Below are 144,179 nucleotides of genomic sequence, written 5' to 3'. Positions count from 1 at the left end.
GAATCGGCAATAAATTGTAGGTCTCCGTCTAATTAGCCCTCGTATGCAGAAAATGACCGCGGTGCGACAAAAATTGCAAAGGTTACTTCTTAAGCTTCGGATTTTTCCTTCTTACTTCAGGTAACTTTAACGTAAGAAGCTTTCCCTTCTTAACTTTTATACGAAACACAGTAAATATTTTACAATTCAAAATCACTTCCACCATCTTAAATTGCAATAAACTATCAGTAAAAAAATAGTCTCAGAAAACCCGTTGTACGAGAAATAAAATCGTTTCCAGTTTGAATCTTTGGCGTTTCAGCTTCAACAGCTGCGAATGGCGTGTACTTCATTACAGAAATACATACTGTGTATATATACACTCTTTAGGTTCTATTATTTCCTTCCTTCGTCGGTACAAAAATAGAGGCAGAAATACAATATTGCATACACACGTGTGTGTGTGTGTACGTATACTGTATACTGTACGAAACGAACGCGCATATTTCTCCTTTGAAGATCGCGGAAATGCGCTCCCTTTTCCTTATAAAAGAACAAAAAAACACTGTTTTTTAAAGGGAAGAGAATGAAACGTGATCCGAGAGAGATTTTCCGGTCGTCTCTTCGAGGTAAATAAGAAAATATATATATATATATATATATGTAGGAATCACGTTTGCATATTTATCCGAATTCCCAGAGATTTTAAGAGATTCTTGAAAATAAATTTAAAAATAAAAATAAATAAATTACTCACCCGTATATAGTTTTTATTTTATTTCCTTCTTTCCGGGATAATATAATCCTTACGTGTTCGAAATTCTTCTGTTCTGGCTTGAAAATACCTTAAGGAAATTAAAAATAAATATAGAAATATTTCCTAGTGAAAAATGAAATTCTTGAATTTGTCTGGTCATTTTTCAGTTGAAATTTGTTCTTAATAAACTATTTTGTAGATATCGATGTATCAAGTTATTATATACAGGGTGCATAGAGGAAACAGTGGTTAAGCCATTTTTCACTTGCGATTCGTTGATCTCAGAGGTGTGCTTCCAATTGGGGGAAAAAGTTTCCAAATAACGTGTTGTACTCAGTTATGTCACTCATGTTTCAAAGGGTTGTATAGTTATCGAAACAAAAAAATTAACTTTTCATACAGTCCCCGTGTGCCCCAGAACCCGGTTAGAAAGTTGTTGCCTTGTCTCTCCTGATGCCGACGAAAAATTCCACGTTTTCCTGGTGATTGAAACTCGAATTCGAAATTGGGGAGGAAACAGCGTTAAATGCGGGTAAAACTGTTTTAATCACAAAACTATTAAGAATTTGCGAGAAGAAAAAAATCATTTTATAGATAAACGAAATCGATTATCAGTAAAAGAAATAAATAAAAGTTTTCAATTATTTTTGTCCCTGTTTAATTCGGGGGCCCCATTGGCCTCTTCTATTAAGATGTCACTACATTACATGTGTCAGTGGCCCGCGGGAAGTTTCAGTTTGGCCCGCTAAGTCTGAAAGGTTGAAGACCACTGGTATAGAGGTTAAAGAACGGTAGATAGATGGATAGATCCGCTCAGATCCACGGACTGAGGCAATGCACCTTACTTCCGTTACCTAAAAAAGCGGCAGAATTGTGTCGAATTAATGAACGCCAGGGTCTCCGCCACCGGACTTATCCCGTTGCCGAGATCTCTTCCAGCCCAGCTTCGTCGCAGAGTCTGGAAAAAAGTGAGTGCACTTAACAGTCTGAGTGTGTAGCTAGTGCTGTGCCTGATATTTCAGTGCTGCCATCTATACTTCAAATTGTGAGTGAAATGTAATGATTGAATATGGGTAACGTTGTAGGACTGTTGCTCTCTGTGGCGAGACTTTTTAACGAGGAGATCGGCTCGCATTCGCGCCTTGAAGTTGGTAACCACAGAAAACCAACTTCAGCCGACCACCGCTGTGGGGTTCGAACCCGGATCCTCGCATCGCGAGTCCGTCACTATAACCACTCGACCACCACAGCGGCGCAGAGTTGTGTCGGAAACGTTAGCAAAGATTTATAGTGGTGGCTCCTCTTGCAATCAACTCGATGCAACGTACAAGCCATTTGTCTAAAACGGATAGCTGAACCCAATGACTAGGGATAAAAATTTCACGTGCTCCCAGTGGCACAAAAGGGCCGGATACCGCAGCCTGGGATTTCAAAAGAAGGGTGGAAAAGACTTGTCGGCAAGTAAGAAGAAGTTGGCATGTTGAAGTGGGAGAGATTCGAGAATGGTCAAAATCAAAGTTTCCTAGCTTTTTTTGTCCCATCGCCCCCCTTATTCAGAAATTTCTTTCTCCCATCGCCCTCCCCCCCCAACACAATCGAACCCATAGGATTCTATGTTATACCCGTAGCTTCTACCTCCCCGCACCCCCCCCCCCTGCAACATTCCCACGTTGGAAATCACTGGTCTAAATACAGAATGTATACAAAATATATATACAGTGCCTCCACTGTGACGAAAACAACGAAGAAACAAAACCTCCTTCCACAGTGCTGGGCAGTTTTGTTTCCCTTCCCTTTTACGGAATACGCAATACACACACACGCACACACACACACACAGAGCCTCCACTGCGACAGGAATAATCAAACAGAGCCTCCGTTGAAAGTGCTGGGCATTTGAATTACAAATTTATTTTGAATTACAAATTAAACAACTGTATGTCCTTTCAATAGCAGTAAAATGTATTTCATCTTATGAACTCTAATATTGAGTTCAAACTTCGAATTTGCACAAAGTTTTTAACAGGCCATTAAATCGGAAGATAACTACACAGTATCTCAGACAAATTATTTATGAAGAAAACAGAATATCTAACGGAAAAACCGTGTATCATCTCAGATTGCCCGCTTCCCACTGTCAGTATCTCATTATCGACGAAGACGTAATTTCATTATTGAAATTCTTTCTCGACGCTTGGATTTTCTGTGAATTTCGTTGGAAATTGATTTCCGAACCGAACGTGACTCACTCCCACGTCGAATCGGAATTCACTTTCTCTCTTTTTTATCTTTTCCTTCGCACAGTGTCGCGACGCGACTAGAAATTCCAAGTTACATTGAATCCGTCGCGTTCGAGGTCCGCTAATTAATTTCCATATCAAACCCAGACTCTAGGTATCGTCTCCCGGAATCAAATATCAGCAAGTGCAACGCTTTTGTGATCGTAAAATGGAATTTGAACCTGACAAGAATGTTATTTGAATTCTTCCCCCGATCAGTGTCGCGATTATTTTTCTTACATTACGGGTGTTTTTTTTATATATACATTGCGATTTCGCTACCAGGAATAGTAGTAAGTAATGACAATAATCTTATAACGTGTTATCGCTGAATTTTCTAATGACATTCCTTGAAAATTTTCATCAGATTATGTTTGAATTGATTTGAAAGGTATTTGCCTAAAGTGTTATTTCACGATGTTTCAGTTTAAGCCTACAACGGGTCCATTGATTCACGGAAAATGCAACGCCACGCAGTTCACCGGTAGGAAAATTCACCGTCAACAGTTCGTCACTAATGAGTTGGTGTGCAGTACCAAAGCCAACTAGATACTACTACTGGAGGCTTTGGCAGTACCGCGGGGCGGCTCACAACAGGTCATAAAAATTTAAAAAATATTAAAAATTGCTAATTTGAAGATTTCTCAAAATTGATACGAATATGTTTGAAGATTTTCAATGTGTGTGCTGAATTAATATAGTAATAATAATATTTTTGTTGAAGAGTGTGTTCTCGACGTGTGAAAGACCATTTCAATATCAATGAAAAAGTGATAATTACAAAATTAATGAAAGCGATAATTCCAGAATAAATGAGATATAATTTCAGAATCAATGAAAGGAATAATTCCAGCATAAATGAAAGAAATAATAGTTAAAAAAGGAAATAATTCCAGAATTAATGAAGGAAAATTCCAAAACGGGGGGGGGGGGGGGGGCTACAGTCATTTTTTTCAAGATATCGTTGGTGCTGCCATCTAATGTCGTAATCAAAAGTGACTTATGAGGTGTGAATGAAGTTCAGGTTGAAAAACTACACTCTTCATTCCACTCAGTTCCTTATGAACAAAGCTCACAAACCGAGCTGGATGATTGAACTAAAAGTTCGGTTATTTTATTTGGGCATACGGAGACATCCAAAACAAAGAACCTCTTAATGAGCAGACGACAGGCTTTGTTTGGTTCCTTACAGGCTAAGCTCATAAACTGAGCTGGATATTCCAAGTGAAAGTTCAGTTATTTCTTCATAACACAAGGAGACGTCCAAAACAAAGAACCTTGGAAGAAACAGACGACAGAGACTCTGAGGTTTAATTATATTTTTTATACATATATATTTATACATATATATTTTGTTGGTGCTGCCATCTAATCTCCAAGTTCTCAACCACTCAAACGATGATGGAAAAAAGAGCGAGAGCGAAGAGAGAGGGAGATCGGGGTTTTTTTTAGAATATTAACATCATTGACTTCGTAATAATGAATATAAAACAAAAATAATTGATCAAAATGGAGGGAAAAAGCTTTTATGATAATTTACTTACTCTTACGCATTTAAATTATCATGAAATGTTTTATGAGACGCAAATTTCGGCAACAAAATCCGCACACTTGTGATAATCGATTATTTTTAGAAGAAAGAATAATTATTTTTTCCATAAAAAAAATTCTGACAACATGCATGATCGAACACATAAGGGGTCATTCAAGTATTACATCAGCAGACTTTTAGCCATTTTTGACCCCCCCCCCCACCTTGTCAGCAAAAGTCAGCAAATCCGAAACCCCCTCTCCCCCTCGATGCTGACGTAATACTTGAATTACACCTGAGTCTGTTGCTAAATGCTAAATTCATTCTGTTGCTAAACGCTAAATTCTGTTGTTGAATGCTAAATTCTGTTGTTGAATGCTAAATTCTGTTGCTAAATGCTAAATTATGTTGCTAAATACTAAATTCATTCTGTTGCTAAATGCTAAATTCATTCTGTTGCTAAATGCTAAATTCATTCTGTTGCTAAATCCTAAATTCTGTTGTTGAATGCTAAATTCTGTTGCTAAATGCTAAATTCTGTTGCTAAATGCTAAATTCTGTTGCTAAATACTAAATTCATTCTAATGCTAAATGCTAAATTCATTCTGTTGCTAAATGCTAAATTCATTCTGTTGCTAAATGCTAAATTCATTCTGTTGCTAAATGCTACATTCTGTTGCTAAATGCTAAATTATGTTGCTAAATGCTAAATTATGTTGCTAAATGCTAAATTCTGTTGCTAAATGCTAGATTCTGTTGCTAAATACTAGATTCGATTGCTAAATGCTACATTCTATTGCTAAATTCAGAATTACGCTGCTAAATGCTAAATTTAAATTTTATTGCTAAATTCTAAATTTAAATTTTATTGCTAAATTCTAAATTTAAATTTTATTGCTAAATTCTAAATTTAAATTTTATTGCTAAATTCTAAATTTAAATTTTATTGCTAAATTCTAAATTTAAATTTTATTGCTAAACGCTAAATTCCCACATAAGGGGGTCATTCATGTATTACATCAGCAGACTTTTAGCCATTTTTGACAACCCCCCCCCCCGTCAGCAAATCCGAAACCCCCTCTCCCCCTCGATGCTGACGTAATACTTGAATTACACCTGAGTCTGTTGCTAAATGCTAAATTCATTCTGTTGCTAAATGCTAAATTCTGTTGTTGAATGCTAAATTCTGTTGTTGAATGCTAAATTCTGTTGCTAAATGCTAAATTATGTTGCTAAATACTAAATTCATTCTGTTGCTAAATGCTAAATTCATTCTGTTGCTAAATGCTAAATTCATTCTGTTGCTAAATCCTAAATTCTGTTGTTGAATGCTAAATTCTGTTGCTAAATGCTAAATTCTGTTGCTAAATGCTAAATTCTGTTGCTAAATGCTAAATTCTGTTGCTAAATGCTAAATTCATTCTGTTGCTAAATGCTAAATTCATTCTGTTGCTAAATGCTAAATTCATTCTGTTGCTAAATGCTAAATTCATTCTGTTGCTAAATGCTACATTCTGTTGCTAAATGCTAAATTATGTTGCTAAATGCTAAATTCATTCTGTTGCTAAATGCTACATTCTGTTGCTAAATGCTAAATTATGTTGCTAAATGCTAAATTATGTTGCTAAATGCTAAATTCTGTTGCTAAATGCTAGATTCTGTTGCTAAATGCTAGATTCGATTGCTAAATGCTACATTCTATTACTAAATTCAGAATTACGCTGCTAAATGCTAAATTTAAATTTTATTGCTAAATTCTAAATTTAAATTTTATTGCTAAATTCTAAATTTAAATTTTATTGCTAAATTCTAAATTTAAATTTTATTGCTAAATTCTAAATTTAAATTTTATTGCTAAATTCTAAATTTAAATTTTATTGCTAAACGCTAAATTCCCACATAAGGGGGTCATTCATGTATTACATCAGCAGACTTTTAGCCATTTTTGACACCCCCCCCCCCTGTCAGCAAATCCGAAACCCCCTCTCCCCCTCGATGAAAATGCGTATATTGCGAAAAATATTGACCACATAGACACTTAAGATTAATTCAAGTAAAGGTATAGATTCATCCAGGGGCCCCAAAATGAAACCTGCAAACATGGTGGCCCCCCCCAACTTGGACGCTAGACGGATATCGCCCGTTGCGAGTGCCATGAAAAATTTTCTTTATATTCATTTTTACCAACGAATAAAATCCAGGACCCCAACCAATTACCAGGGTCTCTAGGGTGACTTATACAGAACAATAGAAATACAAATGCATAATATAGATAGATTTTTTTTTAAATTATCCTTTTTTCTAATTCAATTTTTTTCAATTTATTCTGCATATTTTTTTCTCTCGAAAACATTTACAACAAACATAATCTAATCATAGAATACGTAATTTTGTTTTTAAGATCAGTAGAGTGTGCAGACAGTGTGGAATACCCTTCTGGACTATGGTATATTTTTCTTCGTAACTGGTCGTAATCCACTGTTTCATTCAGATGGCCATATTCAGAATTCTCTAGTTTGTCATAGTGGGTTGTAGATTGCTCCTCGATGAAGTCCAATTTAAGGGATATACCCAGATCTTTCCTGATGCCAGCTCCCCTTATAAATTTAGGTGCCCTCACAAGAAACCTTAGGATCTTGTTTTAATTAGATTGTAGCTTTTGCATGTTGCTGTGACTTTCGTAGGCCCAGGCCGGGGCTGCATATGTCATGACTGGTCGAAGTATAGATTTTTATAGTACGACTTTATTCTTAAAGGAGAGACGAGATTGAGGAATTTCAGAATCAATGAAAGGAATAATTCCAGCATAAATGAAAGAAATAATAATTAAAAAAGGAAATAATTCCGGAATTAATGAAAGAAAATTCCAAAACGGGGTGGGGGGTGGCTACAGTCTTTTTTTTAAGATATCGTTGGTGCTGCCATCTAATGTCGTAATCAAAAGTGACTTATGAGGTGTGAATGAAGTTCAGGTTGAAAAACTACACTCTTCATTCCACTCAGTTCCTTATGAACAAAGCTCACAAACCGAGCTGGATGATTGGAATAAAAGTTCGGTTATTTTATCTGGGCATACGGAGACATCCAAAACAAAGAACCTCTTAATGAGCAGACGACAGGCTTTGTTGGGTTCCTTACAGTCTAAGCTCATAAACTGAGCTGGATATTCCAAGTGAAAGTTCAGTTATTTCTTCATAACACAAGGAGACGTCCAAAACGAAGAGCCTTGGAAGAAGCAGACGACAGGGACTCTGAGGCTCAATTATATTTTGTTCGTGCTGCCATCTAATCTCCAATTTTTCAACAACTCAAACGATGATGGAAAAAAGAGCAAAAGCAAAGAGAGAGGGAGAGCGAGATCGGGGTTTTTTTTTTTTAATATTAACATCATTGACTTCGTAATAATGAATATAAAACAAAAATAATTGCTCAAAATGGAGGGAAAAATCTTTTATGATAATTTACTTACTCTTACGCGTATAAATTATCATGAAATTTTTTATGAGACGCAAATTTCGGCAACAAAATCCGCACACTTGTGATAATCGATATATTAATTATATTTTTAAATAAATAATTTTTAACAAATAATTATATTTTTTCTACAAAAAAATTATTTTTTGAAGAAAGAATAATTATTTTTTCCATAAAAAAAATTCTGACAACATGCATGATCGAACACATAAGGGGTCATTCAAGTATTACATCAGCAGACTTTTAGCCATTTTTGACCCCCCCCCCCTCCCCTTGTCAGCAAAAGTCAGCAAATTCGAAACCCCCTCTCCCCCTCGATGCTGACGTAATACTTGAATTACACCTGAGACTGTTGCTAAATGCTAAATTCTGTTGCTAAATGCTAGATTCGATTGCTAAATGCCAGATTCGATTGCTAAATGCTACATTCTATTGCTAAATTCAGAATTAAGCTGCTAAATGCTACATTCTATTGCTAAATTCAGAATTAAGCTGCTAAATGCTAAATTGTAAATTTTATTGCTAAATTTGAAATTCTATTGCTAAATGCTAAATTCCCACATAATGGGTCATTCATGTATTACATCAGCAGACTTTTAGCCATTTTTCACCCCCCCCCCCTCCCCTTGTCAACAAAAGTCAGCGAATCCGAAACTCCCCCCTCGATGTTGAGGTAATACTTGAATTGAATTACACCTGAGTGAAAATATGGATTATGTAGTCTTCCGATAGGGTTACCAGATTCAAAACTGAGCAAGGAGGACACCTGGCGTTCACCTTAGATAACGCTACTTTTCCAAAGTTTTCGAACAGATGGCGACACTATACTGACGGTAAAATTATATAAAACTGTAATTAAAGCCTGGTTTTCCTAGGCATAGGCTTTTTGCGCCGCGTGAGCTGAACTCGATCATTTCACGTCGGTAGAAACTTGTTACACAATCACGCTACGTGTTTGTGTTTTCCCAGGGTGGCGCATCAGCTTAGGGTGACTATATAGTATATGGCCCTGGCCAGGGCCGCATCTAGGGGGTAGGTAGGTAGGTGGACGTAGGTAGACCAGAGGGGTTCGCAAATTTTATTCTCAAGTCTTTCCTTCAACGTTACAAGGGGCGCCAAGATGCGCACTTGTCCCGGGTGACCATAAGCATCTAGTTGCGGGCCCTGGAACAAGATTATCAGAGAACAAGTGGATTGAGATTCTAAAGGAAAGTAAACAAATAAAATTTCGAGTAGATGATTTCTACTATTTAGAGAAATTGTTTGTCAAAAGTTTTTTCTGAGCCAAGTGTGAGAAACAAATTTTCGAGGGGAGGGGACCCGATCCGGCTCTTCAGAAATATTGGGGATCGGGCCCACGGGCCGGATACAAGTTTACGCCTATGCACTTAAGGGATCTACCTTTGACCTTTGAAGACCGGATACAGCCTGCTTCCCATCTCAGAGTAAGGGATCTACCGCATCTTTACAGATCACTTGATTAAGTGGATACGTTTTCAAATCAATGAAGTGGCCCGACTTAAACGCCAGTGATGGTAACCTCGTTCACTGAAATTTCCCTTGAGAAAATTTCTCTTTTGACTAAATTTTTCCAACACATTCCGAAAATCGTTCTGCCATCTATCGGTGGAAATATGTAGTCAAGTATTTTACACTAGAAAAGCATTTGTTTTGCATTTATATATTTTTTTCAGCAAAAATTATTTTCTTTGATTAACTCTCAAAATTCCCCACAAACATTTAGAAATTTAAAAAGCGTTATGCATTGATTGAGCTTCATAGCACGAGACCTTCGTGACGTCATCATGGAAGAACGAATGAGAAACGCAGAAAGTGCGGAGACATCAATTGTAGGAGGGGCGAAGAAACGAGGAACGAATCACTGAAGAGATAAATGACGTCATTCGTCAAATGGGCCGTAATACCAGATTTTAAATTTTCGCTTTCAAGGTTTTAGTGACGTCATCAGATTCATAGTATGACATCTTCTAATGATAAAGCAACGTAAAACTATTGTTGATTGATGATTTATTTTCTCTAGAGTAATTATTCTCGAAACATTATTAATATTTTTGAGCTGAAGCCACGAATATCCTGTATAACGAGGACATTTATTTTGCATTTTTAGAAAGAATATTAATTATAAATAATTTTTATATAGACTGTCTTATTAATGGGCCATCGTTAATCCTGTGAAGAGTGTGTGCGCGCGCGGTGCGTGTGCGACCCACGTGACTTTGTTTTTCGAAATTAGTGAAAAAAAGTGACGCAATAAGTGCATTTATAACAGGACTGTACGTGAATTTGTACGACTCATCACGGAAGCCCCTGCGAATCACATTTGGGTCGTCCTCCTTAATCTCAAGAGAACCTGGCTGTTAGCGCATTTGTACGAGACATCTTGCAAGCTCCTGCACAACAACTTTCGGACGTCACTCATAGCTCAAGAATCCCTGGATGTAAGTGAATTTGTTCGACCCACCGCGGAAGCCCCTGGCAAACAAGTCCTGGTAGTGATCCACAGCTCAAGATCCCCTGGCTGTTAATGGATTTTTATGACCCACCTCGAAAACCCCTGCCGATTAAGTTTGGGTTGTGACCCATAGCTCGAGTCCCTAGCTTCGTGGATTTGTACGACCCTTCTCGGAAGCCCCTGCGAATTACGTTTCAGTCGGAACTCCTCAGCTCAGAGTCCTTGGTTTTTAATGGATTGATTTGGACTGTTTGGATTTGGACAACGACCCATCTTGCGATCCCGGTGACCCATAGGTTAAGAACCCCTGACCTATGGCGATCAAGAGAGACCATAAGAGTTTGTAAGCATGGTGACTGACCATGGCATGAGCGTGGGACAAGGTCGATGAGCGATCGTAAGAGTGACTTAGAACATAGGGAAAGCATGTGAGTGACCAAAGCAGTGAGGTGTTATATGATCCACAATAAGAATGATGTACAGAGCAATGGACCAAGTCAGTGTATGACGAATAGAGCAACCCAGAGATGACACGAGAATGAGAGAGACCTGATGCTCTTAAGACGGCTCTGGGGGGATTTCCTGAAACCTCTTTTATATGCGTAAGAACTTATGGAGATGTCGACAAATATAATGAAGTGGGCCTGTGGGCTTATGAGTGCATACAAGCTTTTGACAATGGTGATCAAGAGTGACCCAAAGAGTTTGCAAGCATGTGAGTGACCTAGAGAGTGTGGGAATAGGTCTGTGAGTGATCGTAAGAGTGACCTAGAGCATGTGAGTGACCAAAAATAGTGAGGAGTACTATGATCGACAAAAAGAATGACAGAGAGCAATAGACCGAGTCGGTGAATGACCAAAAGAGCGACTTAGAGATTTCACCGGAATAGAAAAGACCTAGAGAGTGTGTTAGCATAGGAGTGACCAAAAGGGTAACCTTGAGAGTGTGTTAGCATAGGAGTGACCAAAAGAGTAACCTTAAGAGTGTGTTAGCATAGGAGTGACCAAAAGAGTAACCTTGAGAGTGTGTTAGCATAGGAGTGACCAAAAGAGTAACCTTGAGAGTGTGTTAGCATAGGAGTGAGAAAAAGAGTAACCTTGAGAGTGTGTTAGCATAGGAGAAACCAAAAGAGTAACCTTGAGAGTGTGTAAGCATATATAGGAGTGTTCTAGAGAGCGTGGGACTAGGTCAGTGAACAACCAAAATATTGACCAAAAGAATGTGACCAAGGAAGTGTGCAACCACGGCCAGTGATGAAAAGAGTGACTTTAGAGACAGCGGCGTATTTTCGAGTGGAGGGAAGACATATAGGGATTATGCGTCAGGGAGTGAGTGACCTAATGAGATACCTACAGAAAAGGGCTCCGCGAATCAGAAAAGTTGAGAACCGCTGACCTAAAGAGTGTGTAAGGAGTGTGTAATAGGAGTGACAAAAAGAGTAACCTTGAGAGTGTGTAAGCATATATAGGAGTGTTCTAGAGAGCGTGGGACCCGGTCAGTGATCAACCAAAATATTGACCAAAAAAAATTGACTAAGGAAGTGTGCAACCACGGCGAGTGATGAAAAGAGTGATTTTAGAGACTTTAGAGACAGAGGCTTATTTTCGAGTGGAGGGAAGACATATAGGAATCATGTGTCAGAGAGTGAGTGATCTAACGAGATACATACAGTCAGTGTAAATCAGGGTGGTTAATTTGAGGGATGAGTGATCAAGAAAACTAATTAAGCAAATAAGACAAATAATAAGACAGATAACCTATTTTTACTGGCTAACCAACAAACACCTCTGACATCATTCGCAGGGTCTCCAATTTCTGCTTTGCTCATGGTATCTCCCCCCCCCCCCTCCCCAGATCAAAGTCAGGATTTGCTAGCGGTGTCTTGTCTTAATTAATACGTGCAGGGAGAGAACGAGCATCGCCTCAATCAAATTATCATAGATAGATACAAAATATTTGTGTGAAAGATATTTGCATAAGTCCAGGGTGGGGGAAAAGGGTTCTCAAAAAGTACATTCTCCTTCCCGAACTAAACGACATTGCACAGGGACGGAATGTAAAACTTTAATATTGATTAATTAAAAAAATAAGTTGCGAACACAGTATTTTGAAAACACTAACTGGTAAATCGGATCAGGGGGCCTGAAAAAATGTCTTCAGGAGCACCACAAAAATAAATTGAAAAAAAAAAAATCTTGTGTAATTCAAAATAATTTAAGGTGCAACTGTTTGTTATGGCTAGGCTGCCCATATTTGCTCGAGAAAAATACGAAAAATTGATCTGCGAAATATGGGAAAATACGGGCCATTGCCAATTATTGCCAAAAATTATGACGATAGTAAGCAAAGTCACTAATTCGTAATCACAGAAAAGTCGAAAATACGGAAAATGAAGCCCCACTTCAAATTGCAGGGAATAAAAAAAAACGCCAAATATGTTGTAATTGTCAAGTTTTTTTTTTTTTTTTAAATCTTAAAAATTCTTTAAAAATTCTTAATTGTGAGATTAATACATTGTAAGATGAATATTCTTATTTCTAGTCGCAACTATCCTAATGTAATGTCTGATTTGGAAAGATAATTTCAATCGTTCATTTGAAGAAGAAAAAGTCGAGTTGGCTCCATTGGAAATTCGTAAAAAACCGGGACATTTTTGCAAAAAAATCAGGACACCAAAAAAAGCAGAAAACACCGACTCGGTTCCAGGAAATACGGGACGTGTAGTACGTCAATACAAGCTTTAGTGGAAGGTCGAGGTTTGTTTACTGTGACTGTTTTATCTGTGACTGACAACAAACTGTTTGCATATCAGTCACATCTTGTGAGACTCTGACATCATCATAAGCCGAAAGAAGGGCTTTTATTATTTTTTAATGAGATGACAGTCCAGGTTTCTTCTGTTTTTCTGGCTGTCCCGACATTTCTGCAAAAATGTCCCGGTTTTTCACTCAATTTTAACGAAGCCAACTTGACTTTTGTTCTTCGAATCAACAATTAACGATTAAACTTATCTTCGATACTCAGAAATGAATGACATTGCGATAATTACAACTACGTATAAGAATATTTATTTCACCCCGACGGCTTCAGCGTCCAACCCCCCCACCCCCCCACAAACTCTTCCAAAACTACTCCATACCTCCTTCTAACTACTCGTTCACATCTTTATTTATTTATCAAGCAAAATATTCCTCAGGCAATATAGAAAAATAAGTAATGCACTGCCATCGTAAACGCAGCATAATACTCGATGCACTGCAATACATACGTTATACACAACGATAGGCAACAGTAAGCAATGCACCACTATATGCAGTGCATCACATTGCGCAATAAGCACTGCGTTGCTGTTAGAAATGACAGCATGCGATGCACTAGAATATGGAAGGTGTCACTATTTGCAGTACGCCGCAATAAGCAATGCACCCCCAATACCCAATCAGCACTTCTTAAAATAATCAATACAGCACGCGATGCCCTACAATACGCAATGCATTACAATCAGTAATGCACCAATATTTGCAGTACATCACAATAAGCAATACGCGATTAAGAAAGCACAATAACGCATTATGCAATGCACCACAATGCGCCATAAGCACAGCATTATAATAAGCAATACAGCACATATGCACTACAATACGTAATGCATAACAGTGCGCAACCTGCAAAATCAGCAATGCACTGTAATCAGCAAAGCATAGCAATAAGCAAATCATCACAATACGCAATACGGAATTATAATTATAATAAGCAAGTAATACAGCATGCGATGCACTAAAACCAGCATTGTACCACTATTTGCAGGTCACTGCAATAAGCAATATAGCACAATAGCAATAACCACTGCATTATATTATGCAATACAGCACGCGATGCACTACAATACGTGATGCATAACAATAGCAATGCACCACAATCAGCAATGCACCATATTGCAGTGCACCACAATGCATTGATGCATAAAAGTACGCAATGCACCACAAAGAGCAATACAGCATAATAAGCAGTAGGCACGACAATATAATAAGCAATACGGCACACGACGTACTAAAATACGTAATGTATAACAATACGCAATGCACCACAATACGCAATGCACAACAATACGCAATACAGCACAAAAAGCAATACGTACTGCATTATAATAAGCAATAAAGCACGCGATGCACTGCACGTAAGGCATAACAATACGCAATACAGCACTATAAGCAATAAGCACTGCTTTGCAATGAGAAATACAGCACGCGATGCACTATAATGCATAACGCATAACAATACGCAACGCACCAGAGTCAGCAATGCACCACAATAAGCGATAGAGCACGATACGCAATACGCACTGCATTATAATAAGCAATACAGCACAAGATGCGCCACAATGCTCAATACGCGATGCATGACTCACAATAAGCAATGCACCAGAGTAAACAATGCATTAAAATAAGCAATACAGCACGCGATGCACTACAATACGCAATGCACCACAATCAGCAATGCACTATTATTTGCAACGCACTACAGTAAGAAATACGGCATATAAAACACGCAATGCACCACCATCGGCGATTCAGTACAACAAGCAATGCACTAATCATCATAGGCAATACAGCACAATAAGTATTGTACCCTATCTATTCAGGGCACCGCAAAAAGCAATGCACCACTATATTCAGGGCACCACATTTAGAAATACGGCACTTAATGTACCACCATCGGCAATACAGCACAATACTTATTGCACCACCATCGACAATACAGCACAATACTTATTGTACCACCATCGGCAATACAGCACAATACTTATTGCACCACCATCGGCAATACAGCACAATAATTAGTGCACCACCATATTCAAAGCACCCCAATAAGCAATGCACCACTATATTCAGTGCACCGCAATAAGCAATGCACCACTATAGTCAGTGCACCGCAATAAGCAATGCACCACTATATTCAGTGCACCGCAATAAGCAATGCACCACTATATTCAGTGCACCACATTAAGCAATACACCACCATCACGATAAGCAAAACAACACAATGTGTAATGTTCCACCATCGTCAATACAGAACAATAAGAAATACACCTCCACCATAGGCAATACAGGACAATAAGCAATGCACCACAATACGCAATGAACCCCAATACACCATAAGCACTGCATTAGAATAAGCAATATGGCATGTGATGTAATGAAATACATAATGCATAACAATGAGCAATTTACAAATATTTACAGTGCACCAAAAGTAGCCATTCAATTGCCAGTTTCCCACTGTGATTTCGATATAATACACTGCCATCATAAATACAGCATAATGCTCGATGCACCGCATTACATACGTTATACACAAGGATAGACGATACACAATAAGTAACGCACCACTATATGCAGTGCATCACAATAAGGAATGCACCAATACACGCGGTGAATTTCAACACACAAAGTACCATCATCGGCAGTAAAGCACAATACTACCACTATATGCAGTGCACTACAATGAGAAATACAGCACAAAACGCAATACACCACCATCAGCAATACGGCAAAATAAGTAGTGCACCATGATAAGTAATACACCACAATACGCAATACAGCACAATACGCGATGCATCGCAATAGGCAAAGCCCCGTAATATGCAATGCACCACAATACATAATAATAAGCACTACATTATGCGATAAGTAAAATACAAATACAACGCCACAACAGGCAAGGACTATTACGCTACACACACTAATCACAAAATAAGCAATGCAGCACCGGAATACTGAACAATACACGATGTATCGTAATAACCAAATTAGCATAATACGCAATGAGTCATAACATACCATAAGCACTGCATTACAATAAGCAATACAACACTCAGTGCACTACAGCGCGTAAAGCATCACAATCAGTGATGTGTGTAATCAGTTATATAATGCACCACAATAAGCAATGCATCATAAAGCGAAATCACAATGCATTCTTAAAGCGAAATTTTGAGTTCTTACCCTGCAAATAGCATTGAAATTAACAGAAATCGATTATAACCCCCCCATGCCCCCCCCCTCCCGCGTACGTTTCTGACCCCACCAATATGTGTTAGGCGGTAGGGGGCAGTGCTGAAGAAATTTTTCTGACAAGGGTGGAAGGGTCAAAAATGGATAAAGATTTGCTTACATAATATTTGAACGGCCCTTTACTGCATTTCAGGCTTTGATAGGCCGCTGATTCGTTTACTTATATCTGTTACAGACAACTAACTGTTCGTAGTGACATCTAACGAGTCTTTATACGCTTAGAAATTAACATAAGCTGATAGAAGTGTATTGGGCTTTTACACGTTTTAGGCATTGGTAGAATGTCGATTTGTTTACTTATATATGTTACAGACAACGAACTGTTTACAGTGACATCTAACGACTCTTTATATGCTAAAAATTATCATAAGCTGATAGAAGTGTATTGGGCTTTGCCACGTTTTAGGCATTGGTAGAATGTCGATTTGTTTACTTATATTTGTTACAGACAACAAACTACTTGCAGTGACATCTATTGAGTCTTTATATACTGAAGTGTCATCATTAGTAGACTGACCATATTTGCTAGAGAAAAATACGGTTAATTAAGCCCAGAAATACGGAATATCGTCAATTATCGCCAAAATTGATGCTAGAAGCATTGAGCTTATATAACTGGGGGAAACATCCAGCCGCCGCGAACGCATAGGCATCAAATGCAAGGAAATCACGTGACTCGGTGAAAATAAAGTTCGTTTGCCAATAGTACGTACAGTTCGGTCTCTGAATATTGCGTTTTAAAGATAAAAAAAAGGATGGAGAAGTCATCTAAAGATAAAGAAGATTAAATTATTTGTTTCATTAATACTGGAATCATTTCTTTCATTCATTAATACTGGAATCATTTCTTTCATTAATACTGGAATCATTTCTTTCATTAATACTGGAATAATTTCTTTCATTAATGCTGCAATTATTTCTTTTATTGATTCAGAAATTATATCTCATTAATTCTGCAATTATCTCTTTCATTAATTTTGGAATTATCACTTTCATCAATGCTGAAATTATTTCTTTCATTAATTTTGGAATTATCACTTTCATCAATGCTGAAATTATTTCTTTCATTAATTCTAGAATTTTTTCTTTCATTAATTTTGAAATTATCACTTTCATCAATCTGAAATTATCACTTTCATCAATCTGAAATTATCACTTTCATCAATCGGAAATTATCACTTTCATCAATCTGAAATTATATTTCATTAATGCTGGAATTAGCACTTTCATCAATCTGAAATTATATTTCATTAATGCTGGAATTATCGCTTTCAATTATTTTGGAATTATCACTTTATTAATGCTGAAATTACCTCTTTCATCGATTTTGGAATTATCACTTCCTTTAATTCCGTAATTTTTTCTTTCATTAACTTTGGAATTATCCATTTTTCTTAATTCTGGAATTATTTCTTTAATTAATGCTGAAATTATCGCTTTCATTTATTTTGGAACTGAAATTATCTGTTTCAGTTCCAAAAAACTAGAATTAGCAACTAGAATAAAAAACTATTTTATTCCTAAAAACTAGAATTTTTCTTCCATTAATGCTGAAATTATCGCTTTCATTAATTCTTCAATGGTCTTTAATTAATTCTGGAATTGTCTTTAATTAGTTCTGGAATTTAATGTAACCGTTCATTTCCCCACCACTCCGTAATTTTTTGGAATTTCAGCAATGATCGGTGACTTTGCAAATTTATGACGTAATCACCAATTTTGTGACAGTTGGCATTGGAAATTTTGTGCCTTATTTCCGACAAAATTATAATGGAAAATGGCATGCGTATTTCTTATCACTTTCACCGTTAGGCGTCCTATCGCTTATCGCGTTTCACCAGAAAGAGTCATCTTCCCTGCAGGAAATAGCCTTAGATGCTGAAAATCCTGGATAATAAAGTCAAGTCAAGTCAATACCACAAATAGGACCGGAGCTGTCACACTGCAACTTGTTGCACCACACATGCTCAGTAGCTCGCTTCCCCACTCACTCGCTCCCTCAGTCACCCGCTGACGGACACAAAAGTTCGAAGCCCACTCACTGACTCCCTCAAGCACCCGCTCATGCACTCTGTAGCTTGCTCGACCATTCACTCGTTCCCTCACTCTCCCACTGACGGACTCAGCTCGTCCACATATTCACTTACCAACCCGCTCGCCCGTACACTCGCTCACTAATCTGCTGACAGACTGAGTAGTTCACTCGCCCACACACTCGCCCACACACTTGCCCACACACTCGCACAACCACTCGCTCCCTCACACACAAGATGACGGCCTCAGTAGATCGTTCGCCCACCCACTCACCAGTTCACTTGCTCACTCACTAACTCGCCCACTCACCAACTCAGTAGATCTTTCGCCCACTCACTCGCTCCCCAACTCACCCGCTGACGGACTCAGTAGCTCGCTTACCCGACTTTCTCACCCACTCGCCCCCTACTTCCTCACCCACTCACACGTTCACTCACTCCTTCGCCCACACTGGTCCACTCACTAACCAACTCACGAACTCAGTCGATCGCTCACCCAATCACGCGCAAAAAAAATTTAGATTAAAATATAAAAAATGATAGGAGGATGAAATTGAAAAATTAATATGTACAGGGTGTTCTGTTAATGGAGCGACAAACGCAGAGTGTTATTAGTAGACATCGAGGGCAACAAAAATTGCTAAGGAACATGGTGTCGCAAAACACGTTGAGAGGGTGAAAAGCGCATGCAGGTTTCGACGTCACGCTGGAACGACAAAAAGTACAATAATAACTTTTCGCCAAGTTCAGCGCGGCTTAATATTCAGAAAATCTATTCATTTCATGTATCTGAGAAACAAAATGATCGTCCATCTTGGTTCAATTCGGGTTTCTAACCAATCTCTTATCCAAAAGTTGTGACTGAAATCTATACCAACACCGCCCTTAACCGACCCGCGGCATATTTGCAGATCACCGCGGCACACTTCCAGAACACTTAAGCTACCAGAACCAAAATTCCACTCGAGGGACTCACGGAATATTTACCGATCACTAGCGTGGACAGTTCCAGACCATAAAAGCCACCCGTGCTATAGTTAAAAAGTGAGAGAAAATTGAATTCCTCACACAAAATAAGTGAAAGGAAGAAGCTCTAATCGGCCAAAAAATGTAATTGTACAAATACAAAAATCATTATTAACCTGCGTTTGTTTTTCTCTTTTCACTCAATTCCAAAACTTCGGTGATTTCATGCACTTATATGCATCATATAGTATATGCATCAACTATAAAAAGTGGTAAAATATGCTCTTATGCACTTGCATATAATCCGGGTTCTAGTGATAATATACGGTTCACATAGTAACAATGTCTCTTAATATGGAAACTTGATTGGTGGACTCCATTCCCTTGAACTCAGACAGGGCTTAGAACCAGGGGAATATCTCAAGCAATGCACACCACTGCGAGAATTCCACATCTCCCTAGATGTGAGCGTCGATCTCCTCTGGAAAAACAAGTCATCCACTGGAAAAATGTACTCACCTTCTAAGGCATCACCGCCCGAGGGGTACCGCGATTCCGAACAACTCGCTCCCCAGTCTGGTCCATTGCTATAAAACCCTGTGTCTCCTCCGCTAGTGTAAAATAATCGCGTGGCAATTAGCTTATAGAACTTCTTGACACTTTACACTAACATCCTTGAGAGTTCTCGACCTGCAATGGCTATCACATGTGGCGTGGTGGTGGTTGTATGCGTTATATATGTGCAAGTGAGTGTATGTGTGAGCGCGCGCTTTTCATGTGTGCATGTTTTTATGTGACTAGACCAAATACACGAATTCCACCAAGGTTAAATGAAAGTCTGCAACGAACGCTCACTGCTCTCGTCTTTTATGGGAAATTGCGCCCATTGTTGGTAAACTGGGAAGATAGCTTTCACTGTAAGCAGACAGACGTTCTCCCATATTCTTAATTGTTCATTGTCACTTTTTGCCTACTCTGTCGACGGTAGTGTGTGTGTGTGTGAGCGCTCTTAATGCAGTGCGACCTGTGCACAGGGCGCAAAATAGTAGGAGAAGCAGAAAAAGAAACCTTGAGAAGCTATATGTGTAGGAGAAGTGAGGCGGTTATGCATTGTCTGGCAAACACTTCTTTCCCAATTCAAAGATAATTAAATTCAATGCCGAAACCTTGACCATATGACCCGTATTTTACGGGACTTTGTTTTTTTATCAATCCTTCCGAAAATTTTTCTTTTCTAATTTTGGAAGTGATGGCCGCAGACGTCATTGCACAGTCTCTACAACGACGTAAAAACGATTCCACGGACGCGCTCGAAGATACCAGATATTGGTTTGATTTCTGCCGCAGCGACGACAATCCGCGCTATGAGAACCCCCGATGTGTGCAAAGGCGTCGCATAAACGACATTGCCGTCTGCTCGACCGTAAATCAGATGCATATCAGCGTATTCCTCGTCCGTGTAGTCAGCCATCATGATATTCATTGAAACAGACAACTTACTGCTGCTATACGTGCTTACTACCGCAATAGCGCTAATTTACGTCGTCCGCAGCGCGTGATCCAACCCCAGCGCATGCGTTTCGCGAGGCTGGTTACGTTAGATATGGTGAGCGAACCCACGAACGCATTCGGCGATCCACTGACATCCACCTTTCGTCTCCTCTTGACTCAGAACCTTCATGCGTTTGTCGCGATTTTCACCCTCTCAACGTATTTACAAGGTAATCAGTGAGCTAACAACTTTCGCTCAACGTTCAATCACAACTGACTTTTCATCGAGTCTGTCTCTATTCGAGCCTCCTTGAGCCTGCCATCTTGTGAGCGCCGCACTATTTATAACCCTGGTGGAAACTTCGAGAAATAGAATGTTCTACAAAATTCTATTTTAGAGTTTCCAAGTTGGCGGCGATACCATACGGACTGTCTGGAGGGGAGGATCCCTCTGGAATTTTCTCTACACACACCCTCCACCATTCTCCGCCAATCGCATGTCTCTGCGCTAAACCGATACCGGTATCAACTGATTTTGACAGCCATCGAACGAATCGCGCCATCTATCGTCTATAGTTCGTAACAATATTTAATTTTCTAGGCTTCGTAGTTCTAAGCGAACTCAATATTTCGAAAATCAAAAATTCAATTCAATTTTTTAAAAATATTGATGTGGCGGGAAACCCAACTAAATATTCTATGCTAAATTCTGATATCTATGGGGGAATCATGTTTGTTTTCGGCGAGTCACGTGTTCTTCCGATGGAGATAATGGGGGACACCGTTCTCAGCACGGCCAAGGTGGAGACCGCTGATGTCATACTCCCTCCAGTAATATAAGCTCGATGGCTAGAAGTAAACATATTTGCCAACTCGTGCTAAAATCATAGAAAAGTCGCCAATCTCGGGAAATTAAGCGAGCTTCAAATTGTAGTGAATAAAAAAGAGGAAAAAATGAGATGATTTTTCGCCGTCATTTCAACTTTTTCCGGGGGGGGGGGAGGGAAGCACATGTACTCAATGTATATATATATATATATATATATATATATATATATATATATATATATATATATATATATATATATATGTATGTATGTATATATATATATATATATATATATACAGGGTGATTATAAAAAAACTATCCCGACACATGGTATGATAGTTAGCCCCTAACTATCATACCATTCACAGAAACTGAATGAAATTTTGGCATAAGGTATTTTGATGTATGCGCTCAAGAATGATATGAAAGCAACAGTGTCACTCTAACAGTTACGGTTACAGTGAGAAAATTTCGAAAATATCAAATGGCAACACCAAGTTTTTTGTATTGGAATGTTATCTCCATTATGAAAAACCCTAAATAGCGTTCGAACGGCAACTGTAGCATGAAAATCACCGGCGGTAGATAGGCTAAAAGTGAGGACAACCAATAAGGGCAGAGAAGCAGCATAAAATAAAGCATTTTATTGTGTTTCCACATGACCTTGTGGAGGACTAATCAGGCTGGGATCGAAGAAACGGTGTGACGAATGAAACGAACATTAATGCTCACGGCAAAGTCCTTTTCTTTGCCTAGCTCCGGGGATTTTCGTGCAACAGGTGCCATTCCAACGCTATTTAGTGTTTTTCAGTGTGGAGATCGCATTCCAATACAAAAAAACTTGGTGTTGCCATTTGATATTTTCGAAATTTTCTCACTGTAACCGTAACTGTTAGAGTGACACTGTTGTTTTCCATATCATTCTTGAGCGCATACCTCAAAATACCTTATGCCAAAATTTCATTCAGTTTCTGTGAATGGTATGATCGTTAGGGGCCCATATGTCGGGATAGTTTTTTTATAATCACCCCGTATATATATATACCATTTTTAGTGTATTTTCAAAAGCCAGGGGGCAACGGCCCACCCCCCCCCCCCTTGCTCCCCCCTAAATGACGGGCCTGGGTATCTATATGTATAATGTACACACATCACCTGTGCTCGCAGCACACAAGGTCGGGTACCCAGGGCGTGGCATTTCACATATACCTTCATGGGGAAAGTAAAAGGTTTCATTTCCAAGGGCCTTTGATGGATCTAAATGTTTTATTGCTGCTTTAACATTGAAAAATTTGCAATAGCGGAAGCCCAAGATATATCCGGTCTGTGGGCCCCAATAAAAAAAATCTGGGTTAAAATAAAAATCCCTATAAAAATCCCGGAATGGGGGCCCGGCTCCTTGATTGGGAGGACCTGGATTTTATTAATTGATAAAATGAATACAAATAAAAAATTTTCGTGGCCGTAACGGGGGGGGGGGGGTGTGAGAAGTCTCCAGGTTGGTCCCCCCCCCCATAAAAAAGTTGACGGGTTTCATTTCGGGGAGCCTTGGAATCTCAATAATGATTTTTGTTGTTTAACATTGTAAAATTTGCAACAGCGGTAGCCCGACATAAATCCAGTTTGGGGGCCCCCACTAAAAATCTGCGTATTGGGTACCGGGTAATTGGTTGGGGCCCTGGATTTTATTTGTTGTTAAAATTAATATAAATGAAAATTTTTCGTGGCCCTCACAGAGGGGATGTCCGACAATCTTCCAGGTCGGGGGCTCCAATGAGGTAGTTGACAGGTTTCATTTTGGGGGTCTTGGATGAATCGCATTGTTTTTTGTTTTTTTTGTTTTACTTTGTAAAATTTGCAGCAGAGGAAGACCGAGATAAATCCAGTCTGGGCACTGGATTTATATATCAAAATTCTTCAAATCGGGTCCTCGATTGGGAGCCCTAGAATTTATATGTTGGTGAAGTGAATACAAGTGAAAATTTTTCGTGGTCCGACAGGGCTTCAGTCTGGGAACCCTCATGGGGAAGTTTTTTGGGGGTACTTGATGTGTATCACATTTGCTTTTTTTCCGTTTATTATTTTAAAATTCGTCATTGAGCTGGTGCTTTGACATGTCGCTTTTCATAGCACTCTGATAAGGTGAGACGAAATAAACAAGATATGTTGTGAAGAGAAAAGGGGGGTGGCCACCACAGGCGGAAGAGCCCCTCAGTAATTAAATAAAATCAAAATGCCGCTGCTGCTATCTGTTGACGGAAATTAAAAACCGGGTTGAATGGCTGTGAAGAAGTTTGATTTAATATCAGACATTTATGAGACCCAGGGTCGTAACTACTCTGGGGCAACCGGGGCACTGCCTCGAGTCGAATGGTTTACGGAAAATTCACCGACAACAATTCACTGACAACAGTTCATCACGAAGCGAGTGAGCGAGCTACTGAGTCCGTAAGGGAGGGGGTGAACGAGTGACTTAGTGAGTGAGTGGGCAAGTGACTGAATGAGTGACGAGTGAACGGGCGAGTTTGTGGATGAATGAGTGGGAGAGCGAGCTACTCATTCCGTGAGAGGGTGAGTGAGGGTGCGAGTGAGTTAACGGGTCAGTGAGTTAAAGGGTGAGTGGGTGGACGAATGAGTGGGCGAGTGAGCTACAGATTCCGTGAGCGTGAGAGCTAGCGAAATAGTAAGGGAATGAGTGAGCGAGAAACGCTTTAATTATAAAAATGTAAGGAATGAAAAGTTTGTCGAAAATTATCTATCCTCTTACATTTCTCACAATATGTGGTGAATGTATATATATATAATATACATTCTCACAATGTAATTTTTGTTTTAGCATTTCTGAGCCAGCTTCTGTTACGGCGTTGTGGTTGTGAAACCTTTCGTTGTATTCTTTTATGTAATATTACCTTCACAACATCCAGTCTTCTGTATATCTTGTATTAACAAGTGAAGAGCGACATTCATGTCATATATATAGCCATCTGGTGGCTCGTCGTCCATGAACTATTGGCTGATCGGTTCACCGTCCATTGCACGGTTCCGTTCGGCACATATATACGCTCTAGCGAAGGGAAATCTCTATCTCCTCTGTAGCTTAGTGGTCAGAGCACTCGTCCGGCAATCGTGGGACCCGGGTTTGACTCCCGGCAGAGATGAGTTTTTTCCCTTCCTTAAAAAAAAATTAACATCTCAAATAATAAATATCTTCACAACATCCAGTCTTCCGTATATCTTGTATAAAAAAAAAATGTTCGCCTGCCGTGTTTGTTACACAACTACGGCATTGATGGTCAATTGAAGAGGCTTTTAGTGATTCTCAATTTTTTTTTTTCTCGAAAATTTGCAATTTTCATAACTGCACAATTTGCAGTCCTTGCAATAAGTTTTTAATCCCGTATCTCCTCTTTTATCAATTCTGAATTTTTATTTATTTTGCATGTTCATATTTTTAATTCGAAGTTTTTGTTTTATCATTACTGCGTATGCTTACTAATGTGCAACATTGAAAAAGAAGTGCAGAACCGCTGACATATAAAAGAACAACAGTTCTGGGGTTCAAGCCCCACAAGCAGAAGCCTGCGCAAGGAGGTGCTCAGAAGACCCATGCCTCCCCTCCAAAAGTTATAAAAAAATTTAATATTTTGGTCGAAAACAATTTGAAAAAAATATCGAAAGAAAATACCCTTTATATTATGCTTTGGGAAAGAAAATATTTTAATAATCAGTTCAGAGAGAAAAGCTCGGGGTTTAGTTCCCGATGGGGGAACAGAAGTCTATTCTCACCAAGCTCTCAGATTGGTAATAACTTCAAAAAAGTCTATTTCCTTGATGTATTGTGACCTGAGAAAAATAAATATAAAAAAATATATTAAAAAAATCACTTTCTTCCTTACTATCTCCACCTGGGGGTTCATTTGCTGAGGTAAAGGTCGGCCGCAGAGTCACTACCTCAGTGCGTCACGATACTGTAAGCGTTGTCAGGAAAGTAGAATCTGAAAAGATGAAAGAAAATATACAATGTCTAGTAATGAACGAGATTTGTCATTTTTTGTGGTGCGTTGGTTAGCTCACTTACCAGGATTAAGAGGGAACCGGGGTTCGACTCTCGGTGGAGACCAGCGGATAATTTTTCTTTCTGAGTTCACTTCAACAATAATAGAAAGAAAACAACATTATCCTGGGCATATTGGCTTTTCAGTGGACACTGCGCCGCTTGGGAAAAGATTTTAAACATTAATGCTCTAGAACCTCCATGAACTTTAAAAAAAGGAAAACTTTTGACAGTCAAAAATGATTCAATTCGAATATTTCCGAAATTTCTGCTTTGCTCATGGTAGCCCCCCCCCCCCCCCCCACGCAGGTCAAAGTCAGGCTCTGCTAATCAAATTATCATAGATAGACACAAAATATTTGTGTAAAAGATATTTGCATAAGTCCAGGGTGGAGGAAAAGGGTTCCCAAAGAGTATATTCTCCTTCCCGAACTAAACGACATTGCACAGGGACGGAATGTGAAACTTTTATATTCATTAATTAAAAAAATAAGTTGCGAACACAGTATTTTGAAAACACTAACTGGTAAATCGGATCAGGGGGCCCCAAAAAATTTCTTCAGGAGCACCGCAAAAATAAATTTGAAAAAAAAAAATCTTCTGTAATTCAAATATATTGACATAATAAATATTGCCAGTTATTGCCAAAAATGATGACGATAGTAAGCAAAGTCGCCAACTCATAATCGCAGAAAATTCGTCAAATACGGAAAATGAAGCCCCACTTTAAATTTCAGTGAATTAAAAAAAACTTGACAATATGTCACATAATTGTCAAGTTTTTTTAAATGAGTAATAATAAGTATTACTCATTTTTAATTGTAAGATATTCTCGTTTGTAGTCGTAATTTTGCAAATGTAATGTGTGAGTTGGAAAAATAATTTCAATCGTTGATTCGAATCAACGATTGAATCAACGATCATCATAAGCTGAAAGAAGGGTATTGGGCTTTTATTACTTTTGACAACAAAATGTTTGCCGACATCTGCCGCTATGGTGGTCGAGTGGTCAAAGTGATGGACTCGCATTGCGAGCACTCGGGTTTGAACCCCTCCGTCGCCATAGTGGTGGTCGGCTGAAGTTGGTTTTCTGTGGTTCCCAACTTCAAGACGCGAATGTGTGCCGATCTCGCCGTTAAAAAGTTTCGCCACATAGAGCAACAGACCTACAAACAGCCCAAATGTAATTCAATAATTACACATCACTCACTTCCCTTCTGAAATATAGATGGCAGCACTGAAAAATCAAACACAACACTACATATGCACTCAGACTGTTAGGTACACACACAGTTACACCTCCGGCACAACTTACATCGCCCATGAATGGTGATAGACCTGAGTTGTGCTCGGTTTGAAAAAAAAGAAAGGAAAAGCACTCGCATCTAGTGAGTCTCTGCCATCATCATAAGCTGAAAGAAGGAAATTGGGTTGTTCTTACTTTTTATCGAAGTGACATTCCCGGTTTCTTCTGTTTTTCTGGCTGTTCCGACATTTCTGCAAAAATGTCCCGGTTTTGACGTAATTTCAACGAAGCCAACTTGACTTTTATTCTTCAAAACAACGATTAACGATTAAACTTATCTTCGCAACTCAGAAATGACACATTGCGATAATTACAACTACGAATAAGAATATTTATTTCACCCCTGACGACTTCAGTGTCCAACCTCCACCAAACTCCTCCAATGGACCTAATTACTCGTCACATCTTTATTTATCAAGCAAAATATTCCTCAGGTACTGCGAATGCCGACCACCATCTGCAATACAGCAAAATAAATAATGCACTGCATCATAAACACAGCATAATATTCCATGAGCCGTAATACATACATTATACACAACGATAGCCAATACACAGAAAGTAATGCACCACTATATGCAGTGCATCACATTACGCAATAAGCATCGCGTTGCTATTACAGCATGCGATGCACTATAATATTGAAGGCGCCACTATCTGCAGTACGCCGCAATGAGCAATACACCCCACAATACCCAATAAGCACTCGTTAAAATAAGCAATACTGCATGCGATGTCCTACCATACTCAATGCATTACAATTAGTAATGCACCACTATTTGCAGTGCATCACCATAAGCAATACACTACAATACTCAATACGCGATGTATCGCATTAAGAAAGCACAATAAAACCATAATAAGCAATACACCATATGCACTGCATTACAATAAGCCAGCGGTTCTCGACCGGTGCTCCGCGGAGCCCTTGGGGCTCCGTGTGCACTTCCCAGGGACTCCGCGGCGACTCAAGGAAAATAAATGTGCAAATTTGGCAGATAAATAAAAAAAGAGCCCTACGGAGTTCCGCCATAAAAAATGTTTACAGAAAATTCTCCTCGAGTCAAATAGAGCTCCGATGGAAAAATTATGTACTGATCCGCGAGTCAAAAATGGTTGAGAACCGCTGGTGTAGATCGTAATCGAACACGATCCATTGAGAGGGAATGGCATTTAAATTAATTTTACAAAATCCATAAATTATTAATAATAATTAGCGCGGGGTCCACCTGCTGACACTTCATCGTGGCTCGAACCGTATTGAACAGGCATGATTTTTGTCATACTTTTAAAGCACTTCATCAACTCATTATCAAATATACGTTGCGATTCGATAACTTTGATCATTTTTCGAATTTTTTATTGCTATTTTTGTTTAATTAATGTAAATTAACAGAAGCAAAGGAATCAAGTACTGGAATTCCATGACCCCCACAAAGGTGGGGTTGACAGGCAGGATCGTCTTAAGAGCATCATGGGTCCAAGCCAAGGAATTTTTTGCAGGCCCTACCTGAAAAATTCTCGAAAAATTCAACTACATCTCGTTTTTCTGAGGCACCTCTTCTCTTGAGGCCCTTCGGTCACGGCCCGGGGTGGGGGAAGCATGCGTTACGACGGCATTGCCTAAGGTTCGCACTAAGTGTCCTCTTTTTTGAGTTTTGAATCTGGTAACCCTATCTGAAGACCGCATAATCTGTATTTTCACTTATCTGTTCGATCATCCATATTGTCCGAATGCTTTTGTGGAAGGAAATTATTATTTTTTCTACATAAAATCAATTGTTGCAAATGTACGAATTTTGTTAAAAAAATTTTCGTCTCATCGTAACATCACGTGACTCGGTGTAAAGTAACAAGATCCCGTTATTTTCTCATGGCATAAATAGAGTTCAAAACAATAAATGAAAAAATAATTTCAGCATCGATGGGATAATTCCAAAATAAATGGAAGAGATAATTCCAAAATATATTCCAGAATTAATGTAAGAGATAACTTCAGCACTGATAAAAGAGATAATTTCAAAATTAATGAAAAATAGATAATTCCAAAATTAATGAAAAAGAGATCATTTCAAAATTAATGAAAAAGAGATAATTCCAAAATTAATGAAAAAGAGATAATTCTAACATTAATGAAAAAGAGATAATTCCAAAATTAATGAAAAAGAGATCATTTCAAAATTAATGAAAAAATATAATTCCAAAATTAATGAAAAATAGATAATTCCAAATTTAATGAAAGGCAATTCCAGAATTAATGAGATATAATTTCAGCATTGATGAAAGAAACAAATCCAGAATTGATGAAAGCAATTACTCCAGAAATAATAGTTAATAAAGGAAATAATTCCAGAATGAACGAATGAAAATTCAAGAAATAATGAAGGAAATGATTCCAGTATTAATGAAATAAATAATTTTATATTTTTTCACCTTTATATGAATTCTTTATCTTTTTTTTTAATCTTTGAAACCCAATAGTTAGAGACCAAACTGTACATTTCTATGTGGGAATTGCCAGGCGGGAACTTTGTTTTCACCGAGTCACGTGATTTCCTTGCATTTGATGTCGCTGCGGTCGCGGCGGTCGGAGGCTCCCTCCAGTAATATAAGCTCGATGCAAGCCTCGGAATCTCTGACAAAACTTTAGTCAGAGAAACATTAGTTTTGATCCATTTTTTGCGCACGCGCACTACAGATATGATCACAGCATGAATTTTACAGAGTTGCCAGTGTGTGATATGGCTTCCCTCTGCACCATGTTGTAACCAGAAAAAATCTGATAAAATTTATTATATTTTATAATGAAATTTAATTTTAATTTTCAAATTTTTTTCAGTGCATTTAATGTACTATCATGTAAAACGTATCATTAAGGCATATTATCAGATTATTTGAAATCAAAAATTTAATGACAGTGAATAAACGCAAATAATAATAATTACGGTATTTAGCGTAAGTACAATCAAAATATAGCTAAATAAGTGCAAATAATAATAAATATGCATAAAGATTGCAACGATTGAAGATTGAAAAAAAAGCACGTGAGAACGAAATAGGACGAGCCGTTAATGCCAAAAGGCACAGTGACACGATTGGCTGTTGGGGAACTGACTAATCAGTTTGCCATATTTAGCAAGAAATCATACTTTTTCATCATTGAAACAAGTCGCCAAGATGACTTTGTGTTGCTCTCTTTTAAGACAGAACTCTGTCGGGAAACCTCATGATCATGTACTCTGTATTTTACGGAACAAAATTACATACAACTCTGAGAAAATTTTAAATTTCCCGTTATCACGTCATTTTTAGTAAAAGTCATTTAGTGGATTTTTGTCTCTGAGAGATATTGGGTGCATTCAATACCACTCTGCTGTTGTTACATTACGCATGCTCAACCCATGGCCCGCGGGCCAATTTCGCACTCAGAGTGATCTGATGTGACCCGCGACCTCAAACTTAATTTTGTAAAAATTTACAGATCACTTGAGTAACCCGCCGTACAGTTCCAGCGCACACTTAAACGGTCGGTGGCACAGCACTTGAGTGACTCGTGGGACATTTACAGAGCACTTGAATGACTCTTGGCACAGTTTAATATCACTCAAGGGACCAGCGACATATACATAGTTCACTTGAGCAACCTACGACATAGTTCTAGAACACTTTTGAGTGGACCCGACATACTTCCAGATCATTTAATTATCCGCGGCACATTTTATATCACTTAAGTGATACAATTCCACAACACTCAAGTGGCCCGCGACACATTTATGAACCACTCAAGTAACCCACGACGTATTTACAGATCAATTAAGTGATGTGCGGCACAGTTCCAGAGTAATTAAGGGACGTGTGGCATAGTTTCAGAGCACTTGAACGGCCTGCGATGCAGTTTCACATCATTCAAGTTACCCGTGGCCTAGCTCTAGATCACTCAAGTGGCCTCCGAGGCATATTTCGACATGATTTAAGTGGCTCGCGACACATTTTCAAATAAAGTGGCCCACTCTTCCCCCAAAGGTTGAGCACCATTGCATAAGGGTAATTGAAGCGAGGGGGGTCCATGGAAAAATTCCAGTTGGTCCGTGTAAGCTTGGAAGTGAAAACATTTTCGTCATTATTCTTATCAGTGGTGTTTTAACAATAAAAGAGCCACTAGATCAATGGACCCCAGGGGCGAACAGTTGGTCTGGTGCCACGGACCAGTGGGGAAGAAAATTTCATCCTTTAACCTCACCTTCAACATTATAAGGGCAATACCGTCTAGAGCAGAAGCTGCTGCCTGATACTGATAAGGGGGTGCCCAAGCATTTAGTTGCGACTCTGCCTACGGCCGTAGCTAGAAATTAATTTCGGAGAGAGGGGGGTGACAAAAAGTAGAACAGACGATTGTACCATGTTATTACATATGTCGCGAATCAGTGTATGTGCGTGGGAGAGAGAAGATGTTTTTCTCATATATTTTGTGGTGTCAGATTTGACCCAGACGATTGTGACGTCATTAACGAAACCCCTCTCCCTCTGTGTTTTGTTTTTGCTTTTCTCTCTCTCTCTCTGTCTGTAGTGTACAAGATATAGTTGAAACGATGCTTTCGGCTCGAATGGAAGCAGTCTTTTTTTGAATGTGCTAGAGAATTTGTACAGTATGTATCATGTGTATTAAATAATATTTTAATCCAGTTCATCCTTCGTGTCAAAAGACAACTGCGTTTGTTTTTCGGGTAGAGATGCACAGTTGAAAGAAATTTCGAATGAACCCTTCATAACATTTTTTGGCGCCCGAACAGGGACACGGAGGACATCGTGAACTTACGAACACAGATACATAGTGTTTTCTTCTTTTTTTTTTTTTTATTTTGAGTTTCGCTGAGCCGACCATGGAAGCACTGAAAGTAAAAAGAAAATCTCTTCGCACGTCGCTGACGGTAGCAATGAACGCTATTGCAGAAGAGCTGCAAAAAGACACTTGTGATTCAGAAAGTCTTCAAGTTCTTCTCAATCAGATGTAAATTTGAGAGATTGGATTCCGTCCAAACAAGCATTTCTGAACTGTTTGAGGGAGAAGAATTTGAAAGAGACTTCCTTCAAGCTGAAACCTACCGTGATCGATTTCTAGCTCTCAAATTGGGACTAGAAAACAAGGTTTTTTTCACAAGGAGCGAAATCGCAAGTCGATGACGATAGCGTGGTGAGTGTAGCTGCTTCTACAACAAAGCGAAAGTTCAAGCTTCCGAAACTGGAACTAAAAAAGTTTTCTGGGGATGCCAGAGAATATCTTGGATTCTGGAGCCAGTTTGAAAAAATTCCCGAAGATCCAGATATCGCTACGGAAGACAAGTTTCACTATCTCTCGCAGTGTATGGTTCCGAATTCTCGAGCTTCGCAGATCATCAACAGTTTTCCAATGACAGCGGAGAACTACGAAAAGGCTATTACGCAAATGAAGAATCGCTTCGGTCGTGAGGATACACTTATCCAAGTTTATGTGCGCGATTTTCTTCATCTTGTCTTGAGCAACAACAGTGGTTCCAGGAAGGAGTTCAAGCTCGCAAATCTATACGACAGCCTGCAGACAAAATTACGATCATTAGAGACTCTAAGCCCCTCCTCACACGGGGAAACTAAAGTTCAGCAACTGATAAGAGAAACCGTCTCCCGAAGACCAGTACGTATATCGCTCTAGACGCCCTCACACGAGGAAATTAGCGTCTTAGCGACGAAATATCGAACGCGACTCGGTCACTTGGCGACTGACATGCTAGTCGCCGCCAACTTTTGTTGAAGAAACTAGAGAAACTGCCTTTGGCATTCCTTCATATTTTCGTCATGCGAGTTTGGACTCATATTGAAAAACAATCCAGAGTATATGTATAATAAATTATCAGTTGAAAGGATATAATGAAATTTCTTCAGAATTTCAGTTCACAGGTAAATACACGATTTCTTTATTTAAATTGATATTATTTTGAAATTATAATGAAATCAGGGGCGTCGGAATTGTTTCGAAACTGTGGGTGATCGTCTTTAGTTTTATATCGGAAAGTTTAATTTCTTAATCAATTCTGGGGTGCTCGGATCCATGCCACAAATTACCGTGGGTGCTTGAGCTTGCATCCCTGGCTCTGACGCCACTGAATGAAATGGTAAACCAGGACTGTCATTTCAACTTTTCTCGAGGGGGGGGGGGGGCAAAGAACATATACTCACTGTATGTACGTATATATACTATTTATAGTGTATTTTTGAAAGCCGGGGGCAATAGCCCCCTGATATGACTTGTCCGTGGTAAACACATGGGCCCACCCGGGTACTCCCCCGCGGGGGTGATTTCAAAAGAAGATGGAGCATCACAAAAATTATATCCGGTAAAAAATTTCAGGAATAACCAAATGAATTTGCCAAGTAGGATCTCAGAAAAAAAAAATACATGGCTGGGAGCCCCCCATGTTGCTCTTAAGACGGCCCTGGATAAGAACCTGCAGAAAATTTCAAAATACCGTCTACTTTTACATGTACCTAAACAAGCACGTGTTCCATAGGGATGGTCCCTGATTTTCCCCCTTGCTTGGAATGTCTGTAATCTAGGTCACGTACACGCACATCTGTGTGTGGGAGTATTCGCGGAAAATCATTTCCTGAAACATAAACAACAATTCATGTGTTGTTTGTCTCTAGTTTTGCCTATAGTTTATTTTTTGCCTCTGGGAACCAGCTTTCGTCGTTTCATCTCATGAAACTACTTAAAATTCTGCGTGACAATATTTTAACTAATAAACAATAAAAATATATTAAATCCAACATATATAGGTACTGAAAGGCACATTTATAGAGGAAAAACAGACATTTTATTGTGAATTTTTTTTCCGAATGAAACATGAAATTATACTAAAAAACTATCTAATTTTTACCATTTTATTGTCATTTCAAAATGATATCAATTTAAATAATGAAATTTTGTATTTACCTGTGAGCTGAAATTCTGTAGAAATTTCACATATAATAGAAATTATTTTTCTTATTTATTTGTTTCGATTTTTCCTAACCCGGTTAACAAGATAGTACCGGAAGATAAGAAGGAAAACTATAGACTGTGCTGTTTTTACTCAGTTTCCCGGGCTTTGAATATTTTTTAAGTAGCGCCGATTAGAATACGCGAATGAAAAAGATAATACGGTCGACCTGCGGTTGGTTGTGTTTTTGTTCTTGTGTCCAATATTTTCAATTTTTTTGTCCTTTTGCATCTCTTTCTTTTGCTGACAAGTTCGTCAGGTTTTTTATTTTTTGTTCCGGAATAGTTTTGTCTGTGGTTTTTTCTTTTTTTTTCCCCCTCTTGCAGTGGCGAGAATTAAATAGCGCGCCCCAGGGGTGGCGCGCTTAAGCCTAACCTCGGACATGACAAGTCTTTCTGAAACTGACAGTATGAAGATTATTGCATCGACTTCATCGGATAACATTACACAGTCTCTGTCTCACGAGAAAATGGAAGTAAGTGGTTCTGAGAAAAAATCTGACGAACATAATGTATTCACTTCTACCATGTCAGATGGTCAAAAAGCCATTCAAGCGGCCGCTCTGGGCTGCTCATCATTCCAAGTGATGGTGATTTCCCCGCAAATTATCCCAGCTTCGAAGCCTCGGGCCCTGCAGAAGGAGCTAAACACCTACATCAGGAAAAGCAAAGATATCTCAGAGGTGAAATTTACTCGCTCTGGAAAGTGCCTCATTCTAACAATATCAACAGCGAAGTCAACACTGGAGGCACTCATGATCAACCAACTTTTTGGAACTAAAGTATCTACTAAATTCCTACTGGAAAACTGTTCCACAAGATTCCTCGTCAGAAACATAGAATCAGACATCCCTGTGAATGAATTAGCAGAAGAAATCCAAGGGATAATATAATCCCTCTTGAGCTCCGGCGTTTTATCAAGCAAGGAGTTCCAACCTCCACTGTGTTAGTAACAAAGCTGGGTACACATTTACCTGAGGACATAAAGCTTTGGTTCCTTCGCCAGAAGATTTCTCTTTTCATTGATAGACCGCGACAATGTAAACTATGCTTCAAATTCACACATATTGCAAAATATTGCCCAGCAAGGGCCCAATTTTGTGACAAATGTGGGGAGCAGCACCATGTATCAGTGTGTACAGCTAGTACACTCACCTGTATCAATTGCAAAGGCTCTCACTCAGCGCTTGATAAATCGTGTGCCCAATACAATACAGAATGTAAAGTTTTACAGATCAAAGCAGAGCGCCATGTCTCTATCGCTGTGGCACGACGATCTATTAACACCGAATCATATGCCACGATTACATCCAAAAGTACTCCTCCTGAAAACACTCAGATTACTTTCACTCTTCAAAGTGAACTTCGTGCTTTTAGGGAAGCATTGATAAATGAAATCAAAGCATTGTTACAACCCTTTTCTTCACCACCAGCAAAAATTACTCAAGAATCTGGCGGCAAAAGAAAGATCACCGATTCGAGTGAAATTGAGCAAGTTGACCTCATCCCATCACAAAATCAAAGGTCCTCTTCCCGTTCTTCACGTCCGGGAAAGAAAAAAAAAAGTAATTTTAGTGTATCTTAGGGGATAAGTTCTCTCCTGGCTTTTTGTTTGTCCTTTCACAATTTTTTTTTTCATTCAACACTTCAATCAATAGACTTAATAGCCCATCTGGTCTTTCTATCACACAATGGAATGCCAGGGGTATAAAAAACAAAATCTCTTCTGTGAAACAATTTTTGCTTGAACAGTCTGACATCATTCTCATTCAAGAATCGCATTTGAATCCAATGAAAAATTTTTTCCTGCCTGGTTGCCATATTTATCGTCAAGACAATTCTTCAAATAAAAGAGGTCTTCTCACTGCTATCAAGAAACACATTCCTTCAAAACTGGAATTCCAATATTGCAACGACGAGTTTGAAGCTCTCGTCATCTCAGTCTATTTTAATGACAAAATTATATATATTACAAACTGTTACAGACCTCCTTCATCTTCCTTCTCCACTTCATACCTCAATATCATAAAAGGAAAAATGGGAGGTTCTTTTATTCTGGCAGGTGACTTTAATGCTCACCATCCAGCCTGGATGTCTCGAGAAACTTCCTCCTCTGGCAATAAAATTTATGACTGGCTCAATCTGAATAATATTGCCCTCATTATTCCATCCAGCCCCACTTACTTCTCTGCTGAGAGGAATTCTTTTATTGACCTGTGTCTCTGTAGCCCTAATCTGTTTAGCAATATAACCTGGTCTACTGGGTCAGACCTTTATGGTAGTGATCACATTCCCATTAAGATTTTTCTGGGCGGGATTTATTGCCCGCATCAACAGTCTCACTACTTCATCAATTGGAACAAATTCAGCACAGGCATAGCAAACACTAGATTTCCTGTGTTTAACTCCTTTAATCACTTATATAATTTTATCAAAGATCAATTTCACAATGCTCGAGTAATCTGTGACGCTATTAAAAGTCAGCGGTTGCCTTTAAACTCAGAGTGCAGACAACTCCTTGTTAAAAAAAAGAAGTCCTTTAAGAGATATAGGCAGTCACCTACTGTCGGGAATTGGATTGAATACAAAAGAGCTCATGCTACTTTTCGACACAAATTTCGTTGTTTCAAATTTATGTTTTTTGACTCCCAACTCAGACAAAACAACAATTCAGTACATATCTACAAGATTTTGAGAAAATTCAAGTATATTGGTTCCCATACCTATAACTCGGCACATGCAGTCATTCTTTTTCAAGGTGAAACGCTCATTGACCCTCTCGAGCAAACAAAAGCATTCATGTCCAGATTCCAATGTCTACAACCCCAATCTACAAGTTCTCAAGTCTCCAGCTGCTCTAGAGAATTTAACAGCCAGTTGGAAAAGAAGTTTACCTTTAAGGAACTGCAATCAGCAATCAAAAGAGGTAAAGACTCTGCTCCAGGTCCAGACGATATCCCCAACAAAGCCATTCGACAACTTCCTCCAGATATCCTTCAATTCCTCCTCCAAAATCTCAACTCTCTTTGGATTACATCTTCTGTTCCCGAATCTTTTAAAGAAGGAAAAGTCATCTTCATCCTAAAAAAAGGAAAGCCTTCTACTGATATTAATTCATATAGACCCATCACTATGATCAATACCTTTACAAAGCTGTTCGAACGAATCATTCTCTCTCGTCTTCAATGGATCTCTCTTCAGCACAACTTTTTTCCTCATAATATTTATGGATTTCGTCCTAAAACAGGCACTGAAAGCTGTTTAGAGATATAGTTGCCTGTATTTATACAAGTTTCTCGAAAGGCCACCAGGGCTATCTGATTGGTTTGGATATACAGAGCGCATATGATAATGTTCCTCATGATATTCTGATTCGTAAACTTTACAACATTGGTTTTGGTACTGTATTTTGCAAGTGGTTCCATTCATATCTGTCTAATAGAAATCATCACATTCATTGGAGGGGCCATACGTCGCCCAGGTTTCATATTAGTAAAGGTCTGCTACAGGGTTCTAGCCTTTCGCCTTTCCTGTTTTTACACTAGACCTGATCCCGTTAATTCCAAATTTTGTGAAACTTTTTGTATATGCAGATGACTTGATTTTATATGCCAGCTCTCCGGAAGGATACCAAGCAGAGGTTTTTCTTCAGAAATCTATTAGCATTCTTAATTCTTGGGCACAAACTAATGGTCTTCAACTTTCACCTAGCAAATCTCAATTCTGCATTTTCTCTCGCAAAAAAACTAATCACCATCCTTCGTTTAAAATTCATAACTCTCAGATTCCTTACCACCCTTTCATCAAAATCCTGGGAATCTATTTCGACAAAACCTTGAACTGGAAGAAACAAATACTTCATCTCAAATCTACAGGAGCTTTCTCAAATAACATCTGCCACTCTGTTGCACGGTCAGCTAGAGCCATTCCCTACATAATGTTAAAACCGATTTTCTTATCCATTATTTCAAATATCTTGGGATACGGTGCAATTGCTTGGGCAAACTGCTCGAAATCCCTTCTATCTTCTCTGGATCCCATATATCATTCAGCCATTCGCTCTATTCTTGGTCTTCCCAGAAGCACCTCGGTCATTAAGATGAGATCCCTCCTTCAAATTCCATCATTGGAGAACATTATTCTAAACAGAACTTATATGGCTCTCATCACCGCAGTTAGCTCACCATCTCAAAAATTTACTCTTCCTACTATGAATCGTTCTTCTGTCTTTGGAAATACTGCTTTTTGGAAAAATAGATGCGCCAACTCATCTATTTTCTTAAATCTGCACTCATTTATTCCATTCATGTACAAGGTTCCTCCATGGTCTGTCAACAATGTCTTCATTCAAACTGATGTTTGGGAATTTCAAAAAACGCCTAAAAGCAACCTCTCTTCAATTCTTTTCAATGAATATTTTGAATCGGTGAACAACAACATCATCATTGCTACTGATGCCTCAAAAGCCAAATATACAACTCTTGGCGCTTTTTTCCCCCAGGCTAATGTCACGAAAACATGTACTACACATCCAAATGCATCTGTTTTCTCCGCTGAAGCTCTTGCAATTGCATATGGCCTCAACTGTCTCAACATCCAAGACAATCCAAACATCACAATTTTTTCAGACTCAAAAGCAGTTCTCCTTGCCCTGAATAATATTAGCATCCACTCACATTCTGTCATCTTATTGCTCTATAACGTTATTGCTTATATTTGTTCTCAGATAAATTCGCTAACTCTTGTATGGGTTCCAGGCCATGTCAACATCTCTCTGAATGAAACTATTGATAAAGCAGTCCATAATCTAGCCACCACTTCTGTTCCTCTGACAACTCCAGCAGGTTTCTTCATTGAAGACTACAAAGTCAGAACCCGAGACATTCTCACATCAACTTGGCGGAATCAACTTCAAGTGGCTTGTCCATCTCAATTTTCCATTTTCCTCAATTTTGTTGAAAAAATCTCCAGAAAGATGTCATCTCGAAAAATTGAAAACCTTCTTTACAAACTCATTTGCGAGCGAGCTCCGCTCAACAAGTACTTACACACTATTAAAAGACATAGAGACCCCTACTGTTTCAATTGTCCAATGGAAGAATCTGCTTATCACTTCCTTTTCCAGTGTCCTTTCTATCAAAATATTCGCAAGTTTATCCTCATTGATCCTGTTTCAAATAACTACATTTTAGAGTGGTCAGATCTGATTTCTCTTCCTCCCAACATTATTTCTTGTTTGGTCCAAAAATATATTTGGGCATCCCATCGTTTTGATTGATTGTTTTTTTTTTCTTTCTGCTTTCTGTTCTATCATGACTAAAATAGAGGGCCTCTAGCTTTAGAAGTGCTGCATCGTTGCCCTGTGCAGCTGAAGATATCCCACTCTTCCTTTCCCTTTATTTTGTTTTCCTTTGCTCTTAATTTCTGGGAGCAGTCGACAATGATTAATATATTTTTTTCTTTAATGTAGAAAATCTCTACCAGCCGCAGGGAGAGGGCCTTGCTGTAGCCAAAAACCCTGCTAAAACTAAACCATTGATTGATTGATTGATGATTAAGTAGCGCCGTGTAAGGGAGAACGGGCAACTCGACTCGTTCTAGTCAACTCAACTCTCAAGTTGAAGCAACTCGAGCTCGATTTTAGTTTCACCGTGTGAGGAGGGCCTAGGTGTCACTGAGGATAAATTTGCAAGTATTCTTTTTCCACTAGTTGAATCATGCCTTCCTGTGGATATCTTGAGAGTCTGAGGAAAGATAGAAGGTAAGAGTGACTTGGATTCTATCTTAGAATTTTTGAAAAACGAAGTGATATCGGAAGAGCGAGTTGCTTTGGCTCATGCTGGACTTGGCTTTGAAAAAACCAAGAGACCAAACAAGCTCGTCGCTGAAGAGCTTTGTATTGCCACAGCGAATGATTTAATGGTCCATTATAAGATTGATAAACAACGCATGCTTAAAAAGACTGACGAATCATGTATATTTTGTGATAAATTTCATTCGTCAGATAAGTGTTTTAAGACAAGCCAAGGGCGTAGCGGGGGACTTGGGGGTCTGGTCCCCCCCCCCGAAATGTGAGAAAATGACCGGAAAAAGGGAAAAAGATGGCCAAATCCATTGTTCTGTCACTTTGGCCCCCCCCCCGAACGAAATTTCTGGCTACGCCCCTGAGACAAGCTCACTATCATACGATGAAAAGCGAAATTTGATTATGAAAAGGGGAGCTTGTTTTGCATGCCTTAAGAGAAATCATATCTCGCGAAACTGTAGAGCCAAAGTCAGATGTTCTAATTGCAATAGAAGACATTTGTTAGTAATGTGTCAAGGAGACTTTCCCACTGAGGTTAAAAATGTAGAATTAGAAAGTACTAAATTAGAGAAGGGAGATAACGTACTGACAAATCAAGCAACCGATTCTGATGTTTTATTGCAGACTCTGATAGTTCGAGTAAAGCATGGTGATCGAGAGAAATCTATTAGAGCCATCATTGATACCGGGTCCGAGAGAACATATTTGAAAAAAGATGTCATTGATTTTTTGACGAGATTAAATTGGTCCATAAACTGTTTGGTGGTGTTGACACAAAAGAAAAATTACACCATAAATACAAAGTTCATGTTAAGAGTCTTAACAACCAATGGAGTTGCAATATGTTCTGTTTAGATCAGACAAAAATATGTTCCGATATCAGGAGTATATCAAACGGTCCATGGATCAGTGAATTGACCAAATGTGGTATTCATATCACTGACATGGAAAATCTATCATATCGCGTTGAACCCGATATCAAATTGCTTATAGGTGCAGATATAGCTGGTAAATTGGTAACGGGAAATATTAAATCATTGAAAAGTGGTCCAGTTGCTGTACAAACCCATCTGGGATGGACTTTAATGGGAAAAATGCCCAGAGTAATTGAGAAAAACACTCCAAATCATGCTTTGTTAACAACATCGTTATTTCTCAATGCTTCCTGTACAGAATTATGGAGATTGGACACTTTAGGCATCACTGATCCCGTTGAGTCACAAACAACATCTGAAATCCATGAGCAGACAATACAATATTTCAAAAATACCTTAAATGTTGATTGTGATGGAAGGTATGAAGTTGCATTGCCGTGGATATTGGATAATTCGCATTTGCCCACAAACAAAGGCTTGGCAGAGAAACGACTTCAACTACTTATAAGAAACTAATTGTTTCGAATAAAACTGATATCTATCAGGAAGTTTTTGATTCGTGGTTGAAAGAGCAAATTATCGAAAGGGTGACTGACGAAAAACAAATGCAGGTTCATTTTCTCCCGCATAGACCAGTATTCAAGGAATCGAGTGAGACTACAAAAGTGAGACCTGTTTTTGACGCATCAGCTCACGTTACTGGGTCTCCTTCACTGAACGACTGCTTATGTAAGGGTCCAAATTTAATCGAGATAATTCCAACGTTATTGAATCGCTTCCGGAAATTTCCTATTGCAGTAACCTCTGACATTGAAAAAGCTTTTCTACAGATTAGTGTTAGAGAAAAAGATAGAGATTATTTGCGATTTTTGTGGAAAAGGGATAAAGATCAGATAGTTGTGTACAGGCATAAGCGTGTAGTGTTCGGAGTCAATTGCAGTCCTTTCTTATTAGCTGCTACACTGAATCATCATCTTGACAAGGCTCCTGATGATCTATCCACTACAGCTAGAACTCTGAAAGAATCTTTTTACGTAGACAACTGTGTGTGCAGCCTGAACTCAGTTGATGAAGCGAATAAGTTTATAATAGAATCGCAACTACTTCTGTCATCCGCAAAATTCAATCTAAGAGACTGGAGGTCCAATCATTCTCTTGGTATTATCACTACATCACATAGTACGGATCCCGTTCCAGTTCTTGGCCTGAACTGGGATTCAGAGAATGACCTACTTTCCTGCAGAGTCGAGCTGCCGGAAGAAGAGAAAATTGTAGCTACGAAACGAGTTTTGCTTTCATTGGCAAATAGAGTATTCGATCCCATTGGATTTACTTCACCGGTCACTTTGCTTCCTAAGTTAATTTTACAAGAGTGCTGGAAACTAGAGTTGGAGTGGGATGAAAATTTACCCGACCATTTGGCCAAAAAATTTTGGAAATGGGTAAAAGGCATACGATTGATTCCTACTATTAGGATATCGAGATGGGTGAATCTAGGTCGATTTACTGATAAGAAAGTCAGTATTCACATATTTTGTGACGCAAGCAAATATGCTTATTCTACTTGCATTTTCTTGAGAATCGAAACAACGGACTGTGTTTCAGTGAATTTCGTTCAATCACGTACCAGAGTTGCTCCGTTGAAGAGCATAACAATTCCTCGCTTAGAACTTTTAGCATGTTGTATTGGGGCGAGATTAGGCAACACCGTTATTTCTGACATGGACATACCGGAACTGAAGGTTTACTATTGGAGTGACTCGACAACCGCTTTAAGTTGGATCCAAAGAGATGTGCACTGGGGTGTATTCGTTTATAATCGTGTACTTGAAATAAGAAAGTTGACTCATATAAACGAATGGAGGCATATCGCTGGAAAACAAAATCCTGCTGACCTTCCCTCAAGAGGTTGTTCGGTTGAACATCTATTAAATCTAAGATGGTGGGAGAGACCAGCATGGTTGAGTGAGCCCGAGTCTACTTGGCAACGGGTTGTTGAATTGCCAGATGAAGAAGTTGTCAATTCTGAAAAGCGAAAAGGTGTATTGATTGCACATAATGAAAGTTCGAAACCAGATAAGGTTCATCAATAATTTGAAAAAATTGAATGTTTCGAAAGAGTTGGACATCAACTGTTTTGAAATACAGCGCGCGGAAAGAATGCTTGTTATACTGATTCAGAAGGAAGCATTCAAGGGTTTCGATGATGAAAAAATACGAGTATTGAGGCCAGTCGTTGATGAATTTGGTATAATCAGAATAAAAACGCCAGTTATGTACAGAAAAGTCACCAAAAATTTCAGATATCCAGTCCTTCTGCCTTCGGATCATCCAGTTGTACATACCCTGATTTCGTGGAAACATAAGGAACTTCTACATGCCGGAGTTTCTCTCTTGATGAGCAGTTTACGTGAAGAATATTGGATCATAAAAGCAAGGAAAACGGTTCGGTTTGTTGTTCAACGTTGTGTGACATGTAAGAGGTTCAATGCACGTAAAGTAGAGTCTGTTCCTATAGCCTTGCCGGAAAACAGAGTGCAAGACGCAGCAGTATTTCAGATAGTGGGAGTTGATCTGGCCGGTCCATTGTATCTGAAAGAGGGCCAGAAATCATGGATCGTGTTATATACATGTGCGGTGTACCGAGCTGTACACTTAGAGCTTGTGACATCACTATCAACTGAAGCCTTTCTCCAAAGCTTGCGACGTTTCATTGCTAGGAGGGGAAGACCATCCACAATCTATTCGGACAATGGAACAAATTTCGTTGGAGCGAATAAGGCATTCTCAAGCATTAACTGGGATGAGATCTCTGCTGCAGTGGCTATTCAAAGGATTAGTTGGAAATTTAATCCTCCTACTGCTGCTTGGTGGGGAGGATGGTGGGAGCGGTTGATCCAAATGGTAAAACGCATCCTAAGAAGAGTATTAGGACGAGCATCTCTATCCTACGAAGAGCTGATCACAGCACTCTGTGATTGTGAGTCTGTTGTCAATGACAGACCTCTTACGTATGTGACAGAAGATGTTGAAGATCTGGCACCGTTGACACCATCGATGTTCCTGATGGAGATACGATCATCAAGCGTTGCGGACCTGGATGCTGTGAATACCAAAGAGTTGAATAAAAGAGCCTTATACCGACAGAAGTTGCGAGATTTGCTAAGACAAAGATTTCGTTCAGAATATCTGGGACAGTTGCGTCAACAAACGTTCCGTAAAGGAAAAGTCAAGTCTCTCTCTGTTGGTGATGTTGTTCTCGTAGAAAGTGACAGAAAATGTTCATACTGGTCCTTGGCTCGTCGTGTGATTGATCTGATTCCAAGGAAAGATGGCCACACTAGACTTGTTCGAATGAAAACGGACACTGGTGAACTTCTGAGACCGATTCAGAGGATTTACCATATGGAGATCGAACATAAACTGGAAGAACGATCGCCCCCGGATCCAGTTTTGCGAACAAATAGTGGAAGAAAAGTGACTGTTCCTGAACGTTTGAGTTATAGTTAAATTTTATTGCGTACTTCGTGATGATTTTTTTTAATGATTTTCGATATTTTAATATGCTTTTCGGAATTTTTTACATTTTTTTGAGAGTTTATGTCATTATGCTTCGAGAAAACTCTTTATCATTTATTTTGGTAAGTATTGTGATATATCTGAATATTTTTGTGAAAATTTTATGCAATTAGTATAATGTTTATTTTGATCTGGGAATATTGAGTTTAATTGGCGTAAACTCAAGGTGGGAGGATGTCGCGAATCAGTGTATGTGCGTGGGAGAGAGAAGATGTTTTTCTCATATATTTTGTAGTGTCAGATTTGACCCAGACGATTGTGACGTCATTAACGAAACCCCTCTCCCTCTGTGTTTTGTTTTTGCTTTTCTCTCTCTCTCTCTGTCTGTAGTGTACAAGATATAGTTGAAACGATGCTTTCGGCTCGAATGGAAGCAGTCTTTTTTTGAATGTGCTAGAGAATTTGTACAGTATGTGTCATGTGTATTAAATAATATTTTAATCCAGTTCATCCTTCGTGTCAAAAGACAACTGCGTTTGTTTTTCGGGTAGAGATTGCACAGTTGAAAGAAATTTCGAATGAACCCTTCATAACAACATATATATTGGCCTTTTCTTACATTTCGAGGGGGGATGGAACCAACCTCACCCCCTTCCTCGCTACGGCATTATACAAATACAAATACAACGCCACAACAGGCAAATTGCCCAACGAGGTGGCTGACTTAAGAACATCATGGATCCCCGAGCCCCTACCTACTACTGCTACACCACACATGCACCCCCCTCCCCGCGGAACCCCCCAACGAATCGGTACATGCGGGAATGTGCGTGTACGTGTAGTGCAACCTGACGTAAAGTTTGTTTCTGTGTAATGCTTGTTATGTGTAGTGCTGTCATCTGCCCCCAGTTTTACTAACTATGAGTGAAGTGTTATGATTGAATGATTTATCGTTGTAGGACTGTTGCTCTCTGTGGCGAGACTTTTCAACGGGGAGATCGGCTCGCATTTGCGCCTTGAAGTTGGGAACCACAGAAAACCAACTTCAGCCGACCACCACTGTGGGGTTCGAACCCGGATCCTCGGACTTCAATTGATGGACAATTGAAGAGGCTTTTATTGATTCGCAAATTTTTTTCTCGAAAATTTGCAATTTTCATAACTGCACAATTTGCAGTCCGTCTCATAAATTTTTAACTACGTATTTTTTTCCATTCGTTCTAAAATTTCAACAATTGGGTTATTGGAATTAACGCTGACATTAGCTTTTAATCACGTATCTCCTCTTTTATCAATTCTGAATTTTTATAATTTTTTTATTTATTTTGTATGTTCATATTTTTAATTCGAAGGGTTTTTTTTAATCATTACTGTGTATGCTTACTAATGTGCAACATTGAAAAAAAAGTGCAGAACCGCTGACATATATAAAAGTTCTGGGATTCAAGCCCCACAAGCAGAAGCCTACACAAGGAGGTGCTCAGAAGACCCATGCCTTCTCCCCAAAAGTTATAAAAAAATTTAATATTTTTGTCAAAAACAATTTGAAAAAATATCGAAAGAAAATACCCTTTATATTATGCTTTGGGGTTTTACACTTAAAGTATAGGAAATATTACGCAAATAAATTGTGAGCTGTTCAAAATCTTCTCTCTGCTTTCACGTTTCACCTAATTTTTGTGCTTTAATCACTGTAATTATTAGAGGAATGATGGCTTGGAGATGGGAAAACAATCACCTCATTTTTTTTATATGTCTATGTACTAATTATTATTTGGGAGAGTTCGTGGCCTTCATTTCATGGGTACTGTGTGTTCACGGAACACCCTGCTATAAGCACACAATGTAAGAAATATTCTTATCCATTGGCATTTCGTCAAGAACAGAACTACTACCTTGGTCCATCAGATAACTTGGATAGACCCCCCTTAGACATTTTGAAAACCCAGAAAGCACAAAATTTGGTAAATTTTTTCTTGCTGTAGATATTTTTAATCTAGTGAGTTTAGCCCTGACTGTAGGTGTGTTATTGAAGTCAGGTCTGAAAGGGTAATAGCATTCTTTTTTTAATAGGCTACCATTCCAGCCAGAAAGCGATACACGAATTCCTTTGTATTTCTAAAATTCAATGTCATTTTAAATATCTTTCCACTTCTTGAATATCATCAAAATTCAAGAACTGGTGAATATAAACAAATTAAAACAGTAATGAAAAATAGGCATCAGATATATGTGTAGAAAAATTTTAAAGCTCTTAACACTCTTATAGAAGCACCCGCTCCCCCCCCCCCCACTATAAATCCTAGCAAGTCCTGAGAGTTCAATGATGGAAATTTCACATCATTTTTGTAAATAAATCACAAAATAAATTGAAACTGAAGTATTTATTGATGAAAAAAATATATATATCAGCTAACTTTCATTTACAATGTATACGACTGCAGCCACTATGCACATACAAAGGACTTTTGATCATTTTCGCTTTCTCAGCATAAAAGTGTCAAACACCTATTGATGTTGTCTTTTTTGGTGATTGTTTCCTCTCCAGAACTGAAACTAACGAATCTCTGATATCATCTAGTGTTTTGTGGAGAGAGACTCCCGCTTTCATTTTATCTGGAAAGAGAATGAAAACAATTGTAACAATTAATAACACAAATACAAACTCTACGGCCACAACAGGCAAATTGCCCAAGTGAACTGATGCTGGGAATAGGGTTTTAACTCAAGCAAGGGTGAGCAAACAGACAGTGTTTCAAAAGAGATGGGCTATTTCTAAAAAGATGGCAGAACAGGTGAAACAATCTCATTTTCCCTTTAGCAATGCATGGAACAAAAAAAAATGCTAAATGGCCAAAATTCTACTTACACAATACAGTAGACGCGGTTTATTGGAATCATGTATAATGTTATCATTTGGTATTGGTTTAACCATATCTTTTTTTCCCTCCCCAAATTATCATTGTCTGCAAAACTATGTAGGAGATTAGAAAGTGTAATACTCCCCTCCCCGACAAACATTTCTGTACTCTGGATGATGATTTTTGCTTGCACATGAAATTGATAGGCTATCTGATTATTATGAGCCGTTATAATCCCTGTACGTGTGCAGCTGCTTTTGCAATTAACTTCCACCAATGGAGGCAAACAAATGTATGATCAAAAAGAAACTTCAGTTCCCTGTTAATTGTCCAGATTCAGTTTTTGTTTGAAAAACTTTCTCAAGGGAGCTATGGAACACACGGTACATGAATTAAACACCTGATGACTGAATTAAAAAATTTTTAGCTCAAAGGAAAAAAAAACCCCCCAAGCATGATTTTCCCTCGAAACAGTCCTAAATAATGCTTTTCAACTTTTCAGAGACATAATGACTTCTTCTCATGTTGCAAGACACACTGCATTGAAATCAGAAAATTTTGAGTCACCCTTAGAAAAACTAAATTTAAATCCTCCCGCTTAAAATTAAAACTCCCTTTTAGAAATCACACGAATTTCAGACGGAAATACCAATTTTACAGTGGCCATGTCAACTAGGATTTATCAAGCCTTGAGCTATGGGGGAAAGCGAATTGAATCAGCTTGATTTAAATTCAGTTTTTCCTTTTCATAACTTATATTGAAGTGAAAGTAACCTAGTATATATGGTATTGAAATGTGAAGTTCTTGATTAAAATAAGCATAGAAGATCTTTGGGATAAAATATAGACTTAAACTTAATCCCTAGATATAGAACAGCTTTCTTTCTGCACTTTTTCTAGATTTTGTACATGGAAAAAAATTGTAGAGAAATATACGGAGTATATTTTTGTATAAAGCCTTGAATTCTGCGTACTAATTGCTGATTCAAAATAATAGATATGTTGTTCCAACATAAATACCGTTGGACTTTACATTTTAATACAAAAAGTGGAAAAGGTCTAGTGTTTGTCTATTTTTTTTTACCAAAACTCATTAAATATGTGAAACAATGAAAATGTGTAAATTACTAAGCAACATCATGCAAGTTGGAAACACATCATAATAAATGCATCCATCTGTAGCGGAAGAAACAATCTTGTCAAGAGAATGATTTTATTTAGTTGATACCGAATGGAAGTTCAGAAGTGAAGTGTAATGATTAACGTATGGAATTCCGCACATGTAATAAATCTAAAACAAATATATAGTTGATCCCACTTATAACGTTTCTCCCATTTAGAATGTTTTTCCACTTGATACAACTTATTTTCATGGTCCTAACAATAAGTAATTCTCATTGCGATTTCCTGTTTAAAGTGTTTTCCTATTTATTACGTTTTTTTTATGATGGTTTTTGAAAATCGTTATAAGCAGGATTCACTTTAATTAACAGTTGAATGCACACATTTATATATTTACTAATAATCAATGTATGAATTCCCTTCTGATTGATTTTACATTTTTTTAAAAATAGCTTAGCATTTTCAATATCTTCTGATCAAATTTAAAGCAAATCAGATTCTCTCTCTCCTCTCTAGACACTTATCTTCTCGTTCCCTATTCATACTTTGGTTATCGTGCTAAAATGATTTTATTTTCCTTCCCTGATGGTCCACAACTCTGATCTGTCACCATTTAACTGCCACATATTTTAACACCTGAATGTGGGTGCTATGTCAGATTTGTGTTGAAGAAACTTGACAGTGTGCTTATGTGTGCGTGCCCAGCATTTGGAGTGTTTTGCGTTCAGTAGGTGGTGCTATCTATCTAGCGCCGCAACTAGATACTTTCTCAAACGGGGCAAGTACACATTTTGGCACACCCATATAATATAGAACAAGCAGTTATAAAGTGTGAATTTGGTGCGCCGCTCTAGTCCAGAACCCAGGACACTAGGCCCGCCTGCCCCTCCCAGTTGTGGCCCTGTATCTATTCTCCAATCTGGTAATGCGTGCATTTGAAGTTCAATGTATGCATATTTGTGTTGTAGGTCTGTGTGATCGCCATGGCAACCAGAAGCTTTTTCAAAGGAATAGCCAACTCCAAATTTGAAATCTTTAGAAAAATCACATTTTTAGTCGATTACCATTGCGCAATCGCAAGTTCCAAACACAGATTTTCACGAAAAGCAAAATTTGGGGGGGGGGAAGTTATAAGGGGCCTATTTCTTCCCCCCCCCCCTCTCCCAGACATCAAAAATTAAAAATATTTTTGTAGAGAATTAAAATATTGGAATAAAATAAATTTATTTTATACTATCTGTGAAGAATTAGATCCTTGTGCCCCCTCCGATTCTGCTTACACACCCATGATTTTTGCGATGCAAAATGGTGACTACCACATAGCAGCTAGATGACAAAACTAGATATTCAAGGTCGAGTTTTTACAGATTCGGTTTCTTTCCACGGTATCGGGAAGGTTTTACAATTTGAAAGGGTGTTCCAATCCTTTATGATAAAAAAAAACAAACTGCGCATTCGCAATATTGTAGGAACAAGATGAATTTACGCCGTATAAACACGGTCTTTGAATGCCGGCCAATCACAGCAAAAGTACCGTAATTTCCCGTATATAGCAGGAAGGGAAAAAATTTGCAGGGTAATAAAGCCATTTTTGACACCCCCTGCCCCCATCAGCAGCCTAGAATATTTCATATCTTCAAAAAGGGGCGGTTGATGACATAAGCAACCTTCAACCCCCCCCCCCCCCCCCCGTCATCAAAAGTAAGCAAATCCGAAACCCCTCTGCCCTCAATGCTGACGTAATACTTGCATGACCCCTCTGCAAATGATATATCATGCTTTTAAGACATACCTTTCTGATATATTTGTTGAGAAAACTTTAAGATAGAGCTTAGGGACAGTGATACCAGAACAAGAATGTACTCTATCGCCCTTTGTGATAGAGTACATTCTTATTTGATGTCATCGAGTAATTTTCCTGAATGTCAAATGAATTCAAATTCTGATTCTCTGTACAACAAAAATGGCTTAAAAATAATTTTTTAAATAAGTTACCTCATTATATTTTCTATTTATAAAGTGTCAGCAACGATGACTCATCAACAAGAGCTGAAATGTGAATTGAGTTATCTGGCAAAATTCTATACCTCAGAGCCATACTATCATATGTGGCTCCGAGGTACAGAATTAAGAACAGTATAATGATTTGACTCTTGCCTCCTGCAGCAAGAGTCTTCTTTAGGTGTGGCACATGAGGCTTTGCACCCGGATGGCATTTAAGCTTGAGCCGGCCCTAGTGGAGGCCACGCTTCTATTATTTCTAAAATAACATTGATTTTTAGATCGTTTGTCTCGGTAATTTACATGTCTAGCATTTCTGAAGAAAAAAAAAAGAATTGAATATAGAAAAATTTAGGTGTGTCAATTAGCATGTTAATGGCTCATTGCTGCCAACATAAAATATTAAACAGAGGTATAAGCTCAACAACTACAAAAGATGCATTAAAGGAGGAAAAAATGACAAATCAAGTCGCTTGCTATTTCTTACCTCTTTGCTTTGATAGGAGAATTATTGGTGTGTCCCAAGTAACTTTCCTAGTGCTGCACTTGAAACATTCTGGAATTTTCAAGTAATATTATTTCAGCAAGAATTCATCTTTCTGCTACCCTGACTTTCGCAACATCTCTGGCCAGTGCATCTGCTGATCTATGACACAAAGGGCTCCTTACACATTCTTTCTTTTATGTCATTCTGATGCTTTTGATAGAAATATTTCGACTGCCTTACCAAAGATTAAAATCTAAAAAAACAAACAAAAATCATGCATTTCAAAAACACAGAACAGCCAGAACTGGGGTGGGGAGGGCAAGGGGGAAAACAAATTCAAAGGGGCAGCAAATTTTTGGTGAAAACAAAAAAACAGGTGTAAAATCATCAAATAATTCTAAAGTGGCGGGAGCAGAAAAATCACATTTGGTCCTCTCCCCCCACAAAAATCGCAGTTAACCTTCACAGTGACAATCCCGAGCTATCTCATCAAACTTGATCTGCTTTATTACGGTCATCCCAAAACATCTCAATTTCTTAACAGCTTTGCAGTTGCAATGCAGACCAGGAAAATTTAAAAAACTACTTAAAGGGTTAAGGCCAGACATAACTTCACTCTTCAGTTATTTTAAAGTTGTAGTCACTGACAGTTTGATTGTGAAGTGAACAAAAAATATTTTTGTCTCCTGGAGAGTAACAAAAAATATGCCAATTGCAATAACAGCTTTATAATATTCGAATACTGCATTCCCAGCACGCCAGGAAACAGTAACCGAGATCAGCATGCAGAGAATATTCATATTTTCCACCATGCTTGGCAAATTTTAGTGACCAATTGCTGATATAACATCTGTTTTCAACAGAATTACAAAAATTACCTGTATAATTCAAAAGTGAATTTTCTTCCGTATCAGAAAGCATCAAACAATGTACAGAATTTAGTATCTGCATTTCGTATTAAAGGTTGGTAATTGAAGTAGATTAATATGTAAATGTTCAATTTTCATTATCACTATCAAATTCTTCAATGTTTCCTATAGAGGGAAAACCATTACTTTATTCCAATTAGCTCATTTGTTCAATATAAATTGATATCAGTCTTTTGAATGTATCACGTTATCCTCATTGAACCTTGGTTTAAAACACATGCCAGGAATGGAGACTCCAACATTCAAAAAACCGGAGTCTTCCCTGATTCGCCTGGAATGACAGTTAAAATACTGGGAATACTGTTATTTCGATAGCAGTAACAGTGTCTTAACGCACGGGACTACCCCAGTGTGTGTGTGCGGGATCATAGCGCTCCTTCTTGGTGCCCCAGGGTTGACATTTTCTTGGGAGGCCCCTAGGCCTTAAAAGGGAAAATATTATGCAAAATAAATGTACATTATTTGTGAGGCCAACATTTGGCTCGAGGCCCCTGGTCTCACCAAACCCACTGCCCCTCTAGGACTGGGGTCCTGGAGAGCGGCATGAATGTGACATTTGGTTTAAATTTGACAGTAAGCACGGTTATTGCTGGGCAACAATTTCTAGCCAAATGGAGGAAAAATTGTTTGCATGGAGGGCTGTCAGGAGTGTTCGATAAATTAATTTTTGGTCAGCTTGGGGAGGGGCAAGGCCAGGGCTCAACTAGATACTTTGTCAACCGGGGCAAGCAGGCATTTTAGCACGCCAATGTAGAAATAGTTAGAGGGTGAATTTGGAACCTCCCTCCTGGTCCCAGCTCCCGGGCCACTCGACCCGCTCCCCCGTCCCTGGGCACGTCCCCCCTACACTGTGTACGCCTCTGGTGCCCGTGATACACTTAGCACGCCCCTGGCTAGCAAATTTATCGAGTCGTGTAACGATTTCCCGGATTTGACGAATTTTTTTTACGAAGTTTCTGTGCATATATCGGCATCGGTGTTACCCCCGATAAAACGATTTTCCTCGAATTAAGGAATGGAAACGGCAGTTTTACACAATTCGTTAAATCGGGATTTTCAACTCTTATTAACGAATAAATAATTTTAACAAACGAATCAACTCACCTTGGATCGACGAAAATACATGCTGCTCACGTTGAATTTCCTGTCCATTGCTTTCAGTCAGATGATTGCGAAGAATATTTTGTGCCGCATACATTCTGAACGCACTAACAGTAGCCGATGTTGGCCGTTTATTTTGGTCATCGAACGCCATAATTACGAAACAAACAAATCCTCCATAAAAAAAAAAAGCGCAAAAGGGAGGAAATGGCGGGAAGATCAGCGTATGAATAAAATGAAATTTTGACGCCAACCATGCACTGCTAGTTTTTTCACCAAATTGCTTTCAGCCGGCAACCTATTCATTTTTGTTGCATCATCAGCAGCCAATCGTCGATCAACAGGGTCGATAGAGACAGTAATAATCCCATGTGATGCTCGTGGTAATAAAAATAATGAATCAAATAGAGCGCATGCGCGAAGAAATTCGAGCAAGTAGTGGTATCGCCATTGCGCATGCGTTGGACTGATGATCAAAAGTACAGTGTATCTGTGACTATGTGCTATTAGAATCTCTGTCGTCTGCTTCTCTCCAGGTTACTTGCTTTGGGCGTCTCCTTGTGTCCTGAAAAAATTAATGAACTGGCAGTTCGAACTTCCAGTTCTGTTTGTGAGCTTAGCTTGTAGGGAACCGAACAAACCGTCTGTCGTCTGCTCATTAAGAGGTTCTTCGTTTTGGACTTCTCCTTATGCCCAAATAAAATAACCGAACGTATAGTTTGAATTTCCAGTTCAGTTTATGAGCTTTGTTTAAAAGGAACTGAGCGGAATAAAGAATATAGTTTTTTTTACTTTGAACTTCATCATCACCACGTGAGTCGCTTTTAAATTTGACATTAGATGGCAGCACATTACTATAAAGTAGAGAGTGGAAAAATTCATTTTTTACGATCTTACCTGTCGTCTGCTTGTGTGGAGGTCCTTTGTTTTGGACAAAGGTCTCCTTGGTGAGCCGTTAAAACCCAAAACGGCTCCGTGATATGATTGGCTGTCGATGATGTAACAAAAATGAATGGGTTACCGGATTTGGTGAAGAAAGTGGCAGTACATAGTTGGCGTTAAAATTTTATTTTGTTTATGCTTTCCTTTTCCTTCTTCCCTGATCTTACCGCCATTTTTCCCTCACGTTTTGCGCTTGTTATTTTGTAATTATGTCATTCCATGACGAAAATAAACGGCCAACAAACAATACATTCCGCTTCGACTACTGTTAATACGTTCAGAATGTGAAAGCGCTCAGCTTCAATATTCTTCGCAATCATCTGAATTGAAAGCTATTGACGTGAAATTGAAAGCCAGGAGCACGTATTTTCATCGATCCTGAGTGAGTTGATTGTTTGTTAAAATTAATTAGTAATAAAGTGTCGAACCTCGATTTAACGAATTGTGTAAAACCGGTATTTCCATTCTTTAAATCGAGAAAATTGTTTTATCGGGGGGGGGGGGTAACATTAATTCAGATATATGCACAACAGAAACTTCCTAAAATTCCTTAAATCAAGGAAATCGTTATACGACCATCATTAAAATTGCTGGGCAGGGGGCATTCTAAGAGCATCACGGGCCCCAGAGGCGTACACAGTGCCGGGGGGTCCCTTCCCAAGCAGACCAAAAATTAAGAAAAAATTAATGTATCAAACGTCCCTAATGGGGACCCCCCCACCTGGACAGAAATTGTTGCCCAACAATTGCCATGCTTAGTCTAATTTAAACTGGATCTCAGTCATGCTGCTCTCGAGGCCCTCGGGCTGTGGGGGGGGGGGGACCCCACATGCTGGGGTGATCCCATGCATTAAGATGACACTTACTGGCATCAAAATTACAGTAGCCTATTTCCTGTATTACCTGGTATGCCATAAAAATTGGGAGAGACTCCAGATTATTGAAATTTGTAGCCTGGTCCTTTCCAGCATGCAGGAAAACCAAGGTTCAATGAAGATACCATGACACGTTTAAAAGATTTATTTCAATTTATATTGAACAAATAAATAAGCTAATCAGAATAAAGAAATGGTTTTTCCACTATAGGAAACGTTGAAGAATTGGATAGTGCTAATAACGTGGTTGTTATAATGTTTTTTGACTGTATTTCCATTAATTCATTTAATCTACGTAAACAAATATCTTTAGTATCTGACATATTTCTTAAATATACGTTTGTTGCGTGGAAAGCAAACACAAAGCTAAAACATTTTTTTTTTTGTTCACCCCACCATGAAATCGCCAGTGGCAACAACTTTAAAATTAACAGCAACTGAAAAGGGAAATTACGCCAGAACCTGAACCCTTTTAGCAGTTTTTAAAATTTTCTTGATGTGCATCGTGATTGCCACTTATGTTTATAAAAGCGTGCTAAAAGAACCCGAGATATTTCAGGATGACCAAACAAAATAAGTAGATCAAGTTTAACAAGATATCTCAGGATTGCCGCTGTAAGGGTTTACTGCGATTTTTGTGGGGCCAAGTGGGATTTTACTGTTCCCACCACTAGAATTTGATTAATGATTTTACAACTGTTTTTTTTCCACGTAAAAGTAGCAGCCCTTCTGAATTTTGTTGCCTCCCCTCCTTCAGTTCTGGCCCTGAGTTGTGTTTTTGAAATACATGATTTTCTTCTTTTTTTTGTAGATTTTGATCTTTGGAAAGGCAGTCGAAATATTTCTATTAAAAGCAGAATCAGAAGGATACAAAAGAATGAATGTGGAAGACCTTTGTCTGCCATAGGTCAGGAAATTTCACCAGCAGATGCACTGGCCATAGAGGTTGCAAAAGTCACGGTAGCGGAAAGATGAATGTCTATTGTCCTGCTGAAATAATATATTATTTGAAAGTTCAGGAATCAAAGTACAGCACTGGCAAAGTCACTTTAGGCAAACCTTTGGCTCTTACTAAAGCAGTCTTACTATGACATATTGGTAGCAATGAAGCATGTAAGGTAAAGTTTTATATTCAATTGTGCCTTCTTTTTTTTCAAAAATGTTATAGACATGAAAACTACAGAAACAATCTAAAAATCAATGTTATATTATAGATAGTACCGTGGGCCCCCTCCACGAGGGGCAGCTCGAGCTTAACTGCAGCCCGGTTGCAAAGCCTCATGGGCTGCCCCTAAAGGAAACCCTTTCGCGAGAGGCTGATAGTAGGGTTTCTAAATTTTTGAGCCTCCAGGAACAGGAAATTGTATTTCCAGAGAATTGGGGAAATCACTTATTTACAGTGGAACCCTGTTTATATAACTAATTTATAATACTTTCTCATTTATATTACGTTTAGATTTAGCCTCAATTATTCTCTATACTTTTTTTAAAAAAAATGTTATATTTCATTTATGCATCCCATAACTTCAACTACAGGATTCATCGAAAGACTGGTTCGCATCTTCATCTCCACAAATAACCAGTCTTTCGATGAATCTTGTATTGACAAGTGAAGAGGACATTTCTATATAACTTTAACCACACTAAGTGTTCACTCCGATTCGAATCCCAAATTTTGGCAAAAGTATCATTTCACTCAATTGATGTACATGGGAATTTTTTGAAATCTCACTTAACATATCGTGTATGTAAAACGCTGCAATTAGACAAACACTTAGATTTTTATAGACCTTAGATTTTGGTCTATGACATTTAACAACAAATGGCTAAATATAATAAAATTTTACAATGATAGCCAATAAATTTTTAGAAATTGTGTTTCAAACCCAAGTAAAATGTCAGAAATAACATTCGTGATAAAACACCATTAAAATTTTCATTCTCAGATTACTTGATGTAAAAACTGGGGTTAGGTTTTTGACATGATAAGTGTCACAAACTGATTTAAAACCGTCAAAATCTTAAATGAATGCTTTTGGATAATGTTTTGAACACAATAAGTATATAACATGATGAAAAACACTTTCCATATGTTTCATTTTATGTACAATACCGATTTCCAGTGTTCGATTTACTTAGCAAAGTGAAGCTGTTTATTCGATATATGTGTGATAGGAGATCAGAGATAGGTTTGTGATCTCAGAAATTAGCTCAGTATTAAAACAGTCAAAAACTTACTGATGTCAAATAGTTTTTGTTAACCTGATAGATATGTTGGATAAAACACTTCCTTTTATGTAGATTAACGTGTTTTTATATTTTGAATTATAATTACTGAGCACAAAATATCTATTTTGATATTTTAAATTTTCTGATCTACCCACAAAATTTTATTCCATGTAAAGATTCTCATGTAGCATCTGTTAATACACTAATTGTGCTCATTTATTCTCACCTAAAAATTTTATAGCTTAGGTCAATTAAATCCAGAGTTTTAACAAGTATTTTTAATCAAAGAAGAGCTGGCAGGACATGATACTTATTGCATATTTAGATACAGCTTCAGTCAAAAAACCAATGCATTGTAAATATATATCATATCATATTCAAAAACTTATTCTTACTTATGCACTAAGAATAAGTTACAGGAGTTTCTTAAGCATCATATATACAAGCCAGCAATGCCAAATTAAAGAAAATTTTAGTTCTACAATTTGTTATTGATTGCTAGATATATTCTAATGTTTATGCACAATAAGGGTATTGCTTTGAGTATCAGTGATTAATTTAAGAATAACAAAAATCAACATTACATATATGACGTAAAATAACTTTTTAAATACCTATCTTTTACGAAAAAAGTACAGCAGATGGTTTATATAAATCAATACACATATATAAGCAGTTAAAGAAATGGAGGATTGAAGAATATTAAATCCTTCCATAGTTTTTCGTTCAGCATTTATGCTATGCTTTATTCAAAGTGTATGTTTTGTAAGAAAGAAAACATATATTGTCCAAAATAATTCTGTATAGAGTAGAAAATTATTTTACAATCATATTAAGTATTTATTTTTTGTATAACAGTCACTTTAAACATTACGTGCAATTAACATGTGCATTTCCAATGGGAATTTTTATATTGAAAAGAAATATTTGAGGTTTTTGATGTGAAAGTTTAAACCATCAAAAACTTGCCAATCCTGGTGAAAATGCAACTCTAAAGTGGACGTAACTTCGGTTCTAAGCATCGAAGGCCTGGTTTGAAATCACAAAGAAATGGGTCTTTCATAAAAAATGAAGAAAAAAACAAACCAATATTTTCTTCCAAAATGAGGACTCATAGTTTCTTATAACAATGAATGAATGAACGCCAGAACTTTGCCACTGGACTTATCCCGTTGCCGAGATCTCTTCCAGCCCAGCTTCGTGGCAGAGTCTGGAACACTTTATTTTGTGTCCAAAAAAACACACACACACACACAAAATTTTTACAACATATTTTCCCTGGACAATTGGGTACTGTCGTGATTAACAAATTTTGTGGTGATTACAGACGAGATGGGATTGGGAGTTGGAGAAAAGTTTCTGGGTTTAGTTAAGACGGATGAATGTATACATATCAGGATGGAAGTATATTTTAAAAGCAATTGGAGAGGAGCCCCATGCCATCTGTTATCTTACACTTGTCATATTATATACACAGGATAGAAAAAGAAATTAGAATCTTAGTTTCTGATAACAATAACCAATTGATAACTATAGCCGAAAGAAACCCAGAAGCCAATATGATGATCTTGAGTCCTGCTTGGTCAAACAGGATACATGAAAACAGGGCAACTTCATTTTGGTTTTCCACAAAGCTCAGGGCTTGACAAATATCATTGACGTGGTGATTATAAAATATATAAATCGTCGCCAGAAATTCATGCGATTGTTAAAATGGAGTCTAAGGGTGGCGCAAAATTTGATTTTATTGCAGTGTGTCTCTGAAAAGTCGAAAAACATTATTTAGGACTGTTTTGAGGAAAAATCATGCTGGGTTTTTCCCCTTGAAGCTAAAATCTTTTTTTTTTTTAATTCAGTCGTGTTTAATTCATGTAATACTGTGTGTGTGTGTGTGTTTCATAGATCCCTCGAGACAGTCTTTCAAGCAAAAACTGAATTTGGTTAATTGACTGAGAACTGAAGTTTCTTTTTTTGATCTTACCTTTTGTGTGCCTGCATTGCTGGACGTTCATTTTGCAAAAGCAGCTTCACATGTTCATGGATTATAGCAGCTAATAATATTCAGATAGCCTATCGATTTCATGTGCAAGCAAAAATCATCATCCAGAATACAGAAATCTTTGTCAATGGGGGTGGTGTTACATTTTTTAATCTCCTACAAAAGTATGGTTAAACCTCGGCTTCCAAGTGCAAAAAATAAAGAAAGGCCATAAGTCCTGATAACTATCAATGAACTTTTCTCATGTTACAGTATTGGTCCATTCTATATTTTGCATTAGTGATTGATAGCAATATCCAAATGATAGCATTATGCATGATTTCCATAAACCGCATCTACTGTATTGTGTAAGAAGAATTTTAGCCTTTTCCGATACCCTCCACCTCCCTTGTCAGCAAAATTTCAAATATATAATAATGATTTCAAATATTTTCAGGGAAAAAAAATATTACAAAAGAAAAAACACCTTTTACATGCTATTGTAATCAATTGCAATTAATTTAAATCATTTTTTTAAGGGTTGGTAACTCGTTTTTCTGTAGGAAATTCCTTGTTTTCCCCTCCCCTCCAGAAGTCAGTTCTGCTCTCAAGTGTATTGTAGCACATTTTTTGTTCTATGTATTGCTAAGATGAAAATTAGATTGTTTCACCTGTTCTGCCATCTTTTTAAATTTGTAAGGTATGTTGGCACATTCTTGCTTCGTAATCGTGTAACTGCATACTTGTGTCATTTCATGGACACATCTGAGGCATGCATGAAAGAGCATACTGAAGCGATACGACTGATATATCCTTTGGAAATTTCAAGTCATTCCACTCGGGATTGAATAACATACGACAAGCAATGCAACTGCAATATCCACATAGATTAGATGAAAACGTGAAACCATTATTATCTTAGCTTTTTAACCAGTTCGTGTCGATGTCGCGAACATTTCGCTTATCGTATCGGTCCAGCGCCTGCCTAACAATAAAGCGCGATAATACATTGATCGAAATTCAGAATGCAACTATTCTACGCATGCATAACGTCTGATGCGAAGTTATGACTTAACGATAGAGTTTAGATGTCAATTCCCTTCTTGGTTACTATAAAATCAATTCGCAATACCATAAAAATCAAAAGACATCTTTCCCACGTGTAAATAAACCTCAAGAGAGCAGTGGCGGATTACCGCACAGGCGCATGAGGCGCGCGCCTGGGGCCTCGGCAGAGCGGGGGGCCTCCAAATAGTTGTGTGCTTCATCCTACATGTGAATTTACATGCGCATCAACAAATCTCTTGAACTAAGTACAGTATCTGCTCTCCCTTTTTTTTTCAACCGCAATTTTTTTTTTTTTTTTGTTATTTTTTGTATACTGTACGTATGAGTTATGGAAGAAAAACGGGAACTGAAAGAAAAGAACAATTTACAAGACGCAGCTCTCAAGGGCCAGTTCTTCCCCGACAAAGAAAGAAGAGACATTGTAAAGCGATCATTCAGGGAGGGTCATTTTCAAACAGTATTTCCCTAAGGGCACAAGCAGGAGGAGGGATGAGAACAGCAGGTCCTAATGTCTGTCCGAAATGAAAATTGTAGTGAAGGCATAAACAGATGTCTCATTCCACAGTATTAAATGCTTTTATGGGCGCTGATAATACGACAGCTTTGGTGTAAGCTTTTGTATACAGTATAATGGATGGCAAGATGGCTATCGGCAAGCGGCGACATCGACAGGAAGAGACAGTCGTACTAATTAAAATGAATGTAGTAGAGCTCTTATTGTGATTTTGTCTCCCACTTGTTTGAATGAAATACTATAAGCTGGTTCAAACAACATATACATTTGCAATCTATGACTGGAACCATACGACCATATGACAAAAGAAAAGTGGGGTTTGAAATGAATGCTGAATGACATGCATTCTGAATCACGTGATTTTTCTGTTTCTCTTTTAACACTCCCTCCCCGGCTGAAAAAAATCAAGGGGGTTTCTTTTCCTTCTTTCTAAAGAAAAGAGCTACATTTTTGGATTGGTCAAGGAGGCTTGGGTAGACAACATCTTTGTGTCAGACCGAAAAGTGTTTATTGTTAATGTAATTGTAATGTGTGTTATTGTAATGAAAAAAATTTTCCTGCCGATCCTCAAGATTTCCTTTAGGATTTAGATTGCAGAATCTCCAAAAATAACGGTAAGCAAAACTAAAAATATATAAATTATCTATGACATGAATGTCGCTCTCCACTTGTTAATACAAGATATACGGAAGACTGGATGTTGTGAAGATATTTATTATTTGAGATGTTACCGGGAGGCGACATTCATGTCATATATATAGCCCCCTGGTGGCTCGTCGTCCATGAGCTATTAGCTGATCGGTTTCACCGTCCATTGCACGGTTCCGTTCGGCATATATACGCTCTAGCGAAGGAAAATCTCTATCTCCTCTGTAGCTTAGTGGTCAGAGCACTCGTCCGGCAATCGAGGGACCCGGGTTCGACTCCCGGTAGAGGTAGTGATGAGTTTTTTCCTTCCTTAAAAAAAATTAACATCTCAAATAATAAATATCTTCACAACATCCAGTCTTCCGTATATCTTGTATAAATTATCTGATAAATTTTTATTTGAGCATTTCAATTCAACTACAGTAGTCTCTCGAGAATTCGGTCGTGCTCTAATCCAGCACGTCCAGTAGTCCAGGATATTTAGGTGGTGTGGTGTCACTTTTCTCCTGATGCCCTAACCCCCTTAACACGTTCTAATATTTCTTAATTGCTGATCAAGTCCTGACTATGTCTTTGCACGAAATTTCATATATTATTTCAATGGGTTTCTTCAAAGTTAATCCAGCAATTTTGGTAAAATCTGGCACACCGTGGTGTAATACGTACCGGATTAGCGAGAGTCTACTGCAGGGGTCTTCAACCTTTGAGGCATAGCAGGCCATATTGAAACATTTTATAAAGTACGCGGGCCACAATGTTATACAGTGGCATTTTTCGTTATTAAACGAAACGGGGGGGGGGCATAATATAGAAGATTTTTATTCACTCTGAATACAAATAATGCAAAGACAAAGGCCACAACAGGCAGAGTGCCCAACGAGGTGGCTGAAAGAGAAAATAATAATAATCAATATAATAATAGTAAAAATAAAATAGAATAAACAAATAAAAATAATAATTTCTAAAAAAAATTTTTTAAATAATTTCTTTCATTGACAATAATTTTAATTCATTCTGAAATAATTTCTTCCATTAAAAATATAATTCTTATATTTACTCCGATATAATTTCTTCCCTCTATTGAAGAAATGTTTTTCTATTAAATATTATCAGTATCTTTATATCAAATCAAATATATTATATTTGAGATATTATCAAATCTTTATTAATCAGTAATATTAAATTACTAAAACTATGACGGATCTCCATTTTTGCCGTGTGGCTGAAGGCACCAGGACGGACATCTTAGATTACTAAAAATATGATGCAGAATTTTACTGTGATTTTTTTTTTTTTAATGGGAGTGTGATTATTTTTCATCTAGTACCAGAGAATATCCTTATATTTCCTTATCTTATTTTTGTGTTTATGGTTTTGGTGATGCAAAAATAAAAAAAAAAGTTATGATTTTTCATAATATTGTTCATTTTAGTGAACCATCTCGTTCTTATTAGGGCCAAAAGGGTGCAGTGGTGGATAAACGCAAATTTGTGGGTGGGGGCGGTGGTTGTGACCATGTGTTCAATTTTTCAGGACGGTTCTGATTTCTTTTGGAAAAAATTCTGAATTTTCCCCTTTTTTTAAGCAAATTTATTTTCTTGGTTTGTTATTCAGTCAAAAACGTAGAAAACATTTTTCTTTCCATTTAATTTTTCTGATCTCGGGGGGGGGGGGGTGACAGCCCCTACCTTTAATCCGTCCCTGATAGGGGGGCCTCCAGATCAGGTTGCGCCTGGGGCCTCCCAAAATCATGATCCGCCACTGCAAGAGAGAAGAATCCATGTAATATAAACGGAAAACAAGAAAAATTATTAATGAATCGACATTTTTCCCGAGTTCATTACGAGAGTTTTCTTTGCATTTCAATTAGTGTGTGTGTGTTTTCTCCTTATGAATTGAACTCACGAGCGTTTAGCAGCTCATGTAATTACATCCATACATACACGCTCACATACACAGTTGCTACTTGTAAGATGAAAGATTTAATGAGCATTTCCTACACACGCACACGTGTCTATCTCTCCCTGATGAGCGCGCGTCTCCATCTCTACCAACGACATCTCTCTCCCGACCTCTTAATTGCCTTTTGAGTAATGAGCACAAGAACCTTAATCCTGGTCTCTCTGTACGATCCCGTTTTTTGTCCCGTTTGTTTTTTCTTCCCTAGATGATTTCTTGTTTTTCCCCATTATACGATTTTTTTCCCCTCTCCTGTTTTTTTTTCGTTAAGAAAAATAACATACGTAAGTATAGATTTTATGGATCGGCTTACACTGTGATGAATGCTAAAGCAATTTGCATTTCAAATGCATTTTTCTTATATTAATCATCCCTCTTTTATCGGATGCTGATCCCTATTTATCTCGTGCGAAATAAATATTTGATAAATTTTTAATTCTGGGCTATTCTATGGGAAATAAAGGCTATTTGAATATGTAGCAATTTCCCGATGGACAATAATTGACACTTCTACAGAGCAATGCACTGGCTCCATGGCGAAACGGGGTTGCAAGCCACCGCCCAAGTCAATTTAAAGGATTATAACAAATGGTTCTGTTTTAATTTTAGTATCAGTAGTCACAGCGCAACGTGTTTTCTCTCGTGTATAATACAGTCGACGTTTTCGCAACGAAACCTCCCCTTCCCCATGAAGACTACTACTACTTAACCGAACGTGTACCTCGTACACATTCCTCCTCGCAATTTCTAACGAATCGGCACATGCCGGAATGTGTGTTCTGAGTGTATGCTTGGTACGTAATCACGTAATAGCGTATTTATGTTACGGCCCAATGAAGACTGATACGATTGCTCGTTATATTGGAACGGTCGCTATAACGTGGGGTCGTTACAACGAGAGTTGACTGTATTAGAATGTAATATTCTCATACTAGAATCCCTGCTGCCATCTACAAAAGGTAAAAAAAATAGATTATATATCGTGGTAGGTTGTGTGCCGAAATATCTCGAAACATAGTAACCAGTATTATGACGCATGAAACTGCAGCATGGACATGGAAAATGTGTGATGTCAACCATAAATTCATTTCCATGTTGCGCGCTGGTTTATAACCAATAACTGTATGTAGAAAGTACCTCATAAATAATACACACTTCCTTGACCACTTACGTAAACATATGCGGACAGTCAACTTTGCACAAATTCAATTTATTATCGATTGATTACTTTCAACTGTAATTTCAGTTTATCGGCTAAAAAATGTTTTTTCCCTCACATTTTAAACACACATTTTTGCTTTTGAATCATTTTGACTCCTTAATCGTTTAGTTATGAAAAAACTTTAATTTTACGGAACCAGTTATAATTGATACAAAAATGATAATAAAACTAAATAATTGATATAATTGATTGAGAATAAGTATTCTGCTAGAAAGAGTATCGTCATTTGGTAGGAATTCTTCTGCAAAGTGCATACATTGGTGCTCTCTCAAAATCATCTCCAGTACAAATAATATTCCACTGTGGAAACGCCTAACTTTTTATCTTTTGCTCCCAACACAAGATGGAGTTGATGTCTACTTTCGCTTTTCTTTTCTTGTGTATTTCTTATTATTATTATGTCTCTCTCCCTCTCGAAGGGGAGAAATGTGTTGTGTAATAGTGAGAGTGTATGTAACAACCCTCCAGTGGGAGGTTGTCTTATGTTAGTCCCCTGCGTGTTATTGCGCGCATTATTGAATCACCCTTCTCACAGAATTAAAATTTGTTGAGTTTAAAAACACAGGTGTGTGTTTGAGTTCATGGTAATGACCAAGGCCGTTGGTCCGTCGAGCCGGAGCACCAGTGAACCTATAGATTGATATTTGATTAGTGAATCGAGCATCAGTGAACCTATAGATTGATAGTTGATTAGTGAATTAGCTCAACTTTGGATACTTTGGATACTCAACTTTTCTACTCAAGAAACTGTAAGTAGAATTTCACCAAATTCATATTTCGATTCGCACAATGGCGAATTTAACTGTGTTGAGTCGACGTAAGGGCAACGTCAAGGCCCAAATCACCAGACTTGATAAATTCTTGTCAGATAATGAAAGTGCTAGTGAGGCAGTAATTAAATGCAGAAAAGAAACATTAAACACGACAAAAAACAGTTTTGAAGAGTTGAAATTGAAATATTATGAAGTGTTAAAAGATGATGAGTTCGAAGTTCTAAATTTAGAGCTCTGTGAAATTGAAGAAAAATTAGAGGACATTGAAATCCGTTTGAGTTTGTTAAGTTTCGTTCCCAGTAAAATCGAAACTAATACTTCTAAGCAAAACGTAAAACTGCCAGAAATTCCCCTGCCACAATTTAGTGGTAAATATGAAGAGTGGACCTTGTTCAAAAATCAATTCAATTCTCTGATCACCGAAAATATTAACCTTTCCGATGTACAAAAACTGTATTATTTACAAGCTGCCTTGAAAGGTGAAGCTAGACAAGTCCAAAGCATTGAAGACACCTTCGATTCGTTATTCTCTGCACTAGAGAAACGGTTTGAAAACAAACGTTTGATTGTTGATACGCATATCAATGCATTAATTTCAATCCCTAAAATCACCCAAGAGTCGGCTAAAGATTTGAGAGCCTTGCTAGACAACGTTCTAAAGCACCTGAGAGCATTAAACATTGCAAATCTTAAAACAGATGCTCTGAGTGAAGTAATATTATCCAATTTAATTCTCAGAAAATTGGACAGAGAAACAAGAAAACAATTCGAAATGACCCTAGAATCTACAGAAATTCCTAGTTGGGACAGTTTGATTTCATTTTTGGAAAGCAGATGTCAATTTTTGGAAGGTATCACGCGAACCATTCCCGTCCGTGAGCCTCGCAATTCACCTATAAATAAATCGAGGACCTTTGCTGTAAAATCCTCTAACTACGGGAAATCATGTCCTGTATGCAAATTAGAACACTCCATATATAATTGTTCTGAGTTTCATAAGCTAAGCACAAATGAGAGGCAAAATATAGTGAAAAAGAAACACCTGTGTTTCAATTGTTTAAATGACTCCCATACAGTAAATGAATGTATGTCCAAGGGCTGTAACATCTGTGGTTACAAACATCACACCCTCCTTCACAGAGTTAAAAGAAATGACTTATTAGAAGACAAAACAAAAAAAGAAGGAAAGTCGCCTCCGCAAGCATCAAACGTACTCCCGCTTGCTGATAAACAATACGATGAGATGGGGGAAGTCAGTCACACATCGTCCCTCATAAACAGCACTCGTCGACAAGTGACAAATAACTACGTTCTCCTGGCTACTGCAGTGGTATACGTGAGGGATTCACGAGGTTGTTTCCAACCATGTAGAGCGCTGTTGGATAGTGCATCGCAGTCAAGCTTTGTCACTACCGAATGCGCAAAGAGACTTGGGCTGAAAAGAAATAAAACTTTCGTCTCTGTGTCTGGGTTGAGCGGCTTACCAGTAAACATAAACCAGAAACTGCATGTGGTAATTTCATCTTCAGATGACAAGTTTAGGCGCTCGTTGGAGTTGCTAATAGTTCCGAAAGTGATGGGTTTCAGTCCTTCCAGATATATCAACAAATCTGAAGTTTCCCCTCCAGAGAATATACGGCTAGCAGATCCCGACTTTAATGTTCCGAATAGAATCGACATTTTATTGGGTGCCGAAATATTCTTTGAGATTTTATGCGAACATCGGATTACCACATCTAAAATATCGTTGCAAGAAACTGTTTTTGGTTGGATAGTTTGCGGTGCGGTGCAAAACCAAACCGAAAGTAATGTGCGATATTGTCACTTATCAAATGAATTAGAACATTTAGATAACACCTTGAAAAGATTCTGGGACTTAGAATCCGTAAACGAAAACAAGCTTATTGAAAGTACTGAGGCATTTCTTTGTGAAAAGCATTTTTGTGAGACTCATTCCAGAAATGAGGCAGGTAGATATGTAGTGCAACTACCTCTTAAATCAGATCAAACACATTTGGGAGATTCTTTGGCCATGGCTAGTAGAAGATTGAACGCAACGTGCAAACGACTAGACAAGGATGGAGATACGAAAAAGCTTTACGTGTCCTTCATGAAGGAGTATGAGGATTTGGGACACATGGAAGAACTCACCTCTGTTGCAGTTGATTACAACACCTACTATATGCCACATCATGGCGTTCACCGACCTGATAGTGCGAGTACAAAACTTCGCGTTGTCTTTGATGCATCCGCCGTATCTTCTTCAGGGGTGTCTCTTAACCATTTGCTCATGAATGGTGGAACCATTCAACAGGATTTATTCCCAATTATGATAAGATTTCGTCAACATAGATATGCTTTCACCGCCGACATTGTAAAAATGTATAGGCAAATTCTGGTTGAATCCAGCCATTGTGATTTGCAGAGAATCGTGTGGAAAGAAAATCTGAACGATCCTGTTAAGGTGTTTAGATTATTGACTGTCACCTACGGTACAGCTTGCGCTCCGTATTTAGCTACACGTGTGCTGAAACAACTTGCGCTAGACGAACAATCTCGATTTCCTTATGCGTCCAAGATTGCACTCTCGGACTTTTATGTGGATGACATCTTGTCTGGTGCACATGAACTACATGACGCTCTAGAGCTTCAGCGTCAATTGATACAGATGCTCCAAACTTGTGGAATGACACTTCACAAGTGGTGTTCCAATTCGACACTGCTAAACGCAGTCAACCATGGCGAGAATGGATACAGTTTTGATGCCAAGGACAATGTCACTGTGAAAACGTTGGGCTTGGCTTGGAATCCCCAAAAGGACTATTTCACGTTCAAGGTAAGCTCAAACCTATCTTCCGATTACACCAAACGCACCGTTCTCTCGGATATAGCGAGACTGTTTGACCCATTGGGATTGCTAGGGCCTATCATAGTTAAGGCAAAAATATTCATGCAGCGTTTGTGGCTGTTGAAATTGGACTGGAATAATACGCTTCCAAAAAAGGAAGCAACCGAATGGTGCAAGTTTATTACTGCCCTGCATGTTGTTAATGATGTATGCATTGATCGTTATTACTTATCTGGTGAAGGTCACTCAATTGAAATACATGGATTCGCCGATGCTTCTTCTGAGGCTTATGGCGCAGCAGTTTACGTGCGGTGTCTTTCTGAAAATGTGTACAGCGTTAAGCTTTTGTGTAGTAAGTCAAGAGTGGCTCCACTCAAGGTGACTACTATACCTCGTTTAGAATTGTGTGCAGCAGTGTTGCTGTCCAAGTTGATCAGTAAGGTCGTAGAATCTCTAAGATTAGACCTTAAGAAAATTATTTTGTGGTCAGATTCAAAAATTGTTCTGGCATGGATCAACACCTCACCTCATTTGTTGAAAACTTTTGTAGCCAATAGAGTGGCAGTTATTCAGGAAATAACTAGTGGGTATAAGTGGTACCACGTTAGATCCGAAGACAATCCAGCAGATCTGGTGTCACGTGGCTTGTCTCCTGACAAATTAATTCACAATGAATTGTGGTGGAGCGGTCCTGATTATTTGAGATCAGAACTTAGTTTTGATTTAGATCCACCTACGTTGGCAGCAGAGGATGAGACATTTGCGAGTGAATTCAAGAAATCCGTTGAACATTCATTGGTAGCAAGTGTTGATGATGTTATAACACCCATAATAACGAAAGCCAGCAGATACACAGCCATCATTAAAATAGTTGCTTACGTGCTTAGATTTTGTTCTAATGCCAGATCTAAGACAGATAAAAAATCAGGTCCACCCACTGCCCAAGAACTTGACGTGGCAAGAATAAAAATAATCCAGATAGTTCAAAGGAAATTCAGTGAGGAATTGAGGAACTTGAAGCAAGGGGCTCAAGTCTTCACTAAAAGCAAATTGAAAAATCTCAATCCCTTCATCGATCAGAAAGGATTGCTTCGCGTTGGTGGTCGCATAAATGAAGCAGACATTTCGTACAATCAAAAACACCAGATAATTCTACCAGCCAAACACCGACTAACGAGACTGATTTTCGATTACTATCACCGTAAACACCTGCATGTAGGTTCTCAAACCTTACTGCATCTCGTTCGCCAAACTTTTTGGGTTGTTGGTGCAAGAAACCTTGCAAGAAAAATAGTTCATGAGTGTGTAACATGCTTCCGTGCACAACCGACCACTCTTGAGCAAATAATGGGCAACTTGCCTAAGGAAAGAGTAAACAGAACTTTTCCATTCAACGTTTGTGGAGTAGATTTTTGTGGCCCATTCTACGTAAAATTCAAGGGTCAGAGAAGGGGCCAATTGCATAAAATATATGTTGCTTTATTCGTGTGTTTTGTGACTAAAGCAATCCACCTAGAATTCGTATCAGATTTGACAGCAGACGCATTTATTGCATGTCTAAAGAGGTTTTTCGCTAGACGTGGGAAATGCTCATCAATATTCAGTGACAATGGCACTAATTTCGTCGGTGCCAACACAGAGTTGAAACGTCTTCATCAGATGGTTGTGAAACCTGATGAATCTGTGGCTAATTTTTTCGCCTTCGAGGAAATCACATGGAATTTCCTACCTCCAAGAGCTCCAAATTTTGGAGGCTTGTGGGAAACTGGTGTCAAGTCCTTCAAGCACCATTTCAAAAGAACTGTTGGGTCTTCTAAATTCACGTTGGAAGAGTTCCAGACTGTTATGACCCAAATTGAAGGAATTTTGAACTCCAGACCACTTACACCTCTATCGCCAGACATCAATGACGCTCACTTTTTGATTGGACGATCGCTTAACACCGTTGTTGAGCCTGACCTGTGCCACCTTGGTGATAACCGACTATCTCGATGGCAGCTCACAACACGATTCGTTCAGACCATCTGGAAGCGTTGGCAGATGGACTAACTAAGTTCGCTCCAGCAACGAAATAAGTGGCACTTCTCAAAATCTAATGTGCAACCAGGTGCCATGGTGATTGTCAAGGAAGATAACGTTCCGCCGTGTAACTGGTTACTTGGAAGAATTGAAGAAATAATTCCAGGTCCAGATCACAAGGTTCGCGTTGTGACTGTTCGAACTAAAAATGGACTAATCAAACGATCCATAGCAAAAATTTGTTTGCTCCCGCTTCAAGAGAAATGAAGTGACTTGGTCTTCGTGTAATTTTTTATCTAGTGTTTGTGTTTATCATATTTAATCGGATATATCTTGGTATTTTCATTTTTGCATTTTAGCTGCATAATTTCATTGCATATGATAATGATGTTTTTTTTAAGCTTTTCAGAATGGATATTAATTTGAATTGACTGTACATATGTTTGTTGCATTTTTGAATCAATTGCAACGCGTGTTTGATTACAGCAGTTATGTGTTTAGATTTGTTTCAGTTCATTTTGATGCCTAAGATAGGATATGCCTACACAAGTAAGATGCATTTATCTTGCAAATGTATTATTACCATTATAGTTATATGCTCATGATTCTTCATAATTATTTTTTCAATATGTATTGTGTGCAAGTTTTGATTTCAAGCATTTTTTAATTTCTTTTGTATTATGTTAAATTGATATTGGTTGTAATTAGCATTACAACGCCGGGCGGGACACTGAATTCCGTATATTTTAAAACTGTACCTGACGTTGCAAAATTTTAATACTTCCCCTTATGATTTATGATCCGGCAGCACCGTGGATCTGTATAGTCTATAGTACGTCGCTAGAGGTCGGGTAGTAAAAATCTTGATATAAAACAGGAGCTACTATTCTTTCTACTGCGGAATAAATAAACTAAGAAATCCGCTTTTTTAAGAGTCAATATCGAAACTTTAAGAATTTTCCTTGTTGCTTTTGAGCCGTGTTACGACGATATGTAACCGATTCGAACTTTCCTGTTCCGTCATTGTAAGTAAGATGCGTTCCTTCCCTTTTCCTAATGTCCAGGTTTATCGATATTAAACTTTCCTTGGTTAAATGCCTGAGGAGAGAAGCATGTTGATCTAAGGGCGGTATTCCCCGACATGGTTTAAACTATAGTCACAGTTTTTTGATGAGAGATCGACACGGATATTAGTTGAATTCAGGTTTTTAACCAATCTATGTTGATCTCTTATTCAAAAATTGTAACTACAGTTTGAACCATGTTGGTGAATACGGCCCTAAATGACTCGAACAATCCACTAATCAGATGCGCTTATCAAATAGATCAGATGCACTTATCAAATCAAAAAATCGGTGAGGCTCGCTTGAATGCTGCGACTGAACTGAATCTTAATCGAACAAACAAGATACAGTTCAGTCGCACATTCATCATCATTTTCATCATCATTCAGTTGCACATTTTCATCATCATTTATCATCTCCCTCATCATTACTCGTGAGTTTTGCCCCAACAGACTGATATTGTTTGATGAGAACTGCCGTATAATTTGAAAAAATATATATATTCACAGAGAACTCCCTTCCCTCAGAAAATCTCTCTCACAACAAATATTTATGAATTTCTAGCTCTGAAATCTAAGGTTTAAAACACTCTTAACAAAAATAAATTCTTGATTTCTGCTGAAGCTTCTTCAGAGAATTTCGGAAAATAATTAATAATTGTAAACCTACACGTTCGAATCTGAATAATGTGCCTGCAGCAACATGGTTTTAGTTTTTATTCAAATCTGTTTTCATCAAAGTACAAATTTTCCCCTCCTATTTCGAGTTGACTTTTGCACGTACGCACCCTATTTTGGGCGGTACGCACCCTATTTTGGAACTCGTTTTCTTTGGAAGAACTTTTGTTTGCCCTCAAGAATATGCAAAGTTAAAAGACTCATGGAAGTGATCTCATAGAACCTGAATATTTGAAGAGTTTGGTACCTGCGTACCACTTTGCGAGGAAAATGGCGTATGGAGCTCAATCTTTAGGCTTCGACTGAACAGGAGAAAAAAAAATTCTGGTTTGATATTTTCCGCATTGGATTAGTTTTTGAACTGCCTTTTTTCTTTTTTATTACGCTTTCTATCGTTAATTCTCTCGGCTGAACAACCTTGTTCGGCGCTCATTGATTCTCATGCATCACATGGGATACAAAACGGCAAGACCTCAGGTCCGAGGAGGATATGTTATTGTAATTTTCTGTAAAAGGTATTTACGTAGAAAAGATGCGGTTGGGATCTGGTATTTATATCTCCTATTTCAAAAATAACGGAGACTAAAATTCGGATATATATCCGAAACTGTATATCCTATGAGATTTAAAATTTTAAAAACCTAAAGAACCAAATAATTTCTTGTGGCAGGTCCGTTCAAGTGTTGTAGAACCATGCCGGAGGTCACTAAAAGTTAACTGTGTATATGTCGCGGGTCACTTGAGTGATGTTAAACTGTGCCAATAGCCATTCAAGTTCTCTGTAAATGTGCCACGGACCGTTTAAGTGTGCTGGTATGGACTGGGACCCTTGGTCCCCATTCATGGTTAGCTCAACGCCGATTCCTACTGCACTATTTTGGATGGCAATGTGCTTCCTACGTTGTGGCAGTTTTACGGGGTGGACCCGTGTTACTTCCAGGACGACAATGCCAGCTGTCATACTGCGAGGTTAAGAGAGGCTTGGTATGGTGCCAATGGGGTTCATCGAATGGACTGGCCTGCCCAGAGCTGAACCCTATCGAGAACCTCTGGGATGAGTTGGATCGCCGAATTAAGGGGTGCCCTATCCGTTCAAAATCGGTGAAGGAACTGACATGTCTTCTCCAAGCCGAGTGGAAGAAAATACCACTATCCGTCACACAAGGACTTGTGGAAAGTATGCCCCGGAGGGTTCACGCTGTAATTGCCTCTCGTGGAGGCTCTACCAACTATTGATTTTGAATAAAGTTAGTTTTTCTTTTCTATCACAGGTGTCCAAATACTTATTGGTAGATAGTGTATTTCCGTTATTCAGCAGCTGCGACAAACTGAAAAGTAAAAAATGCCCGAATAAAAAATATGTAGAAGTTATTTGCATGCGCGGTATACTATTATGTTAGCCACCTCGTTGGGCAATTTGCCTATTGTGGCGTTGCATTTGTATTGTATTGTTAGGGGATATTTCTTTTGTAAACGAAATACACACATGCACTAAGAAATAGAAAAAGATGCATTTTAAAAACACGTCGGTTTTTTTCTTTGCATGGTAATTTTTTTAAAGCATATTTTCACATTTTTTGTACATATTTCAAAATTTTTGACAAGATTTCTAGTGCATATTCTGGGGGTGTTTAATGCATATTTTGGTATTTTAAATGCACATTTCGGTATTTTAAGTGAACATTTTGGTGTTTTAAGTGAACATTTTGGTATTTTAAGTCCACTATTTGTATTATAGCATTTTTAATTTTTTTTTTGCATTTTTAAGTGCATATTTCCATATTTTTGAAGCATATTTTGCCACTTTCTTAGTGCATATTTTGCCACTTTTTTAGTGCATATTTTTGCATTTTTAAGTGCATATTTTTACATTTTTAAGTGCATATTTTTGCATTTTTAAGTGCATATTTTTGCATTTTTAAGTGCATATTTTTGCATTTTTAAGTGCATATTTTTGTATTTTTACGTGCATATTTGCATACTTTTAGAGCATATTTTACCACTTTTTTAGTGCATATTTTTGCATTTTTACGTGCATGTTTGCATATTTTTAGAGCATATTTTATCATTTTTTTAGTGCATATAAAATTCGTGAAAATTAGTAAACTTGCTATTTTTCTAATTTTCATAAATTTGAAAGCCTTGTCATAAACAACAACGATCCTGCCTGATGCTAATTGAAACCATAATTAATTAACTATTTAGTCATTCAAATTCGTAAAATCTAGTGAAATTTTCTAATTTTCATAAATTTGGAACCTTGTCATTTATCAATCCCAATTGAGAAAAATGTGTTTCGATTTTGACATCTCGCTTCTGTAAAGTTTGCTTCTTCTACATACACTGTAGTGTTAATGCAACAAACGCAGGTTAATATTGATTTTTGTATCTGTACAATTACATTTTTTGGCCGATTAGAGCTTCTTCCTTTCACTTATTTTGTGTGAGAAATTCAATTTTCTCTCACATTTAACTACAGCACGGGTGGCTTTTATGGTCTGGAACTGGCCACGCCAGTGATCTGTAAATATTCCGCGAGTCCCTCGAGTGGAATTTTGGTTCTTGTAGCTCAAGTGTTCTGGAAGTGTGCCGCGGTGATCTGCAAATATGCCGCGGGTCGGTTAAGGGCGATGTTGGTGTAGATTTCAGTCACAACTTTTGGATAAGAGATTGGTTAGAAACCCAAATTGAACCAAGATGGATGATCATTTTGTTTCTCAGATACATGAAATGAATAGATTTTCTGAATATTAAGCCGCGTTGAACTTGGGGAAAAGTTATTATTGTACTTTTTGTCGTTGCAGCGTGACGTCGAAACCTGCATGCGCTTTTCACCCTCTCAACGTGTTTTGCGACACCATGTTCCTTAGCAATTTTTGTTGCCCTCGATGTCTACTAATAACCCTCTGCGTTTGTCGCTCCATTAACAGAACACCCTGTACATATTAATTTTTAAATTTCATCCTCCTATCATTTTTTATATTTTAATCTAAATTTTTTTTCAACCACCACCGATTCCCCAGTTGTTTTTGGTGCTTGCAGTTGCAAAAGTGAGCGAAACATAAAATATAATTTGCATTTTTTTAAATTAATTGGAAAATTTAAATAAATTAATCGATTGAAAAGTAATTAATTCAATTAGAAAAATCAACTGAATAACTTTAATTGGATTTTTTAAATTGAAAAAAGTTTCAAGTTCTTCCTACTAATGCATAATTTAAAGCTTGCGCAGGAACAAAAAATGGCGCATTTTCGAATTTCGTTCCCCCCCCCCCCCTGACCAAAATCTGGCTACGCCACTGGTAATGATAATGTTACATAGTTGTCACGTGTAAATCCCTCGGTAGATGATGTTAGTTACAAGACACAAAAAAAAAAAAAAAAACAGCGATGTTTTTGGAAAAATTAGTTCAAAACTAAATATTTATAACCTGGTATTTTAAAGTACCGTCAGGATATTGAAGGGTTAAGAGTCAATTTCTGTCGCATGTTAGAGCACGATTCCGACGATAGCGACGTTTCTGATGATTCTTTTCTCGTAGAAAAACAATTTTCCATTAATTTGACATTGTGACTCAAGTGATTTCGCTTCGTCGCTTGAGATATCTGGCAATGTGCTACGGGTCACTAGACTAATTTGATAATCATTCGCGCACCACTTTAGTGATTTGGTTAATATTCGCAACACTAAAATCATTTTATTGTAGTTAATTCTCAACCCCGTGGGTAGCGGCCACGGGTTGAGAATTAAATTAATGGGGAAAAAATGGTTTTTTTTTCCAGTTAGCCCTATCACCGGTAGAATAAAGAGGACATTGATTACGAGTATTGGTGTGACTACAATTGATTATGTGTTTGTGTGTGTATTTTACATGGTTTTTCAGAAAACACATCATTTGAATGAATCATTGGATTTCTGAATAACGTTGCACAAACAAACTGCATTTAAAAGCCAGTTTCTGTCGCATGTTGGAGCACGATTCCGACGAGACCGACACTTCTGATGATTACGTTCTCGTAGAAAAGCAATTTCCCATTAACTTAACATTGCGTGCATGAGCTCGGAAAAACATCTGTTAAAAATAAAATATTCTTTCTAAATATTTAAAATAAATGTCCTCGTAACAGAAGATGTTGGAGGCGTCTGCTCAAAAAAAATGAATGATGATTTGCGAATAATTACTCTAGGAAACAAATCATCAATAAACAGCAGTTTTACGTTGCTTTATCATTAGAAGATGTAATACGATGAATCTGATGACGTCACTAAAACCTTCAAACCGAAAATCGAAAATCCGCTTTTACGCCCCATCTGACGAATGACGTCATTTATCTCTTCAGTGATTCGTTCCTCGTTTCTTCGCCCCTCCTACAATCGATGTCTCTGAACTTTCTGGGTTTCCCATTCGTTCTTCGATAATGACGTCAGGATCTGAAGCTCGAGACCCAATTATTCTGCCAGTTTAATCTTTCATTGATTTTGGAATTATGTCTTTCCTTAATTTTAAAATTATCTTTCCTTAATTCTGGAATTATCTTTCGTTAATGCTGGAATTATCTTTCGTCAATGCTGGAATTATCACTTCCTTTAATTCTGGAATTATCTCTTTTTTTAATTCTGGAACTATCTCTTTCTTTAATGCTGGAATTATCTTTTGCCAATGCTTGAATTACTGCTTTCATTAATTTTGGAATTATCATTTTTTCCTTAATTTTGGAATTATCGCTTTCATTATTGCTGAAATGATCTCTTTCATTAATTCGGATTTCGGAAATCATCTTTCATTAATTCTAAATTATATCTTTCATTAATTCTAAATTATATCTTTCATTAATTCTAAATTATATCTTTCATTAATTCTAAATTATATCTTTCATTAATTCTAAATTATATCTTTCATTAATTCTAAATTATATCTTTCATTAATTCTAGAGTTATCTTTTATTAATTCTGGAATTATCACTGATCAATTATGGAATTATCACTGATCAATTATGGAATTATCACTGATCAACTATGGAATTATCACTGATCAATGTTGAAATTATTTCTTTCGTCAATGCTGGAATGTGATCTACTGAGCCCGTCAGCGGGTGAGGTGGGGAGCGAATGAATGTGCGAATCAGTGGGCGAGCCATCTACTGAGTTGATGAGTGGGTGAATGGGGGAGCGATCTACTGAGTTGGTGAGGGGGGCGATTGAGTGAGTGAGCGAGTGAACGGATGAGTGTGTGGGCGAATTATCTACTGAGTCCGTCAGTGTTTGAGTGAGGGAGCGAGTGATTGGGCGAGTGTGTGGGCGAGCTAGCTACTCAGTCCGTGAGCAGATTAGTGAGCGCGTGAACGGGCGAGCGGTTGAGAGTGTGGAGCGAGCTACTGAGTGTAGTAGCGGGTGAGTGTGTGGGAGAATAGAAGATTTCATGAGCAAATGAGTTGTCAAGTGGGGGCGAATGAACGCGCGAGGAGTGAGAGAACGGTCGAGTGTGTCGGAATGTGGATGGGCGAGTGAGCTACTGAGTTCGTGAGCGGGTGAGAAACGCTTTAATTTTAAATATGTAAAGAAAATTATGAATTTGTACTGGACGTTTCAACTACATGTTTTGAATGTAAATTAGCAATTAAGCATGTAATGTAAAGTTTCTCGAGAATTATATCTCCTCTAACATTGTCCAAAAGGGAGTGCTGTTTTTTATCTCTTTTTTTTGAAGCTCAAGTTTCATGAGCCAGTTTTCGAAAATGTTTCTTGCCATCCAAGAGGATTTTCGCACAAGAATTGTAAATTTCAAACGAGATAACTTCACACAGTTTTGAACACAAGCATGCTTTAAACAATAAGAAGCTGAGGCTATCTTTTACCATTTTTGCTGGTGGAGAAAGTTAAACTTAATTTATTAAGTTTAATTTAAAGTTAAATTTTTTTCCAGCATCTGTATAAGGGCATGGGTCTGGGTCATATCATCGACAGGTCAAAATCTCAGGGTCTCTAGGGTGACTTATACAGTAAGACCGCCACTGCATATAAGACGAGTTTTTTTATCGAAAAATTCGTTTCTATAATTTGATGTCGGTCTTATATACGGGTTCTTTTTTGGAAAATAATTCAGTAGTTCCAGCTGGAATTTGCAATTTCTTGCATCAGAATTGAATGCACGCGCGCACACACACACACACACACACACACTACCGTCGACAGAGTAGGCAAAAAGTGACAATGAACAATTAAGAATATGGGAGAACGTCTGTCTGCTTACAGTGAAAGCTATCTTCCCAGTTTACCAACAATGGGCGCAATTTCCCATAAATGACGAGAGCAGTGAGCGTTCGTTGCAGACTTTCATTTAACCTTGGTGGAATTCGTGTATTTGGTCTAGTCACATAAAAACATGCACACATGAAAAGCGCGCGCTCACACATACACTCACTTGCACATATATAACGCATACAACCACCACCACGCCACATGTGGTAGCCATTGCAGGTCGAGAACTCTCAAGGATGTTAGTGTAAAGTGTCAAGAAGTTCTATAAGCTAATTGCCACAACATTTTTTTTTTGTTCACCCCACCATGAAATCGCCGGTGGCAACAACTTTAAAATTAACAACAACTGAAAAGGGAAATTACGCCAGAACCTGAACCCTTTAAGCAGTTTTTAAAATTTTCTTGATGTGCATCGTGATTGCCACTTATGTTTATAAAAGCGTGCTAAAAGAACCCGAGATATTTCAGGATGACCAAACAAAATAAGTTGATCAAGTTTAACAAGATATCTCAGGATTGCCGCTGTAAGGGTTTACTGCGATTTTTGTGGGGCCAAGTGGGATTTTACTGCTCCCACCACTAGAACTTGATTAATGATTTTACAACTGTTTTTTTTCCACGTAAAATTAGCAGCCGTTCTGAATTTTGTTGCCACCCCTCCTTAAGTTCTGGCCCTTAGTTGTGTTTTTGAAATACATGATTTTCTTCTTTTTTTTGTAGATTTTGATCTTTGGAAAGGCAGTCGAAATATTTCTATTAAAAGCAGAATCAGAAGGATACAAAAGAATGAATGTGGAAGACCTTTGTCTGTCATAGGTCAGGAAATTTCACCAGCAGATGCACTGGCCATAGAGGTTGCAAAAGTCACGGTAGCGGAAAGATGAATGTCTATTGTCCTGCTGAAATAATATATTATTTGAAAGTTCAGGAATCAAAGTACAGCACTGGCAAAGTCACTTTAGGCAAACCTTTGGCTCTTACTAAAGCAGAGAGGTAAGAAATTGTGTTTCTTCCCCCTTCCTTAATGCATCTTTTCTAGTTATTGAGCTTATATCTCTATTTAACGACATATTGGTAGCAATGAAGCCATTAACATGCTAACCTAAGTTTTATATTCAATTGTGCCTTCTTTTTTTTCAAAAATGTTATAGACATGAAAACTACAGAAACAATCTAAAAATCAATGTTATATTATAGATAGTACCGTGGGCCCCCCTCCACGAGGGGCAGCTCGAGCTTAACTGCAGCCCGGTTGCAAAGCCTCATGGGCTGCCCCTAAAGGAAACTCTTTCGCGAGAGGCTGATAGTAGGGTTTCTAAATTCCTGACGTTTTTGAGCCTCCAGGAACAGGAAATTGTATTTCCAGAGAATTGGGGAAATCACTTATTTACAGTGGAACCCTGTTTATATAACTAATTTATAATACTTTCTCATTTATATTACGTTTAGATTTAGCCTCAATTATTCTCTATACTTTTTTTAAAAAAAATGTTATATTTCATTTATGCATCGCATAACTTCAACTACAAGATTCATCGAAAGACTGGTTCGCATCTTCATCTCCACAAATAACCAGTCTTTCGATGAATCTTGTATTGACAAGTGAAGAGGACATTTCTATATAACTTTAACCACACTAAGTGTTCACTCCGATTCGAATCCCAAATTTTGGCAAAAGTATCATTTCACTCAAATGATGTACATGGGAATTTTTTGAAATCTCACTTAACATATCGTGTATGTAAAACGCTGCACTTAGACAAACACTTAGATTTTTATAGACCTTAGATTTTGGTCTATGACATTTTAGAACAAATGGCTAAATATAATAAAATTTTACAATGATAGCCAATAAATTTTTAGAAATTGTGTTTCAAACCCAAGTAAAATGTCAGAAATAACATTCGTGATAAAACACCATTAAAATTTTCATTCTCAGATTACTTGATGTAAAAACTGGGGCTAGGTTTTTGACATGATAAGTGTCACAAACTGATTTAAAACCGTCAAAATCTTAAATGAATGCTTTTAGATAATGTTTTGAACACAATAAGTATATAACATGATGAAAAACACTTTCATATGTTTCATTTTATGTACAATACCGATTTCCAGTGTTCGATTTACTTAGCAAAGTGAAGCTGTTTATTCGATATATGTGTGATAGGAGATCAGAGATAGGTTTGTGATCTCAGAAATTAGCTCAGTATTAAAACAGTCAAAAACTTACTGATGTCAAATAGTTTTTGTTAACCTGATAGATATGTTGGATAAAACACTTCCTTTTATGTAGATTAACGTGTTTTTATATTTTGAATTATAATTACTGAGCACAAAATATCTATTTTGATATTTTAAATTTTCTGATCTACCCACAAAATTTTATTCCATGTAAAGATTCTCATGTAGCATCTGTTAATACACTAATTGTGCTCATTTATTCTCACCTAAAAATTTTATAGCTTAGGTCAATTAAATCCAGAGTTTTAACAAGTATTTTTAATCAAAGAAGAGCTGGCAGGACATGATACTTATTGCATATTTAGATACAGCTTCAGTCAAAAAACCAATGCATTGTAAATATATATCATATCATATTCAAAAACTTATTCTTACTTATGCACTAAGAATAAGTTACAGGAGTTTCTTAAGCATCATATACAAGCCAGCAATGCCAAATTAAAGAAAATTTTAGTTCTACAATTTGTTATTGATTGCTAGATATATTCTAATGTTTATGCACAATAAGGGTATTGCTTTGAGTATCAGTGATTAATTTAAGAATAACAAAAATCAACATTACATATATGACGTAAAATAACTTTTTAAATACCTATCTTTTACGAAAAAAGTGCAGCAGATGGTTTATATAAATCAATACACATATATAAGCAGTTAAAGAAATGGAGGATTGAAGAATATTAAATCCTTCCATAGTTTTTCGTTCAGCATTTATGCTATGCTTTATTCAAAGTGTATGTTTTGTAAGAAAGAAAACATATATTGTCCAAAATAATTCTGTATAGAGTAGAAAATTATTTTACAATCATATTAAGTATTTATTTTTTGTATAACAGTCACTTTAAACATTACGTGCAATTAACATGTGCATTTCCAATGGGAATTTTTATATTGAAAAGAAATATTTGAGGTTTTTGATGTGAAAGTTTAAACCATCAAAAACTTGCCAATCCTGGTGAAAATGCAACTCTAAAGTGGACGTAACTTCGGTTCTAAGCATCGAAGGCCTGGTTTGAAATCACAAAGAAATGGGGCTTTCATAAAAAATGAAGAAAAAAACAAACCAATATTTTCTTCCAAAATGAGGACTATAGTTTCTTATAACAATGAATGAATGAACGCCAGAACTTTGCCACTGGACTTATCCCGTTGCCGAGATCTCTTCCAGCCCAGCTTCGTGGCAGAGTCTGGAACACTTTATTTTGTGTCCAAAAAAACACACACACACACACAAAATTTTTACAACATATTTTCCCTGGACAATTGGGTACTGTCGTGATTAACAAATTTTGTGGTGATTACAGACGAGATGGGATTGGGAGTTGGAGAAAAGTTTCTGGGTTTAGTTAAGACGGATGAATGTATACATATCAGGATGGAAGTATATTTTAAAAGCAATTGGAGAGGAGCCCCATGCCATCTGTTATCTTACACTTGTCATATTATATACACAGGATAGAAAAAGAAATTAGAATCTTAGTTTCTGATAACAATAACCAATTGATAACTATAGCCGAAAGAAACCCAGAAGCCAATATGATGATCTTGAGTCCTGCTTGGTCAAACAGGATACATGAAAACAGGGCAACTTCATTTCGGTTTTCCACAAAGCTCAGGGCTTGACAAATATCATTGACGTGGTGATTATAAAATAGATAAATGGTCGCCAGAAATTCATGCGATTGTTAAAATGGAGTCTACGGGTGGCGCAAAATTTGATTTTATTGCAGTGTGTCTCTGAAAAGTCGAAAAACATTATTTAGGACTGTTTTGAGGAAAAATCATGCTGGGTTTTTTCCCTTGAAGCTAAAATCTTTTTTTTTAATTCAGTCGAGTTTAATTCATGTAATACTGTGTGTGTGTGTGTGTTTCATAAATCCCTCGAGACAGTCTTTCAAGCAAAAACTGAATTTGGTTAATTGACTGAGAACTGAAGTTTCTTTTTTTGATCTTACCTTTTGTGTGCCTGCATTGCTGGACGTTCATTTTGCAAAAGCAGCTTCACATGTTCATGGATTATAGCAGCTAATAATATTCAGATAGCCTATCGATTTCATGTGCAAGCAAAAATCATCATCCAGAATACAGAAATCTTTGTCAATGGGGGTGGTGTTACATTTTTTAATCTCCTACAAAAGTATGGTTAAACCTCGGCTTCTAAGTGCAAAAAATAAAAAATAAAGAAAGCCATAAGTCCTGATAACTATCAATGAACTTTTCTCATGTTACAGTATTGGTCCATTCTATATTTTGCATTAGTGATTGATAGCAATATCCAAATGATAGCATTATGCATGATTTCAATAAACCGCATCTACTGTATTGTGTAAGAAGAATTTTAGCCTTTTTCGATACCCTCCACCTCCCTTGTCAGCAAAATTTCAAATATATAATAATGATTTCAAATATTTTCAGAAAAAAAAAATATTACAAAAGAAAAAACACCTTTTACATGCTATTGTAATCAATTGCAATTAATTTAAATCATTTTTTTAAGGGTTGGTAACTCGTTTTTCTGTAGGAAATTCCTTGTTTTCTCCTCCCCTCCAGAAGTCAATTCTGCTCTCAAGTGTATTGTAGCACATTTTTTGTTCTATGTATTGCTAAGATGAAAATGAGATTGTTTCACCTGTTCTGCCATCTTTTGAAACACCGTCCTTGCTTGAGTTGTAAACCTATTCCTAGCATCAGTCCTCACTTGGGCAATTTTCCTGTTGTGGCCTTTGAGTTTGTATTTGTATTATTAATTGTTAAATGAATGTTTTTTCATCATAACTGCTTGTCTAGTATTTTACAATTGTTTTCATTCTCTTTCCAGATAAAATGAAAGCTGGGGTCTTTCTCCACAAAACACTACATGATATCAGAGATTCATTAGTTTCAGTTCTGGAAAGGAAACATTTAATCACCAAAAAAAGAACATCCAACAGGAGTTTGACACTTTTATGCTAAGAAAGTAGAAATGATCGAAAGTTTAGAAAGTCCTTTGCATGTGCGTAGTGGCTGCAATCATACGTATTGTAAATGAACATTAGTTGGTATTTTTTCATCAATAAATACTTCAGTTTCAATTTATTTTGTGATTTATTTGCAAAAATGATGTGAAATTTTTATTGAACTCTCAAGACTTGCTAGGATTTGGAGCGGAGGTGCTTTCGAACTTTTTCTAAACAAGTCTGATTCCTATCCTCAGTTACTGTATTAATTTATTTATATTCACTAGATCTTGGCTCATGAATTTTGATATTCAAGAAGTGGAAAGATATTTTGAATAACATTGAATTTTAAATATATAAAGGTATTTGGGTATCGCTTTTTTGACAGAAATGGTAGCCTATACAAAAGGAAATGTTATTACCCTTTCAGACCTTGAATTCAACGATAACGCACCTACAATCCTTGAAGTCAGGGCTGAACTCACTAGGTTAAAAATAAAAATATCTACAGCGAGAAAAAGTTTACCACGTTTGTGCTTTCTGGGTTGGACATCATCTTGCGGTACACGGTAATGATAAAAAAAAAAAAAATTCTAATTAAAAATATGAACATATAATAAAAAATTACAAAAATTTAGAATTTTAAGAGAGACATGATTAAAGTCTAATGAAAATTTAGAATGAAGGAAAGAAATACGCAATTGAAAACTTATGATAAGTAATTATAAAATTGTAGTAATGAAAATTTCAATTTTTCGAAAAAATGTTGAGAATCAATAAAAGCCTTCAAGGTGCTGCTTCAATTGTCCATCAGTGCCGGGGGAGGGGTCCATCCTCTCAAAACCTAAGGAAATGGCAGAGATATATGTTATAACATGGTATATTCGTTTGCTCTCTATTACTGTGTCCCCCTCCCCTCAAAAATAAATTTTTCGACAGGGCCGCAACTAGATGCTTAGTTAGCCGGTGCAAGCACGCATTTTGGTGCCTCGTTCTTCTAATGTCGAAGGTGGGGTTAATAGATTATATTTGCGTCCCCTCTGGTCCGGGGCACCAGATCTGCCTGCTGCCCTGGGGTCCATTTGATTTAGTGGCTCTCTTATTGTTAAAACACTACTGATAAGAATCATGACGAATCATTTTTTACTTCCAAGCTTGGAAGTGAAAAAAGTTTAGTCCGTGTAATTACACAACTGGAATCTTTCCATCGACCCTTCGCTTCAACATTACTTTAATGCAAGGATACTCAATCTTTAGGACAGCGCGGGCCACTTCCTCGTTGATTTGAAAATGTGTCACGGGCCACTTAGTTCATGTGGAGAGGTACCGTGGGCCACTTGAGTGATCTAGAGCTGCGCCACGGGTAACTTGAGTGAAGTGGAACTGCACCAGAGGCCGCTTACATGCTCTAGAACTGTGCCACACATCACTTAATTACTCTGGAACTGTGCTGCACGTCACTTAATTACTCTTGCACTGTGCTGCACGTCACTTAAGTGATCTGTAAATACGTCGTGGGTCACTTGATTGATTTGTAAATGTGTCACGGGCCACTTAGTTCATGTGGAGATGTACCGTGGGCCACTTGAGTGATCTAGAGCTGCGCCACGAGTAACTTGAGTGAAGTGGAACTGCACCGGAGGCCGCTTACATGCTCTAGAACTGTGCCACACATCACTTAATTACTCTGGAACTGTGCTGCACGTCACTTAAGTGATCTGTAAATACGTCGTGGGTCACTTTACTGATTTGTAAATGTGTCGCGGGCCACTTGAACGATGTGAACTGTTCCAAAGGCCACGTAAGTGATCTAAAATGTGCCGCGGATCACTTAAATGATCTGGACATGTGTCAGGTCCGTTCAAGTGTTGTAGAACCATGCCGGAGGTTACTAAAAGTTAACTGTGTATAAGTCGCGGGTCACTTGAGTGATGTTAAACTGTGCCAAGAGAAATTCAAGTTCTCTGTAAATGTGCCACGGACCGTTTAAGTGTGCTCTGGAACTGTGCGGCGGTCACTCAAGTGATCTGAAAATTTTTACAAAATTAAGTTTGAGGTCGCAGGCCACATCAGATAAGTCCGAGGACCACAATTGGGCATGGTTTGAGCATGTACGCAACAACAGCACAGTAGTATTGAATGCAACCATTATCTCAAAACGAGACATTTCATGGATGGGAAATTTTCATTAGAATTAAAAATTCCCGATTTGAAAAAACTTTTTTCTCTCGAAGACGAAAATCCACAAAATTTTTACAAGAAATCACGTGATCTATGAAATTTTGTCCCGTAAAATACAGATTACATGGTCATGAGGTTTCCCGATAGAGTTCTGTTTTAAAAGATAGCAACATAAGGTCTTCTTGGCGACTTATTTCTAAGATAGAAAAGTATAATTTCTTGCCAAATATGATAAACTGATGAAACAACGTTAGTATGTTTATACTGACGTCACTCTCTCATCAGCCAATCATATCACTGAGCCGTTTTGGGTTTTAACGGCTCGTGTCTCCTTGGGTCTTGAAAAAATTACTGAACTGGAAGTTTGATCTTTCAGGTCGGTTTATAAGGAACAAAGCTGAATGAAGAATTTAGTTTTTTATACCTGAGCTTCGTCATCACCACATAAGGCACTTCCGATTTTCAAAGTACCAACGATATTTTTAAAAATGAATGCCTTAAAGTATTCTAGAGCAGCGGTTCTCAACCGGTGCACCGTGTGCACTTCCCAAGGGCTCCGCGGCCACTCGAGAATAATAAAATAAATCAATAAATTCGATAAACAAACAAAAAAAGAGGCCAAAAAGGTACCGCCATATAGATGATATAATAAAAAGGGCTCTTCGAGTTAAACAGGGCTCCGCCAGAGAAATTACTCACTGAAAATCGAGTCCGAAAAGGTTAAGAACCGCTGCAATAAGCAATACAACACATATGTACTACAGTACGTAATGCATAACAGTGCGCAACCAGCAAAATCAGCAATGCACTGCAATCAGCGAAGCATCGCAATAAGCAATTTATCACAATACGCAATACAACAAAATACGCAATACGGAATTATAATTACAATAAGCAAGCAATACAGCAGGCGATGCACTAGAACCAGCATTGTACCACTATTTGCAATGCACTCCAATAAGCAATACAGCACAATAACATTCCATTAAGCAATACAGCACGAGATGCACCACAATCTTCAATAGCGATGCATGACACACACATTAAGCAAAGCATTAAAATAAGCAATACAGGACGCAATGCACCACAAGTAGCAGTGCATCCCTATTTAGAGTGCACCGCAATACAGCATAAATTGTAATTCCCCCGCAATACGCGATACATCGCAATAAGTGAAACACCATATAATACCCAAAAAGCAAAGGCACTGCATTACAATAAGCAATACATCACGTGATGCGCTGCATGGCGCAATGCCCCACAATCAGCAATTCACAATTATTTGCACAATGCACTAGAATAAGAAATACGGCATATAGAACACGCAATGCACAACCATCGGCGATTCAGTACAAGAAGCAATGCACCAACCATCATAGGCAATACAGCGCAATAAGTAGTGCACCCTGTCTATTCAGGGCACCGCAATAAGCAATGGACCACTATATTCAGGGCACCACATTAAGCAATACAGCAAAATAATTAATGCACCACCATATTCAAAGCACCGCAATAAGCAATGCACTACTTTATTTAGTGCACCACATTAAGAAATACATCGTAGCACCATCGCGATAAGCAAAACAACGCAATGCGTAATGTTCCACCATCAGCAAAACAGAATAATAAGAAATACACCTCCACCATAGGCAATACAGGACAACATGCAGTGCACCAAAATACGCAATTAGCAAAGCACTATAGTACGCAAAATGTGCCACGAGCCACTCACATGCTCTGGGTACCACGGGGCATTTAAGCGATCTGTAAATGTGCCGCTTAGTTCCTTTATAAAATTGGGTTTGATGGGGCAAGCCCCATCACATAACCTTCAGTGCCACATTTGGTCCGCGGGACAAGGGCTTACCATATATGGCCTAAAGGGTGGGTCGCAATGAATGTCTTACAAAGGAATTTTGAGTCCTTAACCTTCAAATAGCATTGAAATTACAGAAATCAATTAGAAACCCCCATGCCCCCCTCCCGCGTGCGTTTCTGCTGATATCACCAGGGCCGCTACTAGATGCTTGGTCAACCGGGGCAAGCATGCATATTGGCGCCCCCCCCCCATAATGTTGAAAGAGAGGTTAAGGAGTGAAGTTTGCGCCCCCTCTAGTATGGCGTCCGGAGAACCAGCACCGCCTGCACTCCCCTAGTCTCGGGCCTGGATATCACCACTGTGTGTCAGGAGTTGGGGCAGTGCTGACGAAATTTTGCTGACAAGGGGGGGAAGGGGAGTCAGAGTTCTTCTTACTTTTGCTGACAAGGTGGGGAGGGGGTCAGCAATGGCTAAAAAATTGCTTACGTGATACTTGAATGGTCCTTTACTATATTTTACGCTTGACAGGCCACAGATTTGTTTATTTATATTTGTTGCAGACAACTACTTGTTCTCAGTGACATCTAGCGAGTCTTTATATGCTAAGAAATTATCATAAGCTTAGAAAAGTGTATTGGGCTTTTGCTACGTTTTAGGCAATGGTTCAATGTTGATTTGTTTACATATATTTGTTACAGACAACTAACTGTTCGAAGTGACATCTATTGAGTCTTTATATGCTGAGATATCAACATGAGCTGAGAGAAGTGTATTCGGCTCTTCAGCCGGGTTTTCCTAGGAATATGTTTTTTGCACCGCGTGAACCGAATCATTTCATTTTGCGCCGGCAGAAACGTGTTACATAATTACGTTACGCATTTATGTTTTCCTAGCGTGGCGCATCAGATCAGGGCGGCTATATTATAGTGTATGGCCTTGGCATCAGCTACTCTGTCGTCTGCATGCTCCAGTTTGAAGGGAAGAGAAAGAAAATACACAAGAGTGAAGAGAATATCGGCAAAACCGCGGCGCACGACGCATTTCATTCCTCCAGAAGCAGTCGGCCAATCACTTTCGACGTAAAGTGCTGTCGTCAGGCGTATTGCGCTCTGTAGGAAAACAGTCATGCCGCTTTTCTTACTGGTGTGGACGGCGTGTCGCGCTGGGCGAATCACATTGCGCTCACAGTTGTTACAGACAACTACTTGTTCGCAATGACATCTAACGAGTCTTTATATGCTAAGTAATTATCATAAGCTTAGAGACGGCCAGGGGATTTCCCTTTACACAGACAACCAGTGACTCGGAATTGTTTATTCCTTCGCCTAATGCTCTGAGCGGTAGGAAGTTTAACACCAGGGTATTGACGACGAAAAGCACGATGAACAGTTATTACGGACACACACTTCGCGAAGCTTAGAACACAAAAAGATTTTTGTTGTGCAGTCGCCATCTTGACAACCACTGAAGTGGCGGCCGAAGGAACAGCGTTAGTGATTGTCGGAATTTGCCCCGAGTCGGCAGACCAACGAAACTGGGAGATAGAGACCGACGGGTGCTGTCCAGAGAAATTCGGAAGAACCGCACCCAACCGATGGCCCTCATCCGCGAGGAGTTTCAACAGGCATCCGGGAGTATTGTTTCAATGAATACCATCCGTAAGGAAGCACATCTGATTGGTTTTCATGGTCGTGCTGCTGCCCATAAGCCTTTGATCACAAAGTCCAACCGCGTTGCTCGGTTAATGTGGTGCAAAGCACATCGAAATTGGACCGTAGATCAGTGGAAACGGGTTCTTTGGAGCGACGAATGAAGGTTCACCCTCTACCGTTCGGATGGCAGGGTCTGGCGTCTGCCTGGTGAACGTCTCCTGCCAGAATGCATTGTGCCAACAGTCAAGTTCGGAGGAGGTGGAGTTATGGTCTGGGGGTGTTTCTCCTGGTATGGACTGGGATCCTTGGTCCCCATTCATGGTAAGCTCAACGCCGATTCCTACTGCACTATTTTGGATGGCAATGTGCTTCCTACGTTGTGGCAGTTTTACGGGGTGGACTCGTGTTACTTCCAGGATGACAATGCCAGCTGTCATACTGCGAGGTTAAGAGAGGCTTGGTATGGTGCCAATGGGGTTCATCGAATGGACTGGCCTGCCCAGAGCCCAGACCTGAACCCTATCGAGAACCTCTGGGACGAGTTGGATCCCCGAATTAAGGGGTGCCCTACCCGTTCAAAATCGGTGAAGGAACTGACATGTCTTCTCCAAGCCGAGTAGAAGAAAATACCACTAGCCGTCACACAAGGACTTGTGGAAAGTATGCCCCGGAGGGTTCACGCTGTAATTGCCTCTCGTGGAGGCTCTACCAACTATTGATTTTGAATAAAGTTAGTTTTTCTTTTCTATCACAGGTGTCCAAATACTTATTGGTAGATAGTTTATTTCCGTTATTCAGCAGCTGCGACAAACTGAAAAGTAAAAAATGCCCGAATAAAAAATATGTAGGAGTTATTTGCATGCGCGGTATACTATTATGTTAGCCACCTCGTTAGGCAATTTGCCTGTTGTGGCGTTGCATTTGTATTGTATTGTTAGGGGATATTTCTTTTGTAAACGAAATACACACACATGCACTAAAAAATAGAAAAAAGATGCATTTTAAAAACACTTCCTTTTTTTTTTCATGGTAATTTTTTTAAAGCATATTTTCACATTTTTTGTACATATTTCAAAATTTTTGACTTTTCAAGATTTCTAGTGCATATTCTGGGGTGTTTAATGCATATTTTGGTATTTTAAGTGAACATTTTGGTATTTTAAGTGCACATTTTGGTATTTTAAGTCCACTATTTGTAATTTGTTTGCATTTTTAATTTTTTTTTTGCATTTTTAAGTGCATATTTCCATATTTTTGGAGCATATTTTGCCACTTTCTTAGTGCATATTTTTGCATTTTTAAGTGCATATTTTTGCATTTTTAAGTGCATATTTGCATATTTTTAGAGCATATTTTACCACTTTTTTAGTGCATATTTTTGCATTTTTACGTGCATGTTTGCATATTTTTAGAGCATATTTTACCATTTTTTTAGTGCATATAAACCGGGCTCTAATGATAACTATATTTTCAGAAATTCAAAATCCCTACTGGTCATTACAATTTCTATGGACGGAGATCCCGAATATATTCTCGTCCCACTCTACTTCAGTGTGGCAATGGCCCACCTACACGTGCAGGGTCGAGTCTCTATATATAGTCAGTCCTTTGGAAAAGAAAAGTGGGTTGAGAGAAAGAGACTCGACGACGGACTGCGATGATGGTTATAATATGGCCTACCTTTACTCTTTTTTTTATTTACAGGAATAAGAAAGGTAATAAGAGAGGGAAAAAAACATGCCCTAGGCTGCGTTTTCTGAACAGGCGGCGTGACGGCCCAAGGAAAGAAATGAGAAGAAACGAGTTGGTTCTCAGCTGGATATGGTAATGCGATCAGGCCTTACATGACTTTCGCGAATGTTATTTATATGATGCGGCCACCTGCCCGAACTTTCCTGCGATAGGTGATTTAATTGATCGATAATCGCAGATCGATTCGATCCGTCGTGATGTTTGGATCGTGAGTGATCCGCGGGCATCATCATAATCATGTCCTCGATGACCGGGAAGGTGGATTATAACGTTGATTATATCATGTGGAAAGGTATTTACCGATTTTAAATTTATCTCATATAATAATTTCCTCTCATTAAATTATTTTTGTGTCGGAATTTATTTTATAATAATTTCATGTGTTTGATAATGAGAACTAATCACGCTGCCATAATGATTATTATGAGAGCAATTCGCACAGCAAAAAATACATATATTAGTTTTGAAGTCATCAAAGGGGCGAACTTGGCCATTTTGCGGGCCGGTGAGAAATATTTTCATGCTCTTTTATTATCATGTCTTCTCCCAAGAAGAATTTGGAGAATTTTGAAGATCTCGGGCTCTATTGTAGTGTTTCCCAAACTGTGCTTCACGGATAGGGTATTTCTCCCGGGATCCCGCAACTAAAATGCAACGGGAGTTTCCCAGTAATCTGAACTCATTTCCCGGGATCCCGGAAAAGTAAAGGTTCAGCCAGATCACTTTCCTGTACGGAACTAGACATGCCTAAGGAATTTTTATCATGCATTTTAGAAGCTACTAAACCAGACATACATCTCGTCCATGTTCTTCTGCGGAACTTCTAACGAATTGGTACATGTTGGAATGCGTGTAGCGAACCTTCCGTGAATTTTGTTTGTGTGTAATGCTTGTATAGTGCTGCCATCAATTTTTTCTAACTGTGCATGAAGTGTACTGTGAAATAGTGTACCGTTGTAGGCCTGTTGCTCTCTGCGGCGAGAGTTTTTAACGGGGCGATCGGCTCACATTTGTGCGTCGAAGTTGGGAACCACGGAAAACCAACTTCAGCCGACGACCGCTGCGGGTATTAGAAGCTGCAACCACAAAATTTTGAATAAAATTAATCATATTAATAGATAAATTATTAAATTAATGAATTGCATACAGTTTGTTTAACCATTTAGGAAGCATTGACAAGATATTTCGCCAATCGCTTCCCTTTCCTTTTGGCATTAACAAGCCATTTAGGCATTTTGTAATGTCGAAAAAATTTCCAGTGATTTGTCGGACAGTAAAAATCTGGAACAAATAAGTCACTTGAATTCGGACTTTCATATTTTATTAATTTCAATTCATTTATTAGCCTTTTAAGCGACATTGACAAGATATCTTGCCTTCTTGAAAGTCTCTTATTTTAGCATTGACAAATCCAGATATTTTGCATAAAGCTGACGTGTTTTTTTGCCTTTTTGGCGCACCGAACAAGATGACATTAAGAATATTTCATATCTTCATAAATTGCGGTTGATGACGTAAGCATAATCCAAACCCGCCCTTGTCATCAAAATTCAGGAAATCGGAAACTCCCTTCCCCCATCGATGCTGACGTAATACTTGAATGATCCCTTAATGCAGTATGTCTATAATTTAGTTTGATGTAATTTCGAGCTGTCTGAAGACTTCATTATCCATCGGGAAATTATAAATTTTTAGGGACGTCTAACCTTATAAATGCTTGTAACACGAATCTTTACACCAAGTCTCTTGCAAGCTAAGCTTGGGATTAGGGCCATCCTCCAATCTGCCAATGGTTCCCGTCATCTGAAGTAGAGTTGTGGAGGACAGCAAGAGGCATGCATGCCCCACATATTGCACGCTGTGGCATCAGGAATGATTTATCAATGGTGTAAATAAGATGAACTTCCATCGATCTGTATTGTGACAAACGAATTTACTATTCAAAAACAAATTTCAAACACAAAAATACCGTATATACTCGTGTATAAGCCGACCCCCCCCCCCCCTCCCAACTTGACTAACGAATTTTTCCACAAAAAAAAAACTCGGCTAATACACGAGTAAATACGGTAAGTCGCAAAACTAGCACTTTTACAGAGACAACAGTACCGTGGAATCATGTTTGGGGGGGGGGGGGGGACAAGAGTTTTGTTCGGAAACGAGACGTATAGTCTACTTCTGAGAAATCGAAGGGTGGCACAAGCATCGATGTAGTTTTGACTGTGGAGCGGCCATGGGATAGATAGAACCGCTCACAACCCCGGACTGATTAAAAGCACATTACTTCTTACTTCCGTTACCTTAAATGAGGCAATGTTGCGTCGGGAAAACTTAGCAATGATTTATAGCCATAGACTTAAGATATAAATAGACCGCGCACGCTATTCATAAAACTTGTCGAACGTGAAGAAAAGATGAGCAGTATTGTCGGGGAAAGAACAGGTTCTGCGCTATTACATTTGGCGCGTTTTCGCAGAAGCTAGGATGTTGCTGTAACGAAATTTGACTCAATTCGATCAAGTTGATGAAAACTTTCCTTCATTTTTTCAATGAATTTCACTCATTTTTATGTGAAATATTTAGGGAGTATCAGATTTGAAAAAATAAATTCCATAAAATAAACAAATATTGGAAAACGGAACAACGTATATGTTGTAAAGCCTAATTCATTTATATTTTTAAATATTCTCTTCATTCACTTTGTCGCTTTTAATTTCGAAAATTTATTTATACTAGGGGCTATTAAAACAAAAATATATCTTTCCAGAACATTACAATTACTCTATATACTCATAATTAATATATAATTAATTATAATGCATCATATTATGTTATGTAATGTAACACATTCACACTCATACCATATTCAGTCATGAAATAATATTCAAACAATAAGAAAAAGTTTCATTTCTAACATTCCTGAAAAACCTTTTATAACCTCATCACACAAAACTGTAAACACTTACATAATATTTCAGGATTAAAATAGATTTTACTCAAGAAAATCACAGAATCTCATCATCAATTTCTCTAAATTATAAGAATTAAAATTCCATGTAGAGTATATATGTAATAATTTAAAGTGTGTATATATATATAATATTTTAAGATATAATATTTCATATAATATAATATTTACACATGTCACATATATATATATATATATATATACATATATATATGTGACATATGTAATCTCTTCGCTCCAAAAGTATGCATATGTTAATCTTAATTTAAGGTATTAAATCGTTTTTAGAATGATTCTTTTTCAAGATCACATCTGAGGTACACAATATATGACTTCAGGTCTTAGTACAGATATTGACTCAAAAAATCAATTGAATAATTAATTTTCTTGTTTGAAGCGGCAATTTCACATACAACAAACATAAATTAATGAATAAAAAAATTTCTTTTCTGTAATAGTTTTATCTCAGGTGTGAAGAGGGGTAAAAATACTATTATTTTTAAAGGTTGTTATGCATTTTTATGCAAAACTGCAATTGTCTAGAGGGGGGGGGGAAGTTTTCCTCACATTCTATTTAAATAGAATATTTTTCATAAATTTCTCCTTCTGAAAAGCATATTTTCTTCCAAGTTGAGCAAAAGTCGAATGAACTCACTAGCTCGCCAAATCTTGCGGAGACGTATATTTCAGTTAAAACTTCATAAAACTCACAATTTCAATCATTTATTGCCAAAAATTCCATTAAAACATTTAATAATGATTCATGACATTTGAATTTTACCAAAACTTGGAACTTTAATTGAATTAAATCCAAAATGGAGTCGTTAAAAACTGAGATTACGTCAGAAATCCATTGCATCGTCAATTTAATATTCCAATTTTTAATTTATAAGAAGAGGAATAAGCAAAAAAGTATTCCCTTGTGAAAGGATACTGGTCCCCCCTTTCCTAAACCGCTCAGAACATCCGAAAGCTGCGCAAGTGTTGGCCATTCTAATCAAAAATAAGACAGCACTTGGAGATCGTCATACGAACAGCCATAAGGAAAGCATTGCCAGCGAGATTCCCTGACCAGCCTTTCGACTGGAGTCACGTGACTCCGGATCTTTGCTTCACATTGTAACCCCTCGCGCGCACTCTATAGTATTATTACTCTGTGTTTATAGCAGTGGCCCGCGCTCGCAAGCATCAAGTGGCTTGGGGAAGAGTTAACCACCTCTGATCTAAAAGTTGACGGTTACTCAATCGCTACTACAAGGTGATCCAAAAGTCACGCAACCCGTTCTAATATATTCTATTTTTAAAATTCTATCAAGAAATATATTAAAAAAAGTGTATAGTTCAAATAAGGCAACATTTATGGATACGAAAATGAAGTTTGTTTGGAAATGTTGCAACGTGTATTCAAATTGTGAGCTTTTTGCGTGAATGCAAGCGCGCATTCTTTCTGCCAGGGGTTTTTTTTAAGTTAATCAATGAAATGGGGATTATTCTTGCGCATTTGTCTTCAGGTGTCCTCACAAGAAAAAAATCATCGGGGGACTTTTTTCAGGGTGCGGTGATCTTGGTGGCCACAATCCTTTTGAGATTAGGCGGTCGTCGAAAAACGTGCACCAAATTCTGACATTTTATCTCACCTGGAGCAATCATCTCCGGAACAACCCTAACACGGCATTGTTAAACTCCAATTTGTTCATAGATTTATCAGTTTTTTCCCTTTAGTTCACGCATTTCATGCTGGCTCAGTAGAGATGGACGCCCACTTCGTCTGCGGTCTTCAACATTTCCAGTCTCTCGAAAATGGGACACCAATCGGAAGAATGTTGTCTCATTGGGCGGAGAAACATTTTTGAATTCTCTTTCGAACGCCTTTTAATAACGGCTTCGAACGAATTGAGAAAATATTGTTCAATCATAAAAATTCTTCTGGCAAAAAAACCATCTTGATCATACATTGAAGGACCGGCCACACCCCGCTTCCCATCTCAGAGAGATATCGAAGCTTTTCCGTGGGATGGGTGTATCTTGATCATGCAACAACAAAAAGAGCCACTGAGAGCATCAGTGCACATGGAAAATTAAACACTAGCAATTTACTATTGATTGAGTTGTGCTGCCATAAATTAGGCTTGTTGCTCTTTGTGGTGTGGGAGATCGGATCGCATTTGCTCCTTGAAGTTAGAAACGACACCAATCCGGTCCATATCGCTATATTGCAGTTTACTGCCATTAATCAGATGGGTTGGGAATGAAGGAGCTGTCTATCGGCGGTCGCCTCAAGCTGGTTAGGGAAAACAGCTTATCTACATCCTCCCTCGGGTTTGATCCTGCTACCGTGACGGCAACCTTCACGGTGGAGGACGAGCAGTTAGAAATAACAGAAAACCAACTTTAGCCGACTATCAGTGTAATTCGAACCCGGGACCTCGACCACCACAGTACGATTTATCATGTTTACTAACGATGCTATGCTTGGGTATTATGCATAGCATAATCGCAAGTGAAAGTGAGAATTTTTTAGTACTTATTAAATTTACCAACGACGCTTGGGTATTATGCGTAACCACCGGCAAAAGTGATAAATTTAGGGAAATTCCTCAAACTTGCTAAAATGGTCAGCGATTATGCATAATAATAGAGTTCATCACATTTACTGTAAGTGTAACATACACATTTCTTGAGATATGATAAACGCTATAAATTTCACTTATCAAATTTAGCAACGACGCACGGGTATCGATTGGTAAGAATGCATTATGACCGGTTATTATGTATAACAATTCATCACATTTACGACGTGACGTATCAATAATGAGCACTAATGTGTTAACGTTGCACCCCATATTTTTCCTATAATTGCTAACGTCATGTTTTACTTCGTTTTTGCAGATACTTGAAGCAAACCGTCGACGGCCATGAGAATAAAGGCATCCTATACATGAAGAAATATGGGACTACTGTGGAGATAGATTGCCAAGACTCCTTGCTATGGGAATGTTCAAGAAGCAGAGACTGTAAAGAATAGGCCTGTCGAACACCACACTGGAGTAAAAATGAGACTCGCCAAGGCAATATATTTCGGCCTTTGCTTCACCATCCTGTGCGTTTTCTTCTATTTTTTCTGCAACAGCGACAGAACTGGCAATTACCGGAAGAAACCATCAAACTCGTGGACAGGGTACGAGTCTCTCGTGGCGTACTCGGAGGACTCTCGGATCGACGCCACCAAGTGCGATAACGTCTCGTCGAGGAGTTACGTCAGTGACGACGATAATGTCTGGCAATCGGTTCCAGATTCCAAGATTTTCCTCTATTCGGCTTTCATCGATAACCGGAAGCGCAATAAAAGCCGAAATGTCTCTTACATCCGCATTCTGGGGATGTCCAAAGGCATGAGCGAACAGAACCTCTATTGCCAGATATGGTACGACGATGGCAATGACATGGCGACATCCACGGTTCATCGAATGGAAATATGGGTCTCGAGTTGGGACCTCGCCAATTCTAGTCAGTACTACAGGCCATATATCTTCTCTTGTCCAGTCAGGAGGGAAGACCAGGCCGTCGCTGTTTCCGTGTCCCTGGAACCTTGCCAGGAGCCAAAGAATAAACTCCGATTGAAGAAATCAGTGCCAAATCCAGAGAACAATAATAAAAGGAAGGATTTCGTTGTTTGCCTCAAGGCCATGGATTTCGATCGCGATCTCAGCCTAAGGCTAATCGAATGGGCAGAGCTCCAGTTCCTACTCGGCGCAGACAAGATATCGTCGTACGTTTACAGGGTACACCCGAACATGATGAAAGTGTTGGAATATTACCGTGAAAACGGTAGGTGTAGCATAAAACGGCACGTTCTGCCTGGTAGTGAACCGAACGACCCCTATATCAGGACGAGGTACTTCAGGGACAACGTCTGGCAGAAGCGAAGGCACGAGATTATTCCCTATAACGACTGCCTCTACGAGCACATCGACACCCACGATTTCGTGGTAAACCTCGATTTGGACGAGGCCATAGTCCCCGTGGTCAGTTACGATTGGTCGGAGATGTTGGAGAACATATTCGACGACCACAAGATGGCCCTGAACACGTATTCATCTCTCTCGGCTGCGAACGTCTACTTCTTCGATTCGTTCGGGGAGTACGAGGACGACCCGTCTATCCCGGGGTACATGCACATGTTGAGGCACGTGTACAGGTCGGCAAACTTCACGTCTCCGGGTTTCGCGGTGAAGAGCTTCCACGCCACGAACAACACTTTGGCCGTGTTCAACCACTACACGCTGTTCCCCCTGTATCCGGATCTCAGGAGGAACGCGCTGATCGGACGCCACCTCGCTCAGATGCACCACTACCGGGCCACGTGCCCGCCACTCATGGACAAGGAATGCCAGGGGAACTTCATGAAGTTCTTCAAGAAAGACACTGTGCTCTGGAAGTACAAAAACGAACTCGTTAGCAATGTGAGGGCGACTGCTCGCGCTCTGGGTCTTGGATGAAATCATAGAAATGTGTGTTAATTGCCCTGTTTGGTCACCATATCGTAACCCCGGCACCTCATATCCAGAAACGACACCCCTCAGAGTCGGTCACCCGTTTTTACTACCAAATAATTTCCCCTTGAACAATATAAATATGCATTTCAAACCTCTAATTACACCTTTGTTGCTCCACTGCATGGAATACCCAACTTGACTAGCTTCTCCAAACCGTTAAATTTAATTATAAATGTATAAAAAGAGGTTTACCATTTACTTTGAACTTTTCTTTCCAATCATACAATGGCAACACTACACAAGGCAATCCATGATCTTCAGCTGTGACGAGTTACTTAAAATCCTCGTATTTACAAAAAATGTTGTATATATTTATTTTGTGATTAAAAAATTGTACCTGCCTACTTTTTTAGGCCTAAGTAGGCCGCCTACAACTTTTTTTGTTGAAATTCCAACTTTAAAGAGTAGTGCGCCGTAAAGGGCCTAACGGTCACCCCCCCCCCTCCTCTTTTGCGGATGAATTTTTTTTTGTCCCACCAGTACCCGCAAAAGAAAGGTTTTACTGTGTATATATATATATATATATATATAGATCCCTCTCCGACTCTGGTAGGGTTCTGTTGGTAGCAAGGCCCCCCCCCCCCCACGTGATTTTTTTTTTTGAATCCCTACCTGGCAAATTTACTCTCCAAAATTAAAACCCAGATCTAATTTTCGCGAGGTTATCGTTCCTCTTCAGCCCCTTCCCCAAGTGTCGAGACCAGGGCGTCTTAAGAGTATCATGGGGCCCCGGGCCAAGTGGTTTTTCGGAAGCCCTACCTGGTAAATCCTAGAAAATTTCAACCGGATCTCATTTTTGTGAGGGGCCCCTCTTCTCTTGAGGCCCCCGGGCCCATTCGTTAAGACAGCACTAGTTGGTAGTCTTAATATTACTAATACAATAATAAATAAAAACGAAACTTTATACGGTCCGGAGTCAGCGCAACCAAGCCATATCTGCGAGGAAAGGGTGTATAAAAGGCCTACTGGCCGGCATTACACTATAAAAGTTTTCTAAAAGTCCTTTTACAAAACTTGAAAAATTCAACCAATGAGATTATCGGTTGCATTTGCTCGAATGCAACCTATGAGTTTTATTGGTTGGATTTTTTGAGTTTTATAAAAGGGATTTTTATCAAACTTTTACAGTGTAATTCCGGCCTAAGTAAAACTCGGGTTTGATTCTTTTTTTCTCCTCAAAAACTGATCCGTCTGAAGGAATGAATATTGAATAAAAACATTGTATATTTTCCCTATACGTATGAGCGCTAGTTGTTTTCTCCCCCTGGCTCCAGGACCACTTAAAATAAGAGTGTTCAACCTTTACGAGAGAGTGCGGGCCACACTGCATTGGTTCAAAAACCGGGTCGCGGGTCACTTAATTTAATGATCTGTAAATGTACCAATTGTGTCACTTGAGTGATCTGAAACTTAGCCGCGAGTCACACACATAGTTAAGTGTTCCGAAAATGTACAAAAGGCTCTGGGACTGTGAAGAGGAATAATTAAGTGATCCGGAGAGTGTGCCGTGAGCTACTCGGTAAGCTGGAACTGTGCATCACCTCCTAGAGGTAGAAGGCCTCTGCAGTGTTTCCTATCAGACTACCTAGCAAGTTTGCCACACAGCATCGTATTTCGTTTCTTCTTATTTTGGCGTCGAATCTTTGATTGCCTCACAAAAGCCACATGGTGATTGGATGTGGGGCATAGAAATCGCCAATTCTGAGGTCGATCATTTCTTTTCCTCACAACATTGATACTAGCACGAGCAGGGAATTTTTTTCCCTGAATATTCTGAGGGAAAATAGACTACTTACTGACGTCACAAGCAGAGTGCGGAGGCCTTCTATCTCTAGGAGGTGATGAACTGTGCCTGCGGGTTACTTAAGTGATTTGCAATGTACCGGGAACCGTTTGAGTGATTTGGAATTGTGTCGGATCGCTGGAACCATGCTTCAAGTCACTTGAAGCCGTTCACCCGTCAAGTTCACATGTGCAAGATTGGGGCTCACTTTGGTGGTAATTACCGGCATGACAACGTTTTTCCCCTCGTAGGGAAGGAAAAGGTTGGAGAGAAGCTCATAAAAAAAAAAGCCCATCTTTCTTGGGGTGGATTGGAGGTCGACACCGACCTTCTCTCCCATAATCCTTTGCGCCCCGAAAACTACTGTAAGCTCCTTCGTCAGCCATCTTGAATCAATCACTTCCGTTCAATCTACGTAACCAGTGCGACTTCCGGAAAGAAGAGAGGATTACCGGCATAAACTAAACGCCATGTGAATGGGTGTGTAGCGAAAATCCCCGTTATCGGGAACTTCCCGGGATGTTTTATTGCATATGTGAACGGGGCTTTAGATGATCTGGAACTGTGCCGCGTGGTCATTCTGACGGCTTTTCTAACTTTGAAAATTTCCTTCCTTGACTTTCCTTAATTTGTCAAAAGGAATCTTTTGGACGAAAAACGAAGTCATTCCATTGATTTTTAAAGAATTACTTCTACCTAAAACTACCGAGCGGTCATTTAAACCCGACAGTTAAAATTTTCTTTGCTTTACCAGAGTTTAAATATGCATACCATGAATGAAAGGAAAATTTGTCTCAATTTTCTCTTCTGAACATGATCGTTACGTTTCATGCACGGGCAAACATACCGAGTAATAAATTTTATACCTATCGGACTGTTATTATGTGTTCCAAGCTTCTTTGAAGCAGACGCTTCGTCCGCCGCTATGGTGGTTCCCACCTTCAAATTCAAGACGCGAATGCGAGCCGATCTCCCCGTTAAAAAGTCTCACAGCCACATAGAGCAACAGACCTACAAACAGCACAAATGTAATCCAATCATAACACATCACTCACTTCTGAAATATAGATGGCCATTTTGCACTGCAAAAATCAAACACAACACTACATATGCACTCAAGACTGTTAGGTACACAGTTACACCTCCGACACAACTCGCTAGTAAATTGCCCATAAATGGTGATAGACCTGAGTTGTGCTCGGTTTGAAAGAAAGACGTTTCGTCCACTACTGCGGTGGACATCTTCGGAGCTGATTTTGGTGAGCGAGGAGCCGAAAACGAACTCCTTGGGTAACCGTTGTCCACTGACGTTTTCGCTGGAGACGCGGAAGGATCAACATCGTCCGTTGTGATGTCGAGCAAGTGACGTGTCGACTTCTGATTATGGTGGGTGGGGATCGGAGTCATCAAATTTGAATTTGGGGGAGGGTGTCCAAATTCGGAACAGTTGATTTTTTAATCGTCTTGGGTATTTCGGATTGCCGGGTCGGGTGCAATATCTTGCACAAGTGCAGTCCTTTTTCCTTCCTATTAAATTTATTTCTGCTCTACGGACACACAAAACGTCTGCTTCAAAGAAGCTTGGAATGCAGCATAACAGCCCGGAAGGTAGGAAATACTCTTTTCACCGTTAGGCCGGCATTACACTATAAAAGTTTTAGAAAAGTTCTTTCATAAAACTTGAAAAATGCAACCATTAAGATCATCGGTTGTATTTGCTCTAATGTAACCAATATGCTTATTGGTTGGATTTTGTTGAGTTTTATAAAAGAGCTATTATCACACATTTATAGTGTAATCCCGGCCTTACCGATTGTTTTCAGAGAACGTGGGATAGCTTCTAGAAGTTGGCGGTAGAATGCATTGAAAAATAACCTATTTCCTGTCTTACAAATACTAGGTGAAAAATGTGGCACATATTTGACGGAGTGCCCTCGAGGCTAAAGCGTAGGAGGAGATATGATTGAAAGTCTTAGGCGGGGGGGGGGGGGAAGCACGATGATGTCAATTCATATGTACACGTATATATTAGATCAGACGCCCCAACCATATCTTCGTCCATGGGCTCAAGAGGCATTTTGCAACAGCAAGCCCAGATCAATGTGTCAAAGTTGTACAGTGGCCTTCGATCCCATAATTTATCGTACAGAGAATTGTTTGTCATATTATTGGGCTCATTGCGCAATTGCTTGACAAGTGGCAAAACGGTTTGTCGGTTGCAACAACCTGACAACAAAAGCGATAAATTTGCAACACCTCCCGTTCTTTCTGCTGGTAAATTGAGTATTATTAGGCCGGTATTGCAATATAAAACATTGGTGAAATTTCTTTTATAAAACTTGGCAAAGATCTTTTATAAATGTTGGGTTTAATTTTTTTTTTTTAATTTATTTTATAAACGAAAAGGACCTTATTACACTTCATAAAAGATTCATATAAAATTGGATTTACAGAATTTTTCGTCAGTTTTGTGCTGCTGCTAGTTGTGAAGAAATTTCTTTTTAGCATTTGCTATAGGAAATTTATAATTTGCAATCTCGGTAATGGCTTCGGTTTAAAAAAAAAAACTGGGAGATTGTATTGGGTGGAATAATTTGCGGAAGAAACAATTTTTTTTTTTTCTTTTAATGAATAAGTGTCAGTTTAAGAAATGTAGTTGAGGGATACAAAGCCCAGAGAGAAAATTTAGCGACTAAATTGCCCGTGTTTCACCATATTACTTATTGCGGCTTATATGCCACGATAAAACCCCAATCTTGCTATAATCTACGTCTGTAAATCTTAAGAGCATCATAAGGATCCAGGTAGAATGATGTTCTAGGGGCCCTCCTACCCGATTGCAAGTACCAGAAGTATAAGGCCTATTTTACATATTTACAAAACACTTTACTTTCGGAAATTTAATACCATAACCGAATTTCATATTTTCGTACCTGTATTGCTCACAAAATCAACTTTGGAACAGCTTTCCCCTCACCTTGTAATTAAGCCAGCAAATGCGAAACTCCCCCCCCCCCCAGACTGGAGACGTATCCCATTTACGGCATATATATGTCCATTCGTAATAGCGATATTTTCAACATTATTTTGGTATTGCATAGCAGGTTTAGTAGGACAGAATTTAATTCGTTATAACCGATAAGCATCCAACTGTTTATTTCTGATTTTGTAGTCAGTTAGAGGAATTGAAATCTCTGATATTCACGCACGGTATTAAGATCATTGTAGCTCCCACTGACTACGTACAAATAATCTTCTAAATTCCTTTAAGAAAAACTTCAGCAATTGAAACCGCAGTATAGAAAGCACCAACATTTAATTTTTTTTTTTCCTTCAAATGTTGGACGAGGAGAGGCTAACTTTGATAAAATAAAACTTGATAAAGAGCGGCTTTTATCAAAGTTGTCCATTACAGTATCAAAATGTTTTTGTAAAACTTATAAATGATATTTGGCAAAGAACTTTTATAGTATAATCCCGTTAGAATCAAACGTTTTCTTGACTGGTCCAGTTGGGATGGGGACGATCGCTATCATTCGGAGCCACTAAGAATTTCTACGAAACCTGCCGTCAATAACTCATGAACATGCCAAATCTCAACACACACACAAACAAGAATCTTTTATATGCCAGGTATCGGAATTTCCCGAGTAGGAAAAGGGAGTGTCACTCGGTCGTCGTAGAGCAAATTGCATTACGGAATCGACGAATTTGCCGCCTTGCAGTCCAGTGGTTAAAGAGCTAGCCTCTGACTGCAGGCATAGACGTCTACCAACACTAATAAATTCTTTCGACGAATCCTGCTGATCACGCTATTATAATACGCAATACAAATTATTCATTACTCACTTCACTTCTGAGATATAGATGGCAGCACTGAAAAATCATACACAACACTAGATATTCACTTACACTTCCGGCACAACTCACTAGGTAGTAACTTGCGTATGGCAATAGACCTGAGATGTGCTTGGTTTGAAAAAAAAAAAAAAAAATTATTGCAATATATGAACGAAAATTTTCACGGGAGCTGCTCGGTGTCCCAAAAACCATAATACGACAATACTGTATATCTTGAACCATAGTTCAAACGCGCTAGCTTTGTTAATGCAAAATAAATCCGCATTTACAGATGTATCGTGTGTTTTTGCGGTAGCGGAAAAAAAATCGCTCTAGTAATTCTTGGGGGGGGGGGGGTAGGTGGAAATTGCTGTAGTTCTGTTTAGTGTAGTGGGATTTGTGTGTGTCACGGGCCACTCTAATGATCTGGGAAATGATCGTAAATTTTGTAAAAAAAAAAAATATATTACGAAATTAAGTTTTTGTTCGTTTGCGGGTTGACCCCCAGGTCATGGGCTGAACATTGTCTGACCTAAACTCTTCCCACAGATCTTCAAGATCACGGCCGCAACTGGGGGAATCTCATACCCTGGGCGCTGGACCACAGGGGGCGCAAATTTCATTCTCAAACCTTACCTTCACCAATACAAAAGGGGGCGCCAAAATACGCACTTTCTCCTGGTGACCAAGCATCTAATTGCGGTCCTGTTCAAGGTATCTATAAATCTTCCGGTGGGAAATTGCTGCACCGCATACAAGCGATCTACGGCATTTATAAAGTTGCTTGCATATTACACGCAACGTTTGAAATTCAATGATCTGATGGCAATGGCCTTAAAAAAACTGTTCATGTAATTTAAATTCTACATTTCACTACTACTTTTGCAATTAAATACAATCTTATTCAACCGACCGATTTTTAGTAAGAATTTTAATGTATATGAAAATGATTTATTTAAACTTTCTGAATAATATTCCAGCTATATTTTACGTCGAAAAATTTCATTGTTCGATTCTGCTCAAATAGTTGAAGTCGCAACGAACATTTAAGTAATTAGGAATGTGTGTTTCAATACGCCTTGGGAAAAAACAAATGTCAGGTATTGCGAGTTTGGGGTTGGGGTGCGAGAAATTAAATAACGAACCATCTCCCTTCGCTTTTAATGAAACGCTGGTCAGTTTTATCACTTCGCCTGGACCAGAGCTTTTTTTTTAAAAACTGTTGTGGGAGAGTTGTTCACATCCCATTCTCTTAATATTCAATTTTATAGAATAATTTCACATAGTTTGCAAAAGCACGAAGCTTTCATTAAGGACAATTAAATTTATTTGTGCCGACATCAACGCAACACTTATCAATTAGCACTCTTCTGATAATTTAGAGTAAAATATATTTTACGGCCAAATTTTGGCTAGAAAGAAGGTAATGATATATATATATATATTGTAACTCACCATAAAAAGATGAAGAGCAGAAAATTGTTCAATTTTGGGCGAAACACTCGTTTCGGTATATTCACGATAGATGCTTATGTTAAATTGTGTAACTCGACAAATTTCAAAAATTTATCATTTGAACAAAAATAAAAAAATACGTCACAGGAAAAATTCGAAACGAAAACTTTAACATAATTCACAGTGATTTTGCAAAAAAAAAAGTATTCTTGATCAACACCCCCTAGTTATATGCACCTTGATGACGGATTCAAAACACAATATTTTCGGTACACATGCAGGTGCTTCACTGACATTTGCCACGCATATGTAAAATACTCGTTCATTTCCGATAACAGGTGAATAGATACTCCATCGTTATAGGCTTTTACCACTGGTTATAAATAGCGGGTCCAATGGTCGAAGGCGGCCCGGAAATTCCCAATCACACATAATTGTCATTGCCCTTTGAAGTTATATGGCGAGTAGCACATATTTTTTTTTTCGTCTCCAAGGAATTCTACAGATACCGAGTTTTCTGATGGCATTATTGTCTTCAGGACATTTTCTGTGGTGCCGACAATTGGAAATAGTGAAAACGCGATTATATTCAGCAAAGAGGGACCAAGAGTATGGGAATTTTTTTTCCCCCTGCTGTATTGTTCGGGTTTCATGACGACAGGTATTCAAAATTGCGAAAAAAAAAAATACGGTGGTGACCAGAGACACACGTTTCCCTTGCTTGGGGCCTTGCAACAAAACTAGGGATTTTCAGTGCAATGAAAGATCCTCCGAATTCCTATAATTTTGGGTTGCAGCTGGAAGCTTTTGTATCCTAGAACTATATAGGAAAGTGTGTGTGTGTGTTTTTTTTTTTCCCATCTCTACCCTTGTATGATTTTAGACTGAAAAATTCGAATATTTTCCATAGTGGTGAAATAAACCAATTAGTTATTCGCGTGGAAATGCTTTAAGGAATAAAAGGGTAATGAATACATTCTCACGGCCCGGCGGTTGAGAAACACTGCTATAAATGTTAATGCTAAAATGTATATGTAGAATACATTCAGCGTCGACCAATTGAATTTATTTGTCTTGAAAACGTGGCAAATTTTTGTATAAATTAAAACCAGGCAAAGTTTCTCATTTTTGTGATAGTATATGTTACTATATATGCAAAACAAATTGTCCCAATAAAGTTATAGTGAAGTTTCAAACTATCACTTTCACCTGCGATTATGCATAATTTTCAAATAAAAATGGAAAGGGTGAAGAATATGAAGAAGAAAATTAATCTTTCTTCTCTTCATTAAAACCTTCACCCATACACGATACGAGGCACTACAGGTATTTTTACCATAAAAATTAAATAAGCGTGAAGATGTATAGTATCAGTCTTATGATATAGCTTTCTTCACACTTATCAACGCGCGCAAACAAAACTGACATTACTATTCGGAATAGTAATGTCAGTTTTAGACCATAGTTAATGTTCCGTTAGTCAACTAGTTGATTGCTGGATTATCATATTTATCAATACGAGCTTGGGATTATACGTAACCACCGTTGTGAATATGATGAATTCTCGATTAATGGACAAAAAATTGTTTTGAAAAAAAAAAATTGTCTAATTTTAAGGTTTACGAAAAATTTAATCGCACACAATATAAAAATTATTAACCTGCTGCTGCATTTTTTTTTTTTTTACAGCAATGCTTGTTAAAAAAGCCAAAATAGAAGTGTTGCCAATTTTTAATATATTACTGTATTACCTGATCCCTATTGACCATGAAGCAGCTAGGTGTAATGCATGGACGCTAATTTAAGTAAACTTGATGCATAATATAAGAAATTGTTGATTTTGTACTGTTAGCTTTACTTACATATTAACCATGGCTTGACGATTATGCATAATAATCTGCAAATGTGATAGATTCGCGGTATGTGAGCAAAATTCATCAAAGTTACTGAAATGACCGGTGACTATTCATAATAACAGCTCCTTCCCGGGGAAAAAGAAAGGGAAGAATCTTGGAATCGAATCATATCAGATTATGTACGTATTTTGGTTTTTTTTACTAAAACATGGCTGAAAAAGGATTATGTATTTATCATTTCTCCGCAACCATATTCAAAACTTTGCCTCCATAAACTCCGTTTTCAGGCTAGCATCGTTCTAAATTTCCCTTTCCTCTTCCCCCATCTCGTCAGCAACACGTTAATTTTTAGCTGGCCGCCGATTGGTCAGTGGCGGAATTCACTAAACGGAAAATTTTCTGGCCATCGTAACCATAAGAATTGCCTTTAACAATCGCAGCGTGGTTGCATTTGGAGCTCGATTCTTAACGAGTTTCTTGCATATGGATAATTGGTTAAGAAAAAGGCGGTATACCCCAGGTTGAGAACAATTGAAATATACCATAATATGAAGTACACTTCAATATTCCGATGCATATTACAGTACAGCGCAACACCCTTTACAATACGCAGTTAAACAAAAACGCCCTCTAAAGCCCAATGCGCGATGAAATATAAAGTACACGCGATGTACAATTCCACCCAGTATCAGAGCGTACAGGCCCAAGCACCATCCCACTATAGTGTTAATTATCGCAACATTATATCCCAATACGCATTACATTACAGCACAATGCGAGATACAAGTAATAAACCGTCACCCAACAATACATGAAATGCAATACGCGATGCCCAACAATTTCATAACACCGCCAAATACGAGAGTCCATAGGTGTAAACTTTATCAGTCCCCTCAAATATACGACAACGTCTTCATAGTACGTATCGCCATTAACTGTATGCCTACGTAAGCACAATACATGCATCTCAATACACAGGACGGCATAATTCCCACATTCGGCTTGAATCTCTCACGCACATCAGGTTTTCTAACCGCGGACGACGTGATTGTAATTCTACTGTATAATTAGGTACAAAAAAAACAGAAAACAAAGCATAGTAAATGTTCGTTATTCAATTTAGAGTCCCCTTTATAGGCAAAGTGTAATATTAAGAAAAGTTCGTCATCCCCTACATCGTTTACGTGATCCTGTAAAATATAGAATAAATTAAACACTCATCGACGACACCAGAGACAGAGTGACGGCCAATGCCCCGATTTTCTTGGCGGCTGGCCGGATCCTGTTTTATGCCATATCTCACGATATTCATAATTATCACAGCTATTTACAAAATTTTGTGGTTACAAAATGCAAACATAATCAAAAGAAGGTTATTGTTCAATCACAAACTTTTCAGTGGTGATAATAAAAATACGTGATCTCACAATGTTCAGAACACTGGTAGATAACAAAGACTGGTAATGAGTGAATTCACATACATCTAACAAAACCGTTACCAGTTTTTCAAAAGCAGCAGAAGAGTTATAACAGGTGTAATGCAAGTCCCAAAAAAGCATATCTTGTAGCCAAATGTAAACCGTTCAGTTGTCTTGAGGATCTTGAAACTCAGATCTGGCTCCTGATTAAAAAAAAGAAATAATAATGGACGAATTAATAATTAATTGGGTCTAAGATTTTCACAAAAAAGGGGATATAAAGCATGTCAGTACCCACAGACCAATATCTTTACTTTTGACTTGTCAAAAGGCATAAAAAATAATTAAATCTAGAATAAGTATCTCGAAAGCATTTACAGTCGGCCCCCGTATTCGCGGCTTTTTCCTTCATTGAAAATTTTTTGTTTTGGAAACACTCCGCAATCGTAACTCACGTGTTTTGTTTACAAAATTTGAGTTGTGCGTGTTTAGGATGGCTCATTTTTCTAGTGCTACTGATAATGCTTCGGAAAGACACAAAAAAGTGAAAGGTTTACAAGAAAAATTGGATATATTGACTATACTGGCCGAAAGTAAGTCAATTGCTGCTGCTGTGGCCCGCCATTATGGAATCAACGAATCATCGGTAAGATATATCAAGAAAAAGGAATCTGAAATTCGTGCAGCCGTGTAGCTGCACCTGTGGCAGCGAAAGTTTTGCATCGCCTACTGGATCCGTGTTTCTCATACAGAAAATGCTGTTTTTCGTGAGTACGAGACTGCTACAAAAAAGGCATTCCAATTGATTGTAATATTATAACGGAAAGGGCGATAACATTTTATGCTTCTATAGAGGGAAGGGCTGGTGAAACGTCTATTTCATCAGAAATTTATGCATGTAAAGGTTGCTATGGATTTTTGATAATGGTAACCAATATTTTTTATAATTTAAAAATTTTAAACAAGTAAACATCGGTTCAAAACGATGTTTTTTAAGTATTTTTTTTCAAAATCATAGAAAAAAATCGAAATATTCTGTATAAAGCTTCATCTTAAACCTCCGATATATGGGAACTGTATTTTGTGGCGAAGGAATTCACTCTCTACCTTTCTCTTCGCTGCAAAGTTAACCTGAGACAGACTATAGATGTTGCCCAACGTCCGTTCTTATTGTATGTAACTGGTGCATACAGAACTACAGCCAATGATGTCCTTTATGCTGCTACGGGAAACCCTCCACTCAGCCTATATGTTGAATATGACGCACGTCGATCTACAATCCTGCATTTGGGTAGGGAATTTGGATGGACGGAATTCTTATAACACCTGATGCCTATGAAGGGAACAATAGGAGTTGGCTTCATCATTGCAGTGTGGACTTGTTCCAGAATCAAGTTCCGCAGCCTGGTGAGGAACAATGCTCATCGGATGAAGCTATTAGTATATTCACGGACGGCTCAAAAAAAAAAACATCCACGGCCTATGCATATGTAGTTATGAATGCAGATGAATCTGTTGAAGAGGCTTGGAGTCGACGGTTGCGTCAAGGGAACAGCATCTTTCAGGCGGAGGTTCTGGCCATACCTAGCTGCAGTAGAATGGGCGATTAAGCAAAATCAGCAGACGACGATATATACTGACAGCGCGTCTAGCATTAATGCGATTCGTGATCAGCGCACTCCACATGAAAATATTCGAAGAATACGCAAGCATTTATACAACCATCCGTGCCTCTTTTCAGGTAACGCAAGTAAGGTGCTTTGCATCAGTCCGGGGCTGGGAGCGGTTCTATCTATCTATCTACAGTATCTATCTATCAGTATCAAATGGGTCAAATGCCATGCAGGAATAGCGGGGAATGAAACTGCGGACATATTGGCCAAAGAGGCTCTCAATCTTCCAACGGAAGAACTCTTGCTGCCACGCAGTCACATCAAACAGGTGCTAAAAAATGACCTTTTACAAAAGTGGCAACTGCTATGGGACAAGAATGCACATAAAGATGCCTACAAGATATAGAAACGCGTCCGTTGGAATAGTACCATTTGGTCTAGAGAGAAAGTGATTATGGTAACTGAGCACGGCCCATTACCGACGTATCTAGAACGTTTCACGAAGTCCGACAACGCCATATGTGCTTGTGATGAGATTGGATCTTTATGGCACTACCTGACATCTTGTCCATATACAAAAAAATTTCATTTTGGTGCTATCCTCGAAAAAGGTGAGTTTTGAAGAGCCCTACGAGTCTTATTCGGGTGCGGTGGATTATATTGTTCCTCGATAACAACTTACACCACATACAAACTAAAAAGACTGGCAGTGCGCGTCTGAGCGGTGGGAGCGATGACGAGTTCAAACCGGCAAGAGCCCCAGGGATTGATCTTAAGAGGAAATATGATCTTCGACCACGTCGGCGTCAGCAGAAGTGTAACCAATAAATGGAAAACCGAAGCAAGTTCACCTGCAAGGAGATAAATCAAGTCATTGATGGCAAGGACGAAATAAGTGTGATTTACTCGGCTATGTAATTGTGCTGATCTTAGTTCACCCGGTGACGATTCCGGTAACAACTTGGGGATTAGACGATCACGATCTGCGACTAATTCACCGTGATTCGAAATTTTATATTCCAAGATTGTCGACAATCATTCGAGCCGCTGTTGGTGGTCGAGTGGTTATAGTGACGGACTCGCGATGCGAGGATCCGGGTTCGAACCCCACAGTGGTGGTCGGCTGAAGTTGGTTTTCTGTGGTTCCCAACTTCAAGGCGCAAATGCGAGCCGATCTCCCCGTTAAAAAGTCTCGCCACAGAGAGCAACAGTCCTACAACAATAAATCATTCAATCATAACACTTCACTCATAGTTAGAAAAACTAGTGGCAGATGGCAGCACTACACATAACAAGCATTACAGAGAAACAACAAAACTTCACGTCAGGTTTCACTACACGTACACGCACATTCCCGCATGTACCGATTCGTTGGGGGGTTCCGGGGGGGGGGCACATGTGTGGTGTAGTAGTAGTAGGTAGGGCCTCCAAAAATGGCTCGGGGATTCATGGTGTTCTTAAGTCAGCCACCTCGTTGGGCAATTTGCCTGTTGTGGCGTTGTATTTGTATTTATATATCAATTGACGATCACTAGAGTCTTATGGGATAGACGGCTATACACCATAGGCGGAGATAGACTTGGAAGTCTGGGGGGGGGCAAGATGATGATGTCAATTCATATATACATTAGGTCAGTCGACTCCACCTTTGACGCTGGGGGGGGGGCAATGCCCCACGCCCCCTCGTATCTCCGCCCATGCTATACACCATCTTATAATTCCGTTTATAATTTTGATTGCCCATTGGCGTTGATTGTCTAGATTTTATTTATTTGTTATATGACTTCAGGTTAACGATCAATTTTTATGTAAATTATTTTATTTTGCTGCCTCCGTCTGAGGTGGTCATGTTACGTTGTTTTTAATAAAACTTTTCGGATACACCCAACCTTCGGGAACGCTTCGATATCTCTACGAGATGGGAAGCTGGGTGTGTCTGGTCCTCAAAGGTCAAAAGTTTCGGTTTATCGGAAAAAGATGCGATTGGTGAAAACATTCCAGAATGTTACGCCCATCCAGACAGTGGCGCCAGTACCTAGTACTATAGAATTTTGTGTAATATTTTTTTCCCGAAGTTTCTACCAGGGCTATAAATAAGCCGAGGCTCGAATAGAGAGATTTTCGTAGAGTCAGTTGGGATTTATCTTGGCGAGAAAGTTGTTAGCTCTCTGATTAGCTTGTGAATACGTGTAAATTCCTGTTCTGTAAATAAATCTGTGTTTGTCCGTGGAACCACTTCTTGTTTTGCAATCTCGAAGTCTTGTGAAAAATTATCCGGAACACTATAGTACTCGGCGCTGCCCGGATTTCCTTCAATTACTGGGAGAATCGAAAAAGTAACAAACCATAATATAAAGGAATGAACTATCATACATATTACTGGCAGCATTAAAGAAGTGACAAACCATTGTATTGTAAAAGGCATATATGCATGTCTGAAACCATCGAGCTTATATTACTGGAGGAAGCATCCAGCCGCCGCGACGACAGCGACATTAAATGCAAGGAAATAACGTGCCTCGATGAAAACAAAGTTCATACCTATCAATTTCCCTATTGGAATGTACACAGTTCGATCTCTAAATATTGGGTTTTAAAGAGATTACAAAAAGGATAGAGAACTCATCTAAAGGTGAAAAAGATTAAATCACTTGCTTCATTAATTATTTCTTTCATTACTTATGAAATTATATCTCATTATCTCTGATTAATTCTGGAACTATCGCTTTTTCATTAATTCTGGAATTTTTTTCATTAATTTTGGAATCGTCTCTTTCTTTAATTCTGGAATTCTCTTTTCCTTCACATTCTGAAATTATCTCTCATTTATTCTAGACCGTTTTCTTTCATCAATGCTGAAATTATCTCTCACATTAATTATAGAATATTTTCTTTCATTAATTCTGGAATTACCTCATCGACGCTGAAATTATTTCTCTTTCATTTATTGTTTTCAACTCCTATTTATGCCATTAGAAAATAACGGGCGATTGTGCGTGCTTTCGCCAAATTTTGCATATGTACCAAACAGCGCACGGATTGAACGATGGCCTACTTTAAAATTTCGTCAGAGCTGGGCCAATGCCTGAAATGGGCAAAAATTTATCGGGTAGCAATGATTTCCCAGTCTCAACAATGACTTTACTTTTGATTAACGTGGTTCCCTAGCAATAAGTTTCAGACATCGAACTTATATTACTGGAGAGTATGACGTCAGCGGTCTCTGCCTCGGCAGCGCTGAGAACGGTGTCCTCCCAACATCTGGTGTAACATGAAACGCAAACGCACTACCGCATTTCGAAACGGCCGCTCCGCAAACGTTTAAACGACATTCATGTTGAAATTTATCGGATGAAAAAAAAACACCATGCGTGTAAATGTAACCTGGGGCAGAAGAAAGCGTATGCAAATCTGCGTCACAGTGAATAAAAGGCGAGGACGGCAGCCTTGTGAAGTTATTCCAGTGTGCAACCGCGTTCTAATAGTTGTAACGAGAGTGGGACACTTTAGTAATACTGAAAAAGCAGACATGCATTTAATTTACGGAGTACCACAGAGACACAGACATGCCAACACACACTTTTGGAATCCAGAAATCCTGAGATTCTTCCGAGAGGGGGTGCCCCTTCCCAAGTAGTCAATTAAGAAAAAGCTCCACCCCCCTCCCGGCAGGTTGTGCAGTGCCCCTGAGCAGAATATAATTCAATGCCTCTTTCCATGTAGAATAGAGAAATCACATCTACATACTTTTCATAAAACATGAGTGTTTCCGTTCGTGGATGCTATCAGTAATTGATAATCTTGGGTATACAAACTCTTAAAAGTAGCTTTGTTTTCTTTCTGACGACATATTTAATCCGAAGAAACTATTAAAAAACTTGATAATACAAAGCTGGTGACGAAAAATCTTATTGTGTTTACCACATAGCTGTCAATGGAATAAAATAATTATACAGGAATTTCGGCAACCGGGAGGTAATCTTCATGATAAATGATTGCGGATGAATTCGGAGCAAACGAAGTCACGTCTTTGCCAGTTGCTTAAATGTGGTCACCAAGACACTTTTTTTTTTAATGGCTGCTCGACGGAAATGAATACGGCTGCTATATATATATATATACACATATACATATATATACACATATACATATATACACATATACACATACATACACATATACACACCATACACACACACACACATATATACATACCATACACACACACACACACATATATATATATACATATACATATATACATACATATACACATACATATATACACATACATATATATATATATACACATACATATATATATATATATACACACACATATATATATATATACACACATACATATATATATATACACATACATATATATATATATATACACATACATGGGTGTGGGTCATAATCCCGACAGACGAAATCCCGACAAGTCACAATCCCGACAGACGAAATCCCGACAGGTCAAAATCCCGACAGGGTCGAAATCCCGACAAGTCAAAATCCCGACACGGTCAGAATCCCGACAGGGTCAAAATCCCGAAAAGTCGAAATCCCGAAGGGTCAAATTCCCGACAGGGTCAAATTCCCGACACGGTCAAAATCCCGACACGGTCGAATTTAAAAATTCAATTTCGCCGTATAATCGCCGCACTTCGCGATTTCTGTCGGGATTTGAATTTCTTACGGCAAGGGGCGTTGGGGCGCCGATGAGAATGATAAATTGCGATCAAATAAATTTTTTAAATTTTAATTTCGCCGTATAAGCCGCACTTCGCGATTTTTGTCGGGATTTGAATTTCTTGCGGCAAGGGGCCTTGGGGTGACGATGAGAATGATAAATTGCGATGAAATAAATTTTTCAAATTTTAATTTCGCCGTATAAGCCGCACTTCGCGATTTCTGTCGGGATTTGAATTTCTTGCGGCAAGGGGCCTTGGGGTGACGATGAGAATGATAAATTGCGATGAAATAAATTTTTCAAATTTTAATTTCGCCGTATAAGCCGCACTTCGCGATTTCTGTCGGGATTTGAATTTCTTGCGGCAAGGGGCGTTGGGGTGACGATGAGAATGATAAATTGCAATCAAATAAATTTTTTAAATTTTAATTTCGCCGTATAAGCCGCACTTCGCGATTTCTGTCGGGATTTGAATTTCTTACGGCAAGGGGCGTTGGGGTGACGATGAGAATGATAAATTGCGATGAAATAAATTTTTCAAATTTTAATTTCGCCGTATAAGCCGCACTTCGCGATTTCTGTCGGGATTTGAATTTCTTGCGGCAAGGGGCCTTGGGGTGACGATGAGAATGATAAATTGCGATGAAATAAATTTTTCAAATTTTAATTTCGCCGTATAAGCCGCACTTCGCGATTTCTGTCGGGATTTGAATTTCTTGCGGCAAGGGGCGTTGGGGTGACGATGAGAATGATAAATTGCAATCAAATAAATTTTTTAAATTTTAATTTCGCCGTATAAGCCGCACTTCGCGATTTCTGTCGGGATTTGAATTTCTTACGGCAAGGGGCGTTGGGGTGACGATGAGAATGATAAATTGCGATGAAATAAATTTTTCAAATTTTAATTTCGCCGTATAAGCCGCACTTCGCGATTTCTGTCGGGATTTGAATTTCTTGCGGCAAGGGGCCTTGGGGTGACGATGAGAATGATAAATTGCGATGAAATAAATTTTTCAAATTTTAATTTCGCCGTATAAGCCGCACTTCGCGATTTCTGTCGGGATTTGAATTTCTTGCGGCAAGGGGCGTTGGGGTGACGATGAGAATGATAAATTGCAATCAAATAAATTTTTTAAATTTTAATTTCGCCGTATAAGCCGCACTTCGCGATTTCTGTCGGGATTTGAATTTCTTACGGCAAGGGGCGTTGGGGTGACGATGAGAATGATAAATTGCGATGAAATAAATTTTTCAAATTTTAATTTCGCCGTATAAGCCGCACTTCGCGATTTCTGTCGGGATTTGAATTTCTTGCGGCAAGGGGCGTTGGGGTGACGATGAGAATGATAAATTGCTATCAAATAAATTTTAAAATTTCAATTTCGCCGTATAAGCCGCACTTCGCGATTTTTGTCGGGATTTGAATTTCTCGCGATGAAGGGCGTTGGGGTGACGATGAGAATGATAAATTGCTATCAAATAAATTTTCAAATTTTAATTTCGCCGTATAAGCTGCACTTCGCGATTTCTGTCGGGATTTGACTTTCTCGCGATTAAGGGCGTTGGGGCGACGATGAGAATGATGAATTGCGATCAAATAAAATTTTCAAATTTTAATTTTGTCGCATAAGCCGCACGTCGTGATTTCTGTCGGGATTTGAATTTCTCTCGGCGAGGGGCGTTGGGGCGACGATGAGAATAGTGAATTGCGATCAAATAAAATTTTCAAATTTTAATTTCGCCGTATAAGCCGCACTTCGTGATTTCTGTCGGGATTTGACTTTCTCGCGATTAAGGGCGTTGGGGCGACGATGAGAATGATGAATTGCTATCAAATAAATTTTCTAACTTTAATTTCGCCGTATAAGCCGCACTTCGCGATTTCTGTCGGGATTTCCGTTTGTCGCTGCAAGTGGTTTGTGGCGCATACCATGATCAATGGAGATCAATAATTTGGAAATTCATTTACTTTTCCAACTTGGCGAAAAGCAAAGGATTCAGGGTTGCCTTTTTCTGGCATTTATCGATTTTTCTATCCTCCACAAACACTGCTGTTCCTTATTATTTTCTTTGAGAATTTTTCGAAATTCTTTCTCGCTCAAGTTTCAAATAGACTTAAAATGTCAAATGATATTGCACAAAGTTAGACCGTTTCATGAAGATCTTAATTTAAAATTTTCAAGGTTTTCGAAAGCAATGTAATAGTAGATAAATATTTTTATTCATATGTATAAAATTACATGTCTTGACAGCTTAATTCACTGATTCATCGCCGAGCCGCAACCACTGAAGGTCAGGCCCGTATCTAGAAATTCCATGCGGGGGGGGGACAAGGTGGTCAAATAATATATTTGGCCATGTTTTACCTTATTTCAATCATTTTCTCTCATTTCGAAGGGACCGGATCCCCAATTCCCCCCTTCTCACTACGAAGCTATAAACATAAAATTCTGTCAATAGTTTTATTTTATACTGTTGAGACTCCCAAAAAAATTTCTTAAAATTCTATCTCTAAGTTGGTCTTAAGGCTTTGAAGAGAGTATGCAAATTGTGTGGTAGTGTAGTTGCATACAGGGTGTCCTTTAAGAGTTAGTACGGCCATTGTCTTCTCAACCATCCGTGGTAGAGATGATTTCAGTTTGAAAAAATGCTCAAAAGGCGTTCAAAAATTACCCTGTACCAGTTTTGAGAGTGAAAACACAGTGTGTAACAAAATAAAAAAATATAAATTTTTAAAACTTCTAATTATAAAGTGACTGCACCGTATCTCCTGAGACCAACAAAAAAAATCTAAGTTGACAAGTACAATGTTCGCCGAGATATTTGAATTCAAAATTCGAAGGAAAGGTGGAAAGGACAGCATAAATTTGGGGAAGGAGCGTTGTCGATTAGTTTTTGCTGTCTTTTCATAACTTTTCTCCAGTTTTCGAATTCAAATATCTTAGCGAATATTGCACTGAGAAACATGCAATTTTTCTGTTGGCATCAGGAGAGACAATGCAACAACTTTCAAATTGGAAGTTAAAGGACGGGAAATCAAAGAAAAATTTAGATTTTTTTGTTTTGAGCCACACACACTGTATTTTCCGAGGATGATATCACTTTCCGCTATCTATACGAAGGTTTCAACGGTTGGCTGATGCGAGATGAAGTTAGGAAGGAAAAATTCACCTGTGCTCTTGCTAGGAATCAAACCCACGTTCTCGAGCTTTCTGGGTGAGCCCACTAGACTACAAAGGCAAAGAATATCAATTTTTCCTTGGAACTTGTATGCGATGAACGGTCGGACCTAACTCAGGCCTCTGGAATCACGAAGTGCGGCTTATACGGCGAAATTAAAATTTGAAAATTTATTTGATCACAATTTATCATTCTCATCGGCGCCCCCACGCCCCTCACCGCAAGAAATTCAAATCCCGACAGAAATCGCGAAGTGCGGCTTATACGGCGAAATTAAAATTTGAAAATTTATTTGATAGCAATTTATTATTCTCATCGTCACCCCAACGCCCTTCATCGCGAGAAATTCAAATCCCGACAGAAATCGCGAAGTGCGGCTTATACGGCGAAATTAAAATTTGAAAAATTTATTTGATCGCAATTTATCATTCTCATCGGCGCCCGCACGCCCCTCACCGCGAGAAATTCAAATCCCGACAGAAATCACGAAGTGCGGCTTATACGGCGAAATTGAATTTTTAAATTGGACAGTGTCGGGATTTCGACCGTGTCGGGATTTTGACTTGTCGGGATTTCGACCCTGTCGGGATTTTGACCTGTCGGGATTTCGACCGTGTCGGGATTTTGACCTGTCGGGATTTCGACCCTGTCGGGATTTTGACCTGTCGGGATTTCGACCCTGTCGGGATTTTGACCTGTCGGGATTTCGTCTGTCGGGATTGTGACTTGTCGGGATTTCGTCTGTCGGGATTGTGAACGGAACCCACACATACATATATATATATACATACATACATACATATACATACATACATACATACATACATACATACACACACACACACACATATATATATATATTAGTAATCCATCTGTAGTACGACAAATGCAACATTAGGAAATTTTATCAGGAAATAAAAGGTTCCCAATCCCTTTTAAAACAATTTATTTTGCGTTCGTTGAATTTAGATTGAATTGTGGAATTATATGTTGTGGATGGGGCATATTTAGAAGAAAAAAAAGCGGTTTTTTTTGTTGGCCTCAGGAGAGACAGGACAATAACTTTCTACTTGAGTTTTTGTGGACAGGATGTATGTGTGATAAATTTTTTTATATAATCATACAACCCCTTGCAACATCAATGACATATCTGATTTTCATACATTACTTGTATACTTTTTCTAATTGGAAGTATGTTTCTAGGATCAACGATTCACCAGTTTAATTGCGGCAAAGGTAATTAAATATTAACTCCAATAAAATTTTTGACAGTAATTAATTCATTAACAATTGATGGACCCAGCCCAAATTTTGCTATTTGAAAAGGACTAAGAAACAAATAACACTATTTTAAACTTTTAACGCCAAATGTTCCAAACTGGGAACATCGGTTTTATGAATTTAAAAAATAAATATTTCATTAATGTATACAATTGAAATTGTTTTTCCCGAACGCGTGATATTCTAAATTTAATTTGCAAAAAAAAAACCCTAATTCATTCACTTGAACAATTATGCTATAATTTTAATTTTATTTAAATCACTTATCTTAAGAAAATACGAAATATAAGTTTTTTGTTTAGTTTTTTTACGTTCTTTCTATGGACATGAACAAGTCCAGAAAACATGCAGGAACATTTTTTGATGAACTTTTTCCTTTGTCTCTAAACCAAAGCATCAGAAGGGGAAATACAGGAAAACTACTTCAATAGTCAATTCAAATCTGAATTCGGCCGGTAAAAGCTTATAATTGCGATAAGAACACCATTCAATTTGAAGCATACTCAGGTTAAAAAAAACTGATTAAACAAAGCCATCATAAAAACTCAGATAATAATCTTAACCAAATACTTACTCAAAAATTCAGTCTTCAAATATCCAAATCCTTGAGAAACCTATAGAACCACAGTGATGAATGTGAAATGGCATGTTTACACTCCCACATAATTAAATATCTTTAGGCCTCAAAGATGAAAGCTTCTGTAGTAAGTTTCCATCAGCAGCTCATTGGTATTGGATAAAAGAGAAAAAGGAGAAACATCACTATGCATGACAAAAAGAAAAAAACGCATACCAAGACGAGGACATCACACACATAAATACCTTTCACACACAATTAGACATTACAACACAAAAACACATCACAAGACGAGGACAACACAATCATCCATCCCTTTCACACACAATTAGACAAAACAACACAAAAACACATATCACAAGACAAGGACAACACAATCATCCATCCCTTTCACACACAATTAGACAGGACAACACAAAAACACATATCACAAGACAAAAACAACACAATCATCCATCCCTTTCACACACAATTAGACAGGACAACACAAAAACACATATCACAAGACAAGGACAACACAATCATCCATCACTTTCACACACAATTAAACAAAACAACACAAAAACACATATCACAAGACAAGGACAACACAATCATCCATCCCTTTCACACACAATTAGACAGGACAACACAAAAACACATATCACAAGACAAGGACAACACAATCATCCATCACTTTCACACACAATTAGACAGGACAACACAAAAACACATATCACAAGACAAGGACAACACAATCATCCATCACTTTCACACACAATTAGACAAAACAACACAAAAACACATATCACAAGACAAGGACAACACAATCATCCATCCCTTTCACACACAATTAGACAAAACAACACGAAAAACATATCGGAAGACGAAGAAAACACACATCCATCCTTTTTCCACATAATCAGACTGTGCAACACAAGATAATCAATTGAATATGTAACACTTACGTATCTCATCGCATCTTTAGATGGAAATTTGCAGCTGATTTGTGGACTTGAAAAACCTATAAATAAAATAAATGCGATATGCGTTACAGTAAATACTAAATACACGCAATCACATCTGAGTAACGGCTGAAATACAGCCCAACACACTGACGTGACGTGATTTCACGCCATGCCAGAGACGCGGTAAATTCAGATTCGTGGAAATTCGTCATCGTATGTTTCACCCTTAATGCATCCCTTAAAAACATCAGACCAAAGTGCACACCGTATAAACTCCGATATGATCCCGCGCAATTTGGCGTGACGTAGTTACAAGACACGTCATAGTAATGTGTTTCAGCCTTAAGGCTACAGTCATGCTGGTTAGAATCAGGACCATATAGGAAGGGCCAGTTTTTTCCCCATCTCTTTGAAGTAGCAATTCCCGCCTTGGCTGAATCGGCGTGGTCTCGGTGGTACTGCGTGATGTCACTGCTCATTTTTTTTTAGCAGACGACATTAACACACGAAACGTGCTTAGCGGACCCCGAGTTTTAGATGAAAAATTGGAATTTGCCCGGTGAATGTTTCAATGAGAGAAGAACACCATTCAATTTGAAACATACTCACGTTAAAAAAAACCTGATCAAACAAAGCCATCATAAAAACTCAGATAATAATCTTAACCAAATACTTACTCAAAAATCCAGTCTTCAACTATCCAAATCCTTGAGAAAGCTATAGAACCACAGTGATGAATGTGAAATGGCATTTTTACACTCCCAAATAATTAAATATCTTTAGGCCTCAAAGATGAAAGCTTCTGTAGTAAGTGTCCACCAGCAGCTCATTGATATTGGATAAAAGAGAATAAGAAGAAACATCACTATGCATGACAAAAATAAAAAACGCATAATAAGACGAGGACATCACATACATAAATACCTTTCTCACACAATTAGACAATACAACACAAAAACACATATCACAAGACAAGGACAACACAATCATCCATCCCTTTCACACACAATTAGACAATACAACACAAAAATACATCACAAGACGAGGACAACACAATCATCCATCCCTTTCACACACAATTAGACAAAACAACACAAAAACACATATCACAAGACAAGGACAACACAATCATCCATCCCTTTCACACACAATTAGACAGGACAACACAAAAACACATATCACAAGACAAGGACAACACAAAAACACATATCACAAGACAAGGACAACACAATCATCCATCACTTTCACACACAATTAGACAGGACAACACAAAAACACATATCACAAGACAAGGACAACAAAATCATCCATCCCTTTCACACACAATTAGACAGGACAACACAATCATCCATCCCTTTCACACACAATTAGACAGGACAACACAAAAACACATATCACAAGACAAGGACAACACAATCATCCATCACTTTCACACACAATTAGACAAAACAACACAAAAACACATATCACAAGACAAGGACAACACAATCATCCATCCCTTTCACACACAATTAGACAGGACAACACGAAAAATACATATCACAAGACAAGGACAACACAATCATCCATCCCTTTCACACACAATTAGACAATACAACACAAAAAACACATATCACAAGACAAGGACAACACAATCATCCATCTCTTTCACACACAATTAGACAAAACAACACGAAAAACATATCGGAAGACGAAGAAAACACACATCCATCCTTTTTACACATAATCAGACTGTGCAACACAAGATAATCAATTGAATATGTAACACTTACGTATCTCATCGCATCTTTAGATGGAAATTTGCAGCTGATTTGTGGACTTGAAAAACCTATAAATAAAATAAATGCGATATGCGTTACAGTAAATACAAAATACACGCAATCACATCTGAGTAACGGCTGAAATACAGCCCAACACACTGACGTGACGTGATTTCACGCCATGCCAGAGACGTGGTAAATTCAGATTCGTGGAAATTCGTCATCGTATGTTTCACCCTTAATGCATCCCTTAAAAACATCAGACCAAAGTGCACACCGTATAAACTCCGATATGATCCCGCGCAATCTGGCGTGACGTAGTTACAAGACACGTCATAGTAATGTGTTTCAGCCTTAAGGCTACAGTCATGCTGGTTAGAATCAGGACCATATAGGAAGGACCAGTTTTTTCCCCATCTCCTTGAAGTAGCAATTCCCGCCTTGGCTGAATCGGCGTGGTCTCAGTGGTACTGCGTGATGTCACTGCTCATTTTTTTTTAGCAGACGACATTAACACACGAAACGTGCTTAGCGGACCCCGAGTTTTAGATGAAAAATTGGAATTTGCCCGGTGAATGTTTCAATGAGAGAAGAACACCATTCAATTTGAAACATACTCAGGTTAAAAAAAACCTGATCAAACAAAAGCCATCATAAAAACTCAGATAATAATCTTAACCAAATACTTACTCAAAAATCCAGCCTTCAAATATCCAAATCCTTGAGAAAGCTATAGAACCACAGTGATGAATGTGAAATGGCATGTTTACACTCCCAAATAATTAAATATCTTTAGGTCTCAAAGATGAAAGCTTCTGTAGTAAGTTTCCATCAGCAGCTCATTGGTATTGGATAAAAGAGAAAAAGAAGAAACATCACTATGCATGACAAAAATAAAAAACGCATAACAAGACGAGGACATCACATACATAAATACCTTTCACACACAATTAGGCAGGACAACACAAAACACATCACAAGACCAGAACAACACAGGCATCCATCCCTTTCACACACAATTAGACAGGACAACACAAAAACACATATCACAAGACAAGGACAACACAAAAACACATATCACAAGACAAGGACATCACAACCATCCATCTCTTTCTCACACAATTAGACAATACAACACAAAAACACATCACAAGACGAGGACAACACAATCATCCATCCCTTTCACACACTATTAGACAGGACAACACAAAAACACATATCACAAGACGAAGACAACACAATCATCCATCACTTTCACACACAATCAGACAATACAACACAAAAAACACATATCACAAGACAAGGACAACACAATCATCCATCCCTTTCACACACAATTAGACAAAACAACACAAAAACATATCACAAGACAAGGACAACACAATCATCCATCCCTTTCACACACAATTAGACAAAACAACACAAAAACACATATCACAAGACAAGGACAACACAATCATCCATCCCTTTCACACACAATCAGACAATACAACACAAAAAACACATATCACAAGACAAGGACAACACAATCATCCATCTCTTTCACACACAATTAGACAAAACAACACGAAAAACATATCGGAAGACGAAGAAAACACACATCCATCCTTTTTACACATAATCAGACTGTGCAACACAAGATAATCAATTGAATATGTAACACTTACGTATCTCATCGCATCTTTAGATGAAAATTTGCAGCTGATTTGTGGACTTGAAAAACCTATAAATAAAATAAATGCGATATGCGTTACAGTAGATACTAAATACACGCAATCACATCTGAGTAACGGCTGAAATACAGCCCAACACACTGACGTGACGTGATTTCACGTCATGCCAGAGACGTGGTAAATTCAGATTCGTAGAAATTCGTCATCGTAGTATGTTTCGCCCTTAATGCATCCTTCAAACACATCAGGCCAAAATGCACACAGTATAAATGACTAAGTTTGAGTACAATACAGTATATTTACTAGCATTTATAATGCAGTGGTTGTCCCAATCGATGCTATATCTAAACGTGCAAAACAATGCTTTGGGTATCAAGTCCTGCCATCTCTGCTTTATAATATTCTTTGAAATGCCGCGGAATTTCGAAAAATGTTGGCGGTAAAATTGCGGCATTTCATTAGCTTAGGTTACATACATCCGGCGCGCCGGGTCTACGCAACCTAAGGCAAGAATAAATGATTTAATAAATGGAATAAAATTTCGAGCAAATCAGAAAATTTAAAATATCAAAATCGAGATTTTTTGCTCAGTAATTTCATATACGTATTGTTCCGGACAATTTTCACAAGACTTCGAGATTTGAAAACAAGAAGCGGTTCGACGGACAGATTTATTTACAGAACAGCAATTTACACGTATTTCAAGCTAATCAGAGAGCGAACAACTTTCTCGCAAATTTGACTCACAACTGACACTTTTCATAGTCTCTCTCTAATTCCTTTTTATAGCATAGCTGCCAACTTTTGAAATTGAAAACTAGGGAGATTTTCGCACGGACCCGTCTTCTTTATACTAAAACCACCCCCTAAATAATACAAAAGGGATTTTTCCAAATAAAATAGGGATTTTCCACACTTAAAAGCTAAAGCGTAGGGAATAAAATCCCAACTTAAAATTGAAGTAAAAAAAATAGGGATTTTACACACATGGAAGTTAATCCCTAACGAATAAAATCTCTACACAAAAACAAGTGAAATTGGAGGCCAAAACTTCAATGGTGATCTAAAGAAAAAATATATTGTGTTCAATCAGAAACGATGTGAACAAACATGCGCGAATGATCCCAAAATCATCGGACGATGAAGGGAAAAAAGCGTCAATTTTTGATGAACACTGACTTTTTGTGACACGTGCTTGATATTTTATTATTTCACATGGGTGATGATGTCAGTCTTTCCACCTAGATCGATGTTTATGTCCGTAATACAACTTGTACAAAAAGAAAACGTCTGTCCTTTTCTGGGACGTTTGATGAAAGGAAATTCATCGGGGAATAAATATCTTCAAAATTGATTAAATATTTTTTGCTTACCAGTATTCATGTTTTGTTATCGCACATACGTAACTTCAACAAAAGAGGAAGTTTTGACCACATGCGCGTCACTATAATCTTCAATTATTATCCAGGACTATTAGCTGCTAAGCTATTTCCCTGCACGATAAGACAAACAACTTTTCTTGTTACCATCAGAGGGTTTGTAAAACTTCCTATATATACAGTCAAACCTCGTTAGTGCGTCACCCGATTAATACGTCACCCCGCTTACCGGGTCACTTTTTGGAAGTCCCAATTGTCCTCAGGTAGGAATTTGCACAGCTATGGCTTACTCCGTTTAACGAGTCACTCCGCTTACTAAGTCACATTTTTGATCTCCCAAGAGTGACTCATTAACGAGGTTTGACTGTATATATAAAAAAGGAATTTCCCCTGTATTCCCCCCATTTACGACGTGTGACGTCATTTCGAAAGGGAGGGGTGGGGCAAGAAATGCCACAAGAAATTCCTTAAGGATTATTTTCAGAAGCAGGGATTCTTTTCAAATGTAGGGAATTTTTAGGGACAATTACAGATTTTTTGTGATTTTCATAAAAATTCGGGAGATTTAAGAACTTTTCGGAAGGTCGAGAGATGAAGCTAAAATTCGGGAAACTTGGCAGCTATGTTATAGGCTCAGAGAAATTTCCTGAGAGTTCTCGCAGTTCCTAAAAAGTGGCAGCGCAATTATTATTTACTGGTCAGGTTGTATCGTACCGTTTTATTCAATCCGTCTTATTTCGTTATATTTATTACTTATTTATCCATTTTCATGCCTTCTGTCTTATCCGCATGCTTCAGGATATATTTCATACTTTGAGAAAAAAGATCCATGATGCTTAAACACACAGTAGATAAATGTTCAGAACTCCAAAATGATGATATAAAATATTTAGCTCAAATGGAAATTGTGTTATCATAAGAAAAATTTGCTAACCCTGGAGTAGGCTACTTTATGGAGCAAATTCTCTGTCTTCAGCAAGATAATAATTGAGACTTGCATCATTTGATCAGGGGGAGGGGCAGTTTAGTTCTAACACTTTTGTTTTAGTTTTTGCAATGAAGCAGCAGCAGTGACTTTATCATCACCTGCTGAGATGATGGAGTCTTATAATTAAATAAGACACCAGCTGCCCTCTGAAGGACAAAGACCAGTGTGCCATAGTTTATATCTTCACAGAAGCTATTATTTTTTACAACCATCATCACAACAAGAAACATCACATCTTATATATCACCAGGCATTATATACATTAGGTTTCCAATTCTACTCTCTTCCATCTGCCTCAGCTACAACAATTAGGTTGTAGCTGATAATTATTTCATTCTTTGTGATTTAATGCCTCATACTCTGGCTTTTTATCAGCAATTTTAAATTATTTCTTGGGAAAAATATATAGAGGCTTGTGTTAAATATTATAATGTAAATTTTTTTTTTCAAACAAGTATAACCATTTCATATTTATCATATACATTAAATATATGTTTATTAAAATATATGCTGTAAAAATCAAAGTAATTAAAACAAAATTTAACACTGTTGTGGTAAAATAACTTTATAATTAAGCATGTTAAAAAATTCAAAAATTAATCTATATATGTGATTAATATTATCTGGATTTATCAAATACAAAATAATTCTTTATACAAAAATATATCAGATTGCAAAAGTTTGTCTTTGTTGCATCATAAGAAATATTTATAGATCAATTAAAAGTGAAATTAGTTATTTGGAATTTGAACACTTCTAAGAATCTGAACATGAAGGTTTAATTTGAAAAATTATTTTATTCACCCAAAACCTTTTTTTCTCATCAACTCCCATTTGACACATTACATCAACGTTTCTAATTATTTCATGAATTCATTTAATCCTAGAATTTTAAAATTTATTAATTGTTTTGAATTATTGCATTAACTACTCATGAAACTTAATTTAGTGAATACTGTAATAAATGTATAAGCGTACATGAAAAATAAAATATAAATTTCTTTTTACTAAGCATGAATCATTATATTAAGTCAAAATGTACAAATATAATTAATGTATAGTCATATAAGTACACCTCGTTGGGCATTTTGCCTGTTGTGGCGTTGTATTTGTATAATTGTGTTTTGTTACTCAAATGTATTAACTGTCAAAATAATGTTTACTTTTCTACAGTCTTCTATATATATTAATAGGATTAAATTTTAAAAAAATTGAAAATTCATCCTGTGCATCCAAAAAAAAGTGTTTAAAAAATTATGTTAAAAATAAAATAATAAAAAAATTAAATTTAAATGACTTTTTTCCTCTAAGGTGTACATTTTTTCTATTCATAATCTTCATTTTTTGTGAGCATTTTAGTGAAAATTTCATTTGAATATATTGACAATCTGCAAATTTATGATATATTTTCACAAATAATTTTGCTTGAATGGGGTTAACCTAAGAGACGTCATTCGTGAGGTTAGAAAACATTTTTATTCTCAAAGTTTTTGAGATATGTACATGAAACTTTGAATGATCAACAAGCATGGTAGAAGCAATAAATAAAAAATAATAATTGGAATCTGGGATGATGGGTTGCATTTCAGTATCTAGTTGAATGATTTGAAATCGGAACGATCCAGTCTTATTTCGATGAATTTTGTGTTGCGAGCCAGAATAAACATATTAACGGTCAAAAAACCATTATTTTTTTTCTCCAGTATTTTACTTCCTATATTTAGGAGAAATTTAAAATAAAAGTTGTTTTGGTATCTGCTGTGCCTCTGGTCTAAAAATACGTTAGAAAAATTGTATTTTTTCTAACGAAAAATTCCACATAAACAAAGTTTACATAATTTTTTTGCATGTAAATTTCAAATGTAAGTGCACGAATTATTTTTATTCATATTCTGTATGTTTTTGTGAACACTTTAGTGAAAATTGCACTTGAATATATTGAAAATTGAAAAAGCTATGATTTATTTTCTCAAACAATGCCGCTTAAAAACTGAGCCTCGGAAAAGTCATCTGCATCAGTTTTTGATAAATTTCAACATTTTTTTTCTCAAAAAGTTTTAGAGATATGCAAATAATATTTCACACGGTTAATAAGGATGGTAAATGCAACAAATAAAAAAAAATCATTGAAATCTGAGACTATGGGTGTCATTTTGGCATTTTGCCGGGTGATTTGACATGGAATGACCCATAAGCAAAAATTAATCGCCTACTCGGAAAAAACAAAACTGCGAATGAGATATAAAAAAGAAGTAACGACAGATTTCTTTGCCGCATCTTCGCGGAAAAGTTTGTAGTTGCTTATATTGGACTGAGAATAGGGATGTGTTCTGTTAACAGCAATAATGTACGCCCTCGACGCCGGCTCTCACGTCAGTTTTGTCAACAACCAGGTGGCACTCATTCTTCGGAGACTAAACATTACGATTATAATTTTAAAACAAAAGTGACCCACTCATCGCTCCACAATAAGAAAACGGCATCAAAGTATTCCGATTCGACCTTTGTCACAACCTTCCTAGGAGTATTCCTTCTACGCAGATTCCATTTTCGTTGTTCCACAAAAAGTGAAGGCGTTTCTGGGTGCAGAAATAATCTACCACAAGGGTGCTCAACCTTTTGGAAATTGCGGGTCACTTAAGTGATCTGTAAATGTGCCAAGGGTCACTATGATGATCTGGAAATATACGCCACGGACCACTTTAATGAAGTGAGAAGATGCGCAGTGAACCACTTAAGCGATCTGGAACAGCACTCCAGGTCACTTAAATGAGCTGTGTGTGAGCATGTACCTCGAGTCACTTCATTGATCTAGAAACGTGCCGCAGACCCATAAGCGGATAGACTCTTCGACCGGGTGGAACGACGGTTGAATAGTTCTTTATTAGTCTTTAAAGACTTTCCCCTTCCACTCTCAGTTATGATAGTAATACAAATTTTTTGGGGAACGGTGTAGGGGCGATCGTCCCCCACCCTTCCCCTGTATCCACCTGTGCGCGGACCATTCAAGTGATCTGATGCGACTCGATTCCTTTTTACAAAATTAGGTTTGAGGTCGTGGGCCACATTTGGCTCGCGAGCCATGGGCTGAGCATGCTCTGCGAGTTACAAGAGGGAAAAAGAAAATGAAATTGAAGAATGATCCCAATCATACAGGGCGTCCATACTTAAAAAGACCCTATTTTAAAGTAGCTTATAGGTAATCAGAAAATTGTGAAATTTTGTGGACGACTTCATGAAGTGACGAGAATTTGTTGCACATGTCGCCATCACAGGGCGTTTTATTAAGAACTGACACATTTAGGCAAACGTTTAAAATTTTAACACAAATGTTAAACACTTTTACAATTGTTACGGCAACAAAACATGTTCCACATGGCCATCATTTTTAGATACTATGTGAAATCGCAAGATGGCATGTTCCCCAACTGACCAAAGCGTGTGCGAAGAAATGTTCAGCACGTGGCGCAAAATGCTGCCTCAGGTAAAGTTCTTGGATTATCACGACTTATCAGACGTTTCAAATTCCCCCAAAACCAAAAATCGTATGGATTAAGGTCAGGGGAGGCCATAAATTAGGGAAGTGCCGGCTGATGACACATTCTTCAGTAAAATGTGTTCTAAGAACATTCTTAACATACACTGCAATGTGTGGAGGAGCTCCGTCTTGCATAAAAAGATTGTTCCGGCTCAGCAAGCCCGTCACTGCCTTGCAGACACGATTTCGTTGTGTAACAGCAATGCATATTGCTTCCCGGTGATCGGACATGTCACTGGACCTGTAGAACGCAACTCCTCGTAGAAGTAGGGACCGAGAATGAATGCTGCAGTAAATCCACACCACACCATTGACTCCACCATCCAAGTGAAAACGCCCTTCTTCTGTCCAAAGGAAGGAGGCCATTTTTTTTCCAAGGCCATTCTGAATCGACATCAACGCGAGCTAGAAACTGCAGTGAGAACCTGAGTCGAGCGTCATATTCTTGTTGAAGCAACCGCTGCATAAGTGAAAGTTTGTACGGATAATATCAGAGGATACTCCGCATGATCTTATAGATAGTTGAATGTGGCGTATCCAACGCCTGTGCTACACCCCTGACCAAGGTTGTGTTTTTGACAAGACATGCGTCAAAAACTGGTATAAACCGTCAAAAACCTAAATGAATGCCTTTTGATAATGTTTTGAACACATAGGTATATAACTGGATGAAAAACTTACTTTTTTTGCATATTACGTTTTATTTTCAAACATTAATTTATAACAATAATTAAAACAAAATGTTAATAATAATTTGCTATTTTGAATTTTTGAACATAAGAGTCTAGAACATCTACTCTATAATATAAAATCACAAACTCGAAAAGGGCCCGTTTCTAAGCAACGAAAATTAGTGACGATTTTATGTAACGGAAGTCGTTATCAAGTTATGTGCATGCACCGAGAGGCTCCCACATCCTACAGCAGGGCCCTAGGCTGGAATAGATGGCGAGCCACCAAACCAGCTTTTTCACGGGTCCCTCTGTAGTTATTTTATAGTGTGAAGAAAATCAAAAAGTGATAACAATCGTCCCGGCTCCTGTCAGCTCTGCCTTTGCGGGGGGGGGGGGGGGAGTTATGCCGAGAGGTATAATATCCATATATCACCGTTGCTCCTAACACACAGGGTCGGGTACCATGGGGGTATTGCACATATCCCTTCATGGGGGAAGTTAGGTTTCATTTCCACGGGCCCTTGATGGATCTCATTGTTATCTTGCTGCTTCAACATTGAAAAATTTGCGATAGCGGAAGCCAAAGGTATATCCGGTCTAGAGAGTCTCATGAAATTTACGAATTCTGTCACGGGGAATGGCGCGGGGCCCTAGATTTTATTCGTTGGTAAAATGAATACAAATGACATGATAAGCCTTCGAGTCAGGGGCCCCGTTTCATTTTCGGGGCCCTGGATGAATCTCATTCTTTTCTGTTGTTAACATTGTAGAATTTGCAACAGCGGAAGCCCGAGATAAATCCAGTCTGGGTCCCCGACTGAAAATCATCTGCGTATTGGGTCCCCGCTACTGGATGTGAGGCTCACGATTTTATTCGTTGTAAAATTAATAAGAACGAAAAAAATTAGCGGCCTATCACAAGGAGGATGTCCGACAAGCATCCAGGTCGGGGGCCCCCATGGAAAATTTGACGTTTTATTTCGGGGGCCCCTTGGATGAATCTCATTGATTTTTTTGTTTAACATTGTAAAATTTGCAACATCGGTAGCCCGAGATAAAGCCAGTCTGGGACCACACTAAAAGTATGCGAATTGGTGTTCCGGGTAATTGGTTGGGGCCCTGAATTTTATTCGTTGGTAAAATGAATACAAATGAAAATATTTCATAGCACTCGCAGCGGGGGATGACCAACAAGCTTTCAAGTCGGGGGCCCCATGTTTACAGGTTTCATCTTGGGGACCCTGGATGAATCTCATTCTTTTCTGTTGTTCAACTTTGTAGAATTTGCAACAGTGGAAGCCCGAGATAAATCCAGTCTGGGTCCCCGCTACTGGATGTTTGTCCTGGATTTTAATCGTTGTAAAATTGATAAAAATGAAATTTTTCGTGGCCCCTCACATGGGGGATGTCCGACACGCCTTCGGGTCGGGGCCCCATGGAAAAAAATACAAGTTTCATTTCGGGTGTCCCTGGATGAATCTCATTGATTTTTGTCGTTTAACATTGTAAAATTTGAGCATCGGTAGCGAGTTGCAGTCTGGGGACTCCCACGGGGAAGTTTTCTTTTACTTGATGAATCACATTTGTTTTTTGATGCTTTATTAAATGTAAAATTCGTTTCTTCAGTAAGTAAGCTGGTGCTTTCACGAGTCCCTTTCCATTCGCTGATGAAGTGGGACGAAATAAACAAGAAATGTTGTGACGATAAAAGGAGGGGGGAGAGGGTTGGCTGCCAAAGGGGGCCCCCTAGAAGGATATAATTTTATGGTTTATTTATCTAAGCTTATCATTACTTGTGTTCAATTTGCTAAGCGGAATAGAGCTGTTTATTAAAATATGTATGATAGGGCATCAGGGTTAGGTTTTTTGACCCCAGAAACTAACCTGGTATTAAAACTGTCAAAAACGTACTGTTAATGATGTCAAATAGTTTTTGTTATCCTGATAGATATGTTAAATTACAAAACATTTACTTTTATGTAGGCTGAAGGGTTTTATATTCAGAATTATAATTACTAAGGAAAAATACCTATTTAGATATTTTAATTTTCTGATCCGCCCAAAATTTTAATCCATATAAAAATTCTCACGCAGCATCTGTTAATGCATTAATTAAACTCAGTTATTTTCATTAATTTCTTAGCTCAGTGTGTATAAATTCACAAAGTTTTAAAGAGTATTTTCAACCAAAGCAGAGCTGATAGGGACTTGATACCCAAAGCAATTTTTTTTTTGCATGTTTGAATACAGCTTCTATTGGAAAACCATTGCATTATAAATACTAGTAAATATATTTAAGCATCATATACAAGATAGCATTGTCAAATCAAATGACATTTTAGTCCTACAATTTAGTATTTTGATCTGTAGATATATTTCAATGTTATGCAAAATAAGAGTATCGTTTTAAGTATCAGTGTGATTATCTAGATAATTTAATAACAACAGAAATCAACATCACATATATGATGAACTATTTTAAACACTTATCTGTATTGACAAAAAGAGTACAGCAGATGGTTTATATCAAAGTACATATATAAGCAGTTGAAGAAATTTTGGAAGGTCAAGAACATTCTTGAACCAGAGAATGTCAAATCCTTCCATAGTTTCCTCTTCAGTGTTTACGCTATGCTTTATTCACATTGTATATTTTATAAGACAAAAAACCATATATATATTTTGTGCAAAATAATTCTGTAGAGAGTAGAAAATTATTTTACAATCATATTAAATATTTATTCTTTGTATAACAGCCACTTTAAACCTTACATGCAATTAATGTATTTCCAATGGGAATTTTTATACTGAAAAATTGATTTCCAGAAAGCATTGGATCGGGTCCAACATGGTAAACTCTTGAAGCGTTTACACGAGATTGGAATAGGGGGCAACTTGCTGAATTGGATAGAATCGTGGTTAAGAGATAGGTCGCAACGACTTATGGTGAACGGGGAATTCTCTGGTTGGACAGACGTCACAAGTGGAGTTCCTGAAGGAAGTGTCCTTGGCCCCATATTTTTTTCACTTTTGATCGATAAACTCGATCAGGGTATCGATGGGTTTACTAGTAAATTCGCAGATGATGTGCAGCTAATGGCAGGGGTGGGAAGTGACTAAGTCCATTTCGGAGCAGCTTTGGAGCAGCAAAATTCGGGATTTGGAGCAGTTTTGGAGCAGCAAATTCAGGATTTGGAGCAGCAAATTCGGGATTCGGAGCAGATATTTATAAATTGGAACAGTGAAATTAACAAGAATATTTTCATTAACCCTCAACCCTTTTCAAAATAAAACTGCACTGTCTTTTGTTATCAAACATCTTTTCGTCAGCTTGATTTTTGTGTTTTAGGCTTTTGACACCTTGTTTGAAAGAGTGGCTGTCATAAAATTGTTTGCACCCGTCTATTTAAGATGATTTTTGCTTACTGTGGGCACTATTTGCTGCCTTGAACAGCAGCACTTCAAATGAGCTAAAAAAAATTTATAAGTTTTTAATTTTTTTATACTTGGAAAGAAATTGTTGCAAAATGGGAGAGAATTTCGGAACAATCAACTCGATGTTTGGCGATTCAGCACTCATTATCTGGCGAGATTGGCGATCTGACATTCGCTATTTGGCGAAATTGACGATCTGACATTCGCTATTTGGCGAGATTGACGATTTAACGCTCGTTATTCGGCAATATTAGCGATTTAACGCTCGTTATTCGGCAAAATTAGCGATTTAACGCTCGTTATTCGGCAAAGTTTCTAAACTAACATTCGTAATTCGGCGGACATGCGCTTTTTACTCCCGGAATGAAAATTTTTTTCATGAAACATCGGGATTTAACACAATGACAATCGACTACAGTAATTTCTGCTGCTTCCAGTGACGACTTTTTTTTTTAAACGGAAACACTCGAATTTGCACTTTAAAGCTGAAAGGCATTGCAAGCCATCTTCAGTTCCACGATCACGGACAATATCGGGGTTTCGCGATGGAAAGCCCGATCAGGAGCCGATAGTTTAAGTATAGTGGAATAAAACACGCTCTTCTCTCTCGTAAAGAAACGTTTCGTGGCTAGCAGGAACAAAATTTTTTTGGCGTCCTTTCCGAAATTCCGGGCATACTGAAGCAAAATTCGCTATTTGGCGCAGAAAAATGCGAAAATACGCTATTGGAGCAGGATGGCGCAAGATATTAGTTTTGGCGCAGTGCGGCGCAATTGGCGCAGAGTTCCCACCCCTGTAATGGGGGTAATCGGGAATCAAAACGACAGGGAGTTGCTCCAGACCAACTTAAACAGGATTGCAGCATGGGCAAATAAATGGAGCATGACGTTTAGCGTTGATAAGTGCATGGTTGCTCATTTTGGTTCGAACAACCCACGGTTCTCTTACGAGTTGAATGGTGTCACTATCCCAGATGCAACTGGGATCACCGATTTGGGAATTCTCATTGACAAGCGGCTTAGGTTTTCTGAACATTGTTCAGCGGTGGTCAAAAAAACGAATAGAATGTTTGGTCTTATTTTCAAAAAGGTGTGTTCGCGTTCTCCTAAAGTCATTCTTTCGCTTTTTCGAGGCTTAGTTCGTCCTGAACCGGAGTAGGCTGTAAGGTTTTGGAGACCATACCTACAGAGGGACATAGATTTGGTTGAAGGGGTGCAGAGAAGAGCTACGCGTGTCCTTATTGGCACACGGGGCTCGAGTTATGAAGAGAGACTTCATTTTCTGAATATGTTTACATTGGATGAACGTAGGTGTCGAGGAGATATGATCGAAGTGTTCAAAATTTTCAATGGGATGGATAGGATGGACCATGAACTTTTAGTACACCGCCAATCGACTGCTTTTACAAGGGGAGACCTAAAAAGAAATACGGTAACCATGTTGGGGTAAATCGAGAAGCTATCCATACTTAGATTAAGACAACCATAAGTATTCTTTATGGGCATTGTATAGTATTTTATCGTGTATATATTGTTTATAATTTGTGTTAATTGCATTTATAATTTGTGTTAATTGCATTTTTAATTGGGTTGCTGTATTTTTGAAATATATGACATCCATATTTTTATGGACATCTTTCTCTCAGCCACCTCGTTGGAAATTTTGCCTGTTGTGTCGTTGTATTTGTATTAACGGCTTCCGTATCGTTAATGTTCAAAAGTTTGTTTGTCTCATTTTTCCTTTTCCTACTCTTTCCCCCTCTTCCTTCACTTTTACACTTGTTGCTATGACAACGAAAGCCTCTTAACCAACGTATCGATGCGCTGTCTCGGTAAGGTATGACTGATTCTTGCCAATCTCGCTGAGAAAAATATTTTTTTTACGTATAGCGTAATTCTTGTAGAAAAAATTGCACAGTCAGTTAGTAACAATTAGCCAATGAAAAAAGTATATAAATAAATAACATTATGTTAATTTAACCATACAGAAACGTTGCTGTTGTTCTAGCAAAGATCTTATTTTCACTTTAACGAGTGCCTAGTAGGTAATGTGCAGATTTACCTAGGTAATTTGAGAAACGAAACTATTGCCCAAGTGGCCCCAAAGTCAACTGAATGTGACCCACGACTTCAAACCCAATTTTGTAAAAATGAACTAAGCGACACATTTCCAGATCATTCAAAGAGACCAGTGGCACAGGTACAGATCATTCATGTGGCTTCCGTCACATTCCCAGATCACTTAAATGACCTGCGGCACATTTACATATTATTGAAGAGATCAGGGGCTTTACTGATCTGGGCACATTCCCAGAACAGTAAATATGCCACAGGATATTTCCAGATCACCGCGACACTGTTCCAGAGCACTCAATCGACCCTTGGAACATTCGAGATCATCTTAAGAGTGACCAGCAGCACCGTTCCGTATCATTCAATCAAGTGGCCCATGACACATTTCAAAATCAATGAAATTGCCCACATTCTACTGAACACCCTTGATGTCTTGATGTAACACATTCTGGGGTTACACCCGAAGAATACAACGATTAGAATGGCCTGCAGTTCATCAATGTCTGGTTTTTTCAAAGATAATGGTAGCCGTCAATTGCATAAAAACGGGCCTAGTATGCCTTAAAAAGTGATCCCAAGCACATTTCCAAATCACTTGAGCAACCTGAGACACCCGCCCTCCCCCCCCCCCCCAGTTCACTCAAGTGGCACGTGGTTCATTTGCAGTTTACTTTAAGTGGCTGCTGTGTGTGACACATTTACAGACCATTTGAGCGGCCCGTTTCAAGATTACTTGAGTGGCTCGCAACACACTTACAGATAGCCTAAATGGGCAGCGATACATTTACAGTTTACTTAAGCGGTTCACTGTATTTTTATACATCATTTGTGGCACTCTTGACACATTTCCAGACCATTCAAGTAACTCGTAGCTCATTTCCAGATGACTCGAGTGGCCTACACACATTTCCACATTACTCAAGCGGCCCCTGGCACACTTTCGGGTCACTTGAGTGACTGGCAGCACATTTCCTTTTAACTTAAGTGGCGTGACATGTTTCTAAAACAATGAAGTGGCCCGCACTCCCCAAAAAGTTGAGCACTCTTGCCTTAAAACAAAAAGGTTCTAAACCAAGCTTGTGGAGATACGTCATTGATTTTAAAACATGTCACTTAATCAACTGATCTTATAGCACCACACAGGTTATTTGTGTGATCTGTAAATGTATCGTGGGTGGAACTTAACCATGGAAACTAGCCTCTGGCCACTTGGTTCACAACTTCGAGGCGCAAATGCGAGCCGATCTCCCCGTTAAAAAGTCTCGCCACAGAGAGCAACAGTCCTACAAGCAGTAAAAATATTCAGTCACTACACATCACTCACTTCACTTCTGAGATATAGATGGCAGCACTGAAAAATCATACACAACACTAGATACGCACTCAGACTATTAGGTACACACCCTTACACTTCCGGCACAACTCACTAGGTAGTAAATTGCCTATGGCGATAGACCTGAGTTGTGCTCGGTTTCAAAAAAAAAAGCCTCTGGTCACTTGCCGCTGTGGTGGTTGAGTGGTCATAGTGACGGACTCGCATCGCGAGGTCCCGGGTTCGAACCCCACCGTCGCTGCAGTGGTGGTCAACTGAAGATTGTTTTCTGTGGTTCCCAACCTCGATGTGCAATCTCCCCATTAAAAAGTCTCGCCGCAGAGAGCAACGGGCCTACAGCGGTAAAATCATCAAACATTACACTTCATTCTCAGTTCAAAAATTATGTGATCGATGGCAGCACTATAACAAGCATTACACAGAAACAAGCTTCACATTAGGTATACAACACAGACACACATATTTCAACATGTACCAATTCGTTAGAAGTTCCGCACATAGAAGTGCGGAAGTACGAAGCACACTTCGTTAGAAGTTCCAGATACATCGCCTCTGGCCACTTAACTGAAGTAAGAATGCTCCGCGAGCCACTTGAGTGATCTATAACAGTGTCTCTAAAGCACCGTGGCCAGGGCCCTGATATCATTCATACCAGGCCGCGAGTGATAAGCGGTTTCATTTTTCGTTGGCCATGTGTTTGACAAGGCCTTCGACTCACAAAAATGAATGAAACCACGCCGCGGACTTGAAAAGGTTGAGAACCAGATCTAGAACAACGTCCCAGGCCACTTAAGTGATCTGGAAATATGCTGCAGGTCATTTAAAAAGGTAAAAATGTGATCGTGCCCATTTAAGTTATCTGCAAGTGCGCCGGAGGCACTTGGGGGGGGGGGCATGGGGTGAGCACTCACGCGTATTCTTTAATATAGCATAAAGACTAGTATGACGTCACTCACCGCTATCATACCAACGTTTTTAGCAGCTGGCTGATGCGAAGATATACTTCAGGAAAGAAAAATTCAACTGCCCTTGCAAGGAATTTAATCCTCGTAGAATCCTTGCGTTCACCAGGAACGTGAAAAGAATTGGGGTTGATTCCGCTTGAATTTTCTTTCCTGAAATATGCCTTCACATCAGCCAGCTCTTAAAAACCTTGGTATGGATAGCGATGAGTGACATCATCTTCGGATAAGTCGCCATCTGGTGGCAGTGTCAGCAATTGTGAACTTTCGCCTAACCGTCCATGTACGGTCCCTTTCAGAGCACACGAGCTCCGAGGAAAGATTGAGGTATTCGTTGCCTTTGTAGTCTAGTGCGTTCACCTGGAAAGTGAAAGGACGTGGGTTCGATTCCACGCAAGGACAGTTGAATTTTCTCTTTCTTAAAATATCTCTTCGCATCAGCTAGCTGTTAAACACCTTCGAAACATATAGTTATTTTCTGAAGGTTAAAAAAACTGGGTTAAACTGGCGTTTAAATCAGCTCATCCCTCCCCTCCTGTAAAACCTGACGAGGCCCAAGGTCTGTCCCGTTAGGATGAACGCTCGTTACAGGATCCCAGGTGAGAGGAAACCCTAATCTCTCCTTAAACCTCTTTTGTGGTAGCCTGTCCTCCTCTTTTTTTTTGTCTTTCTTATTTTATTGCTGCGGAACAGATTCACTTTCCCCACTGAATTTCAGGCTTATTTTAAGCACTTTAAGACTGAGCACGACGACGAAAGGTCGTCCCAAACTCTCGTAAAACTGAAAAAAATTGTCTTCTCTTTCAATAGTAAGCTAGCTGTGAATATCGTCTGCATACATTTCAAAGTACTTGACAAGTTAAAATTTTTAGCTAACTACTTATCACTTAAAGTGTGCAAACAAGCCTTAAAACACGTCAAAAAAGGGGAATGTGAAGGCAGTGATATTTTGCGGTTTCTCCGAGTTTTCCTAGTGAGATGTTGGCTGTAAACAAAAGGGAGAGATAAAACAGGAATAGTAGGAGGGAACAGCGTGGGTGGGGGGGGGGGGGTAAAAAGGAGGATGAGATTTTTAAAAAGTAGAAAAAAATAAGAGCACTGTGTGTGAGGCTTTGCAAAATACCTTTTTGTTTGTTTTGTTTACAAACATAAGTTGAAAAAAAAAAAATTAAACGATCATACGCGAATCCACTGCACGCAATTTCATCTGCCCAAATTTAAATTTCTGCATAAAAAAATTGTTTTGTGTCCTAAAATGTTTGTTTAACGCAATGAACTAGCCTTTTCAAGATAGCTTTCAAAATTTAAATTTTAATAAGATTTTTGAATTTCAATGGAGATGTCTACCATTCTAGTTCATTTTATGCACGTAGACAAGGGACATATACCAGACAAATTTCATGGAAATAGGAAACAATTCATGAGATATGCAAGCAATGGCAATCGCGCATTAAAAGATTGTGAAGTATGAATTTTTATATGAAATTATATATGTTTTTCTCAATCCCAACACCATACAGATTAATGAGAATAGCCTCAATGTTGAATAATAATCGTTTTTCAAAATTAATGCAAAGTGAGAGGCCTAATAAATGAAAGAAAATTTAGGAAATTATCGCAAACATATATTAAATACAAAACAAATGAATTTCAGATTATTCTGACTTTTTTAAATTAAATATTAAACGTAAAATTGATATTTACAGGGCTCCCACTCAAAAAATTACAAAAAGTAGGATGGAGGATGATGATGGAGGAGTAGGATGGATGATGGAGGATTTCGTAATCATATAGAAATAATTTAAATATGTTTTGTTTTTTAAACTAATCTAAATCGTATGTTGTAAATGAATAAATTTGATTTGAATAGTAATAAAAAAATCCTTCAAAAAAAGAAAAATTTTATTTTATTTTTTTCATAGCTTTATTTCAGTACCCTGTAAGACTGATTCAAGCCAAAGCAAAATGACTTGGTTACAAAAACAATTTTTGGACAAAATAGGGTGTTAGCAACCATAGGTAATTCTTTTTTCTGTCACTCCTCACAATATATCATCTTTGGCAGTCACGTCAAAAACCATTGTCAAGGACCTCAAACATTGCTTTTTAATATAAAAATTCCCATTGGAAATACACTTGTTAATTGTATGTAATGTTTACAGTGACTATACTAAGGTTTTTTTCACTGCTGGCTGATGCGAAGATATATTTTTGGGAAAGAGAAAATTAAACTGTCCCTGTGCGAGGAATCGAACCCACGTCCTTTCACTTTCCAGGTGAACACCCTAGACCGCTAGACTACAGAGGCAACGAATATCTCGAACTTTCCTTGTAGCGAGGTCCAACCGCCCATGTACGGTCCCGTTCAGTGCACACGACCTCCAAGGAAAGATCGAGGTGTTCGTTGCCTCTGTGGGGTCATTCAAGTATTACGTCAGCATCGATGGGGGTTTCCGATTTGCTGACTTTTGATGACAAGGGGGAGTTTGGATGATGCTTACGTCATCAACCACCCTTTATGAAGATATGAAATATTCTTAATGACATCTATTCGGTGCGCCAAAAATGGAAAAAAAAACCTTTCGATAGTTATTGGGCACCTGAACTGACATTCTACGTATTGATAAGTTCCCTACAGAGCCATTTTAATGATCTCTATATGTTTCGCGGATCTAATAAATATCTAAATAATCTGGAAATGTTCCGTGGGTAACTTTTGAGTGATATAGAACCGACTGGGGGCCGCTTAAGTGCTCTGCAGCTGTTCCACATGTCACTCAAGGGACTTCTAAATGTTCCACGGATCGTTTAAGTGTGTTCTGTAACCGTGTCACGGGTTACTTAGGTGATTTTTGAATGTGAAAATGATCTTTGAGGCCTACGTCAGTGATCTGAAAATGTGCCATGGGCCACTTAAATGTTATGGATTTGTGCCACGGGCCATTTAAGCGAGTTGTAAAAATGTGTCAGTTAGTTCATTTTTAAAAAATTAGGTTTGGGAGGGGAGCAAGCCACATTCGGTCCATAATTCATCTGGGGGGAGGGGCGCACGAGCCCCCTATGACCCCCTCCCGCGTACGTTTCTGATCTCACCAATATGTGTTAGGAGGTAGGGGGTAGTGATGACGAAATTTTGCTGACAAGGGGGTGGAGGGGGTCGAAAATGGATAAAAATTTGCTTACGCAATACTTGAACGGCCCCTGTAGTCTAGTGGTGCGTTAACAATTTAAACCAGTTTTTGAGGCTTGTCATGTCAAAAACCAACCTTGCAATATATATTAAATTCTTTTTTTGGAAATCTCCATGATCCAATCGTTCAACTCTCTTCGAGAATGCGCAGCAAATTATGAAGGCCTGCAAGTTTTTTTTACGAATGACGCTCTTTCGAGACCACTTTCAAAAGCGCAGTGCAAAATGTTTAAATTACCAGGTCCAATACAAATAAGTCAAGGTGGACCAGTTAGTTTTACTGCATTAAACAAATCCTTTTCAAAAAAGAGATGGACAAGTTTTAGTGCTCAACGCCAGTATAATCGTTTTTTTTTTACAAATGAAGCACTTTCATTTCTAGCTCTTTGCTGAGCATTGTAAATGTTGTTTATGCCTCTAACTTGTCCTAAAAATACAGAAGACAACTGAATGTTATTAGGTGTCAGAAATGCAAAACCTATTATATTTCTATGTATCCAATTTTGTTATGCAAACTGTTGTGTCACCTATACACAAAATGTGCACCATAATTTTGAATGTTAGTTGCTGTTCTAGACCGTGAGAAGTAGTAAATACAATGTTTGTTTTTAACCAGGCAGAAGTTTCTAATCACTACTCTACTTGCTGAACCCTCAAACTAAGGAAATAAAAAAAATCAATAAAACCCAGAATAACTTCAAAAACGATATAATTTCTTCTTTGGCAAAATTGTTAATTGCAATCTACGACATTTGTATTATTTGGCATTATATAAACAATTCCCTTCTCGTTTAAAATCAATTATATGAATTTCGTTGACAGGTTTGATGTAGGAAAAGTAGAACATTTTACCAAAAAGTAAAAAAAATAGGACGAGTGGGAGCCCTGTATTTATGTGTAATATATGACAAATTATTTCACACTTGCAAATTGATATTTTAATGGCGAGAAATGTCAAAATCAACCAAAACTGATATCAAATAAAAGAAATGAATTTGGAATTTTTTTTCATTAAATACCGATTCTCGTATTTATATTGTAATTATTTCTTTGAATAAATAATTTCAAAATTCATAAGAGAAATAATTTCAGAACTCAGATTCATATTTCACAACCGGGGGATCGATCCTCGCCCTTCTCGTACAGACGCCCCCTTTGCATACTAGTACTAGAAAAGATTCGAAAGACCCCGACTTCCCCCCACACTCCTGCTCAGAGCAGTCTAAGAGCATCATGGTGCCCCGGGCCAAGTGATTTTTCTGAGGTCCGGTGACGCTCCTTTTTCCTCTTGAGGCCTTCGGGCCATGCTTTATAACGGCACTGACTGTACTACAGGGTCCGTTATCTTACTCATATTCTGCAATAGGGTCCCTCTGTGGTGAATTTATAGTGTGTTAAGCAAAATCATACACAACACTAGATACCCACTCAGACTGTTAGGTACACACCCTTACAATCCCGGCACAACTCGCTAGGTAGTAAATTGCCTATGGCGATAGACCTGAGTTGTGCTCGGTTGGAAAGAAAGAAAGTGTGTTAAGCTGAAAAACTTGGCAAGAATCGTCCCAGGTTAGAGCCCTGACATTCACTCCTGTGGGGGAACCATGTGTTTCTCAAAAGCATAGGCCTTGTGGGGGAGGGGGGGGGGGGGAAGCACACACGATGATGTCAATTCATATATAGTATACATATACATTAGATCAGTGGACTTCTCCTTTGACACTGGGTCATCGCCCCTCCTCATCTCCGCCCATGCTCAAAAGTTAGTGTCCCGGGCAAACTTTTTTTTTTTTGGGGGGGGGGGGCTACTCAGCGTTCTTTGAGGGAATATTTACAATCAGTATTGCTAGGGTCATAACTAAGATTTTTACAGCCTGGGGCAAACATTATTTTAAACACAAGTATTTCTGCCCCACAAGTTTAAAATTCGATAATTTTGTAATGATGTTCTCTGTTCCCACCTAAAAATGCTGCCTGGGGCAGTTCCTCCCACACCACCCCTGAGTGCCACTATGCAATGATATTGTACGGTTACTTTCACACAATCATCATTCACGAAGAATTGTAGTACCATACTAGAATAAGTAAATAGCTTTGCTGAATAATTTCTGGACCTTGGGAATTCATAGTGTCAATATTCTTAGGGGCCGTTCAAGTATTACATCATCATCGATGCAGGGGGGGGGGGGTGTCCGATTTGCTTACTTTTAATGACAAGGGAAGAGGGGGGCATTTAGATAATGCTTACGTCATCAACTGCCCTTTATGAAAATATGAAATATTCTTAATGGCATCTTACTCGAAGCGCCAAAAACTAGAAAACCCTTTCGATAGTTTGCGGGCTCTTGAAGTAACACACATTCCCCCTCCACTATTGATAAGTGCCCTA

At 38.3% G+C, this 144,179-nt stretch overlaps 3 protein-coding genes and 2 long non-coding RNA genes across 5 annotated transcripts; 4 read left to right on the top strand and 1 right to left on the bottom strand.

Annotated features, from left to right (window-relative positions):
- The first annotated feature begins 41,545 nt into the window (after positions 1-41,545).
- LOC149080789 (uncharacterized) lies at positions 41,546-43,033 on the top strand. Its single transcript, XM_089237376.1, has one exon. It carries the CDS (start codon positions 41,546-41,548, stop codon positions 43,031-43,033), a length of 1,488 nt encoding a protein of 495 aa, XP_089093502.1.
- Positions 43,034-43,100: 67 nt separating this feature from the next.
- On the top strand, positions 43,101-44,450 carry LOC149080788 (uncharacterized). The gene has a single exon (XM_089237375.1). The coding sequence runs from the start codon at positions 43,101-43,103 to the stop codon at positions 44,448-44,450; it is 1,350 nt and encodes a 449-aa protein (XP_089093501.1).
- A 2,385-nt stretch (positions 44,451-46,835) lies between these two features.
- On the bottom strand, positions 46,836-53,290 carry LOC149080787 (uncharacterized). Its single transcript, XR_016193347.1, has 3 exons — positions 52,964-53,290; positions 50,931-51,183; positions 46,836-47,075 (listed from the first exon to the last, which is right to left on the bottom strand). It is a non-coding gene; the product is annotated as an uncharacterized LOC149080787 (long non-coding RNA).
- A 743-nt stretch (positions 53,291-54,033) lies between these two features.
- Positions 54,034-83,351, top strand: LOC149080786 (uncharacterized). Its single transcript, XR_016193389.1, has 4 exons — positions 54,034-54,284; positions 55,589-55,895; positions 78,756-79,028; positions 83,095-83,351. It is a non-coding gene; the product is annotated as an uncharacterized LOC149080786 (long non-coding RNA).
- A 7,136-nt stretch (positions 83,352-90,487) lies between these two features.
- On the top strand, positions 90,488-98,484 carry LOC149080785 (uncharacterized). The gene is made up of 2 exons (XM_089237470.1): positions 90,488-90,908; positions 96,474-98,484. Exon 2 carries the CDS (start codon positions 96,638-96,640, stop codon positions 98,081-98,083), a length of 1,446 nt encoding a protein of 481 aa, XP_089093596.1. The 5' UTR covers positions 90,488-90,908; positions 96,474-96,637; the 3' UTR covers positions 98,084-98,484.
- Positions 98,485-144,179: the final 45,695 nt, after the last annotated feature.

The sequence above is a fragment of the Pholcus phalangioides genome, unplaced genomic scaffold, assembly GCF_987345545.1.
Source record: "Pholcus phalangioides strain wild (caught in Gottingen) unplaced genomic scaffold, Ppha-v1.0 ptg000010l_1, whole genome shotgun sequence".
Taxonomy (NCBI): Eukaryota; Metazoa; Arthropoda; class Arachnida; order Araneae; family Pholcidae; genus Pholcus; species Pholcus phalangioides.
This window is presented reverse-complemented; position numbering and strand designations above follow the sequence as displayed.

Coding starts and splice junctions, on each gene's coding strand:
- LOC149080789 (XM_089237376.1), top strand. CDS start 41,546: ATGCAGGTTCATTTTCTCCCGCATAGACCAGTATTCAAGGAATCGAGT.
- LOC149080788 (XM_089237375.1), top strand. CDS start 43,101: ATGCTTGTTATACTGATTCAGAAGGAAGCATTCAAGGGTTTCGATGAT.
- LOC149080785 (XM_089237470.1), top strand. CDS start 96,638: ATGAGACTCGCCAAGGCAATATATTTCGGCCTTTGCTTCACCATCCTG.